Source organism: Mustela erminea, chromosome 7, assembly GCF_009829155.1.
Source record: "Mustela erminea isolate mMusErm1 chromosome 7, mMusErm1.Pri, whole genome shotgun sequence".
Taxonomy (NCBI): Eukaryota; Metazoa; Chordata; class Mammalia; order Carnivora; family Mustelidae; genus Mustela; species Mustela erminea.
The window spans coordinates 46,541,501-46,685,679 of record NC_045620.1 but is presented as its reverse complement, the minus strand read 5'-3'; the positions used below and the strand labels follow the sequence as shown (position 1 = coordinate 46,685,679).

The following is a 144,179-nucleotide window of genomic DNA, read 5'->3' as shown; positions in this document are numbered from 1 at the left end:
TTAGTTTATGTTCAACTGTGGTTTATATAAAACAGGCAGAAAAATCTCAAGTGACCAGAAATTTGTGAATTGTAGCTACTTCATGATTCCAGCAGATGAAAAGACTCTCTTCTCGCAACTGAGTTCTGGATCCTCTTCCTTTCTGGACAATGCCAATTCTCTCAGGCTATGGAACTGTTTTTGTAAAGGGTTGGTGCTGGGTTCCCCTGGACTAGCAGCTCAGTTGACTCACAGAGCAATCTCAATGTTGAAAGTCTAACAATTAACAACCATAGTAACAGTAAGAGTAATGATGGAATGGCACATGTAGCACTTAATCCCGTGTTTCGTGCCAGTCTCAGGCTATCCATAGGACTATCACCCTCCAAAAACCCTTCTAATTGTACCAAGCCCCCTCAGCATTTCCCAACAGGATCCAGTGTTATGACTGGACTGGGCCTTGTTCTTACTATGAATGCAAGATATGCCACCAGGGAATGTGGAAAAACTAAGATTTATTACAGGTTCTAGAGGGTACACTGCACACCCATGGCTACACAGTGAGGTGGGACAGGGAATAGAAAGCACAGACTTGGGGCTCTGCCTTTGGGGTTTGAGGGTGGTGTGTTTAAGATTTTGTGGGTTTACCCTTAACTGTGGATTTAAAGCTTAAGTGTGGGACTTAGGGTACAAGAAGGGGTCCCTCTTCACAGTGACCACTGTGGTCACTCACACAGGTCACTTTCACAGGGTCACTCATACAGTCAGGCATCCAAGTCATTCAGAGCTTTCCGAAAATGGAATTTCATGGGTAGGGAGCCCTGGCTCATTATGTTGGTGTGTAGCTGGCATTGTGTTTATTCCAGACGGATATGTGGAAGTGAATGTCTCCACAATCAAAAACTTAATGTCAGGTGCTTACCCAACAGTCAAAAGAGCTACTTGTCAGGCACTCACAATTCATACCTGCCAGATAGACTACTCTCGTTTAATCATCATAAAATCTGTATGAAAAACCATGTGGAAACTTACCCCATTTTATGGATCAGTACAAAGAGAACCCCTTAGTTAAAAAATGGAAAGAGTTGGCTTGGTTTAAATATTCCAGCTTAATTTTTAGATGGCAGACACCTCAAAACACAGCTAGCAGTAATACCTCAGCTTTTTAATTAACCAGCTATTTTTATCCTCCTCTTCCCTGGTGCCACAGATAATTCAGCTTGACATTATTAAGACAGGGAAACCAAAGGAATCCCATGAAAAATTGCTTTTTTCCCTACTTTTCCTACTTCTATTCTTGCTAGGACCTGTACCCCTGCCTTACACAAGCTTTATAGAATAGATAATATACATCCTCCTTATAAAGGTTAAGAATTTAATGATTTCTTTGGAGTCTTCCTACACAACAGATAACATCTCAGAGGTGACTAGATGGGACATCATGAACCTTTTCCAAGAGTGCTGATTCATCGAGACCCCTGGCTCCGGGGCAGAAGTGACTTACGGAGAACACCTAAACACTCATCTTTGTTCCCAGATTACTGAGAAGACACAACACACCAGACCACAATCCTCAGTACAAACCCAGGGCACCAAGCAAAGGTGAGACCCACCCTTCTTTCCTTTCTCAGTCTCCCATAGGCTCTGTCCATATTTACAGTCTCTAAATCTTTAATAAACTCTGTTCTTACTTCCTCTCGGTTCATGTTTGACTCTTCTTCTTTTTTTTTTTCTAAGATTTCATTTATTTGTTTGTGAGAGAGAGCACAAGCAGGGGCCAAGGGTACAGGGAGAGGGAGAAGCAGACTCTCCACTGAGTAGGGAGCCTGATGTGGGGTTCCATCCCAGGAACCTGGGATCATGACCTGACCTGAAGGCAGGCACCTAACCAAATGAGTCACCCAGTGTCCTTCATGTTTGATTTCTATTCTGCAGATCACCAAGGCCCCTCTTGGCTGGTCCTGTGGGAGCCACCTCTGGTTCCTCAGACCCAGTCAGCCTGCATCAGTGTCACTTGAGGATCTACCATATACAGGCCATGGCTCTGTGTGGAGATAACTTTGAGAGGCAATTGCAAGAAGCTGGAATCTGTTCCACCAACACGTGCTTCCAAGATCCTGTCATCTGAGCCAAATTTTTCATGGACCCTGACATGAAACCTTCTAAAAAGAAAGACGTCCCTTTTGGGAAATTCAGGTCAGCCTTGGTTGAATGGCTCCAAGGCCATGATGGCCTGTTGAGTGAGGACTCCTCAAACAGAGTGTCCAAGTGTTAGTGGAAACAAGCTGTAGCCTGGTCTGGAGCCAACTGGAAGCCACTCAAGCTGAGCAACCCAACATCATGCTCATTAAAAAAAAAAAGAAAGAAAGAAAAAAGAAAACACACACACACACACACATACACACACACACAATAAAATCTAAACAAGTAAATTGAAGATTTAATTGGTTTTATTAATGATTTGGGCAGCATCCCATCTAGTAAATAGAGAGATGTTCTATTTGTACAAAATGGAAGATTTTTAAAAGAAGAAGGGTGGGGCAAGAAAGTTATTAGTGAAAGAAAAGAAAGGATTGTTTTGGCAAAATGAGGGGAAAGGCAGGGGTCTTATCATGCAAATTACCTCATCTTCCTTTGTGGGAGAGGGATGCAGAGGGGCCCATGTGACAGATGACATCACTGGAGCTGAATGGAAAACTCCTGATGGGGTGCCTGGGTGGCTCAGTGGGTTAAGCTGATGCCTTCAGCTCAGGTCATGATCTCAGGGTCCTGGGATCAAGTCCCGCATCGGGCTCTCTGCTTGGCAGAGAGCCTGCTTCCCTCTCTCTCTCTCTTTCTCTCTCTCTTTCCCTGCCTCTCCATCTACTTGTGACCTCTCTCTGTTGAATAAATAAGTAGAATCTTAAAAAAAAAAAAAAAAACCCCTCCTGATGACCAATTAAGACTACATTTTGGGAGGATGTTGAAACCACAATTAGATTAGATATTAAGACCTAGTTTGGCAAGTTAGCCTAGCATATGTGACTCCATCTTGGCTTGTGGTTTTCATTTTAACAGGCTCCATTTGGGGATGCAACCACCTTATTATTCTAGGGGCAATTTAACATCTGGGAGCCCAAACCAAATTGGGGAGGGAGAAAATATCAATTGCATAAAGAAGAGACAGCATAAAGGGGTCTGCCTCTACTTTCTGGTCTAAGTTGTTTACATCATCCATCTTGACTGCCTTTGACCTTGTCTTTGAGCTCCACTCACATCAGGCCTTGGACAAACCTACAAACTTAATGAGAAAAACTCTGGGGGTTGGTGGAAAGCAGCAGCCATAGAAATAGAGCTAAATGGCCATGACACAAAACCTCAAGTATGGCAAGAGCCCAGATGACAAGTGCCAGCATGTAAGTGTCACTTCCTGGCCTCAGACTGAGAGAGGGAAATGAAAGGAATCCCATGAAAGAAAAAACTGGGTTTTCTCCTTTTGCCTTTTTTTTTTTTTTCCTGCTTCTATTCTTTCAGGTCCTGCACCCTTGCCCTAAACATACCTTAATGCATATCATTCTTACATTAACAAATATGTTAACGGCATCTTTGGAGTTTTCCAACACAATAGGTAATATCTCAGCCATTGGTACTAGACATAATGTTGCCAAAACCCTTGGCTTCAAAGAATAAGCCACTTAGGATAAACACCTAGACCTTGGTCTTGTTCTAATCAGTTCTTGAATGTACCAGACCATCATCCTCAATAAAAACCCACAGACCCAAACAAAGATGAGACACATGCTTCTGTCCTTTAAGTCTCCTGGACAGTCTTGTCTGTATCTGCTTTCTGTAGCTTCAATAAGTGTGTGCTCTGCAGATTTATATTGAAACCTTAACCCCCAGTACCTCGGAATGTGACCTAAAAAAGGATAGGACTTTTAAAGAGGTACTTAAGGTAGAATGAGGTCACTAGGGTGGCCCTAATGCAGTATGACTGGTATTAGAGCAAGAAGTGGAGATCAGGACACAGACCCACAGAGGGACAGCCACATGAAATCACAGAAATCAGATAGCCATCCACAAGCCAAGGAGAGAGTCCTCTGAAGAAACCAATCCTGCTAACACCTTGATCTTGGACTTTCAACTTCCAGAATAATGAGAAAATAAATTTCCATTATTTCAGCTCTCCAGTCTATGATTCTTTGTTCTTGCAGCCCCAGCAAATACATACACTCATAACTCTGACCTTGGAAAGCCAAGGAGGAAATGGGGTCTTCTCTGTAGCCAACTTATTGCAAGACTGGTGAACCGGCCTCAGAGTCCTTTTCTAAGACGAAAACTAGATGGACATGCTGAGTTTAAAATGGTTAGTGGTGGGGCACCTGGGTGGTTCAGTGGGTTAAGCCATTGCCTTCAGCTCAGGTCATGATCTTGGGGTCCCGGGATCAAGTCCTGCATCGGGCTCTCTGCTCAGGAGGGAGTCTGCTTCCTCCTCTCTCTCTCTCTGCCTACTTGTGATCTCTCTGTGTCAAATAAATAAATAAAATCTTTAAAAAAAAATGGTTAGTGGTCTCTGGGACATTCTGAGGTGTGGAACCCTGTCAAAGAGCCCACCTCTCATTCTTCCCAAAGATTTGTTTTGCTGAGGATCAGGTGGGATGCCACCCCAGCCTCTACAATGGAAGCCATTTCCCCCTGGAGAGAATGTCAGGATCAGATTTGCCTCTCAGACACTGCCACAGCCATCAGGCCCCAGAGAGATGAGAACATAGCCTCTCGACTGGGAATCTTCCACGAACTTAAAAAGAAATGTGAAGAATAGGTCAAATTATATGCATGCCTGTCCTCCCCAAACTGCATCTGACTCCTACCTTCCTGCTAGCCTCCTCCTCTGTGTCCAGAAATAAACCTAGGAGTCTCTTGAATTCATTTGTGTACTTTGCCTCAATCACTTTTCTTGGTAACTCATTCCATATGTACTCTATCCTGGGCAAGGAGGAGTGCTGTCTGAGTCTTCTGTTTACTCTGAGTTTCCTAATTTTATGAACAATTTCCTAACAATAAGGTCAATTAGACCATGGGATCCTGTTCCAAGAAGAGTGGCAGAGTCCCCCTCAGAGGCCCAGCCCACCCTTGCCCAGACAAAGCGCTGGGGCGCTCTGTAAGAAAGGCACGGGTGTGGGCAGAGCGAGCTGGCTGCATGATCTAATTCTACAGATATTTTTCCATCACTGAGTCCTATGACGCCGAGTGGATTCTCTGACAATAAAATGACTGTTTTGCCATTTTCAACAAAAGCAACATAGGCTGCTATGTTTTCTGTCATGAGAGCCTTACAAAAGAACAAGTCACAGTGATTACTAGGACTTGTTTTAACAATGACTGGGGGTTTTTCTTTCATTATTGGAGCAATACCTGGCAAATGCTTACTTCATGCTTCAAACTGATGGATTTCAGGAAAAACCAACATGAAGAATAAACCAATACAATTTTAATGGATCAAATGCCCGCTTACGAAAAACCACAATTCTCAGATCCATGTTTTTATTAAAGCAGACTTTCATTTGGTGCTACAGATTTTACTAAACCCAGCATTTTTCTAAACCAAAGAAATCTTATGGCCAGCAATAAATTTTCTCCAAGAGATCATTTTCCAATCAGTTCCATTACAGCAAACCTATGCCATTATACTTACCTCCAAAATATACAATTACATATATTAGCGTATACCAATGAATTTTTAATTTTTTGCCTGTTAGTTCAAACCACATGAAATATTTCTGCAACCGGATATTTTTATTGAGACCAAAGCATACACATTCCAAACAATGCATTTCTATTCAGATTCTTCTGAAGCCTAATCAAAAAAGTTTGTATTATCTGTTATCAATATGTTATTATTCAAACCATTCTTTTACTTGATTCTACTCACTCCTTAATCCATTTGTGCACATTTTTTAGCCAACTTCTATACTACCTTGCATCTCTTTCCTATTGATATTTCAAGGTACAGCAAGCAACATATTGTTGATATGGTCACTATTTTCTAAATTGTAAAATATGTGGATCTCAGAATTTTGGAACTGAGCAAGACTTATGGAGAATTTCACTTTCAAAAACCACAAACGTAGGCTTTTCCTTTAGTTTTCTTTGATGTACTTCTTACATGCCAATGGTCCCAACAACATATGGTGAGCTCTTAAGGATAAAAAGCAACTTAACTATAGTGAATGGAAACACTAGCACACACAAAGGTAAAATTAGAGATAACCAGATTATCTTCTGCACCAGCTTGACTTGACCAAGCTTCTAGAATCATCTCCGTATTCCTCAAAACTGCAGCTCTTTAAAACAGCTCCTTGAAAGTAAGCTTTCCTAGTTGTATTTTCTTCTACACCCTGGCCAACACAGAACACTTATTCTCAAATGCCCTGGCTATGGATAAAGCCAAGTCTTTCCACACTGGCTTGGCCATGACCACACACATAACATGCATATGTGTACATGAATATGCACACACAGACACACGAGTTCCAAGTTGACACCCCCATCAGATTGCTTCTCATCCTTACACCTCCAGTTCCAACATTTAAACTTGTTATTTTTGCCATGAGGGCAATACCTAGAAGACTCTTGAGTTCCTAACTTCCACTCTTGGCATGAAGCTGAAATGGAAGTCCTTCCAGTCCTTGTAAGAGCCATCCCATTATCCCAGCCCTCCTGCTTCAATTCCAGTGAGAAGCAAGACCAGCTCCCGGTTTCTTATTTTTCAATGAGATGCAGACCCTTCCCAGAATGGACCTGCAAACTGGATGTCTCCTCCCCCAACTCTGGTCACCAGTTCCAACCACAAGTGAGAAGTAGAAAAAAAAAAAAATCTAGATCATTTTTTTTCTTTTGTTTTGTGGTATTTGGGGCTTCCTTCCCCTCTTCCTCGTATCTTCCCCTTCAGGTATTTTTTTATAGCTTCATGTCAAGATTTGTAAGACCAACCTGCAGACATATACTGATTATGCATGATTCCCTGACCTCTGATCTATGACACCTAGAACTGAAGAATCCTGAGGTTTCAATTTGCCTGCCCCACTAACCCAACTGCCATATGGCTTATCCAAGTCCAGACTCTGTCCAGGCACCCTTTCCCAGTTGACAGCTCTTTTTTTTTTCCTTTAAATATTTAATTAATTTATTTATTTGACAGAGAGAGAAAGAGATAGGGAGAGCAGGAACACAAGTAGGGGAAGTAGAAGAGGAAGAAGCAGCCTTCCCACTGAGCAGGGAGTCTAATTTGGAGCTTAATCCCAGGACCCTGGGATCATGACCTGAGCCAAAGGCAAATGCTTAATGACTGAGCCACCCAGGCACCCCAGTTGATGCTCTTAACTGCCAATACCTTCAGCATTCAAACCATCAACCACCCACACTCAAGTCTGACTTGGAAGGCCCCCACAGGGCCCCCAAGTATTCAAACTGATATTTTTTCAGTTTATCATTCTCAAAGATTAGACTTTCATACATTAGAGCTGTCCCTTGGTGTCCAAAAACATGAGGTTTCTAGAAAAACCACCTCAAATTGCTCCAATAAGGATCAATGGCAAGTTTGAATTTCTGTTCAAGTTATACAATTCTGTATACAAGCTCAGAAGTGCTAGATATGTCTTTCCTTTATTTCCTTCCAATCAACTTCATTTCTGACCTTATATCCCCCATCCCACCTAACTGGCAGTACACTTAATCTGGCATTCTTAGGGATCCCCCCATAAGTCCCCAGACCCAGACCAATACCAAGGCTCTGGGAAGGGAAATGAGCCAGGTGTCTTTGTTTATCTTCCCACACAGAGTATGGCTGATGCACTTCTCACCCTGAGCTTGTGGTTCCCAAGATCATGGACTCCCAGCTCCCACTCTTAAGAGCAATGGAATCTAGTAGCTGGGCTCCTGTCTCTGTGGACAGTTCACTCTCCTTCCCTCCTACAAGTCTCCAAGGAGAGGCCAGAACCACCTTCTTAGAGACTCATAGACCTCCTCCTTCTCCATAGCCTTTGACTCAAAACCCCATTTTAGTGAGAGGGAAAACTCTCCAACCAACCCCACCCTATTCAGCTGGTTGAGGCTTTTGAAAACAAAAGTCAAAAAGCCCTCTGCTGTCTGCCCTGCCCTGCACTTAACCTAAAGTTCCAGAAACAGAGCCTCTGGTGAAAAGTAAAAGGGAGACAAAATCAAGAATTTATGTCTCAAAGTATTTTCCAACCTCTTTAACAATACTGAACTTAATAGTACCTAATTGAGATATACATCTGACTTTTATAGTAACTCCAGATAATCTTTGCAAGAACCCCCTCCACCAAAAAAAATTAATGATTATTAAAATGCACAATTTGACTTATTTACAGGAATCCAGCATAAAACTAAATATACTTTGTATCTGCTATTTGTCTAGCTGGAAATAAAAGATGTGTGGGCTTGGGGCACCTGGGTGGCTGAGCTGGCTAAGAGGCCAAATTCTGGTTTTGGCTCAGGTCATGATCTCAGGGTTGTGGAATTGGATTGAGCCCCCACGTCCAGTTCTGCATTCAGTGGTTAGTCTGCTTAGGACTCTTGTTCCCTCTCCCTCTGCCTCTCTCCCAACTGACACTCTTTTTCTCTCTCTCTCTCTCTTCTTCCCTCGCTCCCTCCCTCTCTCTAAAATAAAAAAATGAATCTTAAAAAAGGAAAGAAAAAGACATGCAGGCTAAATAAATAAAGCCATGCAGACAAGTAGTGACAAAATAGACTTCATTTTCTTTCAACTGGTGTATTTTTCTGAAAGGATGACAAGATAAGAAGATACATGAAAGTATCTTCCATCACATTCCAAAGGGACTCAGTCTTCAGGATAATCAAAAAGATTGCAGAAAATACTTGTGAGTTGGTTATAATAAAGAAATCTATGGATCTCTAAAAGATATATATGAAACACAAGAAGGCATGGGACAATACATTTGTATCTATTCTTACTTTATGAGAATTTTTAAAAGATTTTATTTATTTATTTGAGAGAGAGAGAGAGTGCAAGAGAAAGAAGGATCAGGAGGAGGAGGAGAGGGAGAGGGAGAAGCAGACTCACCCTCTGAGCAGGTATCCCAATGACATGGGACTCGATTCTGGGACTCTGGTATCATGACCTGAGTTGAAGGAAGATGCTTAATGCACTGAACCACCCAGATGTCTCTATGAAGAATTAATGTACAGGTAGTAAAGTGTACACATCTGAAGTATACAGCTTGATGAAGTTGCATACATGTCTGCAACCTATAACGACACCCAGATCAACATGCAGACAGTTTCCAGCCCCACAGAAGGCACCTTTTGCACCTAGTCAACACCTGCCCCAAAGGTAACCACCATTCTGACTTCTATCAACATATATTGATTTTGTCTGTCTTTGAATTTCATACACATGAAATCACACAATACGTACTCTTTCTGCCTATGCATTCTGTTTTAAAATATTGTACTTCATTCTTATTTTAAAAGATTTTATTTATTTATTTGACAGGGAGATCACAAGTAGGCAGGGAGGCAGGCAGAGAGAGAGGGTGAAGCAGGCTCCCGCTGAGCAGAGAGCCCGATGCGGGGCTCGATCCCAGGACCCTGAGATCCTGACCTGAGTTGAAGACAGAGGCTTAACCCACTGAGCCACTCAAGCCCCCCTGTATTTAAATCTTAATGTCTAATAATTACTTGATCATGCCTACTCAGTATATAATAATTCTTAATACTGAATATCTCATATATATAGCTTTCAATATTTGGTTTATCATCAGAGTTGAGATCTGAATGCATTATTGTAAGACTCCCATTATTATTTTATTTGCTGTAAATGTTACAAGTATACCAATAACACATTTTAATCATTAAGTTATCACTCTTGCCCATGATCGAAATTTCAAACTAAGGCGTTTTCTGATGGAACAGATTTGTAAGCTGACACTTCTTATAGAAACTTTCTCCTGAATTAGAAACCAAAATTGAAGAGTTTCCCTCGGTGAAACAACCAGATGTAATTTCCACTTCAGGTTAAACTAGATATGCAGTATTAGACAGGGAAAAAATGTTTTTAGTCCTCCTATTCATTTTAAATAAATATAAGTGCTTAAATGTATCACAAACTTGACTCGTGAGTAAATTACTGCCAAGCTTGGATACATTTCAAGCTCCACCAGAGCCATCCTCTTACAGGAAAAAAATAGCATTTTTTTGAAAAGGTCTTTTGAAGGAGACAAGAAAATGACACTACAGTTATGAATGACACCATTTTGATAAAATCCCATGATTGCTACATGTTTCTCAGCAAGATACTTGGAGCTGATTTGCTGAAATGATTCACCCACCAGTAATGATCATTTTAATAATCATTTCATCTTGTCCATTATGAATTCAGGAACAGTAATATCAGGAACCCATTTATTTTAGATCTACCTTTTCCAGCTCAGGGAACTTCACTTAATTTGCCACTTCAGGTTTTAAGCAGCAGAAATGGGGCTGCTCTTAAATCTTGGGAAATTACCACTTCGGTCACAGCAGATAACGACAGGAGGCTGAGGTGCTCAGGAGGGGCAAGTTTTAAAGCCAGACTCAACCATCAACGTGGGGCCCTCACTGGAGAGACAGACCAGGTAGGGCTGCAGGACATCTGTTCCAGCACCAGAATATTTTTTAAGGTTTTATTTATTTAGTTGACAGAGACGCATTGAGAGAGGGAACACAAACAGGGCGGGTGGGAAAGGGAGAAGCAGGTTTCCCACTGAGCTGGGAGTCCCATGTGGGACTCCATCCCAGGACCCTGGGATCATGACCTGAGCTGAAGGCAGACGCTTAACAACTGAACCACCCAGGCGCCCCAAGCACAAGAATATGACAGCAAGTGATTATGGGAAAATTAGGGTCAGATCAAAATAAAGTTACTAAAATTAAAAGCTTTTAAAAATTGAACTGTATCACTCAAAATGGCATCCAACACATGAGGAAATATAGAATTTACAAGTAGATGTATCTATTTTTCTCTTGCCTTTATTTTAAAAGCCTACTTTATGCTGTTCCAGCGAAGCCTCAGCAGAACCTCTGTAAGTTCATATCTGGGGCAGGCTAGCTCATCTAGTGCTCCCACCCCTGCCCTGCCCCATTCCAGGCCTACACAATGTTGTAGCTGTAGGCAATAAGGTTATGATGAGACCTGCTGGCCCAAGGGGAATCCTCCTTCCTGGAAAGAGCCTTAAACCCTTATTCCTTATCTTCAAGGAAGATTTTAGCTCATCATGTAACAAAAGCAAGGTGCAGTCTGAGCACTGGCTCACGATAAGCCAATACAGGATCAAGAGGAATATTTATAAAACTGAAATATAAATATAGAGAAATATGTAATTACCAAATGTTATATTGCTTGTCTTCTTTATTGCATGCTTTCCTCTAGAATGTAAGTTTTATGAGGTTGGCTTATTTACATGCTCCATCCCCATATAATATGAGGTCAGCTTATTACCCACTACATTCTTACATATTAGATATTCAGTTAGTGTTTGCTGAATGAAAATAAGATTAAATGAAGTGAAATGAAATGCAATATAAAATAAAAAAAAATAAATAAAATGGAGATAGGCTAGACTTCATTTCAAGAGGACGTTAGACCAGAAGCCCACACAGATGACAAGGGGGACACCAAACACAGTAATGTGGTAACCACTTCAGACTCAACTTCATCAGGTTGATAACTGGGAAATCCGAACAGGCAGATTATTAGCATGAGGAAAGTCTTTCTGAAGCTATCGAGGAAAGATACACAATAGAGAAAAATTAACAAAGTTCAAAGTCGGTTCCTTGAAAAGAACAACAAAACTGACATACCTCTTCTGTTAGCCAGTCTGATCATGGAAAGAGAATGAGAACACAACTTACCAAAATCAGGAATAAAAAAATGGAATATCACTACAGACCCTACTTTCATTAAAAGAATAAAAGTCATGAACATCTTTATGCTAACAAATTGGACGACCTAACTGAGATGGAGAAATTCCTCGAAAAATACAACTTACCAAAACTGTAAAGATGTAAGAGCCTGAATAGTCCTGTTATTAGAAAGCTCAAGAACAGGCTAAAAGTCCAAGAATGAGGGAAAAGCCAAGGTGACTAGGGGTCAGGCAGGTCATGAGGTCTCAGGCACAGAAAAAAAGCAGGGTACTATGTAGGCACTGTGTGTCATTGAGCAGAGTCCTCTCACTGGAAACAAGGCACAGGTTAGAGCTAGACTTTTGAGTTTGCACTGAGATTTAGAAGATAAGGCAAGAGCTTCTCAAATTCTCAATTTCTAAGTGCTTTTGGTGTCATTGTTGTTGTTGCTTTTAACACTTTGGCTGAACCTGCTAGGAAGTGTATATGATGCAGGCGGAGAAAGAGTGCAGAAGGGGAGAGAGTCTCTAGCAGTCTCAGCTAAAGGTATAGCAGCCTCTGGAGACTGGAACAACTATAGATTTTCATGTAACTTCTAGTGACCATTACGTGAAATAGGGAACTGAATTTGCCAACCTGTTTATTATCTATTCATTTTTTACCACCTGTTTACTGTATTTGCATGTTGACCTTTTATTGGTTATTTATTCATCCTTCTAGTTTCTCTGTCTTAAATCTCAGAGACATCTTTGCCTATGCTCTTTCTCTCACAGGCCACACGCTCTCTGTCAAGAAGTTCTAGAGTTGTGGGGCACCTGGGTGGCACAATTAGCTAGGATACTGACTCTTGGCTTTGGCTCAGGTCGTGATCTCAGGGTCATGAGATCAAGCCCCAGGTTGGGCTCTATGCTCAGCATAGAGTCTGCTTAAGACTCTCTCTGCCCCTACTGCTCATGCTCTCTCTATCTGAAATAATATAAACAAATCTTTAAAAAAAAAAAAAAAAGGAAGAAATTCTGGAGTTGTTTAATTCTCAATCACAAGCACCTGGCAACTTCTCACTACCCCACTTCCCAGTCACCTGAACTAAAGTCCCATCAGCTCTTTCCTGGATTACTTGCTATGCATTCCTTATCAATCTCCCTGTTTTCATCCTGAATCTTCCCAAACATCTCAACAAAGAAGTCAGAGGGATCATTTGAAAGTGTAGATCAATTTGTGCCACTCCTCTCCTTAAAACACCCTAATGGCTTCCCATTTCCCTCTAAAATAATCCCAAATCTTTACTGTTATGGTTGCTTCATGTGTCAGCTTGACTGGAGCACAGGGTGCCCAGATACCTGACTAGACTTAATTCCTGAATGTGTTTGTGAGGGTATTTTTTAGAGAAATTAGCATTTGACTTGGTAGGCTGATTAAAGCAAGTTGCCCTCTCCAGTGTGGGTAGACACCATCCAATCTGCTGATGATCTGAACAGAACAAAAATACTGAGGAAGGGAAAATTTTCTCTCTGTTTACCTGACTGCATGAGCTAGGATGTCAGTCTTATCCTGCACTCAGACTAGGATTTAAACCATTGGCTCCTCTCATTCTCAGGTTTTCAAACTTGGACTAGAATTATACTTACAGCTTCCAGTTAGCAGACCACAGTTCATGGGACTCCTCAGCTTCCATAATCATATGAGTCAATTATTTATTTTATATATATTCTGCAGGTTCTATTTCTCTGGAGAACACTGACAAATAAAATTACAAATTACTTTACAAGGCCCACCATGATCTAGCCCTATAGAGCTCTCCAACATCCTCTCTTACTCTTCTCCCCCTGTTCAGTCCACTCCAGCCACACAGGCCTCCATGCCATCTGAACATGCTTGGCACATGACAACCTCAGGGCCTTTGCACTTGCTGCTCCCTTTTTCTAGAATGCTTGCCATCTAGAGAGACACCTGTTTACTCCCACACACACCACTCTCTTTTTTTTTTTTTTAAGATTTATTTATTTATTATAGAGAACATGCACATGGTGGGGAAGGGCAGAAGGAGTGGGAGAGAGAGAAAATCTGAAGCAGACTCTGAGCTGAGAACACAGCCTGACATATGACTCAGTCTCACAACTATGAGATCATGACCTGAGCCAAAACCAAGAGTCAGACGCTTAATAGGCTTAGCTACCCAGGCGCCCCCCACCCCGCAACCCTTACACACCATTTTTTAGATCTATAGTCAAATGTCCTCTTCATAGTAAAGCTTCCCATAGTAAAGCTTCCCATGACCAGCCTGTATTCCCAGTGCCTAGAGCCAGGGTATATAGAGTAGGTTCTTAGCAACTATTTCTAATTATTTTTTTAAAGATTTTATTTATTTATTTGACAGAGAGAGAGAGAGAACATAAGCAGGGGGAGTGGCAGAGGTAGAGGGAGAAACAGACTCCCTGCTGAGCAGGAATTCCCTATGCGGGGCTCAGTGTCCAGACCTCGGGATCATGATCTGAGCCAAAGGCAGATGCTTAACCAACTGAGCCACCCAGTAACTATTTTTGAATGAATGAATGAATGAATGAATGAACGCATGCCTTGGGACTGCAGAGAGAAGACGGAAACTGGTGGCCCATGGATCTCAGCAAGACCACAAATATGTTTTACTTGGTTCATCCAGTATTTTTAACAATTTAAAGATTTTTATTTATTTGCTTGTCAGAGAGAGAGATCACAAACAGGCAGAGAGAGAGTGGGGCAAGCACGCTCCCCGCTGAGCAGAAAGCCCAATGCAGAGCTCAATCCCAGCACCCTGAGATCATGAGCTGAGCCAGAGGCAGAAGCTTAACCCACTGAGCCATGCAGGTGCCCTTAAAAACTTAAAATCAGTAGCAACTTTTTAGGCTCAAGAGAATTGTGACTTCTCTTAAAAAGAAGAATATCTGGAGATGCCTGGGTGGCTCAGTCATTAAGTGGTTGCCTTTTCCTTAGGTCATGATCCCAGGATCCTGAAATTGAGCATTAGGCTTCCTGTTCTGTAGGGAGCCCGCTTCTCCCTCTCCCTCTGCTGCTCCCCCCTGCCTGTGTTCTCTCACTCTCTCTGTCAAATAAATAAATAAAATCTTTTTTTTTTTTTCTAATGAGATAATCTGGTAATACTGAGCATATATTTTCACATGACAATCATCAACTAAAGTTGAATGTGACTGGTTAAATTGAGCCCCTGAGCCCACTGTCTCTCTGTATGGTCTTATACTAGAGCCCCTTTCCTTACTTTGTAACCCAGTAAATGTGATTTTGCTCCTTGGTGAGTAAAAGACACAGGCTACACCAGATGGAATTGTCACACAAAGGAAACTTTATTTGCAGCAAATAAATAGATCACAGGGAATAACTTCCAAGGCTGTGACTCCCTGAGTGAGGGTGAGGGGTTCCTTTACTTAGGGTTAGCCTGAGCATTCAGAAAGAGGAGTTTTGTCATCATATATAGAGGTGAGCATAAGGTCAAGCATGCCTCTTAAGAAAACTTGCCTATACATACATTGTACATTATGTTGCTGAGGTTTATGCTCTTTCTTGGGCAGAGATTTTAACAGTATAATGAAGGAGAGGTAATAATTGTCCATCAACCCATTGTCCATCTGCACAGGCACGAGGTAGTGGTCGAGTTCTAGGACAACTGGAGGTTTCCTGTTGCTTCCTCTAAAAGACAAGGTTAATATTCTTGTGAAGAAGAAGGGGGAGGTTCGATGGGGATCTTGCTAGTGACAAAATTATGTTGCCTGTAGGACCCTGTAAGCAATCCATGAAGAAGGTGGCATATCTTATGGTGAGATGGTTGCTCATTTCCACGGAAGGGCATGAATCAACAATGGACCTCTCATAAGCTGAATTCTAAGGTGGACCTAAAGATTGAATTCTCTGGTGTACAAAGTTTCATTCAAGTCCTTAATTGAATACTAATCTAGGTGCTGCTGTGAAGGGATTTTGCAAATGTAGTTTAAGGTTCCAAATTAATTGGCCCTAAAATGGAGGGATTATTCTCAATGAGTCTAACAAAGTCAGGTGAGACTTTAAAAGGGATGGGGCTCTGGGGTCACATAACTAGTTAGCATGCCAGAGTCTCATTCGTCATGGGAATTAACCAGACAAACTGGAAAGATCCAAGATGTCCTTCAGCAGATGAAAAAATAAAGAAGATATGGACCATATATACAATGGAATATTATGCCTCCATCAGAAAGGATGAATACCTAACTTTTTGTATCAACATGGATGGGACTGGAGGAGATTATGTTGGGTGAAATAAGTCAAGCAGAGAAAGTCAATTATCTTTTTTGTTAAAAGATTTTATTTATTTATTTGACAGACAGAGATCACAAGTAGGCAGAGAGGCAGGCAGAGAGAGGGGGGAAGCAGGCTCCCTGCTGAGCAGAGAGCCCGATGTGGGGCCCGATCCCAGGACCCTGGAATTATGACCAGAGCCAAAGGCAGAGGCTTTAACCCACTGAGCCACCCAGGTGCCCTGAGAAAGGCAATTATCATATGGTTTCACTTACTTGTGAAGCACAAGGAATAACATGGAGAACATTGGGAGAAGGAGAGGAAAGGGAGTTGGGGGAAATCGGAGCGGGAGAAGAACCACAAGAGACTGTGGTCTCTGTCAAACAAACTGAGGGTTTTGGAGGGGAAAGGGTGGGGAGTTGGGTGAGCCTGGTGGCAGGTATTAAGGAGGGCACATATTGCATGAAGCACTGGGCGTGATGCATAAACAATGAATCTCGGAGCACTGAAAATATAAAATAAAGTTGTTTTTTTTTTTTAAGAAAGGGATTGGGCTCTTAAAGGATAAACAGATTTGAAGCATGAAATGCCTACATGGGGCGCCTGGGTGGCTCAGTAGATTAAAGCCTCTGCCTTCAGCTCAGGTCATGATCTCAGGGTCCTGGAATCAAGCCCCACATCGGGCTCTATGCTCAGCAGGGAGCCTGCTTCCTCCTCTCTCTCTGCCTGCCTCTCTGCCTACTTTTGATCTCTGTCTGTCAAATAAATAAATAAATCTTTAAAAAAGAAAGAAAGAAAGAAAGAAAGAAAGAAAGAAAGAAAGAAAGAAAGAAAGAAAGAAAGAAAGAAAGAAAGAAAGAAAGAAATGCCTACAATGTGAGGGAGATTGTTGATGGCTTGAAGATGGAGGTGGCCCCATGGCAAGGAGTGGGGCAAGGGGGTGAAAACTAAGAGCTAAACAGTGACAGCCAGCAAGAACTAGAGATCTCGGTTCTACCACTGCAAGGAACTGAAGTCAGCCAATGTCTGAATGAGCCTGCAACTAGATTCTACCCAGACCCTCCAGAAAGGGACGCAGCCTGGACATCACTTTGATCTCAGTCTTGTAAGACCCTAAACAGAGAGTGTAACCACTCCAGTCCTGGATGGCTGTCCTAAAGAACTCTGAGCTAATAAACTGGTATCATTTTGAGCCTCTAAGTTTATGGTAATGTGTTCTACAGCAATAGAAGTCTAATCAAGGTCTTATTTTTTATCAAAGGATAAATTATTAAAATAAAAGATTTTTTTTTAAATAAACATTTTAAAGCTACCTTCTCTCCTCCATCATCATTTCATCTCTTAAATAAAAGAGGGACTTTTAGGGGCGCCTGGGTGGCTCAGTCGTTAAGCGTCTGCCTTCGGCTCAGGTCATGATCCCAGGGTCCTGGGATCGAGTCCCACATCGGGTTCCCTGCTCAGCGGGAAGCCTGCTTCTCCCTCTCCCACTCCCCCTGCTTGTCTTCCTGCACTCACTATCTCACTCTCTGTCAAATAAATAATATCTTAAAAAAATAAAAAAGGAAACACTTCTGTTTAAAAAAATCCAATCTTAATTGAGTTTCACTTTCTCTAGAGACCGTGAACATTCACTTTTTTTTTTAAATAGAGTTTTTTGGTCTTTGGAAGTACATGTGTTTTGACCAAAGTAATAGAAAAATAAAAGTAGACATTATGCTATTTTTTGCATGATTTTCTAAGCTTCTAATATAAAGTGAACGGTAGCATTTGTATAAAGCTGACTGATACCACCCAGAGTAAGGTACAGAATATTTTAAATGGCCAACCCATAGGAATGGTTCTTCTATTTCTAAAGATCTATCCTCCCAGGACATGCCAATTCAGAATTTTGTAGCATCTCATATGTTAAATGCATAAATCCCTGTTGAAATGACAGCCCAATCTATCTGGAAAGGGATGTTCAGGCCACGGCATGCATTCTCTCAGATACTCTACAGAATCCTGAATTAGAGAGTTCCATGACCCGTCCATTTTGGTGAGGAGCATGGAAAACAGAAGAGAAATGCCCTGGCCTTGAATGCATGTGCTTTGAAGAATTCTTCACCCAGAAAGGCTGCTGGAGCGGAGATGACAGCTTCAACAACATGAGCCAGCTGCCCATTTCCAGATGATCGCTCTTGGTACACATTTTCACCAGCTGCTGATTGGTAGGTAATTTTGAGCTACCCCAAAAGGCATCTCCCCCCATGGTCTGAGAAATATGTGCTGGGTTTTCCTAGAGTCTCTATGTCATGCAGATGAGAAACAATATTGAAAATATATATGTGTATGAAAAATGGTTTCCATACATCCAGAGCCAATTCTAAAGGCTAAGTCTTGGTTCTGTGATATAAGATGAGGCAGCACAATAAACCAGTATGGGTAGTAAATTCAATATACTTATCAACATTTATAAGGAAATGTCTTACATAAATGAATGTCTCCTTTCATTTCTGACTGCATAAGAGAAGGAAGGGAGGAAGTAGAGAATGACGGGAGTTCAGGAAGGGGAAGAAAAGGTAGGGAGGTGCAATTATACCCAATTCTGCTTCTGGATCATTTCCTGGATGAGGTAGGGTCCCCTCAGGCTCTGCTCTTTGACAGGCTGTGCAAGGCAGTGCAAGGGCTCAGCCCTTGTCCCACTTAATTTAAATGTTTTTCCAACTCTCTCTTCACTGTGACATCCTACCTATTGTATGAGAGCTGGAGAGTGGGTTTGCATGGTCCTCTTTGTAAGTCCAGAAGGAAAGAAGGAGTTTCACTTAGCTTGGATTCTCCCATCCTGGGACAAGGATGGGAGTGTAAGGAGTTTGTTTGGAGGTGATCCCAGAAGCAGGGGGACAGGAAACGGGAAGAAAAACAGGGAAGGGAAGACAGTCAACGCAGGTCAAGTGAGAGATTGAGTTGTAACTGCTGGAAACTAGGACTCAGTCCCCTGGGAGTCGATGCAGAATGTGCCTCATGCCTCAGACTCTTCTCACCAAGGGGAGAGGAAAGAAGGTCCTTCTCCTCCACCTCCTTCTCTCAGTAGCTGCTCCTGTAGGATATGGCTCCAGGCAATTCCAGCCTGCCCTTCTGCTGGGGCAGAGCATGGGGCAGCACTCTTGCAGCAGGACCCTGTCTACTTGTACAGGAAGGAGGAATATTGAGGGAATATGGACCGGCCACCAAAAGCCTCAATAGATATTTGTGGAAACCATATATGCATGAAAGAGGAAGTTATTTCTTTCATAATGTTACAGTCTGTTATGTTATGTGGCTTGCTTTGATTTTTTCTTCTATTTCTCAACTGAAATATAATATAAAGAGCATAATGTGCTTCAGTTTTTGATATACAGCTTAATGACCCTTGTCCATATGAAAATCTGTGCACTCCCAGCTTCCCACCCAGTTCAAAATATCAGACTTTCCCATTAGGCAGCTAGGCACCCACTGTCCTTTTTACCTATCAACGCCAACACCACCCAGAGATAACCACTATCATGATGTCTATCATCCTAGATTAGTTTTGCCTATTCTTGAACTTTTCATGCAGTGCTGTATAATACGCATTCTCATTCATGTCTGATTTCTTTCTCTCAACACAATCAGTGGGTATATCTACCCTCTTATGAGTACCGGTTAGTTGTGTGTGTATTGCATAGATTTATTGCTGCGTAGTGTTCATAGAACTCAATTTTGCAGTCAAAACTGAATAAATGAGTTAATTCCTGAGTTGCATCCAACCCTGCCTTCTGAGGATGCCCTGTGGTATGTCTCCAGCAACTCTAAGATCTGCCACAGGAGATTCTCACTCTCTACGACCCCCTGGCTTGTTATCAGGGGAATTATACCATCCTCCAGCTCAAAAGCAGGTTCATCCTCCCCATAACATGGCTGGATGAGGCTTTATATGACTTATTAAAAATGGCGTGAGCACTGGGGAAGAGGGGCTTTTAACCCAGCTCTGGCACCGACCAGTCAGGAGCTTGTGAACAAGTGGCCTTAGCGCTTCCATTTCATCTCCTCGTTTTTTTTTAATGATTTTATTTATTTTTTTTGGCAGACAGAGATCACAAGTAGGCAAAGAGGCAGGCAGAGAGAGAGAGAGAAGAAAACAGGCTCCCCATGGAGCAGAGAGCCCAATGCGGGGCTTGATCCCTGGACCCGGGGATCATGACCTGAGCCGAAGGCAGAGGCATAACCCACTGAGCCACCCAGGCTCCCCAACATCTTCTCTTCTTTAAAAGGAAAATGCTGCACTGATGGTTTCCATGGTCCTTTCTCTCCATGCACAAAGACTATAGCACACAGTGTCTATACATGTTCAACCATCATCCCCATGTGTTTCCCCAAGCAAATGATGTACCTCTCTGACCAAAACACCAGTTCCTATTTGTCAATCCAGGACAGCGCATTTCCTTTAGATAATGACCAGTCTCTCTCAACATGTGGTGCAAGTCTGCAGAGTGCGGCACCGTGGGAGCTCTTGAAAAGGCAAAGCAGGGCGGGATGGGAAGAGCTGTGCGCCCTGCACCAGCAGTCTCTGCCAGCTGGCAGGAGAGATGGTGCTGCTTGCCAACAACAACAACAAAATGAGGGGCACAAGGGGGCTTTTTGAAATTTTTCCACTGAGGGACGAGGATGTTCATTTGTGATGTGGATGGGGATGATCACTTATGTGAACACCTCCTCCCTTGAACAGAAGCTTGTATATGGATTTTCATGAGAAAGGAAACCTTTAGAGGATTTACCTCTGCATCCGTGCTGTCACTAACCCTCCTCTCCACCACCCTTCCTGTTTTCCTGCACTTCACCCTATCGGCCTAAGGACCTGTTTGGAAATCACTGCCGGACCTGGAGGGCCCAAAGTTTCCATGAATTAACACCCCACCATCAATGATGCTTAGGAAATTAATTACAGGTTCCTCAGATTTATCACCCCTTCTGTGCGATACATCTATGGCAGGTGTTTTACACCAGCTCCTGGGGGCTCTCTCGACCCAAGGAACAAGCTTCAGTCACAAAGCAGCCAACACAATCATGTACCCTGTATTGCCCACCTCCCCCTCCCTGCCTCACTGTCCCACTCCTCCCAAATGCACAATTTCTGCTCAAACTCTTTCTCAGGGTCAGCTTGTAACACAACCCAGATGAAGGTGATGCCCTTCATCTTAACAAAGTGCAGACCAAAGAACCCAGCAAGAGGTAAACACTGTAGTGCTTCTGGTGGAGGTGATGTGCTCATCAGAATAAGAAAATAGTAAACAAAATATTTAAAGGTTTATTTTATAAAAGAATATTTTGGATACTCATATTTTAAGGAGTTCTTACCTAGAGAAATCCATAATAAAGCATTCCCCTTTCAAAGACAACATTCCACCAGCCATTATTTTGGGGGAAATGACCCTAGATCTTCCCTGGCATCTCCTGTCTTCAAGCCCATAGATGACAAGTCTGCTTCTCAGAAACAAGCCTCACCATCCACAAACCTCCTTGCCTCACCCTAGAGCACTCTGCTTCAGTGTGACCTGGGATGTGACAGGCGATACCGCCACGGAAACACCATTCTTTAATTCCACTTCTTCAAAGTCAGGTCACACCCTTCTTGCCTCTTGATACGTTCTTCCAGGTGGATGCGTGGAGATTCTGCCTCCATTAGTGCAACTACCCAAGGTTAATGGGAGCCAAGGGAGGAATTGAGAAGTGAGTGCCCTGGGCTGGTGAGGAACAGTGAAGAGTGTGAGCAAGAGAGCACTCCATTCCTCTGGTCTCCCAGCCCCATGTCTTGATGCAGTACAGACATGTCAGGTCATGTCTCCTCAGCTGCCTTTTGTGGTAAGACAGACCACCTCACAAGCCTGGATGCCTGAATAGGTTGACAACCAGCCTAAAAATCAAGGAACATAGACCAGGAGTCAATGTAACATAGGGTGTCCTGATTATAGAATTTAAACCTCAGTCATCTTAACAGACTCCCTTCAACCTCCTCCCTGAACCAATTAGTGTTAAACTTGTTTGATTAACTGATGAGGCACTTGTCAACAGAAGGATTAAGGACAGGCCTGTGTGATGGAGGCCAGCCCTGGGCTGGCTTGATCCTGGTGTTCTGCACAGACCACGTGTCCCAGCATGGTAGAGAGTGACAGCAATCATCTGGTCTGAGTCACTTCACGTTTTATTGTTTCCTTATGATGATTATTCAGTTCATCGTACTTGAAAATATTAATGTTTTCTATTTTGTATGTATATTTTAATTCTTGGCTTTCATCTCTATATTTGGGTTTGTTTTAAAAGTGCAGTTTAAAAAATTAAATCAACCAAAAATTTACCAGACCTTTTAAATGTGGTCCTCACTGCATTTTTGAAGTTGTGACTTTAAGGCTGAGAAATTTTTTCCGGGGAATGAGAGTTCATCTTGAAAGGGAACAAGGTGAGGCGCCATATGGTGATCCACCAGGCAGGGGGTGGATGGAGCCGAGCCTGTGTTCAGATGGCGGCACACCCCCTTCTCCACTTCAGGAACAAGCTGCTCCTGGTTAACCCCTTACACATACAGACATCGGCTCACTTCTATTTAGGCAATCACTGCAATCTGGAGTGTTGACCAGGACCATCCATGTTACCACTTGACTGAGAAGGACTAAGGCTAAGAAGGGTTAGGTAACTTGCTTGAAACCACACAGCAGGCAGGAAGGAAAGGAGGAGGTTTATCGCCAGATCTTGAATTCAGAGCTGGTAATTCAAAGTTGAATGATCTGACCCCTGCGACCCGTCTCCTTATTTTCAGAACATTAGTCCTGGGGAGTATTTGCACTAAGTATGTAGACTCACTAAATACAGAATGTACAGGCCGAATTCTAAGATATATGCCAATAATGTGCCTTTTCTACAGAAGTAATTGACAATTCGCAGTGACCACTGATACTGTGTGTAAGGACAAATAGCTGTTAGACACTTACTACTTCTTCCACTATTTCATGCATGTAACCTGCCTTACAGTTATTCCTGAAAAAAAAAAATTTAAGATTTTATTTATTTATTTCACAGACAGAGAGTGAGAGAGCACAAGCAGGGAGACCAGCAGAGGGAGAGGGAGAAGCAGGCTCACCGCTGAGCAGGGAGACTGATATGGGGCTTCATCCCAGGACCCTGGGTTCATGATCTGAGCTGAAATCAGCTAGATCAATCAACTGGGCCACCCAGTCACCCACTGAAAATTTTTTTAGTGCTGAAGAGTTACCCTCTTCTGTCAGATGGGACGTCACAAGGTAATCCTTACCACAACAGCAGGACTACTCAAAGTGTGGCCCAGACCAACATCATCATTATCACAGGGAAGTTATTAAATATGCAGATTCCTGAGTCCCATACCAGTCCTACCAAGTCAGACTTTCTGCAGATGAAATCTGTGTTCTAACCAGCTCTCCAGGTGACCCGTTTGCTAAGGTTTGAATAGTAGTTTGACCTTTAGGAGGTATTTCTACATGCAGAAAGACACAACTGCTTGGCTGGCTAAGCTCCTTGCACTCTGATAGAAGTTTCTCAGGCAGTAAGTGTTAAGACATGGTCATGTTGGAATTCCCATGTTAGATTAACATGGATTGAATAAAAAAGAAGAAATGTATTCGCAGTAATGAAAAGCATACAGTTTAAAATAATCACTGGAATACTTCGGATGCTTAGTAGAAATTACAGAGGTGGGGAAGAACTTTTGAAAAGCATATGGGAACTTAACAGAAAGAGAATACTAAATTCTGGGGAAACACTGCAGAGAACTGAGATTTAAAATAGCAAGCGAACTAACCTTAATTAAGGCTCAGAAAGGCCATGAAGCTTTCTCCCCCAGACACCCTCACCTTCCCTTTATGGTCCAGTAGGGTCCCTCTACCTAGGTTCCCAGGGCCATTACCCCCTTTCTGGTAAATATCTTTGGGTAGACAAAAGCTATCAGCCACCACACTGTGATAAAATACAACCTTTTCCTTTTTTTTTTTTTTTTATTAACATAAAATGTATTATTTGTTTCAGGGATACAGGTCTGTGATTCATCAGTCTTACACAATTCATAGCACTCACCACCAATGTCCATCCCCCAGCCATCCCATCCCTCCCATCCCCCTCCCCTCCAGCAACCCTCAGTTTCTTTCCTGAGATTAAGAGTCTCTTATGCCTTGTCTCCCCTCTGGTTTCATCTTGTTTCATTTTTCCCTCCCTTGCCATATGATTCTTTGTCTTGTTTCTCAAATTCCTCATATCAGTGAAACCATATGATAATTGTCTTTCTCTGATTGATTTTATTTTGCTTAACATAATAGCCTCTAGTTCCATCCACAACATTGAAAATGCAAGGTTTCATTTTTTATGGCTGCATAATATTGCATTGTACATATATATATGCATACACACACACACACACACATACACACACACACACACACACACACACACAACATCTTCTTTATCCATTCATCTGTTGATGGACATCTAGGCTCTTTCCATAGTTTGGCTATTGTGGACATTGCTGCTATAAACATTTGGGTGTATGTGTCCCTTGGGATCACTACATTTATATCTTTAGGGTAAATACCCAGTAGCGTGATTATTGGTCATAGGGTAACTCATAGAAACAGAGGTCAAATTACGTTTGCTGGGGGCAAGGGGTGAGGATGGACTTGGGTGAAGCTGGTCAAATGGTATCAACTTTCAGTTGTAAGGTAAATAAGTTTTGAAGATGTAATATACAACACGATGACTCTAATTAACAACACTGCATCATATATTTGAAAGTTGGTAAGAGTAAATCTTCAAAGTTCTCATCATAAGAGAAAATAATTGTAATTATGTGAAGTTATAGAAATTAATTAAACTTATTGTAGTAATCATTTGCACTTACACGTCTATCAAAAGAAATACATACACTCACACGAACTTACACAATGTCGTATGTCATTGTATCTCAATAAAACTGGAAAGAAAAACAAAAGAAACAAAACTCTGGTTTCTGTCAGCTCCAATTTTTCTGCTATTTATCTTCATACTTGGTATTTTACAACTTGAGTTGAGGTCCCCTTCGGGGACCGTTTCCAGACAATTCCAATCATCACCAACTTCTCTGTGCCCTCTGCAGTCAGCTCGGATGGTGACCAACATCTTTTCCATGTTCAATGACATCATGTTGCTAGCTTGACCTCAGCTGTGATGGAAGTAGTTTTACCATAGAAATTGGCAAACACTAAAATTAGGGGTTTTCCAGGGAGATAGCTTACCCTGTCTTTTAGTCTATGACACTGAATTTAGCATTTACTTTATTCTCTTTGCACTATACATTGGTGTTTCAAGTCACTCCTTCTAGAATAGGTAAAATAAGTCTTCAAGAGTCAAACTGCACAGTTGAATGTATTCCACTTGCCATATGCCAAAATGAGAGTGTCTGTTCAACAACTGCCTACATACCGAGAGGTCCAAAGCCCCCATCCCCAGCCACATGGTATCGAAGGAGCTCAATGAGTTCTGTTCCCAGCTCTTGACATCTCTGGGGATCTGTCCAATCATTTAATACAGTTTAAACTTTAATACAGTTTTAACTTTAATACAGTTAAAGGGGATGGGCTGTAAGACTAAATCTGGGTTGAACATTCTTGAATTCTCCTGGGGTGGTGAGTGACAAGGGCCAGCTCTTATGGTGCCTTCATTCCAGGGGATTCCATGGTGGCCCAAGGGACATTAATAGACAGTTCCACGATCAAGTAAGTTTGGGAAATGCAGATACAATCCAGTTTAACAAATTACTCCGACTGTAGGACTTCTCAGTCTTTAATCTAGTTGATTGGAACATTTAGAAATGGAAGGGCAAGCAGGGGCTGCAAACCCATATGAGTGTCAGATTTCAGGAAATAGTGTTCTAAGTTTATGTCAGGGCACATCAGGGAAAATGCCATCATCAAGTTTAGATCTTAAATTGGAAAACCATCTCCTCTGTCCCCTATTCATCCTCTCCTTAGCCTTGAGCTTGAGATAAAGAATCCAAGAGAAGAGGGGTGGGGGGCTGCCAGGAGGTGGGCATCTGGGCCTTCTGGCATTTGAACCATTGACTAATTTTCAAATGGTAATAAAGCCGAGACAGAATCCACCGAAGCAAGTTGCTCCTATCAGTGCTGACGGCAAGTATTTATGTTGCTCTTTTCCGTGACATTGCCTTGTTGACCTTCAGAGTCCTCCTCTCAGACCTCCAGTTGCCACCAGGGCTAGAAGCAGCTCACCCAACTACCGCGTCCTCCTTCAACGGTCCTGTTTTCTCACCTTCTGAATTTTAGACCTGCTTAAATATTTTCCAAATATTTGGCTTTGTCTGTGACTGGCTGAGCTGAAAAATAATAATGTTGGCTTATACTTTTACTGAATGTTCTTATCTTTTGACAATTGTCTTCACAACTGCTATGTCATTTTGCCTCGAAACTTGTGAGAGAGACAAAACATTCTCATGTTACAGAGGGGGAAAAAATTGCAAGCCAGAGCATTCAAGATGCCTCATAGCTTATCAGAGCACAGGGACCATTGAGGCAGGACTCTCGGCCTCACAGAGACACTGGAAGGACCTGGGGAGGTTTTTAAAGTGCTGGTGCTTGAGCTCGTCCCCAGAGATCCTGGTTTAAATGATGTGAGGTGTAGCCTGAGCCTTGGGATATTTTAACATTCTTAAAGGGATTCTAATGCACAATTCTGACTTTCAAACTGAGGTTACTTTCTGTGAACCCCCCGTCCTATTTACATAAATATTTACATATTTTTCCCAGCTTCTCTCTCTTTCCATCCTAATTTTGATAAGAAAATGTGAAATGTGATATTTTTATCTAAAATATTCCCCCTCCAACCACAGGTCCCGTTCCATATCAAACCATCCACACACAGTGCTCTGAAGACTTTCTCAAAGAAGCTAAAGAGGGGTGAATTCACACTGCTAACCTAGAGTCTCCTGAGATGACATTTATAGACAAATGACTATAAATATAGTTGGCCCAGGGATCCCACCTCAAGATCTATTCTATAGAAATATTTCTTCAAATATACAAAAATAAATGTATAAGGATGTTTGCTGCACAACTCACTTTCATAGTGGAACAATGGTAAAAACCTAATGTATCTATGAATAAGGAAATAGTGAGATTATGGGACGAGTATTGTATAGAATATCATGCTATCATTAAAAATAGTAGAATATATTTTTATAAACTGACAAAATGTGTTCTTAATATATTGAGTGAGAAAAGGAAGTTGCAGGAAAATAATGCAAAATGACCCCAACATTTGTTTAAAATAAGTCCATCTATGACTTTACATCTGGGTTTCTACTCAGAAAAAAAAAAAAGAGAGAGAGAGAGTACATACATTAAACTTTCAGTGGTAGTTAGCTCCAAGAATTAAAAGTAGGAGAGAGTAGAGGGCACAAGAAACTTTAATTTTTCTATATTATTTGAATTGTTGCAATACAAAGGCATTATGTTTGTTTTTCTTCTAGAATTTATTTTTATAACAACAAAACATAGGTTTGATCACTGTAAAATGGTGAATGCCATACAGGAAAAGATCATGTTTGCCTGGAAAATAGGGTCTGGCATCAAAGAGGGGGTGCCATCTCTTCAGAGCAAACATGGCGTTGACCTGCAGCAATGGCAGAGAGAGCTGCCCAAGTGCAGAAGGAGGGGCTAAGGAGGCGCCTTCCGAAGCCAAGGGCCATTCCCTGTCCTGGAGCTCCCCTGGAGAGGAGTAAGGTGGCATGGCCAGGAGTCCTGGGGGCAGCGAGGAAGTTCAGGTCGAGTGAGGCCTTGAAAATACTCAAAACCACAGTGAGAGACCACTTCTAACCAATCAGAATGGCTAAAATTAACAAGTCAGGAAACAACAGATGCTGGCAAGGATGCCGAGAAAGTTGGTGGGAATGCAAGGTGGTGCAGCCACTCTGGAAAACAGCATGGAGGTTCCTCAAAAAGGTGAAAATAGAGCTACCTTATGACCCAGCAATCAAACTACTCGGCATTTACCCTAAAGATACAAATGTAGTGATCCAAAAGGGCATGTGCACCTTAATTTTATAGCAGCAATGTCCACAATAGCCAAACTATGGAAAGAGCCTAGATGTCCATCAATAGATGAATGGATAAAGATGTGGTATATTTATTTATAACACACACACACACACACACAATGGAATACTATGCAGTCATCAAAAGAAATGAAATCTTGCCATTTGCAATGACACAGATAGATCTAGAGGGTATTATGCTACGCAAAATAAGTCAATCAGAGAAAGATAATTATCATAAGATCTCTCTGATATGAGAAATTTGAGAGGCAGGGCAGAGGGTCGTCAGGGTAAGGGAGGGAAGAAAATGAAACCAGATGGAACCAGGGAGGGAGACAAACCACAAGAGAGTCTTAATCTCAGGAAACAAACTGAGGGCAGCTGGGGGATTGTGGAAGAGGGATAGGGTAGCTGGGGGATGGACAATGGGGAGGGTTTGTGCTATGGTGATGCTGCGAATTGTGTGAGACTGAGAATTCACAGGCCCCCTTGAAACAAATAATACATTATATGTCAATAAAATTAAAAAATAAATAAAAATAAAAAAAGAGAGTGAGCCCCAGGTCAGATACCCTCTATGTAGAATTTGTAAAGCCACTGAGTGATTTAAGTGCAGGAATGATGCAATCAGAGCTCTAATTCCGGAAGCTTCCTGTGGCGAGAGCGTGGAAAAATGGATTCCTTGAATAAAAGCAGAGAAGGAGGTGGTTCGACCAGTTGAGACTAGCAGTACCAAGCAAGGAGCCATGCAGGCCATGGCGAGGTAAACAGCGGGCCCACGGCAGAGCTCATGCGTGTGGTGGCCTCGGATCCCCACCCCGCCTGTAGAGGCCAATGAGGAGGAACCAGCACAAGAAAGGAGTAGGAGTGCCGCCACCTACGTCCAGAAGCCAGATCACTGGGAGGCAGCCACAGAAAGTGGAGGGGGCGGGGGGTGCAGTTGTGTCCCAGGTAACAGCAGGTCACCTGGCTGGCTGCACAGCAGACAGTTCAGATCCTATTTCAGAGCAGTACAAACCAAGGAGAGATTTGAATCTCCTGAAAACATTCCCAGCCTTTGGGTCAGACCAAAACCATGTTATTAAAAAAAAAAAAAAAAAAAAAAAATCACTTAGCTCATTTCCCTTTTCCTGGAAAATTCTCTTTTCCTCTCTCTACCTGGAGCTCAACAAAAAATAACCAAACACAATGTCCTCCATTGTTGAAACCTGCCATCTCTGAGAGAAAAAAAAACACCCAGGCCCATAGAGCGATGGCAACGTCCCCAGCACCAGTGGGGGGGAAGTAATGGCTCCTGTGACTTTTATTCTTTTCTCTCTCTGGTCCACCCACCTGGTTGCTTCTGCTGTGAGAGTATTTGGGGGATGGAGCAGAGAGGAGAGAGGCGAGGAGAAGCAGGAAGAGAGGGCAAGGTCCCCAGTCCCAAGAGGGCACAGGGATCCTCTCCCTGTGGAGGTGGCTGGCTCCTGGAGATTTTGCAGGTCAGAACCTCACCTAAGCTCCCCTTCCCCCACCCCCACCCCCAAAGGGAGTGAGAAGCCTCTTTTCACCACTGCTCTGGAAGAAGCTTGTGGCCAAGAACTTCACTTGGATCCAAGGGTCCCTGCCCCTCCAGGGGTCTAGGACATGGGGTTACACTCGGGTCTCAGCACCTGGCTGGATTGTGCTGTCTGGGCTGCAGCTGTGGACCACTCAGCGTGTATATCTAACAAAAATGCATCCACACAAAAATGTGTGCATCCACACAAAATGATTAACTGCAAAGGAGTGGGGCTGCAAAGAAGCTTCCTGGCCTTGGCTTTTTTAAAAAATTGAGTTATCCGGACAGTTTGAATTATCTCCTGCACTATCTCTTTCTTCTCATTCAACACAGGATAGACAATGTGTGTTGAAAGGCAGAGTTCAGGGCTGGCCTGAGAGCCCTGGAAAAGGAAATGGTATGTCTCTCTGAAGCTCATATTTCTTGGGAGAAGGGGACATGGAAGTTACCTATGAACTCTGGGTCCTGGGGCAGACTCCAAGGAGAGTAAACCAGAGTTCCAACATTGAGGTGCTGCTCTATGTAAGATTAGCAGACTTGTTTCTGAGCATTGCTAGGTGGCATAAATTATGGTCCAAAAAGTCTTATTTTTCCATGGACTTACAGCTAGCTCTCTTACTCCATTAAGAATAGCAGTAAGGGCACCTGAGTGGCTCAATCAATTAAACATTGGACTCTTGGTTTCATCTTAGGTGATTATATTAGGGTCCTGAGATGGAGCCCCATGTTGAGCTCCACGCTCAGCTAGGAGTCTGCTTGTCTCTCTCCCTTTGCTCCTCCTCTTTCTCTCATAAATAAATAAAATACTTAAAAAAAAAAAGAATAGCAATAATGTATATGAAAAATATGTGATTAAGACCTTAGAGATTACAGTGTTCCCTCATCATATATTTAAGTAAAATAACTTGATATTCAAAGAAAAAAAATTTCTGGGATGCCTTGGTGTCACAGCCAGTTAAACATCTAAGAAAAGGTTTTGGCTCAGGTCCTGATCTTGGGATCGTGCATGCAGGGTTATGAGATCGAGCTCTGAGGGGGCTCCATGCTCAGCGAGAGTCTGCTTGAAATTCTCTCTTTCTCCCTCTGGCCCTGCCCTCTCTCTCAAACAAATAAGTCTTAAAAAAATGAAAGAAAGAGGGGCACCTGGATGGCTCAGTGGGTTAAAGCCTCTGCCTTCGGCTCAGGTCATGGTCTCAGGGTCCTGGAATCGAGCCCCACATCCGGCTTTCTGCTCAGCAGGGAGTCTGCTTACCCACCCCCTCTCTCTGCCTGCCTCTCTGCCTACTTGTGATCTCTGTCTGTCAAATAAATAAACAAAATCTTAAAAAAAAAAGAAAGAAAGAAAAAATTGCTGAAAGAAAAATTCCTTTTAAAAAAGAAGAGTACTTCGGTTTTAATTCATTTTCCTCTCATTTATGTTTTCTCTCTGACAATCTCACTAAAATGAGGTACAGCTGAACTAATTATTCATTCCACAGAATTTGACTATAGAACCTCTGCTACCTTCAATGTTTTAAAACAGAATTATCAGTACAATTTTAGAGGCATCAAAATAGTAGATAAATTAGTCAAAAACACTTGACAAAACCAAGTCTCTCTTTTCCTAATTCCGAAAGTGGAAAAACACTTAAACAAAAATCTGACAGTCTTAACAGCAAATGAGTTAAGATCTATGGGAGGAAAACTTGACTGTTTTCTACATAAAAACTGAAAAAAACTTGTATACTAGATAACAACACTATAAATCAAGGTAAACTACAAAACGAGAAGAGTATTTGCAAATATGCAACACATCTAACAGGTAAGCCTCCCCATGTACAGAAGTCTTTAAGGAACTCAGGAAAAGGAGACACAACAGAGAATGTGGTCAAAGAAGATGGTCAAATGACTCACAAGAAGCTACAAGCTGTCGAGGAGCCTAGGAAGACAAAGAAGAGAATTTTTTTTTAATATTTTTTATTTATTTATTTGACAGACAGAGATCACAAGTAGGCAGAGAGGCAGGCAGAGAGAGAGAGAGGAGGAGGAAGCAGGCTCCCTGCTGAGCAGAAAGCCCGATGCGAGGCTCGATCCCAGGACCCTGGGATCATGACCTGAACTGAAGGCAGAGGCTTTAACCCACTGAGCCACCCAGGTGCCCCAAAAAGGAGATATTTTTTTTAAAAATTTGAGGGAAAGTAAAAATGACACATGAACCTTCCAGACTAGCAATGGCGGATTTGATAGAGCATATCCACATACCCATTTTGGGAAGAAGGCACTTGTAGATATTTTTATTAGGTTGATACCTTGGTAAATTTTTGACCTGGACCCTCAATCCAGCAGACTGCTTCTGGAAATGTATGTAATGAGACACCAGATACACCTTTAACACTTGCCAAAGGGACACTATGGTCTCTGTACAAGGAAGAGAGAGAGAGAAAGAAAAGGAGATTCTTGAGTCCCTGGCAGTTCTTGCCCTCTGCCTGGCCCCTCCACAGCAGGCATGTGTCAGGAGAAAGACAGGACCTGCTCTTTTGTCCACGGTCCTCATCACCTCAAAAGCCCTCAGATGAACGGGAACAGCTCCCTGTGCTGGGCTGAGGCCCCGTGTTTAACAGGAAATGTGTTTCTCAACTTTCACACAACACCTGGTCTGAAACCAAATGCTAGCCAGCTCCTTCACCATGTGCTTGTTTGAGCACCTGCTGAATAACCTTGTGAATAGCCGTCTGATTGGATGGTTATGAAACTGGTGAACCACCACCTCACAGGATGCAGGAGAACGGATGGGGTACTGACTAATTGCAGAGGCCACCTTTTTCTCCACTGTGGAACCAATCTAATTTTTGGTGGGGATTTCGACTCCCTGAAAAATTTACAAAAGTTACCTTCACATTGCCTTTCCTGAACCACCCCCCTACCCATGGCATGTGACTCCACTGAATAAGGTTGTCTATGGTGGTGGAAACTGGCAGTAGTAAAAGTCAGGAAGTAGATGCCAGATCCCTCAGCAGACATTTGGAAAACATTGTGAGACATCTATTCAACGGGATCGCTACAGAAACAGATGATGCCAAGTCATGTGAACTGACATGAAAACATCTAATACACTGAGAGACAAAAAATGTTGCATAAAAGCAGATATGGTATGACTTACTTATGTAAAGTTTAATATGTTTTGAAAATAAGTACATAAAACTGAGCATGTTTGTTATGTGTGTGTGCACATACAGAGAGAGAGAGAGAGATCGAAGGATTTTTACCAAAAGAGTAACTGTATTATCTCTGTGTGGTGGGATTCAGAGTGCTTCTTACTTTTTGGGTTTGGGGTTTTGTTTATCTTTTACTTTTCTTGATCATTTGAATTTTTAATAATGAGTATGTATATGTTTTTAATCAGAAAAAATTTTAAACCCACTATCTCCATTTTCAAAAAAAATAAAAAAGGAAACTGATAGGAATACCAATAGAAGAATCCTCAAAAGGAGTTTCCCAGGGTTTGCCTGCTAGAGAATGAGGCACCACATCAGGCAATAACCATAGGGAATTCCTGTGAATGACCCAGATATACCAAAGGGAAACTCTTCTTGTTCCAAGGTGTCCTAGCATTATTTTATTTTATTCTCTTCCTAATTCTTTGCATGAGAAATGCTGACAATCTTCTATGTCTGACTTCAACAAATACATCTTGATTGCCCAGTACACTCCTAGGAAATAAAGACATGGAGATGAGCAAAATGTGTTTTCCTGAAATCCTCAAGAAACATTTTGGGGAGTTAAGCACACAAACAAGTAGTATCACTGATAATAATCTACTCTAAGGAGAAAGGCAATTAATGTTTCCTGAAGGACTGGGGTAAGGCTACCTGGACAAGATGGCATCTGAGCTAGGTTTTCAATGAACAGAGGTGAGGTCAATAAAGCAGAAATAGAGGCAGTCCAAAAAAGGGACACCACACAGGCCAAGGCAGGATATGCCTGTGCCTTTTATATTTGATGAGCAGAACAGAGAACAGAGGAAAAGGAGGATCACACAGTTTGAAAGGAAATGTGGGGACCAGAATCCTGCTGAATGGTTTGAGCTTATATAGAATATAAAGGTCTGCAACAGGAGGCGGACATGATTAGGTTCATTCAGCTTGAGACAAGGATGAAAAGTCCCATTAGTGAGATGATCTCTGGCCCTCAAAGCCGTGGTCATGTCTCCCTGTCTGTTCCAGCACCTCAACCTTTGAGATTATAAGCGGTCAGTAAACACATATTGGTTGAAAGAGAAAGAACCACCTACATTCATGGAAGTTTCCACTGACTTGAAAGCATTGGTAAAAATGAGAAACCAGGTTAAACAGCAGAGCTAATGTCCCCCAGCAGAGAGACACAGGTGTATCTTGTGCCCAGGACAGAGTTCAGCCTCTGGTTGGGCAGAGCCATGGATGCCGAGGACGCAGTAGAATCTGAACATGGCTTTCCTGCTCCCACCCCATCTGCTCTTCACATCACCTTTCTCATCCAGGACGTGCTGTAATCTAAGCCCTTTTAAAAAGAAAATAGAATTCTTAAGCATCTGTCACCACAGCTCCTTGCAGTGAAAAATGGAAGGTGTGGCTTCTTTGAGAGAAAAATGACAAGACGGAGTATTGGGTGACCCCAAGGTGTTGGCATGTGGGAGATGAACTGATGCACCGAGATAGACAGAAAACCCGTCTGCCTTTCCAGCACTTTTTATAGTAAGTTTTAATCGCTGTTTATGCTTTCAGGATGTGGTGCTCGGCAAGAAAACCAGTCCACTTGTAGACCATATAGGGGTGGAGGTGCTGGGCGACCGTGAGTAAACACAGCGACAATGGAATTCCACCAGACTCACAGCAAGGCTTTCATCTGCTTTCGGGAGTGACAAGTAGGGCTGGCTTCCCTAGGCCTGGAGTGGAAGCACAATTACAAAGCTAAGCATCTGCCGCCTTGTTTGTAGGACTTACCTAGGAAACTGATACCCTCTGAAAGTGCCCCTTCATTCCAGTGTCACTTTAGATAGGACACGTAAAAGGATTACTCTGGTGTCACTGGCCCCCACCCATTGTCTGCACAAGCCCATGTTGAATGGGGTAACTTAACCCCCAAAGAGATAACCAACTGCTGTGTGTGTACTCACATTTACAACTGGCAATTCCCATGAAGCAGAGTGGTTGTTTTCCGGGGCCTTTTCCTTCATGGACACATCAGTAGCCGAATCTGAAACAGTTCTAGACCAAAGGCATGGGCCTGGAGAAGAACAAGTCCAGGGGCCTGCTCTCAACGCCCTTTTGTACTAAACCAGATCCACCAGGGGTACGTGCGGGGAGGGGACCCACGTTGAGACAATGCTCAGATCGCTCAGATTTCTTCTTTCAGTTGTGAACTTGACCTAAATATTTCAATATATTTCCTTTAAAGAAAAATGTATTAGGGGACACCTGGGTGGCTCAGTCAGTTAAGCATCTGCCTTCGGCTCAGGTCATGATCCTAGGGTCCTGGGATGGAGCCCTGCATTGGGATTCTTGCTCAGAGGGGAGCCTGCTTCTCCCTCTCCCTCTCTCTCCTCTTAGTTGTGAGTTCTCTCACTCATTCTCTCTCTCTGACAAATAAATAAATTAATTAAATATTTTTAAAAAATGAATTAGAAGCCTTAAAGAAGGGCTGTTGTTTACATGGGACAGAATGAAAGACCAATGTCTGACCCATGCCCTTGCCTGCTTAGGACTTTGAGGGCCTCAGAATCCACCCCCACCCCAACCACTATGGCCCAGATTTAGCCACCAACCTCACCATCCGCCACCAGCCCAGATTTACCCCCACCACCTCCAGCCAGCCCAAAAGCCCAAAAGAATGAAGTTCTCTGACTCCTGGCAGATATTAGGTAAAGTTGCCCTTTATTAATAGAAATCTCCTACAAAATAAATAATATTTACTATGTTTCTGAAATACGGACATAGAGAAGAGGAAGCAAAGGTTATTCATAATCTCACCATCTAGAAAGCCCTTGCTGACAATTTAAAAAATTTTTAAGTAACATGCTCTATGCACATTGTGAAAACTTCAGACATTTCAGAAGGTAAAAATAATTTAAAATAAAATCAACTCTCACCCTAAAGTTAACCACTGCTAACACTAACTTCGGTTTCCCTCCAGATTAGAAAAAGAAATGCATAAAGCAGCAAAATATACATAGCCTTACACATGATTTATAAAAGTAAAAAGTACAATAATAAATAAAAATTTAAAATAATTTTTAAAAAGTATAACATCTATACTCTCCTACATCTTACTCTTTTTTTTTTAGATTTTATTTATTTGACAGAGAGAGACACAGTGAGAGAGGGAACACAAACGGGGAGTGGGAGAGGGAAAAACAGGCTTCCCACTAAGCACGGAGCGCGATGTGGGGTTCGATCCCAGAACCCTGGGATCATGACCTGAGCCAAAGGCAGACGCTTAACGACTGGGCCATCCAGGGGCCCCTACATCTCACTCTTTTCACTTAATTATCCACCTTGGAGAGTTTGCCATACTATGGCATGTGGATCTACCTCACTCTTTTTTAGTGGGTTGGTTTATGGATGCCGCCTAACTGACCTGTCCAAACTCTCATGAGACATTTGAAAGAATCACACAAATTTTACGCAAGAGACAGCCACTCCATATCTCAATTTCGTCATCTTCAAGGTGAGAAAAACAATGGTAAGTGAGTGGGTACATGGGCACCCCCTAAAGTGTATCTGATACACTGTAAGCCACTATTGTTATTATTTTTATTACTACTACTATTAGTTTTAGCTATGAGTATCAGTGTGATTTGTTATTAGAAACTTTTTAGATCAACATAAGCCATTGTTGTCAGTGTACTTTCTAGCTGGAAACTTTTTAGGCAAGTCTCAAAGACATCGCTACTAAAAGTAGACCCATAAGAGAGACACCATATGTTTTTGAGCCACACTCTTCAAAAACACCTAGCAAGACCAAAATGTCTGTGCCCCATGGTAGTGGTAGTGCCAGAATTACATTTCCAAAAACACAAGATTCCCCAAAGGAAGCCACAGTTTGAATACTGGCCTATGAAACAGCAGACAACAAAATCAAGAGACAAGTTCCTGAGGAGAAATACAGAAGAATAGCGTAGCCAATTGACAATGCAAGGAAAATCGTGGTGGGCAGAATGTAATTACCTGCGCTGGAACTCAGCCAGGGTGTCTGTTTGCCCAGCAGAAGGAAATTAGACCAGATGTTTGGAGAAAGGGTTTAGTTTGGGCCAACATTTCCCAAGATAATCTTTCCATCAGTAGTAAGGTCATTATATCCAGGCATGAAGGAGAGCCAGAGAAGGTTAGACCTTAAAAGAAGAAAAAGAAAAAAAAGAAAGAGGAGAGAGGTGAGTTAGTTCAGTCCCTTTTTCCACAAAGGAGAGATTAACTTTTCCAAGTAACAAAACCAGCTCATGGAAGAACCAGGGTTAGCTGAAAAGTCTCTTCACACCCAAACCAAAGTTTTTTCTATTACATTACACTGCCTTATTTGTATAGAGCCCTAGGATTGCAATTAGTACTAAAAAATAAGGCAAGATACATGTGAATTGAGGAATGATTAAAAGTTTTTGAATCAAGGCTTGTAAATAATATTATAAACACTTAAAAGTCCCAGAGATTAGGACGTTTTGCTGTTCTTGTAGGGGAGGCCTAGAACCCCATAATTTAACCTTCTCTTAGAGGTCCTTTCCTGGGGTTCTAGGCCTCCTTTATTCCTTTTCCCCCACTTCAACCTCAGCAATGTTGCCTCTGCAACATTTTATATGTTGGTTATATATACAATGTATTGATATAAGGTTCCACTGCTGAAACAGAAAATTTTAGTGGTTTTTTATTGGGGCCCTAGATCCCAATGCTATATATTTCTTAAAATTTCATTTGGAGATTTGAATGATCCAAGAAATTCCACGGACATCTAAGTAAGTTAAGCTTTAAGAGAGGGGCTTTTCCCCTACATCATTTTTTTTCATTATCATAATGACTCAACATTTCCAAAAAGCCATTTGCGGGGCATCTGCATGATTTATTTAGAGCCAGCCAATAAGGAGAGAGAAGCCAAAAGATGACGGGCTTTTCCTGTGAGCATACAGAACTTACCCTCACAGTGCCATTGGCTTTGTAGCTGTTAAAAGTATGCTTTAGTACCTTCTTTTTTTTTTTTTTTTGGTAATTTTTGTGTAGTTTGACAAAGGAGAAGATAGAAAAATTCTTGAGATCACAACAATGTAACTATATTTAACACCACTGAAATGTATATGTTAAAATGGTAAAGATAGTTTTGTGTTATATGTGGGTTTTTTTTTTTACCTTTATGGTAAAAAAAAAAAGAAAAAAAGTTTTTGATTTAACGTAAGAAGTGTGCCATTCCCCAGCTTTTCCTCCTTTCTGTCAGTTGGAATGCAGATGTGATGGCTAGTGTACCAGCAGCCATCTCACGCCATGTCATAGCAGCTACATTCTGAAGATGGTGAAGTAACTGTGTGTGGAGCAACTGTGTTGCTACTGTATAAGTAACAACAAGATTCTGTGTAAAGAAACCTAGTCCCTAACCCTGAGGGCACATGCCAACCCTTCATGACCTACTTTTGGATCTCTTTTACGTAAGAGAGAAATGAATTTTAATTATGTGTCATTTCTAAAAGTGTGCCAAAAATAAATAAATAAAGATTGCCAAAGGAAGTATAAGTATTTGCATCACATGTGCCAAATATATCAAGAGAGTGAGGTTGTATTCCCAAATCATTTTTATCTCATTTATTTTATTCAAATGTTCTAACAGGGCTAGGATACAGAACAGTGCTTCCTAAAGCCTGGTTCCCTGGTTAACAACATCAGCATCGCTGGGAATTGTTACAAATGCCTCCAGATCTCCTGACTTAAGACATGCTAGGTGCTGGGCCTGGTAATCTGTATTTTAGCCATCCATCCCCAGAATTCTAATGCCCAAGAAAGTAAGAGAACCATTCATATGAAGGTAACGTAGAGTAGTCCTGTGTGTTGAGTCTTAGGGCTGAGGGGGCAGAGGAGAGTCTATTGTCAAGAGTTACAATTCCTTCTTTGCCACTTAATAGCTCAGTAGCACTAGAAAAGTGACCTGGCCTCTTCAAGTCTTAATTTTCCCAATGGTAAGATAAAGAATAATTAACGTTACCAATATCCTACAGTTGTTGAGAAGACCCAGTAGGATAATCCTGCATAAAGCTCTTCATTGCCAAATGTTTACTATTAAATGCAGGATCAGTACTTACATTGTATTCGTGTTTCGTGCTGTTTGAAGCCTCATGACTTGACAGAAAAACAAGCAGGATAAACAGGCTGGAGGACCACAAAGGAACCTTGGAGAATTCTTGGGAGAAAAGGAATTAATAGAATTGAAGTAGCGCTGAAATCACTTGTCAAGAAAAGACAACAAATTAAGAAAACAACAACAATATTAAAATAATAGATAACATTTGTTAAACACTTACCACATGCCAGACACTGTTCTAACCACTTGTTGCATGTTGAACTCATTAAATCCTCCTGGCAATCTTCTGAGGTATGTGCAGTAATTATGCTTGTTTTACAGACAAGGAAACAGATACAGAGAGGCTAGGAGATGATCCCGACATCACCCAGCCAGTGATAGGGAAAGCTGGATTCTATCTCCGGAACTTGGCTCTGGGCTCATGTTCTTAACATTGGCCCCTACATTCCTAGGTATATTTTTTGCTTCTGTTCAGGAGTATCACAAATGGAGTGATGGTCTCTTAACCCAGGTTGGAATGAAGGGGAAATTCAGTCTCCCCAATCCATTTTTATTGAGCATTTACAATATGTGAGTGTCCTGGTTTGGAGCCTCCCAGAAGCATCCTAAGGCAAGAACTTGAATGTAGTTTCTTTGGGGTTGCAGGGAACCCCTACAGAGAAAGCAAGAGTGATCCAGGGAATGAGAAGCTACCTGCAAAGCTGGCTATCAAGGTTAACAATTGGAGGTCAATCCCACAAAAGCCACTCTGCAAAACTCACTCTTGGAATTATCCTACCCAAAAGGCAAGAGCTGGAATATTTAAGTCTCAACTCCTGGGAGATCCTAAATGAGGGCTGCCTTGGAGGTATTAATTCCCTGCCACATCCAGCTTCTTACCAGGCTGTCCAAAGTGGAGTCTCCTTTCAAGAATTTAAAAAAATAAAATAAAAAATAAAAATAAAATTCTAAGCTAAATTTGTTCCTTCATAAAAGCAACATTATCAAGGTCAGTAATTTTCACCCTTGATTGTGCCTCAGAATTCTCAGGGGTCCTTAAAACACAGACTGCTGGCCCTATCCCCAGAGTCTGGGATTGAACAAATCTGGGCAGGGCCCAATAATTTGCATTTCTAACAAATTTCAGCAGATGCTGATACTGCTTGTTGTAACCACATTGGGAGGCCATCTGGTGTCCCAGCTAGGAGGGATTGCCACAGACTCCTCAAGAAGCCACTATACAGATTGTGTGTGTGTGTGTGTACAACAGAAATATTTGAAAAAGAAATAATCAATCATTCAAAAGCATACTTTGATCCAGGAACTTCAAACTAAATAGTAAAAATAGGCATCCCCCTGTAGCTGATCCCTCTTTCTCAAAGGTCTATCTTAGCCAGACATACACAGGTCAGGGAGACCTCTCTTTTTCTGCATCCTCAAGACATACAATAACTGTCTGGGCTTTAATAGATGTTTCTTACAGAACCTGAAATCATACAATGTCTAAGTAAAAAAACATGTTTGCATTTCAAAACTACATCCTTGTTTGTTTTCTTTTTTAAAAGTGAAATTGTAAACTGCTTGTTCACTTGCAAAGAGTCATCAAGAACTCATTCCTCTGTTAGGTGATCCTGAATGCCCTACATTTCTGAGAAACCAGCCCCTGGAGCCATGGTTTATACAGACTCTGCTAAGATTACAGGGGACTTACACAGGATAATAATCTATATTTTGATGAAACTTGAAATTATCAAAAAACCATCTTATGGTTTGCTGAATACTACGCAGAGAAACCATCTTAAGTTACCAACTTCCAGAATCAACAATGTATCACTTTACTAATCCAAAAAAGCAAGTCGAGTTTTAGTAATTTAATAAGGACACTGAGAGATGCTCCTGGTAAGTTTACTTTCCTGGCACTGGGATGAGGCTTGATTAATGACTAATTGTCTCTCATACAGCTCTGCCGTTTCACTTTGGAAATCAGCCAAAGACTGAATTAAGAAACCGTCATTCCTAAGTAAAAGGTTACAATACAAAGCATTTTTATTTCATCACTTGAATATTTTGAAATAATTGCTAAATATTTGAGACCAATTAGAAAAGTTCTCTTGCCTCTATATTATTTTTCTGCATTACTACGGGAAATTAGATTTCATAAATTGCTGGTTATTAAAAATCTAATACCAGCAATAAATACACTGAAGAGGTAGAGAAATATTTCATTCCAGTCTTCATACTTTCTTATGGTTAATTTGAAGGCCCCTGAGAACTAGCTCACAGTTAAAAGCACTGAATGATGTTCTTTCCTTAAGTAGATAGGGTTAGTTTAGTAATTACAATAACTTTAATTATTTCACTTCATATGGTTATTAGAAATATTGTGGCACATTATCCTTATGCCCTAAAGATTAATTATTTTTGATGTAAACAAAATTACACCATTCTTAACTAAAAGCTATGCTATTTTTAAATTTATTCCTTTAATCTTTATTTTAAAGGTGGAAAAATCATAATGGTTTGCTAATTTGATTAATTTGATTTGAATCACTGTTCTTCAAAGCCAAATATAAGAGGTTTTTTCCCAAGTGAAAGTTTTTGATCTGTGTTCAATCAGTGCTGTAACTTTATGAAACTACTCATATAGGTAACAGATTTCCTTTTTTGCCAGATAAACTCAAGAGTCCTGTATATTATTTGGTATCTGATTTTCCTAAGATGTCTATAAAAATGAAAAACACTCCTTTTCTGAAAAGAGTTGGTTGCCCCCATGTCCTTGCTTACTTTATAGAGAAACAGATTTTGTTTCAAAACAATAAATCTAAGTAGCTACGTGAACAAAAGAAATTCACGGCCATCCTATACATGGATATGATCCAGACTGACTGAATGAATAATGTGATACAATAAAAAATATTGTTAACTCTCTAGAAGGTTGCCCGCAAATTGTTATCCCATACTAGTGTTTATTTCATCTCCTTTAGTGCTAGTTTTCTATTATTGTCAGAAGCCTTCATGACAATGTCCTGGTTCTCTTTGAAACTTGGTGTTCGATATATGTCAAGTTACTCCAGGACTCCCTGCAAAAGAATGAAAGCTAAGCATGAAAGAACAAGAAAATCCTTCTTAGATGGAAATTTTACAATGGATATGCATGTTTTTATTGTAGCTTTATAAGAAGCAAGGTTGCTTCCTTATAATTCTTCTGCATAAGTATCACCAAGGAAATTCCTACACACTTGCTACCTGTCTTTATAAAACAATTTTGTCTTTAAAAAAACTAAAAACTGTGTGATAGGCCTGAGCCTCTCACCACTTGCTTTGGAAGACAAAGGAAAGTGGATATGTGTGAAAACATTAGACCTAGAACGACTTCTGATCCACAATCACAGAACAAATCAGGATAATACAAACAAATAAAATCAGGATAATACTCAAAGTATGATTAACTAAAGTTGGGTATACATATTTACCATGGAATGCAGGAATGCCTCTATGCTGATTTAGCCTAATGAAATAAAGACATGTCTTTACCAATGTTTATAGCAGCCAATGTTTATGGCAGCTTTATTCATAGTTGCCAAAACCTGTAAACATCCCAAATGTCCTTCAGTGAATGAATGGATAAACAACCTGTGGGGTCCATCTATACTGTAGGATGCTACTCAGCAGTGACAAAAAAAATGATTGATTCATGCAATTGCTTGGTCAATAATAAGCATCTTCACACTGAGTGAAAAAAAAAAAAAGCTGGATTCAAGAGACCATATTGCATAATTCCATTTCTGTTTTCATTTTCCCTTTAGAAAAAGGTTAAAGTATGGGGAAAAAGAAAATCAGTTGTTGCCAGGGGTTGGTGTGGAGGAAGGCATTGTCTACAAAGGGAGGAGCAAGAAGATGTGGGGGATGGGGCAGTGTGGCAGTTCTGTAGATTGATTGCAGTGATGGTTACATGCTTACCCATTTGCCAAAGCTCACAAAATATGCACTAAAATATGCAACTTTACTATGTGTAAATATACTTCTACATTTTTTAAGACTACTTTCCAGAGCAGTTTTACATATATAGGAAAACTGAAAGGAAAGTATAGATTCCCCATATAACCCTTGCCCCCCACACATGCACAGCCTCTCTGACGATCACCTGTCCCACTAACAACATCCCCCACCATCATTATCACTCAAAGTCCATAATTTACATTAGAGTTCACTCTTGGTGTTGTACGTTCTGTGGATTTGGATGAATTTATAATGACATGTATCTGTTTATTATAGTGTCATACAGAGTGGTTTCACTGTCCTAAAATAGCCTCTGTGCTTGCTTTTTTTTTTTTTTTTTTAAGAATTATTCTAGGGACACCTGGGGAACTCAGTCAGTTGAGCGCTGACTCTTGATTTTGGCTCAGGTCATGGTATTAAGGATGGATCCCCCTGTCAGGCTCTATGCTGAATGAGGAGATTGAGATGTTCTCCCTCTTCTACTCCCTCCACCCTTCCCCCCACTTTCTCCTGGAGGAGAAAGGAGAAGGAGGGGGAGGAGGGGGAGGAGGATTTATTAACCATTAGAATTATTATTACTCTGGGCACCTGGGTGGCTCAATTGTTTAAGTGGCTGCCGTGACTGGCTTTGGCTCAGGTCATGATCCTATAGTCTCGGCATCAAGCCCTACATCAGGATCCCTGCTCAGTGGAGGGTCTGCTTCTCCCTCTGCCCTTCACCCTGCTCATGCTAACTCTCTCTCACTCTCAATCCCTCTCAAATAAATAATATTTTTTTAAAAAAAGAATTATTCTTTTCCTACAATGAAAAATAATTTGTTTTCCTTGACCCAAAACTTCTGCCTTTCTGTTCCTCCTGAACCTTGGAGACCATACATGGACAATCATAGAATTTCTAAGTGTTTTCATTCAATCATTTCCCCCAATCTAGAACCAATTTAGATGTTCATATTTTTGGACATAACATTTTTGCATGATATGTCCAAAAATATGTCCAGCTTTGCTCAATAACTTCAATAAAAGGGATCTCACCTCTTTTCAAAACTCACAGAGTGACCCAAAACTTCCCTTATCTTGAACATCCCATTTTATGTAAGCTAATTTAGGAAACTGAATCCAATTTTGCTGTGCCTGGAACCCACTGTTATTCAGTTGCAATGCCTTCTCAAATTTGTCCTCCTGAACACTGAAACCTACATAAGAGATTTTATGCCAAGCCCCACTAAATGTCGTTTTGTTTTGTTCTGCTTTAGCCAACATGTTGAACCTTTGGTCCAGGTTTCCAATGGTAAATTTGATCTGATGCCACCTGTGTCTTCATCTACCTTGATGATGAAAGTGTTAAACCCATCAAATCAAAGCCATAGTAAGATCCCACTTCTTATCCATCAGAGAGAGGAGAAAAAGATTTACATTTTCAGCGCAGATTCAGATATGTATATCCTTGACACTGTTAGTAGAATTACAACTAGGTAAAGACTTTTGGAAAGTATTTTAGTTGTAGCTGCCAAAGGCTAAGGCTTTTGCTCCAACAATTTCCTTTCTAGGAATCTGTCCTAGAAAACTACTGACATACCTGCAAAATCATATATACAAGGGTGTTCACTGCAGTATTATCTACAACAGCAAGTATTAGGAAACAGCATAAGGGGGTTGTTAAATAAATGTTTACACATTCATAATAAATACTAATAATATATACTTGGACAGATGCCAGACATTGTTCTAGGGCTTTCCTTGCAATATTTTCTCACAGGTAGGTATTGTTGACATCCTCATTTCACAGATGAGGTCCTTGAGGCACAGAGAGGTTAAATTATTTGTTACATATGATTAGTCTGTGGGAAAGCTGGGACTCAAAGTCAGGCTCTAACCTATATACTTTTCACAACCACACTTTTCTGCCTCTCTGCAGATTAGAATACATGGAAGTCCTTAAGAAGAATGAGACAGACTCCTATGAACTGATGTAGAAGGAGTTCCAAGACTCATGACTTGGACTAAGAGGCTCCAAGGTACATTATTATATAAAAAAGCATGAACAATATAGAGAGAGCTCTATTCCACTTGCGTTGGGGAATGATGGATGTAAATGGAACCAGAAAAGAAGTGAAGAATCTTGATGTTGGGGTGCCTGGGTGGCTCAATGGTTAAGCCTTTGCCTTCAGCTCAGGTCATGATCTCAGGGTTCTGAGATCGAGCCCCACATCGAGCTCTCTGCCCAACAGGGAGTGTGCTTCCCCCTCCCCTCTCTGCCTGCCACTCTGACTACTTGTGATCTCTCTCTCTCTCTCTCTCTCTCTCTGTCAAATAAATAAACAACATCTTTAAAAATAAAAGAAAGAAAAGAAAAAGAATCTTGGTGTTTTCTCTGACATTGCCTACAAAATATTTTCTAATGAAAATATATTTATGTTTGACTAACATCAAAGCCAATACTAATAAAGAGGGAAAGTTGTTATACCAGATAGGAGGATAAGAGTAGTGTGACCTTGTGACATTTTGCTAGAGGTTTTCACCTTATCAGTGGATTAAGCCTGGAGTATGAAGATTAATTCTATGAATCAGTCTTTTTCATCTTTAAACCGATTTAATGAATCATAATTTACATACGGCAGAATTCACCAATTTTAAGTGCCCATTTTGATGAATACTGACAAATAAATGTATATGCCATGTACCCACTACACACCATGATACAGAAAACTCCCATCATACCATAATGATCTCTGTGCCTTTTGCAATCACCTGCCCCACCCTCAACTCCAGCAACAAGTCATCTGTATTCTACTGCTCTATATTTACCATTTCTAGATTTTCTTAAAAGTTGAATCATACCACATATATTCATCTGTGCCTGCTGTCTCACTTCTTTCACTGAATACACTGGTTTTAATATCCATCGATTTTGTTGCTTATATCAGTAGTTTATTCTTTTATATTGTTGAGTAGCTTTCCATTCCAAGGATATACCAACAAATGGTTTTAGAAAACTGGATATACACATGCTAACGAGGGAAACTGATCCCTTACCTTAAACCATTTTCAAAATCACCTCAAAATGGACTAAAGACTTAAACACAAGACCTGAGACTGTATAACTCTTAGGAGAAAATACAGGAAAAATCTTCTTCACATTGGCCTTGGCAATGATTTCTTGGATACGACACCAAAAGCATAGGCAGAACAATTAAAAATAAACAAGTAGGACAACATCAAGCTAAAAAGCTTCCACACAGCTAAGGAAACAATCAACAGAATGAAAAGGCAACATATGGAATGGGATAAAATATTTGTAAACCATATATCCAACAAGGGATTATTATCCAAAATATATAAGGAACTCCTACAACTCAATAGCAGAATACATATAGCTCAAATACAAAATAGGCAAAGGACTGTATTTTTCCAAAGAAGACTTTTTCCCACAGGTAATGAAAAGATGTTCAACATCACTTATTAGGAAAATGCAAATCCAAACCACAATAACAGATCATCTCACACCTATTAGGTTAGCTATTATCAAAAAATTAAAAGGTAACAAGTTTTGATGCAGATGTGGAGAAATTGGACCCTTTGCACACTGTGAATAGGAATGTAAAGTGACATGGCTGCTATGAGAAACAGTATAGAGGTTCCTCAAAAGATTAAAAACAGGAATACCATATGGTCCCACAATTCCATTTCTGGGTATACACCTAAAAGAACTGAAATCAGGATCTCAAAGAGATATCTGTACTCGCATATTCCTTGCAGCATTATTGACAATAGCCAAAATAGGGAGACAACTTTAGTGTTCATTGAGGGATGAACGGATACATAAAATATGGTATATACACACAATGGAAAATTATTCAGCCAAAATCTTGCCAGGTAAAACAACACAGATAAACCTGGAGAATAAAATAGTGGGTGAAATAAGCCAGTCACAGCAGGACAAATACTGTGTAATTCAACTTACATGAGGTACCTAAAATAGTCAGACTCAGAGAGTAAAAAAGCAAGAACCAGGCACTTTTTTTTTAAGATTTTATTTATTTATTTGACAGAGAGAAATCACGAGTAGTCGGAGAGGCAGGCAGAGAGAGAGAGAGGGAAGCAGGCTCCCTGCTGAGCAGAGAGCCCGATGCGGAACTCGATCCCAGGACCCTGAGATCACGACCTGAGCCGAAGGCAGCGGCTTAACCCACTGAGCCACCCAGGTGCCCCAAGAACAAGGCACTTTAAAATTTGTTCATTAATCTGGTCTTTCATCCAAATTATCAGATTATCATCCAGCCCACATTTTTTTGTATTTTCTGAAAAAAATATCTTGAAATATCTTCAAATTCCTTCTGAATCTACTGATGAAATGTAGATTCAAATCCTTGGCTTCTCTTCCTCTAATGGAGCAATTTAGGCGAGATGCTTAAACTCTGTAGCGCAATTTAATCATTGCTGAATAAAAGACAAAAATAGTTCCTATTTCATAGCAATGTCATCAGGTTTAACAAGAAAATCCAAGTTAAGCACTTAGGACAGGGCCTGATGTGCAGTAATGACTCACTAAGATCTTCCTGATCTTTTACAGAAGGGAGTGAGGCCAGCTTAAAGGCCACTTGCCTGAAGTGGCCCCATGTTGACTTCTTGAAATTGCCAAATTCCCTACTAAATGCTCAGGGACCACAAGCCAACCATTTGCCTGTTTTTGTTTTTTGTTTTTGTGTTTGTTTCATTCTTCCCTCACCTCTGTTGCTGTCTATGACCCTGCAAAAGTGGCCAAAACCAGTGGTTTTGTTTTCTTCGTGAGTCCTTGGTTCCAAGATATAGATTATCTGCTTCCAGGGAATGAAACACATTAGGGGGTTAAAGATTTGGATTCTGCATGTCTCTGACCAATTTGTTCCACACTTTCTTGCCAAAGTCGTGAGTGAACACAAAAAGTAATAGTTAGAAAATATCATGAGAAGAAAATGTCTCCTTCTGAATAGAACAGATATGTGAAAAATACACTGAAAACCTCTCTCCTATTTGAACTACTAATTTCTTGAAAAACAGATTAAAGTAAAAATACAATCTTTTAAAAAAATTATACATATATGCACTTGTCTTTAAAAGGGGGGGTGAGAAGAGACAATTCCTGAGAATAGATCAGTTAATTGGAGTTACACTTTTTTTTCCAGAAACCACACCCAAAATGCATTCTTTACCATACCTTTTTTTAAACTTTTTAAGTACCATAAGAAATTGGAAACTCTTGTTAAATTAAGAGTGCAGAAACGTTGATAAGTTTTTGTAAATTTCCCAGACTTCAAGTGTTATCTTACACACATCTAAATCAACAACAATTTTTTTAATCAACAATTTCTAAGTGACTTGCCTTCATGAATTCTTTCATAAGTGTTCAGTTTGGTTTTATTTTACTTTCCTACAGTTTAATCAAAGTTTACAAATACAATAAAAAGTGTGGACATCGTTAAAGATTTGGAAACAAACCCAAAAACTCCTGAGAAGTGAAGAACATAACTAAAGGAGGTAGAAACGTGTAGATGTTCTAGAACTGTGCTATTCAATATGGCAGCCACAAGCACAAGGGCTTTAAGTAAACTTTTACATTTAAGTTAACTAAAATGTTAAATGAAATTACATTAAATAAGGTGTAAAGTTCAGCTCCTCAGTCCTAGAGGAGTCAAGTACTCAATAATCACGTGAGATTAGTGGCTTCCACACTGTGCAGCAAAGATATAGAATATTTCCACCAACATACAAAGTTCTTTTGGATATTGGTCAAGAAGATGGTCTATGTAGCATGTGCATTTGGTATTGGTCAGTATATATCTTAGAGGGGAAGGAAATGACCAATGAACACAGTGAGTCAATTAAGAAGAAATCAGTTGTAACAGTTTTCCATATGTCTCAGAATTAAGTGTCGGTGGGATGTCTGTGAGGCTGTTGGTTAAGTGACTGCTTTCAGCTCAGGTCAAGATCCCAGGGTCCTAGGATCAAGCCCTGCATCAGACTCCCTGCTCAGCAAGGAGCCTGCTTCTCCCTCTCTCTTTCCCTCTCCCCCTGTTTGTGCTCTCTCAAGAGCTCCTTAATCTGAAAATTAATAAAAGTTAAAACAAAAACAAGAATTAGGTTGTCTTTCCTGTATTTGAAGGCAACCACATAGATAATAAGAGAAAGTTCTTCATAGAAAAATTTTAGCTAATCAATGCAGACAGAATTAGAAAATCATTGTTTTGTAGCCTTAAATGAAATAATGGATCTAAGAAATGCTGTGTTTATAAGTGTTTAACACTGGACAGGGAGGAAGGGCCTGATTTATAACATTGGCCAATTTTTGTGGGGTAAATATCCCACCACAGCTGATTGTAAACTACCAATATGCTGTTACTCAGAACTGGGAAGAAATGTGCCTAATTAGCTCTTGTGAACTGGTACAAGCTGATGCAAACAGGTTGAGCTGGCCCATTATACCACTACGTCTGAATAAGGATCATCAGTGGATTTGGTAAAATTATGTTAAGGAACTTTATATTGAAGTATCAGGGTGACAATGCCTGAAAAGCATTACAGGTCCTATCTCAGGCAGCAAGGTTGCATATATAAGTATCCTTGTGAAGAAAACACGCAGCACTTAGTCTAATCATGCTTCCAGATCTACCTCCCAGTTTATAGAAAACATCTGGGGTAAAGATAACAACTAAATATCCCCACAAGGAAACAAACAGCCAAACTCAGGAAGTAAGATGTCTGCCAGCTCAAAGAGTTCAATGTATCCAACAAAGCACTAGAAACTAAAAGAAGAGACAGGAAAGACAGAGAAGGAGATTGTTTTAATAATAAAAGATACTTAGGGTGTCTGGCTGTGTCAGTCAGAAGAGGATGCAACTCTGATGTCAGAGCCAGGAGTTTGAGCGCCCCACTAGGGTTTACTTAAAAAAAATAAAAATTTTTAAAAAATTAAAGATACTAAAGGAGTATAATTAGATATAACGTAGTATGTAATCAAAATTGAGTAGCAATTTGGTAAATTTGAATATGAATGGATATTAGATGAAATTAAGAAATTATTGTTGAGGGGAGGAGTCAAGATGGCGGAGAAGTAGCAGGCTGAGACTACTTCAGCTAGCAGGAGATCAGCTAGATAGCTTATCTAAAGATTGCAAACACCTACAAATCCAACGTGAGATCAAAGAGAAAAAGAACAGCAATTCTGGAAACAGAAAATCAACCACTTTCTGAAAGGTAGGACTGGCGGAGAAGTGAATCCAAAGCGACAGGAAGATAGACCCTGGGGGGAGGGGCCGGCTCCCAGCAAGCAGTGGAGCAACGGAGCACAAAATCAGGACTTTTAAAAGTCTGTTCCGCTGAGGGATATGGCTCCAGAGGCTAAACTGGGGTGAAGCCCACGCAGGGTCAGCGTGGCCTCAGGTCGGGTCACAGAAGGATCGGGGGTGTCTGAGTGTCACAGAGCTTACAGGTATTAGAACAGGGAAGCCGGCTACAGAGACAGAGCCGACAGTGAGCTCACAGCTCGGGGTTACCTTGAACCAGCCGCAGGCTCTGTGAGCTCGGACCGTGGCCGGAGGTCAGGCAGACAGGAGTTACTGGGCGCTGTTCTCTGAGGGTGCACTGAGGAGTGGGGCCCCGGGCTCTCAGCTCCTCTGGGCCGGAGATCAGGAGGCCGCCATTTGTATTCCCATCCTCCGGAACTCTAAGGAAAGAGCTCAAGGAACAAAAGCTCCTGAAAGCAAACCTGAGAGGATTACCCAGCCTGGCCCCTGGTAAGGGCGGTGCAATTCCGACTGGGGCAAAGACACTTGAGAATCACTACACCAGGCCCCTCCCACAGAAGATCAACAAGAAATCCAGCCAACACCAAGTTCACCTACCAAGGAGTGCAGTTTCAATACCAAGGAGAGCAGCAGAGTTCCAGAGGAGGAGAAAGCAAAGCACGGAACTCATGGCTTTCTCCCTATGATTCTTTAGTCTTGCAGTTAATTTAATTTTTTTTCTTTTTCATTTTTTTTCTCTTCTTCTGCTAAAAATTTTTTAAATTTTACCTTTTTCTTTTTTTAACGTTTTTTAACTAGTTTATCTAATAGATATATTTTTTTCTCTTTTATACTTTTCTGTATTCGTTTTTTTTTTAATTCTTTTTTTTTTTTTTTTTACTTTCTTTCTAAACCTCTTTTTATCCCCTTTCTCCCCCCTCACGATTTGGGATTTCTTCTGATTTGGTTAAAGCATATTTTCCTGGGGTTGTTTCCACCCTTTTAGTATTTTACTTGCTCCTTCATATACTCTTACCTGGACAAAATGACAAGGCAGAAAAATTCACCACAAAAAAAAAGAACAAGAAGTGGTACCAAAGGCTAGGGACCTAATCAATAAAGACATTGGTAATATGTCAGATCTAGAGTTCAGAATGACAATTCTCAAGGTTCTAGCCGGGCTCGAAAAAGGCATGGAGATATTAGAGAAACCCTCTCAGGAGATATAAAAGCCCTTTCTGGAGAAATAAAAGAACTAAAATTTAACCAAGTTGAAATCAAAAAAGCTATTAATGAGGTGCAATAAAAAATGGAGGCTCTTACTGCTAGGATAAATGAGGCAGAAGAAAGAATTAGTGATATAGAAGACCAAATGACAGAGAATAAAGAAGCTGAGCAAAAGAGGGACAAACAGCTACTGGACCACGAGGGGAGAATTCGAGAGATAAGTGACACCATAAGACGAAACAACATTAGAATAATTGGGATTCCAGAAGAAGAAGAAAGAGAGAGGGAAGCAGAAGGTATACTGGAGAGAATTTTTGGGGAGAATTTCCCCAATATGGCAAAGGGAACAAGCATCTAAATTCAGGAGGTGCAGAAAACGCCCCTCAAAATCAATAAAAATAGGCCCACACCCATCATTAGTGACAAAGAGAAACTCCTGAAAGCGGGAAAAGAAGTCTGTAACATACAATGGTAAAAATATTAGATTGGCAGCAGACTTCTTCACAGAGACCTGGCAGGCCAGAAAGAGCTGGCATGATATATTCAGAGCACTAAACGAGAAAAACATGCAGCCAAGAATATTATATCTAGCTAGGCTATATTGAAAATAGAAGGAGAGATTAAAAGCTTCCAGGACAAACAAAAATTGAAAGAATTTGCAAATACCAAACCAGCTCTACTACAGGAAATATTGAAAGGAGTCCTCTAAGCAAAGAGAGAGCCTACAAGTGGTAGATCAGAAAGGAACAGAGACAATATACAGTAACAGTCATCTCACAGGCAATACAATAGCACTAAATTCATATCTCTCAATAGTTACTCTGAATGTTAATGGGCTAAAAGCCCCAATCAAAAGACACAGGGTATCAGAATGGATAAAAAAACAAAACCCATCTATATGTTGCCTCCAAGAAACTCATTTTAAGCCTGAAGACACCTCCAGATTTAAAGTGAGGGGGTGGAAAAGAATTTACCATGCTAATGGACATCAGAAGAAAGCAGGAGTGGCAATCCTTATATCAGATCAATTAGATTTTAAGCCAAAGACTATAATAAGAGATGAGGAAGGACACTATATCATACTCAAAGGGTCTGTCCAACAAGAAGATCTAACAATTTTAAATGTCTATGCCCCCAATGTGGGAGCAGCCAACTATATAAACCAATTAATAACAAAATCAAAGAAACACATCAACAATAATACAATAGTAGGGGACTTTAACACTCCCCTCACTGAATTAGACAGATCATCCAAGCAAAAGATAAACAAGGAAATAAAGGCCTTAAATGACACACTGGACCAGATGGACATCACAGATATATTCAGAACATTTCATCCCAAAGCAACAGAATACACATTCTTCTCTAGTGCACATGGAACATTCTCCAGAATAGATCACATCCTCGGTCCTAAAGCAGGACTCAACCGGTATCAAAAGATTGGGATCATTCCCTGCATATTTTTGGATAAATTATATAATGCCTGAGATTTGCACATTTCTTTTAAGATTTTTATTTATTTATTTGTAAGAGAGCCACAAATGTGGAACAGCAGGAAGAGGGAGAAGCAGATTCCCCTCTGAGGAAGGAGTCTGACTCGGGACTCAATCCCAGTACCCTAGGATCATGACCTAAGCCACTGTCAGACACTCAAACAACTGAGCCAGCCAGGCCTCCTGAAATTCACCTTAAAATACACTAATAGGCGCACCTGGTCGTTCATTCAGTTAAGTGTGTCTAACTCTTGATTTCAGCTCAGGTCATGATTTCCTCTGATCAAGACCTGTGTTGGACTTCTCACTCAGTAGGGAGTCTGATTGAGATTCTATCTCTCTCTCTCCCTCACTCTCTGCCCCTCTCCACTGCACACATACTCTCTCTAAAATAAATAAATAAATCATTAATTAATTAATTTTTAAAAATACACTAGTAAGGGACACCTGGGTGGCTCAGCTAATTAACTGACTCTTGGTTTCAGCTCAGGTCTTGATCTCAGGGTCTTGAGTTCAAGCACTGCATTGGGCCCCACACTGGTCATGGAGCCTACTTAAATAATAAATAAAAAATAAATAGATAAATAAACAAAATTTTAAAATAAAATACACTAACAAAAATAAAATGTAGAGGAGGAAAGAAATATGAAATAGACTGGCAAAATGGTGATAATTTTTAAAACTGGGTTATAGGCATATGGCAGTTCACTAGACTTATTTTGTGTATGTTTTTAAGATTCCATTAAAGAATATTTTAAGTGGACTTTCTTCTAAACATTCCAAAGATAAATAAAAGATATTTTCAGAAGAGAAAGATTACGGGAGGTTACAGTTTCCTTCTTTGTATTTTTTGCATTTTCGAAAATTTCTGTAATAAACATATATTCTTATATACATAAACATATACCCTTGAATCCAGTATTTCTAAATACATTAATTTTTTTTAATCCAAGAGGACAAACCAGTTCAGCAGATCAGACTTTCATGGCAAATGTCTCTTCAGAGTAAAAATAGATTAATGATTTAATATAATAAACACAAACATTATTTAAAACCTCCCAACTTCTAAAATATTCCATCATTTGATGAGGAAAGACATGATCTTCAGTTTCTAGCTTTCTAAAACACTGGGGAAAGTAAAATAAGACTCAAAAACCATAGTTTATTAATAGTTCCCTAATACTTTCAAGAACAGCATGTGTCTCCATCTGAGAATAGTGGACAAGGCCACCAGGTAGAGAAGAAAGAGAGCCTTCCTTTAAAAAAAAAATTATTTAAATTTTAACATATAGTGCAATATTACTTTCAGGTATACAATATAGTGATTCCAGACTTCTATACAACATACAGCACTCATCACAAGTGCACTCCTTAATCCCTATCTCCTATTTTACCCACCCCCCCACCCACCACCCCCCTGGTAACCAGCAGTTTGTTCTCTATACTTAAAAGTATGCTCTTAGCATTGCCACTCCAGAAAGGGACCTTTTCATTTGTTCTCTAGCAGACTCCTCTAAACAATCTCTCTTCCTCTCTCCATCTTCCCCTTTTTGCTCTGATATTCCCTTTTCCCTGCTCAACCTGAGTTTGTGGGACCTCTGGTTTGGATTAGGAGATAGGATTCAAATCTCAGCTTGACTGCTAATAAAACTCTGGGCTGCTCCAAAATGAGGGCATTCGATGCCAATACGTTCTCCTATTGCTACATTTGCTAAGCTACCCAAATCCTGGTAGTGAATAATTTGCCTTCTGATGGGAATAGAGACTTAGGTTTTCCCAGCCATGAAGGTACGGTTTTCAAATTTTGAGGAATTAGGTAAGATTATACCATGAATGCATGCATAAATATATGTACACCAGGGAGCCATTTAGTAATTTACAAATCATGTAAATTATGTCACACATGAATTATAAATTATGAAATGGTTTCCTGTTAACTGGAGATTTAGCATTGCTCCCAGAAAAACTTACCTTCCTCCAAAGGAATAATTTCCTCCCTGCAGACATCAGATAATGACTTATTATTTGCTACCCACCTGCACATTCAGGACATTTATTTGCATGATCACTAATGACTCTAGAAGAATTGCTTATGCCCAGCGACAAATATGGAATGAATTAAATAGCAGTTACTGGTTTTGTGGTGTAGCTAAAAGAAATTAAAAACTTTAAAAATATGCCAAGGCAAACTTATTTTCATAAATGCAGAACACTCTGATCTTTGTAGTGGTGGAAATGGCACATAATAAATTAAAAGAATACTCATAAATCCAGTGAGCTGTTTCAGGATTTGATAATGGTGTTTAGTAAGCAGAAATTGCATTTGATTTAACTTATCTACCCATCACGATGAAGTATGGGGGGTGAATATGAATCTTCATACACAAACAGGTGTGCAAGAAATATGCATTTTGTGCCCAAGGGCAAGAAAAAGTCTGGCTTCCTTTGTGGTACAGGAAAAATAAAAATACAAATTAAGATCTCTGTAAATTATTCTTCACATTTGCCTTCCCAAGTCCAAAGTGATTTTTCAACACCTTTAACTCTGCCGGATCTTACCTGCCAGATTCAACTTAACAGCCCATGGCTGGAAGAGAGGGAGGACTCTTGCAATCATGCATCATCCCTATGCCTGCATAGTGAGGGCATTTTAGGAGAACCATATCTTGAGTGATAACATTTCACATAAAAGTTAATAATTTGTTCAGAAAACACTTATGAGCACCTAATGCATGCATATCATGCTCACTACTGGATAATACTAGTGAACAAGACAGACCTTCTCCCTGCCCTAATGGAGCCAGCACTTTCATGGGGGAGACAGACAATAGACGAGGAAGACAAATATTTAACTTTAAATTGTGCTAAGTGTGGGGGCTGGGAGATACCCAATCCAATGATAGAGGAAAAAACAGGATAGGAAATCACTTCACTAAAAGTATTTGGAGAAGGCTACCCTGAAGTGTAGACATTTAAGTGTAGGCATAGAGAATGAGAGGAGCAGCCAAGCCAAGTCTAAAAGGAAGAGCATTTGGAACAAGAGAACAGTGTATGAGCTGGTAAAGAGCTGGGTGTGAGTGAACCACTGAGAAAAGACTGGTGCAGTTGAAGGGCAGAGAAGAAAGCAAGAGATAGGATGGGAGGAGACTGCAGAGGCAGGCAGAGGTCCACTCACTGGGGCTTTACGAGTAATATTTTGGCTTTTACTTTCAGGAAATGAGAAACTACTGATATGTTCCAGAGTGGCATGATCTAATCTGTGCTTTTAGAAGTGATCTCTGGTTGCCAGGTGGATAATAGGGTGAAGGAAGGCAGGGCACCAGCAGGGAACTCAGGGCAGAGCCAGTGGACCAGTGAAGGGACCTCCCCAGCCTGGCCTGGACAGCTGCCTCCATGATGGAAAGAGGGAGACAAATCTGATAAAAAAGCAACAGAAGAATGACAGGACTCGCCTATGAATTGAAGGCAGGAATGAAGGGATGGAGATGAATCCGGGCTTGCTTTTTATGATATACTTTGTAAATTTTGATGACCTCATAACCCAAAACTGGAAGCAACTCAAACGCTCATCAATAGCAAAATGTAGGTAGGGGTGCTTACCTACCAGGTAGCTCAGCTAGTTAAACATCAGCCTCTTGATTTCAGCTCAGGTTGATCTCAGGGTCATGGGTTTGAGTCCCAGGTCCGGCTCTGCAATCTGCAGGAGTCTGCTTGAGATGTTCTCTCCCTCTCCCTCTGTCCCTCCCCACCCCCCCACATGGTCTCTCTCTCTCCCTTTCTAAAATAAATAAATCTTTTAAAAAATAGGAAAATATGTATGCATATGCTCTTATACACAATAGGAAAATAGTATATTTATGCATTAAAATGCTACTTAATGATAAAAAGGAATAAACCTCCAGTAAACCCATCAGGGATGAGTCTCAAAACCATTACACTGGTCATAAGAAGGTGGCACAATGAAGCACACATCTCTGAAGTTCTAGAACAAGCAAAACTAACATATGGTGTAGAAATCAGAGAACTGGTGGCTTCTTGGGTATGGATGGGAGAGAAAGAACACACGAAGACTTTCTGGGAGGATGGCATGTTCTGTCTCTTGATAGGAGTATGGACTACACAGGTCCCTGCATGCATCAAATTGATGGATGCAAGCACATTTAATATGTGTGTATTGCACTGTATATAAATGATACCTCAATAAAAAGACATTAAGAACAACAAATGACAAATGCTTAGTTTTGCAGTGTAAAAGCTTAAAAAACATTCAAAATAATGTATCATTTCTCCTGCTTAGCAAGTTAACCTTAACAATGAAGCATGATTAATTAGAACAATAAATTTAAAAAATAATAATTAACCTTGTGCTTTCATACCATTGGTCTGACTTGTTTGCATGATGTGTGCAAGACCCATCTGGTCATCTAAATTTTACAAGACTTAGAGATGGCCAGTGAACTACTCAGGACCTCCAGACCTGTCTGAGCCAGACCCACAGGTACTGGTCTACACCAGTTCCATGCAGAATGTGTTGCAGGCAGGAGAATGAATGTCTGGTGCATATCTAACAAGTGAGCTTCGGATAAAGAAGGCTGAGGGGCAATGAGACTCATTTTGATCCCTTTCAGAGGCCCTCAAGCCAGTCCACTGCTTTCTCGTGACCCAAAGACACTCCAGAGTAGCATTCTTTTTCTTTTTTTTTAAAGTCAAATGATCTTTAATGGAGGAGCAAGGCAGTGCAATGAAGATAACTTTTTCAACAAACAGTTCTGAAACAACTGAATATCCACATAGAAAATAATAAAAACAATAATAAAAAAAATCCTAAAATCTAGACGTAGACCTTAAACCCTTCAAAAGATGAACTCAAAATGAATGAAATATAAATGTAAAGTGGAAAACTATGAAACTCCTAGAAGATCACATAAAGAAAATCTAGAGGACTTAGGGTATAATGATGACTTTTAAATACGATACCAAGTCATGATCCATGAAAGAAATAATTGATAAACAGGACTTCATCAAAATCAAAAATGTCAAGAAAATAAAAAGACAAGCTATGGACTGGGAGAAAATATTTGCAAAAGACATGTAAGGAAGAACTGCTATTCAAAATATACATAAAACTCTAAAACACAACACTAAAAAGTGAACAACTCAGTTCAAATACAGGCAGAAAACAGACACCTCAGTAAAAAGACATACAGACAAGACATAAACCTACAAAAAATGTTCAACATCATATGTTGAACATCAACATCATATACCACCAGGGAATTGCAAATATAAACTACAGTAAGATACCATTAAAGACCTATTAGAACCGCCAAAATCCAGAACTTGACACCAAATGCTAGTGAGTAGCATTCTTTATCCATGCTTCCTTGCCCTCAGTTGGTGAAGGATGGGTATGGACCTTTCTGAGGAATGGGGAAGAATGGTCTGGATTTTTAAGAAGGTAGAGCTGTTGGGAAGAACTCCAGCAGCAGCAGGCTTGGGGGTGGGATGGCAGGGTGGGAGGAAATTAGCAGTTTTTCATATTGTTACCATTTGGTGGCCCCAGAACATTCAGTACAGTCTGGCCAAGAGTCATGACCTCAGCTGAGCTCTGAGGATATGAGAAGATGTGTGTGCAGTGCCTGGTTTGGAAGGGCACCTGGGAGAGCAGCAGCCCCGGACCCACAGGATAACCAACCTCAGGTGGGGAAGCCTCCAAGACCCACATCCTGACTCAGTGTCCTGCCCAACCTGCTCTGAGGGCTGTTGTCCCAGTCTGACCCCAAGGGATGTATGTGAGCTCCTGCTCCTCTTCCCAAATGGCCAGGATTGATTTACATAAGTGTGTAAGCCTCCACCCTCTGCCCTCCAGATCCAGGAGGTGAGCTCAAGGAAATGACTAACTTCCTGCTCACCTTTTAAGGAGAGAGTCACTGTGATGGTATTTGTGTAAACAATAGGGACTGGGAGGTAACATTTGCAAGCACTACTATGTCAAAGGAGTGAAGATGATAGTTCTTGCTTGAACTGCTCAAATTCTTTTTAGCTGCATTACAAACACTATGTCCGGTTGTTCAGGGAAAGAAAGACCAGAAGGCATGATGTAAATAAAGGCATTCTTCTAGAAGGCTCTTGGAGTCAACACCTGTGGATGTTCTACCTTTTTCCCCTGGACCTTCACGTCTCAGTGTGGCAACCACTTTCTGTTGCAAACACATGCAGCATCTGGCCTGAGGGCCATTTCAGGCTGCAGCAGCTCATGGGACCACATAGGGCAGGCCCAAGTGCAGCAAGGAATGATGGGAGTTGATGGACAAATACTCCAAATTTCCTACTCCTTAGTGAAACAATTCTAAGAAATATTCTACCTGCTCTCCCAAAAGTCCCAGCAGGATGGAGCCCCAGTGTTTCACAGTGGTCACCTGCTTATGGTCACACTGTGCTGTTGGCTCTCTCACTTTCCTTCTTCCTTTCCCCACTCTCCTACCAATGTTTCCCAAGGTCACTTCCAAATCAAGGACTGCATTCAATCCTTGTCCCAGAGTTTGTCTCTTGGCAACTCTAACTCAGCTTTAAATCACCAAAATCCATTACTATTACAAAGGCAATCTTTTACCTGTTCTGAACACAATAGAGTACATAATCCAATCAAATTATTAAATAAAAAAAACAGAGCAAAGGAAAAATAAGAGTAAAATAGTTCAATGAAATCCAGGGTAACATCCATGACCGCCCCCCCCCAAATTCTACATAAATGTTGATGGTGGAGGGACCACAAACTTGGAGCTAAGCTTTATAGGCAGACAAATGCTGTTATGGCATTCCCAGTAGCCACAAAATTTAAAAAAAAAAATTAAAAGTAGCAGCTAGAAGAAAAACACGTTTTGCTGCCAAGAACTCTTACAAGGAGTTTCTCTTGCTGTGCCCCATAAAAGAGTGTCTGTGTGAACAGTACACAGGGTCTTCACCAACACACAGAAGCACAGCTGTGTCCACCAGCTATCCTCAACGAGCCCAAATCAAGATGAAATCCAGTGCACACAGGCCAAAGCAAGGAAGTCTCCGTATGTCACTGTCTCATGATGGCCCAAGCAAGGGGAGGTTTTAGTCAATCAGAAGTGGTGATTTTCAGAGTTCCTTTTTGTCACTTGGAGAGGCCATTGTGTGTCTGACACTCAAAATATTTCTGTTTCAACAGCTCCTTTTCTTTATATCAGGCTTGATACAACATCCCATTTGAAGAAGGGATTGTGTCCATTTAAAAAGTGTGAAAATGACAAACATGTAGAAAGCCCTCCTTCTCCTCAGACTAGCTTTGGGTGAGATTACACGGCACAGGTTGGGACTCTTCTGTCTGGGAAGCACCTGGAGAAACCGCCTCAGAACACAGAGAACCAGCTCCAGCCATTCCCTGAGCCATGTTGGCCAGTGGCCTGAAACCAGAGTCCTATCCCAGGATCCTGCCAAAGAGAACAGCTCCCTCCAGACACCTGGGCACTGCTGTTTCTAACAGGCAATAAGATTCCTGGATTCATCCTCAGAGTCACTAAAAACATGCTCTGAAGATGATTCCTTCTGAGGGGACAAACTTTATGAGGAACAACAAGGCCAGCAGAACCCACCGTGCATCACATGACTGTACTGCTTGATCATGGCTCAGATGGGAAACTCTCCAGGCACCTGTGTTCCCTGGAGCTCTGAACATCTCTTCATCCCCTCATGTCACTTCTCTTCTTCTACCTAACCTCCCTGAACTATCCAGAAGCTCCTCGCTCGGGCAAACAACCCCCGTCATCCATGGCCCTCCACTGAGCATGCCTTCCTGCCTCAGTTGAAACCTGACTCTCACTTGCAGGTGAACTTCCCCCTGGAGCCCATCTGAGGGTCTGCTGCTAAGTCTCCACATGTCTCATCTATCTCAGCATCTCAGCATCAGAAAGTTAGATCAACCACTTCTTTATCCATAGTGTCATAATCCATAGTGTCATACCCAGGTCTTGTCCTTTCCTCTTTGCCCAAAAACTGTTCCTTCCAGACTTACTCCATCCAATCGACAGCCCTGGAAGTGCCTCAGCTGTATGTGCTCAGCCTACTGTGGTGGTTTCTTTCTTTCTTTTTATTTTTTTTTAAGATTTTATTTATTTATTTGTTTGTTTGTTTATTTATTTATTTATTTGGCAGAAAGAGACATAGCAAGAGAGGGAACACAAGCAAAGGGAGGGGAAGAGGGAGAAGCAGGCTTCCCACTGAGCAGGCAGCCTGAAGTGGAGCTCGATCCCAGGACCCCAGGATCCTGGCCTAAGCTGAAGGCAGCCGCTTAACAATTTGAACCACCCAGGCACCCCGACTGTAGTGGTTTCCGTACAAGCTGGAGATTTCCTGACTCTTTCCTGAAGATGAATTCTTGCCAATGGAGCCCCTTGGTTATATGCAGAACAGTAGCTGACCAGTAGACTCCCCACAACAACCTTACAGCCAGTACTGAGTGAGAGCTGGGGGTCCCTCACCACTCAGTGAGCTAGTTCTCAGACATACTGTACACAGTCCCAGAAGGTCTCCAAGGGGACTGAGTCCCAGTTGCCCTCACAGCAGCCCATTCATTAGTGGACTTTTCATTGGCTTTTCTTCCTTCTTTCCTTGCCTTCTCTTCTTTCTCTCTGTGCCCCAAGGATCATCTCCCAAATAAACCTCCTGCACCCAGGTCCTTGTCTTCTAGGCGATGGCAAAATGAGGCATGGCTTCCAAACCTACAGTATTACTCTTAAGGCTTATTCATGCCCCCATGAAGAACTCTGCATTGAACCTTCTGTCCTTCCTTCAGCCCAATGCCAGCCAGTCCTTGGTGTCTCTGGGCCCATGAGTCCTACTTCTCACCCTCAAGTCCTGAGCTGCCCACCTCCAGTAACCTCCCTCTCCATCCTACTTTGGTGATGCTCTCTCTTATCATCCCTAGCACTGATGAAATTTACATTCATACTTATTCTTTCGTCAGAACATTCTTCTCTCCCTCTGTCACACCCACTTCACTTTTCTTCCTCTTCACTGAGATTTCCACTTCTTCCCCAGTGCCATGGAGAGCACACAGTCTTCCCTCCAACTCCCTCACAGTCACTCCTGAACAACCAAACAATGTATTTTTTAAAAAATCAAAAGAGAACTCAAAAAATGTCTTGGGGCTCCTGGCTGGCTTAGCATATAACTTTTGATCTTAGGGTTGTAAGCTCGAGCCCCATGTTGGATGCAGAGAAATACTTACAAAAATTGAAAATCTTTAAAAAAAAAAATACCTTGAGTCAAACAAAAATGGAAACAAATACCAAAACTTATGCAATGCAGCAAAAGCAGTTCTAAGAGGGAAGTTCACAGCTATAAACACATACATCGAGAAAAAAGAAAAATCTCAAATAAACAACTTAATTTTATACCTCAAAGAACTAGGAAAAGAAGAATAAGCTAAGGCCATGGTTAGCAGAAGGAAGGAAATAAAATGATTGGAACAGAAATAAATTAAATAGAGAACAGGAAATCAGTACTAAAGATTAATAACACTAGAGTTGGTTCTTTGAAAGAGTGAACAAAATTGAAAATCCTTTAACTAGACTAAACAAGAAAAAAAGAGAGAACCCCAATTTCAAATACATATAAATGAAGGTAGAAACTTTACAACTTATACCACAGAAATACAAAGGATCATAAGAGGCTAGTATGAATATCAAGAAATTGGACAATCTATAAGAAGTGGATAAATTCCTAGAAAATTACAATCTGGTAACACTGAATCATGAAGAAATAGAAAACCGAACAGACCAATTATGAGTAAGGAGATTGAATCAATAATCAAAAACTTTCCAATAAAGTCCAGGACCAGAAAGTTTCACTGGTGAGTTCTAACAAAAAATTTAAAGAAGATCCAATACCATTTCTCAAACTCTTCCAAAAAATTGGGAATACTCCCAGACTCCATTCCTGTCAATCACATCAACTCCCTGGCCTCACTCCCATTTAAGAACTCAGTGAAAACAACTGCTAATCAACCCAACTTCCACCATCTGGGAATTGTCTGTCTCTGCTGACAAAACCGTAGCACTTAGCAGGCTGGAACCACTACTAATTTACAGCATCCTACCTCAATTCAGCCCTTGAGACTGCTCAAGGATCCCTTTATCTTTTTTTTTTAATTGATTCTTTTCCTTTCAATAGTTGGCTAAGTTCAGAACTTCTCTCTGCTCAGTTGTAAAACACCATCACCCACTCTTCCCCTTCAGCAGATAACAACCTCGTTGGAGAAAATACCTTCAAATGCAAATTTAACTTCCTATCACAACCAAAGTGTGTCCACAACAACCCCTCTCATCCCGTGCTTTTCACAAATATCTGGTGAGCACCAGTGGGAAACAGGCAGTGTGCCCATCACTGGACTCCTCACAGTTCCATCTCTGGATCCATCTCCCATGCCCTCCCTTCTGACTGCCACAGCACCACCTACCGGACACCTCCACTCAAATGGCCCACATGCACCTTCAACTCAACAGACACAAAGTAAACTACCTCCCACTGAAACTTGACTCCATCTGCCCTAAGGCCAAAACCAGAAACTTCGAAGTACTTTTTGACCTCACTCACCTTCACTTTTCCAGCCCACTCAAACAACATTTTGTCCTGCTGATTGTACCTCCTGAAGACTCTTGAATCCATTTCTGTCTCCAACATGTCTTACATGTATTATTCTTTCTGTCTCCCAAACTGATCCCCTCCAATCCATCCTCTTTGGGGCACTTGGCATGATTTTTCTAAAACAAAGGAAACTGGTAAGGGGAGGCCTAACAGAGTCTCCTGTGTGGGAAAAGAGGTATCCTAAAGCAGAAAAGAGGGAGAAAAATGGAAGAATTCCCTTCAGATCCCCATACAGGATTAGTGTGCACCGAGGTTCTAAGCCATAAAGCATAATTTTACCTGGAAGATTTTCAAAGCAGTGTTTGCACATTGCCCGTCATCACCATTAAACCTTATGAGTAATTTGCTACTGAGTGTTCTGGAAGCATTCATACATGGTCAGAGATGTTGCTACAGTGTAACTGGGGACAAACCACATGTATTTTTAGATTAAGGCAAACTTTAGAGCAAATCTTGCTTGTGCACTTTACTTGCTGAGCCTGATTCCCCAGTTTAAGGAAAATGCTCCCTCACAACATCAGATGAGATAATAAAAGAGAGGTGCCTCATGCAGGACCTGACATCAACTCTAAATAATCAGTAAATACCATCACTGCCCCTCCTTCCTCTGTGATGCTGTTAAAACAATGTAGATTTTATTCATAACCCATTTGACTGCTTTTCCATATGTTTTCTTATGGTTTTATTCACTCTCAAGATCCTTCAACAAAACCAAAGGATACAAATGAAGCTATTCTCATTTTAAAGGAGTGGGTAGTATATGTGTACATACATATATGGTCATATGACTGTACATCTGGTTCCTTATTATTTTTTTAAATTCCAGATGTGACACATATGCCTACACACACACACACACACACACACACACACACACACACATTTAATGCACTGATATTCTAGTATCACAAAAGGAATATGTCACCAGATGGAACTAGAGAGTCCAATAACTTCCTATACCAGTGTGCCATGATAAGGATGTATTGTCTGTCAAACAGTAGAAGTGTGTGCTAAGATACACATCATTAAATTTACTTGACAAATCAGTGGCAAATATTTCCCAGTTAACTAGCAAGAATGTCAATGGCATTTATTTGTGGTCTGCATTTAAGTGGAGTCCTAGTTGTTCTATTTCCCCATCTGGACCAGCAGAAGGCTGGAATACTGGTCTAAAGTTGGGCATGGGGTATGGTGGATACTGACCCCGTGATGGTTAGTTTTATGTCTCAACTTGGTTAGGCCATGGTACCCAGTTGCTTGGTCAAACACCAACTTAGATGTTGATGTGAAGGCATTTGTTGTTGTTGCTGCTGCTGCTGTTGTTAAGGTAAAAATTTAAATCAATGGACTTTGAGCACCACCAAAATGTGAATGGACCTCATCTAACCAGTTGAAGGCCCTAAGACTGAAGTTCCCCCAGAACAGGGAAGAATTCTGTCTCCATGCAGATTCAAGCCTGCTAATCCTCCTTGCAAACTTGAGATGCTGGCCTCTACAATAGTATGAGCCAATCTTTAAAATAAATCTCTTTCCATATATATATATATATATATATATATAATAAGTATAGATATCTACATATTATATTATATATCATGTTATGAATATCTGAAGGGGGTTGATGTTTGCCTGAATGTGCATATAGATGATTGATAAATAGATAAATATCCTGACTAATAGAGACCTTGAAGCTTCAAATTTGGTACTAAGTGTGGACTTGAGATATGGAAAAGTGAAAGTCAGGGAGGCAACCTAACCAAGATATCAGTAGGAAGGAGCAGGAAGAAAGAGAGACAGACAGACAGAGAGACAGAAACAGACCATATCCAAGGACATAACACTAGGAAAACCAAACCACTTCTTTCCTCCATGAAAATATTTCTCTTATTTAGACAAACTTAAATAATAGGCGAACAAACAGAATAGTGATTCTCTAATTGAATTGGCCAAAAAGGAATATTCAAAATTAAGATGATCTGCCATCTTCAGCCTTTCTTTCAGACTCCCCTTTCTTCCTAAAGATGACTGTGTCCAACAGTCATTAAACTTTGTTGTTAAGATCATTTTATGACCTTGGGATAAAGCCAGAAATCATTGACTATCTGAAGAACATTCTCTTTCTAGACTCAAAAAAACAATTACAAAATACATGCTGAAATTCCGCCCAAGACTTTTGTTTCTGCCAATCCTATAGAAACATGGCTGTGTTTACAGGGGTCTTGTTATTCCTTGTGAAGACACCAACTTCATGTGCATACCTCTAGACTCTGCCTTGAGCTCTTACCCTGAGCCATTCCTAAAACATTATTCTTAAAGAACCGAGGTATACTGAAGGAGATGGGGAGAAACCCCAAAGGTGAGGCTTAGGATTGTTGCATCTACACTTTTGTTTTAACTCTTGCTCCTGACATACTTTTAACACTGTGACTCTTAGCAGACCATCTTGGAAAGATGGCAAAGAGAATCTCTAGTCCCAGGTGACCCCTCAGAAGACACACACATGCATATCTGCACACACATGCACAAACACACATGAATATTACCCATCTATCACAATTTCTATACATCCTCTCAGTGAATGCCCATCGGCATCATGCTTTGTCCTCAGAACTATGGGGCAGCTTTCTTGTGATAAAATGAATTGCTTTTGTAGTTCACTCTTAGAGTATTGAGTTACTGGGTATTGTCCCCCTATTCATTATCAATAATTTCTGAGTGTCTCTAAACAGGGGCATGATCTTTGGGGAAGATTATGTCCTTTTACTAGAGGACCTGCCTATCCTCACTATCCCCAACAATTCAAAAGTCTACTTCTGGACTTGTTTTCACTTTCTATCACCATTTCCAGAAATGCATTAGCCAGGGTTCTGCTGCAATAATGTAATAATTACATTTGCTTACAAAACAAGCATTTATTCCACACGCACAGGTCTGCAGATCAGCTGATCCCAGTTGGATTCCAGGATTTGTTTATGGTTCCAGATTGTCCTATGTGTCTTCATTCCAGGACACAGACTGAAGGAGCAAGAGCTGCATGGGGCATGTATTAGCTTCATTGGGAGCTGAAGTTCAAAACGTCGAGCCAAACCATGATAACACATTTAAATCATCTACTCAGACACAACTCAAGCAAATTCTGCCTTCATTTCATGGGAAGAGGAAGTTCTACATGGGAATGAATGTCAGAGATTTGGTGGGGATGTACCCACTACCCCTCAAGTGAGAGGTACCAGTAAATCTCCAGATAAGGCACATGGATGGAGAACCCTTTGACAAAGAAGAAATGAGAATCCAGAATGATAATCCAGTCTACTACAAGGCTAAATTGTTATTGAAACATTTTATTGAATTAACTCTGGACTCTTTTTTTTTTTTTTAAGAATATTATTTTCTATATCCTTCTCCATGAGCTCCATGAGGACCCACAGGAGAAACGTCTCTGATTTCAGGTCCTGGATAGTTAGACTTCTGGCAAAAGATTGCTTTCATCTATACACACTCAGAAGTCTTTACATCAGATAGTTTCAGCTCACCTTCAACAATTGTACATGATGTAGGCTTACCCCTGGTTTCTCCCTTTATTTTCCTTTCAGCCTAATTTCTCACCTTCTTGTCATTCAGTTTGATCTCCATGTCTGTAGGCTATGTCCTTGTGTGTGTATGTATGTTTCTGTGTGTGTGTGTGTGTGTGCGCGTGTGTGTGTGTGAACTTATAGTCATTTCTATATCCTTTCTGTGACTAAGTAACACATCTAGGAAATTTAAACAATATAAATGACATGCAGAGAATAAATGAATTTCTTACCACCTTAACAATTCCCCACCCCAGAGGTAGCCACTGTGTTCAAATTGTGTGACCATGAGTCTTATCTATCAGAAGAATTGTAGTGCAGTTTCTGCCACAAGGAAATCCATGCATCTTAAATTTTGGAAGATACTGCCAATTGCTTTCCAAAAAAGTTTGTACTAGTTTATAGCCCAGTTAGCAATGTGTGAGAGACACTGTCATCCCACAACCTCACCAACACTGTGGTTTTTTGTTTTTGTTTTTGTTTTTGTTTTTTTTTTAAGATTTTATTTATTTATTTGAGGGAGAATGAGTGAAAGAGAGCATGAGAAAGGAGGAGGTCAGAGGGAGAAGCAGACTCCCCAAGGAGCTGGGAGCCTGATGTGGGACTCGATCCTGGAAGTCCAGGATCATGACCTGAGCCGAAGGCAGTTGCTCAACCAACTGAGCCACACAGGCGCCCCCCAACACTGTGTTTTATCACAGATTTCTCTCAACATGTTTTCAAAGTTTTCATCTTTGCCCACTGATAAGTGAAAACCTTATGTTACTATTTCTCTTTCTGTTCATATCCTTTGTAAATATATTTTTTCTTCTTGATTTATAAGAGCTCTTTATATATTAAAGAAATGAGTTTAGAAAATTGCATGTTAAGCAAAATAAGTCAGTCAGAGAAAGACAATTATCATATGATCTCTCTGATATGAGGAATTTGAGAGGCAGGACAGCGGGTTGTTGGGGGGTAGGGAAGGAAAAAAATGAAACAAGATATTATCAGGAGGGAGACAAATCATAAGAGACTCTTAATCTCATAAAACAAACTGAGGGCTGCTGGGGGATGGAGGGGGTGGGATAGGGTGGCTGGGTTATGGACATTGGGGAGGGTATGTCCTATGGTGAGTGCTGTGAAATGTGTAAACCTGATGATTCACAGACCTGTAACCCTGAGGAAAATAATACGTTATATGTTAATGAAAAATTAAAAATTAAAAAATAAATTAATTAAAATTAAAATTTTAAAAAAGGAAAATAGCGTGTTATTTGAAAAGTAGCAAGCCTTTTTGAAATTGGATAAATAGCTAGACACATGCAGAGATGAATGGAGTAAGTGAAGAATGACCACTTAAAACACATATTTGGGAAAGTATGAGCTAGTGCTTGGACCTAGCAAGAAATCTGGATTTTCCCATGCTTCTGTCACCGTCCTCACTCCTCACTTTGAAGCTGAACATTTTGGTGTTATGATCTCTCCCGGGCAGGACAGAACTCCTTATTTACTTGGTGGAAATGGGGTAAATGACCTCTCCCTGGGAATACACTGTTTCTTTGACAGCTCTCTGGCATAATAGATATTTCTGAGAATTTGTCAAATGCCCTGGATAAATGTTGCATTTTTATACACAAGAGCCTAAGTACACGGACCTCATATTAAGCCAAACCATCATGTTTCCAGGTAACATGTGCATATAATCAGCTTGTGTCACTCGAGCAAGGCCTACCTCAATGTGCTAGCAAGAAAAAGGAGCAAAGTTTTTGAATGTTGGCATACAGATGACAAACACATCTGCCTGCAATCCCAGCCCCAGGCCCATCCAAGTGTTGGTGTGGTCATGGCCAATTCACTTAAAAGCCAATGTTTCCAACCTCACATTAGTAAGAATACAATGTTTCTAGTTCTTCCTCACTTGCAGTTTGGAGGGGTTTTGTCATTATTATTCAAAAAAGAACAGCTCTTTTTTGCTGCGGCACTGATTTGGCTTCTAGACCACAGCTGTCCTGAGGCTGGTCTTCTCAGCAGTGGTTTGCATTTGTGGGAATTCAGAAATCTTCATGCCTCCTCTGTTCTTCCAAAAATCTAAATCATCCTTGATGCTTTAAAATGAAGCAATATCTTCAGAACTAAAAAAGAGCATTCTTGCAATTGTTCTGGTATTTTTAACCATTTGCAAATAAGTTAGGTTTCTTTAAAACAGAATGAAACCATCTAGAACTTCAAATATTTGAGTAAATTATGTATGGGCTATTAACAGCATTAAACTCCGCATTCAAATCAATTTCAGTGGATAGAATTTGGGGCTTGTTTTTGCAGTATAAAAACTGAGTACTTCTGAAAAATTGTGGTAATGCCAAATAACCATATCTCCTGCATTGCCTGCTTTCCAGCCATTCATTTTGCTTTATGTTATTCCTGTATTTACCTATTTGTACATAACTTGCTCAAGAAGAAATGTAAAATTGACATGGTGAAATAGCCATGGCTAGGATTAAAGGTTGTTGCCCATGCATCACTGAATAAGTTTTCCGGTCACTTTTTAATTAATGTAATAAACTACTTTTGGGGTTCCTAGAACGACAAGAATTTATTTTAGTAAGTTAAAACTTAACAAGCAGCATTTAAACAATCAAACAGCATTTCACAGTATCCAAATAGAGTTTGGCCAACATGATGGAAAGAAACTTCCTGTGCCATCCAGTCCATCCTTAAGTAGATACAAAGAGCCCCTCCTGTTGAGTGCAAGATCTACACGGAATTTGGGTTACAAGAGCACTGTGTCTCATCTCACATTTAGTTTTTTATTTAGTAGAAACAAATTGCATTATAGTTCTCACCTACTTAACTCAAAGGGGTATCAGGAAAATAACATAGTATTTAAATTGTTTCAAATAGTAGACTAGGAAAACAAAGTCACTTTCTCTTCTTTGTGATTTGGAAGAATCAGTTAAATCATTTTTTGGAATATTCTCAATACTTTAAAATAGAATGTATATAGGATACCTCGGTGGCACAGTCAGCTAAGCATCTGACTCTTGGTTTTAGCTCAGATCATGGTCTCAGGATTATGAGATCGAGCCCCATGTCCAGGCCCCACACACTGCACAGAGTTCGCTTAAGACTTTTTCCCTCTCTCTCTGCCCATACCCACCGTGCACTCTCTCTCTCCTTCTCAAATAAATTAATTAATCTTTAAAAAAATCAAATTTATGAAATCATACATACATATGAAGCTCATAAAATTAAATTCACAAATATGATTAATTCATGAATTGATATGAATATATGGTTGCATATGTGTGTGTTTGTGTGTGTGTGTGTGTGTGTGTATATATATATATATATATATATATATATATATAGTCTTCAAAGGCAAACTCTCCTGTATATGCGAATTGTTCACTGCCAACAGAACAGCAACATTTTTTTCCCCTTAACTAAGATTTAAAATTTGACTTCACCTGTCAGAAATTCAATGGCACATGTCATAAATTCACAAAAATCCTCTGAAACTGGTTTTGAAAAAAATTCACAAGGTTAAACTAAGAAATGGACTGTTACAGCTAAGAAATATATACATCCAGCATTGCTAAAGCTCTGGTATCTGATCATTGGAATTTCAGGGTTGAAAGGAATTAGGAGGAGCGCCTGGCTGGCTCTGTCAGTGGAGCATGCAACTCCTGGTCTCTGGGTCATGAGTTCAAGCCCCACTTTGGGCATAGAGCTTGCTAGAAAAAAAGAAAAGGAAAGGGAAAAGAAAGAAAGGGGCTTTAGGAGTCATCTTGAGATACACTTTCCTAATGGTGAACAAGTCTATATTCGAAAATTCTGTTTTAAAAAAGAGAATTTAATGTTCAGCCCTTAAAACCCTAAATTCAGAAAGAAGACTTGGACTATAGTTATTACAGCAGTGACCCATGGCTCAGATGCCACATGACATTTATTTCTGTTTCTCAACTGCTAGTCTGCACACGTCCAAGGAAACCCAAGCAAGACTGAGCCAGGGCTCTTTCCTTCCCACACATCTCCACCCCCACTTCCTCTGCTTTGTTACTCTTTCCTGCTACCCGTCGGGCCCCAGGCTCATGGTATTTCTCCATTCATTCCCTCAGCATCTGATCCTGGCCATGTCCCTGTGACCCAGCCGCTGTATAGTTTCTGGTGGTCACCGACTCTCAACCCACCTGCCTGCTATTCTACCCCACCATTTACATGAGCCTGAACCTAGCACTACCTGGCTGTCTCCACCCTCAACAACCCCCAGCCCCACACACACATTCAATCCACAAGTCTTTGTACCTCCAAAATATTCCTCAATTCCATTGTCCCCTTCCCCATTGTAGCCACCCCTCTGGGCCACTGAAGTCCTGGGTCTGCACTGGGACTGACCATATCTCCTGGGCTCCTCACTTGCAGTCCTGCCTTGGGGGGGTGGGAGTAGGGACTCAGCAGCCAGCACCATCTTTTTATAACAAACAACACTATCTGGCTCCTCCCCCAACCTCGGCTTAGGCTCCCCTCCTACAGAAGGTGAAATCCCAGCCCCCTCCCCAGGGCCCACCTAGCCCTGCTGGCCTCCCAGTGGCCTCCCTTCTAAGCCCTTCTGTCCACCCGACAGTCTTCCTAAATCCCCAAGTACCACTCGCTGGAGAGCTCCCTGCCGCCACTGGCTTCTGCCAGCCACTTTAGGCAAAAGGAATACAAGTGGCTCGTGGATGAGTCTGCTTGGGCTGCCGGCACAAAGCACCACAGACTATGTAACTGCAAACATGAGAGATTTCTTTTCTCTCAGTTTTCAGGCTCCCCCTGTCAGCACAGGAGTCAGTCCCCAGGCATCTACTGCTTGTTTCAAGTCCAGGGCACAGTGACTGCCTGCCCTTGCTGCATTTCTCCTGGGAAGACCCAGCCCCCACATCAGACAAAGCCAGCTGCAGCCTCCGCCCCACCTGCAGCCTGTACCCGGTCTCCACACATCTCCTGGCCATCCTGGATTTCCTTTGTGTGCCTCACATTCTACTTCCAGATGGATCTATATGGGCTTCACAAGACATTTTTTTATGCTTTGAATGTGAATTCCTGAAAATACTATCAGTGATAAAGAAATGCTTGGCTATGGGGGAGGGAGAGAGGGCGAGAGGAAGGAAGGAAGGAAGGAAGAGGGAGGAGGGAAGGAAAGAAGAAAAGATGGTGGGAGGGATGGAGGGAAGGAAGGAAGGAAGAGGGAGGGGGAGGGAGGGAAGGAAGGAAGGATGGAAGGAAGGGAAGGAGGAGGGGACGGGAGGAAGGAAGAGAGAGACACTGTGTGGCCACAGAGATTTATTTCCTCTCAGTTCTGGAGGCTGGAAGTCCAAGACCAAGTTGCCAGCATGGTCACTTCCTGGTGAGCACTTTCATCCCCCCTTGCACAGGGCCACCTCTTCCCTGTATTTTGCCTGGCAGAGAGCCCTGGTGTCTCTTCCTCTTCCTCTAATGGCACCAATCTCATCATAAAATCTCCATCCTCATGACCTCATTCAAACATAATTATCTCCCAAATGCCCTATTTCCAAATACCACCACTTAGGGGGTTAGGACATCAACACAAGAATTTGGAAAGGATAAATTCAGTCCTTGGCAGTAGGAAAGACAGAGCTAGAGGATTTTGCACATGAGAGATATGAACAAAATTGGCATAAAACTGTCTCTATAACTTTATTGCTACTTCCCCCAGCTTTGCTTCCCCTGAGCTCCTGAGTCATACGTTTCTAACCAAAATCAGAAAGTGCCAGGCCTCTGCTTCCCACATCACTCAAGGTGAGAGCCAACATTCTCACAGGCACTGCACGATTGATAGGCTCACCTCCAGGAACTCATTCCTCAACTCCCCTGCTCAGTCCCACCCCTGGTTCTTACCCTGGCTTCAGGTTATGAGCTTTTCTGTTCTCTGGCTTCTGGGAAAACAGTGAGCCTGGACTCTCCAAGCCCTTCCTTCCATCCCCAGGGGTCTAGCCTCAAAGGCATTTTATCTGCCAGGATCCCCTGGCCAGCATCTGGATAAATCTTTCCTCCTAAAGCCCTCTACATTCCATCTACCTACCCTGTCTCGTCTCTTTCCCTAACATTGCTCACCCCTATCACAGTGTTTATTTAGCTGCTGGTTTGTCTGTTTGTGTTCATCTCTTCTCACCAAAAATGAAGGTCCATAAGGGTGCGATTTTATCAGTTTGAACTGCTGCGTCCCCAGTGCCGGAGTAGGACAGGTCCTCAAGTGAGATTTGTTGACTCAATGAATGAATTCCATTAACAAACTGAAAAACAGATGAAAAGAACTAGAAACTTGGGTCTATCTTTCTCCCCCTTATTATTGACAGGGATTTTTAGTCATCAGGGATGCATCTGACTTGAAGCAAATTCTCTATGCCTTGGGAGTTCATTCAATTGTCCAGAAGAACATTCCACCTGAAATGTCTTTGCTGGTGTTCCATCCAATCAGCCACAAGTAGTACACACAACAGCCACGCTCAAGGTGGGTGGGATGTCATTCCCACGAGTCCCATGTGTTCCACAAATGACACCCTGTGCTTGGGCACCTGGGAATCAGGCATTCTCAGAATACTATCTTGTTCCCAGCCATTATTCTCTTGCTGGTGAAGGCACATCAGAATCCAAGTGAGAATGACATATGACAGCAAGACACGGTGACTTGGAGAGAATAAGATGAATTTATTAATAGAAAAAGTAATCTGAACGTGTGTTTTTATGTCTTTACCAACAAGGCTGTATATTCACAATGTCTGTGTCCTGTGATGCTCTGAGTAAAACCACCAGACCAAATGAGACTATGCAATTACCACAAAGATACAGGTTATAATTCTGCTAAGACTTTCTTGATTAGACAGAGTCGCCATTTGTCTACAAGGTACAACTTGCATGCAGGTATGGAGGGTGAATCTAGCAGGCACAGAATCTGATGTTCCACCCATGTCCCCACACCTCCACCACCTCCAGAAGTGCTGCCCATCTTCTAAACACCAGCACCTGCATTTCTCAACCACAGGGGATTCTCTAGCATTTTCCACCATGTGGCAGGCCAGAAGTGTATTTTAGGAATAGCCCTCACAATGACCAGCTGGACTTGGTGTGCAAATACCCCAGCTCCCTGAGGTCTAGTTGTGTTCCATACTGTTTTCCAGGGTTCTCCAGATGGATTTAGCCCAGTGGCCCATGGAGACAGATGGACTGATGATACACCCATTATGGGCTGTGTTCTGTGTCTCACTTCCCTATACTCTTTATTTTATTTTTATTTTATTTTTTCAGTGTTCCAAGATTCATTGTTTATGCACCACACCCAGTGCTCCATGCAATACACACCCTCCTTAGTACCCACCACCACGCTGACCTAACCCCCCTCCCCTCCAAAACCCTCAGTTTGTTTCTCAGAGTCCACAATCTCTTATGGTTTTTCTCTCTCCACCCCAATTTGCCCCAATTCACTTTTCTTTCCTTCTTCTAATGTCCTCCATATTATTCCTTATGCTCCACAAGTAAGTGAAACCATATGATAATTGATTCTCTCTGCTTGACTTATTTCACTCAAGATAATCTCCCCCAGTCCTGTCCATGTTGATACAAATGTTGGGTATTCATTCTTTCTGATAGAGGCATAATATTCCATTGCATATATGCACCATATATTCTTTAGCCATTCGTCTGTTGAAGGGCATCTTGGCTCTTTCCACAGTTTGGCGATTGTGAACATTGCTGCTATGAACATTGGGGGTAATCACTCACTTTCTATACTCTTAACAGAGTTTCCTGAGATCACCTCCTGAATCAACTTTTCTCTCTGCTTCTGGGAGAATGCAAAACAGGAATAGAATTATTGAAACTTGAAGGAAATAGACCACTCATCCCCACCTTATTTTGCAAATGGAGAAACTGAGACTCAAGAGCTAACTATTTCCCCAAGAATGCAATAATTCACCATTCATTCCACCACACCCTCTCTCTCCAGATTTAACCTGGGAATAAGATGAGCAAATATCTTCTTAGTATTTCATATCCTAGAATCTGCCACCCTCTGGATACTGTGTTGTAACAATCAGTAGATATTTTATATTCATAGAAACATTTTATTTAAAAATAATTTTATGCTTTGACATACTTGAAATTCTTAAGAAAACCAATTTCATCATTACAATAAATGCCAACTTCACACTTTTCAATAAATTCAACACATTTCTTCAGATATAAAAGTAAAATCAACTTGAACTGAAACACATAAACACAGCAGGAGTCTCAGAAGTATAAATATATAACTAGGTTGTGAGGTTGCCGGTTCAAGGAAGAAAGGCAGTAAGGGAGCCCCCACACAAGGCTGGACCCCCAGCCCTTCTGCAGCAGAGAGAAAGGGCGGGCTGGGGCAAGGAACTGCTGCTAAAACTCTCATTCCAGAATCTCTGCCTCTGGCAGCCGGGTGCATTGCAAAAATCACTTCAGAAGTCAGACAGGAATATTGCTGCCACCAGAAATGAACTGTGTAGAGAGAACTCTTTGGTGACCTGTCATCGATGGGAAGGCACTGCCAGCAGTCAGCCTGAGTGGCTTTGCAGTGGATGAAAAGCCTTCCTTAGCATTCTAATTTATGGTAGGCTATATAGGTTGGGACTCTACTAATGGCTTCCTTGTGTGCAAGGCGTTCTCTGTGACTTCAAAGAGTGACCACTGGGTGGAAAGAGAAGATTAGGGAATGAGGACTGCTATCTTGACCAGCACTGAGATTAAGTGGAACCTGGGACTTTAGGAAAGTCAATGAGGACTTTAAATAAAATAAGAAAAGGGAAGAACGTATTTCGTTTTTTGTGAGCAGTTGAAATGACTTGATAATTGTCTTTTTTTTAATGTGCTTTTGATGCTAATTTTTTTAATTTATTTTTTATTATTATGTCCAATTAGCCAGCTTGTAATACATCACTAGTTTTTGATGTAGTGCTCAATGATTCTTTGGTTGCGTATAACACCCTGTGCTCATCACCGCACAGGCCAATGCTAATTTTTTTGACACTGATTTTTTCATCTGATCCTTCATCCCTTGGTGCTCACTGATCAGGAAGAGAAGAATAACAGGGACAATTCAGACCCCCCCCCCCAAAAAAAAACCACAGCAACTGATCACCTCAAGCACACTTCCATTTGGCTTTGCAATGCAGGGTATGTTCTTTGAAGCTGTGTTAGTAGTTCTAATTTTTCGGATTTTGTTTATCTTAATGCTATTTTTGAGTGTCTACTAGTATCCATTAGCATATCATTGCTTCAGGGGATTCAAATTCTTACAAGACATGGTTCCTGCTCAAGTAGAGAGAGCAAAGATATGAATGTAAGAGATGAGAATTATGTTAGGTGAGGAGACTGTTAAAGATGAGATTTTGGGGGTACCAAGTTCCCTCAAAATGGGATGCTTCACTCTCCATGAGCCAAGTGGTGAGAAGAGCAAAACCTTGGGAGTCAAATATTGGTCTGAGTTGGAACCTCAACTCAGCTGTTAACTTGCCATGGACCCTTGCTCACTGAGTTGCAATGTCATCTGTAAAATGAAATTATCACCTACATTTAAGAAATGCTTGGAACAGCCAATATTAAATTGATGTAGATTAAGACCTGCTGACTGGGGAGGCACAATTCATCCACATGGAATGGGCAGGTAGCTCTTCAGCCTCCAAGTTCCTACTTGGGCAAGGTGAAAACCGTAAGGTCTCTTGACTGAGGCACAGTTTCAACGCACCTTCATAAAGGAAATAAAGTCACAGAGGTATTCCTTACAGATCCCAGAATGGGGCAGGCGGGGGCACACAGTGAGCCAGGGAATGGCAGTCCTCTCTCCTAGGTCACTAGCAAGCAGGAGATGGAGAAAAGGCAAGCTAGCACCTACTACTTATAGGTGGTTGAGGCAGAGGTCACTAACTTGCTGTGGGCTCAAATCTAAATGCTTCTTTTCAAAGGTGCCCCAGGAATAGCAAAGTGAGAACTTATGACAAAAATCCTAAACTCAAACCTTTATTTAAATGCCCAGTCTCAGGGCACCTGGGTGGCTCAGTAGGTTAAGCATCTGCCTTTGGCTCAGGTCATGACCCCAGGGTTCTGGGATTGAGTCCCACAACAGACTCCTTTTTCAGTGGGGAGTCTACCTCTTTCTCCCTCTGTTCCTACCTTTGCTTGTGCAATATCTCTCTCTATCTCTCTCTATCTCTCTCTCTCAAATAAATAGATAAATAAATATCTTAAAAATAAATAAATAAATACCCAGACTCGGTGTGAATAGGGTAATCATCTTTTAAACTGTGTAGACAACAACTCAGAATAGTTGTGTGCTCATCACATCTTGTCACATTCTTTTGAAAAGCACTGAGTGTTATCTGCAAACAATGAATCATGGAACATTACATCAAAAACTAATGATGTACTGTATAGTGACTAATGTAACATAAAAACAAAGTTATTAGAAAAAATAAAATTAAATTAAAAAATAAAATAAAATAAAAAATAAGGAAATTATGTCTTTACAATTCAGTATGTTCCACTAGACTAAGGCGTCACAGGGACAGAAAACTCCTATTTCTCTGCATCCTCAATGCCTGGCACAGTAAGTGTTCCATCTCTGTCTGTGTCCTTACTGATCTTTCATGGACACACTAAAGAGGATATTTCCTCCTTGGAGAAGCTGAAGTGATGACTTGCCAACAAGCCCAAAGCCACTTGGATGACATGTGGCAGCCAAACACTAGATCCCAGCCCATGTGACCTCTGCTAAGATGTCACCGTCCGTGGCTGCAGTGAAGTCAGTGGTTCATGAGCCGCCGAGCAGGAGGGGATTGGCCAATCACTGTCACTCTGGGAGGAAATTCTTATGAACAAAATTTGTGAAAGGAAAACCAAGACGTTCATACCAAAATGCAAATGTCATTTGCATCTAAATCCAAAATGCCACCGTATTGTTATTACACAAAAATGATAAGACGAGAGAGGGAAAGCCAGCTTCCAGTGCTAGTCATGCCATGTGACATCATTCTCTGTGTCTGCCTGCTCTCAGCTGATACACGGTGGGGGGTGGGGGCAGGGCGGGGCATGAAGTCTGGAGATGTAGGCTTGCTTTCAAATTCTTCAGTGCTCCTCAAATGAAAGTCTTTTCCATTTGCAGTAACTCTGAGGAGTTGAAGGGTGATTTCCTCTCACAAGCAGGCTCCATTTGTTCGGTACATTACAATTCCCAAATTGTGACCTGGGAGAATTCTCCTTAAGCTCTATTATCTTGTAGTCAACAGAATATAGATTTGCATGCCATAAAGATGTCTGGTTAGTGCATTGCTTATATCTTGGGATGGTGGATGGCACTCAGAGCAAAAACATTTCCTGAAGAAGTTTCTCAGAATTCATAAGCCTGGGCTGCATCTCAGGCTGCTGGGATTGGAATTTTTAATACACAATCTCCCCCTCAGTTGTAGGTCATTTAGCTAGATTATGTAATGTCACCCAAGGTACTAAGAAAGTAAGGTTTATCTTGATCCTCTTAGGCTGACATTGCCTGAGTTGCCCTGTGGGTTGCACTGTATTCTCTGTTCATAACTCTTGCCTCCTTCCCACTCTTGCCATGAGTCATGGTGAACTGACTTTACTTCTTCACCCACTGACAATGGGCCTGACCCTGTGAGGTACTTTGGCCAATGAAATGGGCAGAAGTGACAGTGTGCCAGTTCAGAGCCTAGGCTTTAAGAAACATTACATGTTCCTTCCCATCCTTCTTGAGTTTCTACCATCACCATGAAAAGATTACATCTTGAGTCACCTACTCCATCATTAGAGACAGATGCAGGAAACCTAAACCCACTAGACACTTGGAATCAAGCTTCACTCACTGATCTGCAGTCCTATGATTAAGAAAATATTAATAATTGTTGTTTTGTGTTGCTGACATAGATTTTGATAATTTATTACACAGAAGTATTGCAGTCACTATCAGACTAATACACCCCGTAGAGCTAAGAATTATGTGAACCTTCTTTTTTTTTTTAAGATTTTATTTATTTATTTGACAGAGAGAGACCACAAGTAGGCAGAGAGGCAGGCAGAGAGAGAGAGAGAGGAGGAAGCAGACTCCCTGCTGATCAGAGAGCCTGATGCGGGACTTGATCCCAGGACCCTGAGATCATGACCTGAGCCGAAGGCAGCGGCTTAACCCACTGAGCCACCCAGGCGCCCTTATGTGAACCTTCTTAGTCTCTGATATAATGAGTCGTACTGCCCCCTCCGCTCCTTCAGTAGCCTCATTAATTTATTTGAATGGATGTTTTCTAAGAACAGAAGGATTTCATAGGAACAGGGGTAGCATCTGAAGAAAGGTTATTCTATATCTCTTTGGTCTAAAAATCTACTGGTGAGTAGATGTCAGTTTGACCAACTTACATAAATGAATGTGGGAAATAAAGGGAGGGGATTATTCTTTGTTACTATCTGGTCTTGGTGAGAGACAGGCATATTTCTCCCTTATGGGCCCTATTGCTCCAGGATTTGGGACACAAGTATGCTTTGCTTTCCCTCAACAAGACTCCATAGGAAATAAAGACATCAGGCTCATACTATGTTTTTATAACTCTGTATGAAACCCAAATTATCCTAAAAGCTTTTGGATAAACTGTCCCAGAGGTTGGATGTAAATCTCAATAATCTGGACCAGAGAGAAATCTGGAAACTGGCCTGATGCTTCCTGCCCCTTTCACTCTGCCATGGACTCAAGTGTGGTTTCTGAAAAGCTCTTCCTTTCTTTCAAAAACACCATGGAAGGAAGGCTCTTTGTTCACAGCTGGGAGCACAAGTAAAGCTTTCGAGAGTTGGATAGATACCTTGGTGTTCTTGTTCTTTGGGGTCACACTTAGTGACCTGACTGAGGAAGGCAGCTTTCTGGCAGAACATGGCCCTAAGCAATAGAGACAAGAGTCTTTGAAAAGACTATTTGGGGGACTCTTTGGGGTTTGGCAAGACCACGTCCCAGCAGGAAATACTTGAAGGATACTTCAAGTATCCTTCTTGAAGGATATGTCCTACTTGAAGGACATACAATGTTGTTGGCTTCCACAGATGTTTATATAGCACTGACTAAAGATATAAATACCTCCCCATTTTTCTAAATGGTTCTATGTCATTTTATGATATGCCATTTTCAATCTTCTTTCAGCATTTAAAGCAAAAAAAGGGGGGGATGAAATTAAGGTTTTGCAGACATGAGCAACAAGAAAGATAATATTTATTGAGTACTCATTAAGTATCCCATGCTACCTTGTATTTTTATATCTCATTTGGTCCACTCACAAAAACAAAAAAAAAACAGGAGGTAGATTATTAGTGTCATTTTTTCAATAAGAAGAAAACTGGACTTAAAGAACTTAACAACTTGACTACAGGACTGAAAATGGTAGGTTAAAATCCCTGTCAATCTGATTTCAAGGCGGGTTCACTTAACTGCTACCTTGTGTTGGAAGAGTGTCCATGCCTTAAAAACTCATCTGTCATGAGTTGAGTAGGAAGACATCAACACAGATGGGGATAAAAGCAACAAAAAATACAGTTTAAAATGAAAAACATAATATTTTTTTAATCACACTAACTCCATTTTGTGCATCAGTTCATTCAGGAAAAGATTTCATAACTCTGCCTTGTGAAGAGAAATAAAATAGACATGGGGTATTTTATTTTACCATATCTGTTTCTCATAAGCTGACATGTCACTAGCACTCCTGTCACTGAACAAGAGAATATTCTATTTGAATCCTACTTTTCTACACCATGTGGACTATCATTATTGAATCCTAGAAATCTGTTTATAATTTAATCAGGGTATAGATTACATTGAGATGAGACCCAAAACTTCTTTAACAACTATTGTCAAAAACTGATTCTTGGACTAATAGTGTACCAAAAAAAGAGTAACAATAGCACAGGATAAAAATCTCAGAAATAATGTCATCCAGGATTTCATTGTGAAAGAAGAGATATTTTTAAACTACACCAGTCTGGCCTGTCTAGGCCTCTACTGCTATCAACCTATACCCCCTGACCCATGGAAATTCAATTTCTCCTGACCCATTTGTCTCTAGAAAAAAACCTACAATTCACATCTTGCCTTCAACATTTTTTGTGCTGTGACAGTAATGGCCACACTTGCCAGCCTCCTCTACCAGCTTCTTTCCTTTCAAACTTTGCTGTTGTTGGTAATTCATGAAAACAAACCCTTCTTTACCCTCAGATGTACTTTCTGGTTTCCTTCCCACTCTGCCTCTCTGTGCCCTCAGTGCCAAGCATAACACACACACATAAAAACTCAAACTCTCTCACAGGCACACACACTCTCATATACTCTCAGGCACATTCACACACCAGGGCACACACTCACACACTTGCATACATACACCCACAAATATACACACTCACACGCAAACACATTCAGGCACATACTCACACACATGCACCCTCACACACACCCTCAGGCTCATGCACACACAAGCACACATTCACACATATACATAGATTCACACATATGTTCACCCTCACAATACACACACTCACATAGACACACTCAGACACACATTCACAGACATTCACATGCAAATATATGCTCAGGCACACACTCACACACATACACACATACTCACACACGTACTTTCAGCCACATACAAATACTCAGACACACACACTCACAAACATACACTCCACAAATACACACACACATACTTTCAGGCATATACACACTCAGGCGCGCGTGCACACACACACACACACTCACATACACTCACTGGGAAATCGGTCAGCTGTGTCCCAATGAGAAGTGAATATATATGCCTCTGAGGCTCTGCGCTCTTCTGTGCCCTGCCCAGCTGCTCTTTTTGCCTGTCTCATTTACTTTCTGCTCCTCCTCCTTCTCCTTAAAACCTTGTGAAAACTCCAGAGATTTCCTGCCGCTTGGACTCTAGTCAGAGGTTTCTATGACCCATGGACATTCTGCATTCTCCTCCACCCATTTGTATTTCCCCCAAAGGTGAGCTGGGCTTTAGACATTGTTCTATCCTCTATATATTGGTTAAAATAATTAGAGATTCATTAAAATAACAATAAAAATATGTAATATAAAACAGAAATTAAATACACAAATTATATAAATGCATAAACTACAACCCACAGAGGAGGGAAAAAATGTAATAAGAAAAATAAATCATGAAACTTTACCCAATCTAATCAGTGGCAATAAAGGAGAAAAAAGAAACATTAAAAAAAAGTAGGTCAAGTCAAATAAAAATGTAGGGTGAGAATAAACAAGTTCAAATGTTTCAATAACCACAACATACAAGAATAGATGAAATTCACCAAACAAGTGGAGCTGGTCAGATTAAAATAAAACAAAACACAAAATACAGCTCTACACTACTAATAAGCCACACCTACAACTTAAGCTAAAGGCTAAAAGAAATATGAAAAAAGAAAGGTAACAGCTGAAACAAAGGTTGGAAAAATAAATGTCAGGTAAATACTAATCAGAAGGAAGACAGATAAACTATGTTAAAAGCAGACAAAAATAGATTTAAAGACAAAAAACATTAGAAATAGAGAAGCCCAGAGCATTATGATAAAATATCCACATCTCCAGAAAGATTTAATAATTCTAAACTTGAATGTATCTAATAAAGTTGCCTCAAAATTCATAAAGCAAAAACTGAAAAACCCAAAACAAGATAGTAACACTCTTATTATTATACAGGATTTCAAGTTGCTGTCATTAGTTATTGATGTGCCCAATACAACAATAACAACAAAAAATTAAATATTTAGCATTATCAACAAATTTGAAGAAGTCATCTAGTCAATATGGTGTTTCTTTTTTTTTTTTTTTTGGTACAAAAATTAGGGTTAGGAGGAGAAAAAAGATGAAAATAAGAACTACTTCAAACTTTAAAACACTGATCCAAATTGCTACTAAGTATCAATTATAAATTATATACTCTTCATTAATAAACCATGAAATATTTTATTTTGAAGTACATGAGATGTCGACTAAGCTATACTCAAAGAAAAACTTACAACATTCCTGCATTTATCTAAAAATGAAAAAGAGGATAGGGTGGGGCTCCTGGGTGGCTCAGTTGATTAAGCCTCTGCCTCTAACTCAGGTCATGATCTCAGGGTCCTGGGATTGAGCCTAATTCTCCCTCTCCCTCTGCTGCTCCCCCTGCTGTGCTCTCTGTCTGTCCATCAAATAAATAAGTAAAATCTTAAAAAAAAAAAGAGGATGGGGTGACTGAGTGATGGGCATTACAGAGGGCATGTGATATAATGAGCACTGCTATATACAACTGATGAATCATTGAACTCTAAACTAATAATACTCTATATGTTAATTAATTGAACTTAAATTTAAAAATAAAAAAGAAAAAGAAAAAATAAATCATCTAAATTTTTAACTCAAGATGCTGGAAAAAGATCAAAGTATACCTACAGGTAATAAATGAAAGGAACGAATAAAGATAAAAGAAATTGGAGAATAAAAAAGGAAACAGAATTATAGAGGAGACTTTTTAATTACTAAAACTGGCTTAAGAAAAAGTAAAAAAAAAAAAAACTAGAAGATATTAAACCTTGAAAGAAATTACAAAGGCAGATAAATCTTTATTCCTAAGGGGGGAAAAAAAAGAGGAGAAAAGAAAAAGAAACACCAATCCCAAACAGATTTATGGGTAAAAATATTAAAGAACGAGACCATACAGAACAGGATGTTGTCAGTAGAACGGAAAGAAATGAAAAGTTAATCCATTCTGCTAGCTAAAATAATGATAGCCAAATCAAGGAGAACAATTCCAGAAAATAGAGTAATAGACCCTTCTGACTTGTGAATGTAAGGGAAAAAATCTTAATTTAATATTATCCAATCAAACTTAACAATATGTGTTAAATTATAGTAGGATATGTCCAAATAACTATCATATTAAGAATGCAAGATTAGGGAGGGAGGAGTCAAGATGGCAGAGAAGTAGCAGGCTGAGACTACTTCAGCTAGCAGGAGATCAGCTAGATAGCTTATCTAAAGATTGCAAACACCTGCAAATCCATCGGCAGATCGAAGAGAAGAAGAACAGTAATTCTGGAAACAGAAAAACAACCACTTTCTGAAAGGTAGGACCGGCGGAGAAGTGAATCCAAAGCGACGGGAAGATAGACCCTGGGGGGAGGGGCCGGCTCCCGGCAAGCGGCGGAGCAACCGCGCACAAAATCAGGACTTTTAAAAGTCTGTTCCGCTGAGGGACATCGCTCCAGAGGCTAAACCGGGGCGAAGCCCACGCGGGTTCAGCGTGGCCTCAGGTCCTGCAGGGTCACAGAAGGACCGGGGGTGTCTGAGTGTCGCAGAGCTTGCGGGTATTGGAACGGGAAAGCCGGCTACAGAGACAGAGCCGACAGTAAGCTCACAGCTCGGTGTTACCTGGAACTGGTCGCAGGCTCGGTGAGCTCGGACCGCAGCCGGAGGTCAGGCAGATGGGAGTAACTGGGCGCTGTTCTCTGAGGGCGCACTGAGGAGTGCGGCCCTGGGCTCTCGGCTCCTCCGGGCCGGAGACCAGGAGGCCGCCATTTGTATTCCCGTCCTCCAGAACTCTACGGAAAGCGCTCAGGGAACAAAAGCTCCTGAAAGCAAACCCGAGCAGATTACTCACCCTGGTTCCGGGTAAGGGCGGTGTAATTCCGCCTGGGGCAAAGACACTTGAGAATCACTACAACAGGCCCCTCCCCCAGAAGATCAACAAGAAATCCAGCCGAGACCAAGTTCACCTACCAAGGAGTGCGGTTTCAATACCAAGGAGAGCAGCAGAATTCCAGAGAAGGAGAAAGCCAAGCACGGAACTCATGGCTTTTTCCCTGTGATTTTTTTTTAGTCTTGCAGTTAATTTAATTTTTTTTCTTTTTCATTTTTTGTTTTTTTTTTCTCGCCTTCGGGTAAATTTTTTTTTTTTAACTGTTACCTTTTTCTTTTTTAACGATTTTTTACTAGTTTATCTAATATATATATTTTTTCTTTTTTACATTTTTCTTAGGTGTTTTCTTTAATTCTTTTCTTTTCTTTTCTTTTTTTCTTTTTTCTTTTTTTTTCTTTCTTCCTTTTTCAACCTCTTTTTATCCCCTTTCTCCCCCCTCACGATTTGGGATCTCTTCTAATTTGGTTAAAGCATTTTTTCCTGGGGTTGTTGCAACCCTTTTAGTATTTTACTTGCCCCTTCATATACTCTTATCTGGACAAAATGACAAGACGGAAAAATTCAACACAAAAAAAAGAACAAGAGACAGTACCGAAGGCTAGGGACCTAATCAATACAGACATTGGTAATATGTCACATCTAGAGTTCAGAATGACAATTCTCAAGGTTCTAGCCGGGCTCGAAAAAGGCATGGAAGATATTAGAGAAACCCTCTCAGGAGATATAAAAGCCCTTTCTGGAAAAATAAAAGAACTAAAATCTAACCAAGTTGAAATCAAAAAAGCTATTAATGAGGTGCAATCAAAAATGGAGGCTCTCACTGCTAGGATAAATGAGGCAGAAGAAAGAATTAGTGATATAGAAGACCAAATGACAGAGAATAAAGAAGCTGAGCAAAAGAGGGACAAACAGCTACTGGACCACGAGGGGAGAATTCGAGAGATAAGTGACACCATAAGACGAAACAACATTAGAATAATTGGGATTCCAGAAGAAGAAGAAAGAGAGAGGGGAGCAGAAGGTATACTGGAGAGAATTATTGGGGAGAATTTCCCCAATATGGCAAAGGGAACGAGCATCAAAATTCAGGAGGTTCAGAGAAAGCCCCTCAAAATCAATAAGAATAGGCCCACACCCCGTCAACTAATAGTAAAATTTACAAGTCTCAGTGACAAAGAGAAAATCCTGAAAGCAGCCCGGGAAAAGAAGTCTGTAACATACAATGGTAAAAATATTAGATTGGCAGCTGACTTATCCACAGAGACTTGGCAGGCCAGAAAGAGCTGGCATGATATTTTCAGAGCACTAAACAAGAAAAACATGCAGCCAAGAATACTATATCCAGCTAGGCTATCATTGAAAATAGAAGGAGAGATTAAAAGCTTCCAGGACAAACAAAAACTGAAAGAATTTGCAAATACCAAACCAGCTCTACAGGAAATATTGAAAGGGGTCCTCTAAGCAAAGAGAGAGCCTACAAGTGGTAGATCAGAAAGGAAAGAGACCATATACAGTAACAGTCACCTTACAGGCAATACAATGGCACTAAATTCATATCTCTCAATAGTTACCCTGAATGTTAATGGGCTAAATGCCCCTGTCAAAAGACACAGGGTATCAGAATGGATAAAAAAACAAAACCCATCTATATGTTGCCTCCAAGAAACTCATTTTAAGCCCGAAGACACCTCCAGATTTAAAGTGAGGGGGTGGAAAAGAATTTACCATGCTAATGGACATCAGAAGAAAGCAGGAGTGGCAATCCTTATATCAGATCAATTAGATTTTAAGCCAAAGACTATAATAAGAGATGAGGAAGGACACTATATCATACTCAAAGGGTCTGTCCAACAAGAAGATTTAACAATTTTAAATATCTATGCCCCCAACGTGGGAGCAGCCAACTATATAAACCAATTAATAACAAAATCAAAGAAACACATCAACAATAATACAATAATAGTAGGGGACTTCAACACTCCCCTCACTGAAATGGACAGATCATCCAAGCAAAAGATCAGAAAGGAAATAAAGGCCTTAAACGACACACTGGACCAGATGGACATCACAGATATATTCAGAATATTTCATCCAAAGCAACAGAATACACATTCTTCTCTAGTGCACATGGAACATTCTCCAGAATAGATCACATCCTCGGTCCTAAATCAGGACTCAACCGGTATCAAAAGATTGGCATCATTCCCTGCATATTTTCAGACCACAATGCTCTAAAGCTAGAACTCAACCACAAAAGGAAGTTTGGAAAGAACCCAAATACATGGAGACCAAACAGCATCCTTCTAAAGAATGAATGGGTCAACTGGGAAATTAAAGAAGAATTGAAAAAAATCATGGAAACAAATGATAATGAAAACACAACGGTTCAAAATCTGTGGGACACAACAAAGGCAGTCCTGAGAGGAAAATACAGAGCGGTACAAGCCTTTCTCAAGAAACAAGAAAGGTCTCAGGTACACAACCTAACCCTACACCTAAAGGGGCTGGAGAAAGAACAGGAAAGAAACCCTAAGCCCAGCAGGAGAAGAGAAATCATAAAGATCAGAGCAGAAATCAATGAAATAGAAACCAAAAAAACAATAGAACAAATCAACGAAACTAGGAGCTGGTTCTTTGAAAGAATTAATAAAATTGATAAACCCCTGGCCCGACTTATTAAAAAGAAAAGAGAAAGGACCCAAATAAATAAAATCATGAATGAAAGAGGAGAGATCACAACTAACACCAAAGAAATACAAACTATTATAAGAACATACTATGAGCAATTCTATGCCAACAAATTTGACAATCTGGAAGAAATGGATGCATTCCTAGAGACATAGAAACTACCACATATGAACCAGGAAGAAATAGAAAGCCTGAACAGACCCATAACCAGTAAGGAGATAGAAACAGTCATTAAAAATCTCCAAACAAACAAAAGCCCAGGGCCAGACGGCTTCCCGGGGGAATTCTACCAAACATTTAAAGAAGAACTAATTCCTATTCTCCTGAAACTGTTCCAAAAATAGAAATGGAAGGAAAACTTCCAAACTCATTTTATGAGGCCAGCATCACCTTGATCTCAAAACCAGACAAGGATCCCATCCAAAAAGAGAGCTATAGACCAATATCCTTGATGAACACAGATGCAAAAATACTCAATAAAATACTAGCCAATAGGATTCAACAGTACATTAAAAGGATTATTCACCACGACCAAGTGGGATTTATTCCAGGGCTGCAAGGTTGGTTCAACATCCGCAAATCAGTCAATGTGATACAACACATCAATAAAAGAAAGAACCAGAACCATATGATACTCTCAATAGATGCTGAAAAAGCATTTGACAAAGTACAGCATCCCTTCCTGATCAAAACTCTTCAAAGTGTAGGGATAGAGGGCGCATACCTCAATATCATCAAAGCCATCTATGAAAAACCCACCGCAAATATCATTCTCAATGGAGAAAAACTGAAAGCTTTTCCGCTAAGGTCAGGAACACGGCAGGGATGTCCATTATCACCACTGCTATTCAACATAGTACTAGAGGTCCTAGCCTCAGCAATCAGACAACAAAAGGAAATTAAAGGCATCCAAATCGGCAAAGAAGAAGTCAAATTATCACTCTTCGCAGATGATATGATACTATATGTGGAAAACCCAAAAGACTCCACTCCAAAACTGCTAGAACTTGTACAGGAATTCAGTAAAGTGTCAGGATATAAAATCAATGCACAGAAATCAGTTGCATTTCTCTACACCAACAACAAGACAGAAGAAAGAGAAATTAAGGAGTCAATCCCATTTACAATTGCACCCAAAACCATAAGATACCTAGGAATAAACCTAACCAAAGAGGCACAGAATCTATACTCAGAAAACTATAAAGTACTCATGAAAGAAATTGAGGAAGATACAAAGAAATGGAAAAATGTTCCATGCTCCTGGATTGGAAGAATAAATATTGTGAAAATGTGTATGCTACCTAAAGCAATCTACACATTTAATGCAATTCCTATCAAAGTACCATCCATCTTTTTCAAAGAAACGGAACAAATAATTCTAAAATTTATATGGAACCAGAAAAGACCTTGAATAGCCAAAGGGATATTGAAAAAGAAAGCCAAAGTTGGTGGCATCACAATTCCAGCCTTCAAGCTGTCATCATCAAGACAGCATGGTACTGGCACAAAAACAGACAAATAGATCAATGGAACAGAATAGAGAGCCCAGAAATAGACCCTCAATTCTATGGTCAACTAATCTTCGACAAAGCAGGAAAGAATGTCCAATGGAAAAAAGACAGCCTCTTCAATAAATGGTGTTGGGAAAATTGGACAGCCACATGCAAAAAAATGAAATTGGACCATTTCCTTACACCACACACAAAAATAGACTCAAAATGGATGAAGGACCTCAATGTACGAAAGGAATCCATCAAAATCCTTGAGGAGAACACAGGCAGCAACCTCTTCGACCTCAGCCGCAGCAACATCTTCCTAGGAACAACGCCAAAGGCAAGGGAAGCAAGGGAAAAAATGAACTATTGGGATTTCATCAAGATCAAAAGCTTTTGCACAGCAAAGGAAACAGTTAACAAAATCAAAAGACAACTGACAGACTGGGAGAAGATATTTGCAAACGACATATCAGATAAAGGACTAGTGTCCAGAATCTATAAAGAACTTAGCAAACTCAACACCCAAAGAACAAATAATCCAATCAAGAAATGGGCAGAGGGCATGAACAGACATTTCTGCAAAGAAGACATCCAGATGGCCAACAGACACATGAAAAAGTGCTCCATATCACTCGGCATCAGGGAAATACAAATCAAAACCACAATGAAATATCACCTCATACCAGTCAGAATGGCTAAAATCAACAAGTCAGGAAATGACAGGTGCTGGCGAGGATGCGGAGAAAGGGGAACCCTCCTACACTGTTGGTGGGAATGCAAGCTGGTGCAGCCACTCTGGAAAACAGCATGGAGGTTCCTCAAAATGTTGAAAATAGAACTACACTATGACCCAGCAATTGCACTACTGGGTATTTACCCTAAAGATACAAACGTAGTGAACCAAAGGGGCACGTGCACCCGAATGTTTATAGCAGCAATGTCCACAATAGCCAAACTATGGAAAGAACCTAGATGCCCATCAGCAGATGAATGGATCAAGAAGATGTGGTATATATACACAATGGAATACTATGCAGCCATCAAAAGAAATGAAATCTTGCCATTTGCGACAACATGGATGGAACTAGAGCGTATCATGCTTAGCGAAATAAATCAAGCAGAGAAAGACAACTATCATATGATCTCCCTGATATGAGGAAGTGGTGATGCAACATGGGGGCTTAAGTGGGTAGAAGAAGAAGAAATGAAACAAGATGGAATTGGGAGGGAGACAAACCATACGTGACTCTTAATCTCACAAAACAAACTGAGGGTTGCTGGGGGGAGGGGGTTTGGGAGAAGGGGGTGGGATTATGGACATTGGGGAGGGTATGTGCTTTGGTGAGTGCTGTGAAGTGTGTAAACCTGGTGATTCACAGACCTGTACCCCTGGGGATAAAAATATATGTTTATAGAAAATAAAAAATTATTTAAAAAAATTTTAAAATTAAAAAATTAAAAAAAAAGAATTGCTTTAATATGGGATACCCTTAATATTATGCCATATATAAATATATATTTATATATAATTGCTTTAGTATATTTCATTAGAAACCAATATGTAATCTTAATAGAGATCAAAATGATTTGATAAAATTAAAACCAATTTGTAATTTTTATTTTTATTCTTTTTAGTTTTATTTATTTATTAGACAGAGATCACAAGTAGTCAGAGAGGCAGGCTGAGACAGAGAACGGATGCAGGCTCCCTGCAGAGCAGAGAACCCAATGTAGGGCTCGATCCCAGGACCCTGAGATCATGACCTGAGCCAAAGGCAGAGGCTTTAACCCACTGAGCCTCCCAGGCGCCTCCCCAATTTGTAATTTTTAAAGAATGTTTAGCAAATTAGTCATCAAAGAAAACATGCCAACTTCTATTTTTTAGCACTCTTCAACAAGCATCATGTTTAAATGATAAAGCATTAAAAGGACAATGCCAACTACTACTACTACCCTAACCATTCAATATTCTACTGAAAATATTTGTCAACACAGACAAATAAATTAATAAATAAATAAGAAGAGGAAAAACAAACAATACAAGGAAAAAGAAAACTGTTGTGTTCTGCATATGATATGATTATGTAGAAAATCTAAAATTAATTGTCAATTTTTTTATATAAATGATAATTAAATGAGCAAAGTGGCTGAAGATAAAAATAAGCATGCAGAAATCAATTAAGTTCAAACTATTACTCTCAAAAGAGGATGGAAAGAAGGGACGGAGGGAGGAAGGAAGGAAGGAAAGAAGAAAGGAAGGAAGGAAGGAAGGAAAAGAGAAATAAAGAATCCAGTCTATAGTGAAACAACAACTCTTATGTCTAGAAATAGAAATAAATAAAAAAATTCAAAACCTATAGGAAGAAAATTACAGAATTTTACCAAAGGCCATAAAGGGAAGACCCGAATACATAGAGAAATCTACTGGACTCTGGCAAAGACGAATTTATTTTGAAGCTAATGAACTTTAACCCACAAATGTTCCACTTAGAGATAAAGCCCCACTCTCAGTGGGAAGTTCCCATCCAAGGAATCATTAGGGCATCCCAGTATCACCAGGTTTGGCTCCACATCCACACAGGTGAAATCCACTATCGCAACCCACTTTTGCACTACCAAAGGCTCCACTTTTTCCAAGCACCTTTAGTCATACATCCCAGAGTTTTAAAGAGGGAGATTTTCTGAGCAAAAGGAAGAGAGAAAGAGAGAGAAAAACCAAGAAACAGACTCTTCACTACAGAGAACAAACTGCTGGTTACCAGAAGTGAGGTGGTAGGGGGAAGAGGGAAATAGTTAATGAGGATTAAGCAGTGCACCTGTTGTGATGAGCACGAGGGGATGTATGGAGTTGTTGAATCACTATATTGTACACCTGAAACTAATATGACACTGCACGCTAACTATATTGGAAAGCAAATTAAAACTTGAAAAAGTTTAAAAATTAATTTTTTTAATTTATTTTTTATTTTCAGCATAACAGTATTCATTATTTTTGCACCACACCCAGTGCTCCATGCAATCCGTGCCCTCTCTAATACCCACCACCTGGTACACCAACCTCCCACCCCCGCCCCTTCAAAACCCTCAGATTGTTTTTCAGATTCCATAGTCTCTCATGGTTCACCTCCCCTTCCAATTTCCCCCAACTCCCTTCTCCTCTCTAACTCCCCATGTCCTCCATGTTATCTGTTATGCTCCACAAATAAGTGAAACCATATAACTGACTCTCTCTGCTTGACTTATTTCACTCAGCATAATCTCTTCCAATCCCGTCCATGTTGCTACAAAAGTTGGGTATTCGTCCTTTCTGATGGAGGCATAATACTCCATAGTGTATATGGACCACATCTTCCTTATCCATTTGTCCGTTGAAGGGCATCTTGGTTCTTTCCACAGTTTGGCATTAAATAAATAAAAAAGAGAGGTTTTTAATATTTAAATTCAATTTAGAAAACACATAGTGTGTTATTAGTTTCAGAGGGAGAACTTAGTGATTCATCAGTTGCATGTGACAATCAGTACTCATTACGTCAAGTGCCCTCCTTAATGCCTATCACCCAGTGACCCCATCTCCCCACCCCACCTCCAGCAGCCCTGTTTGTTCCCTAGAGTTAAGAGTCTCTTACAGTTTACCTCCCTCTCTTTTTTCTTCTTATCTTTTTCCTTCCCTTTCTCTGTGTTCATCTGTTTTGTTTCTTAAATTCCACATATGAGTGAAATCATATGGTATTTTCCTTTCTCTGACTTATTTAGCCTAATATCCTCTAGTTCCAGCCACATGGTTACAAATGACAAGATTTCATTCTTTTTGGTGGCTGAGTAATATTTCATTATATATGATGAAATATTATAGATGAATGGATAAAATGAATAGATGAATGGATAAAAAAGAATATATATGTATGTATGTATATATACATATAAAAGAATATATATATATATTCTTTTTTATCCATTCATCTATCAACAGCTATCTGAGCTCTTCCTATATTTTGGCTATTGTGGACATTGCTGTTATAAACATCAGGGAGCATGCATCCCTTCGAATCACTATGTTTGTATCCTTTGGATAAATACCTAGTAGTCCAATTGCTGGGTCACAGGGTAGCTCTATTCTTAACTTTATGAGGAACCTCCATACTGTTTTCCAGAGTAGCTGCACCAGTTTGCATTCCCACCAACAGTATAAGAGTGTTCCCCTTTCTCCATATCCTTGCCAACATGTTGTTTCCTGACTTGCTAATTTTAACCATTCTGACGAGTGTGAGGTGGTATCTCAATGTGGTTTTGTTTGGGGTGTTTTGTTTTGTTTTGTTTTTTGTGGGATTTTTTGGGGGGGGTTGATATTTTGTTTCATTAATTTTATTTAATTTCTTTTCAGTGTTCCAAAATTCATTGTTTATGCAATACACCCAGTGCTCCATACAATATGTGCCCTCCATAATACCCACCACCAGGCTCACCCACCCCCCATCCCCCTCCCCTCCAAAACCTTCAGTTTGTTTCCCAGAGTTCACTGTCTCTCATGGTTTGTCTCCCCCTCCAATTTCCCCCAACTCCCTTCTCCTCTCCATCTCCCAATGTCCTCCATGTTATTCCTTATGCTTCACAAGTAAGTGAAACCATATGTCAACGTGGTTTTGATTGTATTTCCCTGATGTCGTACTTTTTTCATGTGTCTGTTGGCCATTTGTATGTCTTCTTTGCAGAAATGCCTGTTCATATCTTCTTCCCATTTCTTGGCTGGATTTTTTGTTTTGGGGGTGTTGAGTTTGATAAGTTCTTTATAGATTTTTGATACCAGCCTTTTATCTAATAAGTCATTTGTAAATATCTTCTCCCATTCCATAAGTTGCCTTTTAGTTTTGTTAACTATTTCCTTTGCTCTGCAAAAAGTTTTTATCCTGATGAAGTTTCAGTAGTTCATTTTTGCTTTTGTTTCCTTTGCCTTTGGAGACATGTCTGGCAAGAAGCTGTTGGCGGCCCAAGTCAAAGTAGTTGCTGCCTGTATTCTCCTCTAGGACTTTGATGGATTCCTGTCTCACATTTAGGTCTTTCATCATTTTGAGTTTGTTTTTGTGTGTGGTGTAAGAAAGTGGCCCAGTTTCCTTCTTCTGCATGTGGCTATCCAATTTTCCCAGCACCACTTATTGAAGAGACTGTCTTTTTTCCACTGGACATTTGTTCCTGCTTTGTCGAAGATTATTTAGCCAGAGTTGAGGGTCCACTTCCAGGCTCTCTATTCTGGTCCACTGATTCACGTGTCTGTTTTCCTGCCAGTACCCTACTGTCTTGGTGAGTACCGGTTTGTCATACAAATTGAGGTCCAGAATCGGGACATTTCTAGCTTTGGTTTTCTTTTTCTTTTTCTTTTCATTCCTTTGGCTATTCAGGGTCTTTCTGGTTCTATACAAATTTTAAGAATGTTTGTTCCACCTCTGTGGGAAATGTTGGTGACATTTTGATAGGGATTGCATAGAATGTGTAGATTGCTTTGGGCAGCATGGACATTTTAACAATATTCGTTCTTCCAATTCATGAGCATGCAATGTTTTTCCATTTCTTTGTGTTGTAAGAGGGGACACTTCCTTGCTCGTTGTTTTTCAGAGAAAATTAGAATAAAATTTCATGGTTGAACTAACCCTTCCCCTCCCCCAAGTAAAAAAAATTACCAACGGTTTATGCACACTGCTTCTCATCTGCATAAGCACAAAGTGGCTGTTCTTCATCTGAGGTCATTCATCCTCTTGAACAGTGGTGAAGAAATGGCCATAATAACAGTGACATTAGTTTCTGCTCATCAAAAATAGTCATGATGAGCCATGCACCGGGCTGAGTCCTTTACATATGTTATCTGTTTGCATTCTTTCTACCCAGTGAGGTAAAAGTATCACTATTATCCCTACTTGACAGGTAAGGAAACTGAACTTTTTTAAAAGATTACTTTGTCCCAGACCTCATGATGAGTAAATGGTAGTGACAAATGTCAGATTCAACACCTAGGGCTCCTTTGATACAGTATTTTCTAGTATTTCTCTTTTCTGTTGAATACCACATTCCTTGCAATCTCTGGGAATGAAAATAATAACAACCAGTAAATACTCAGTCCTCAGTATGATATGGTGGTACTTTAGAGCCTGGGTCCTTGTATGAGACTAGAAATCTCAGATCCCTATCCTGGTTTTGTTACCTATAAAATGAGAAAAACAACACATACCCCATGAGGTTGTTGTGAGGATTATGTAAGGCTTGTAATGTGCTTATCCTTGGACATGGTGCCTTGAGACGTCTCAGTACGAGTTATCCATCAACGTGGTTTTGAGCCTGATTGGGCTCCAGGTACAGTCAGTCCTCAGCCCCTCCCACACATTAGCACAGGTTGTCTCACCACTGCCTTGTAAAAACACTGGGGCTCAGGGAAGCTCCACAGATGGTCAAGGTCATCAGCCCCATAAGCAGTCCTGACAGGATTCGAAACTGATCTGAGAACAAACCATGCTTGTCTGTTTTTTGGACTGACTTTACAAAGAATAATGAAAGAGTTGTGAAATTAACTCAGAAAAAAAGTTGGTCACGAGCTATTTGGGGTCAATGTGTTTGCACAGCACTGCAGGTAACACTTAAAAAGGAAAATAAAACATCCTCGTTTTCAAAGAACGTGAATTTCAATAAGAATTTTGATTAGTCATACTATGAGGCAGAAAGAAATGCTTTCTATCATAGAAGTACCAAAAAGTCCTAGGCAGGAGCAAAATAGGCAGGAATGTCAGTAGGAGGGTGGCATCTGCGTCCTGAGTGAGACATTGCAGCCATACCCTGAAGGATGAGTTAAGACTTTGGGAAAGACACTGGGGTAAAAATAATTTCAGGTTGAGAGAACAGCTTGAGAGCAAAAAACAAACAAACAAAACTCTAGTCCTGGAGTTTGACGTGTGTTTCAGATGTCAAGTCTGGTGTGGTTAGAAAAGGTGGCTTGTATCCCAAGAACACTGGTCCTTCACAATATTAATAATAGCTACCATTCTGTAACGGTGAAAAAGAGACACCATAGCCAAACAAGTTAGGGAACTCAGGGTTAAGCAAAACTAAACAGAGTTCTTTACTGCAGACTTCCCAGAGTCTAGAGTGTGCTAATACACCTTTTGAACATCCAACAGTGAGGAAGAGTGGTCAGTGTTGTCCAGTTTCTTACCCTGAATCCCTTGTGCAGAGAAGCATCTCAAAGTATCCACATTCCTTGGAGTGAACTTTGGAAAATGCAGATCTGGAGCACAAGGAACATGGATTTATATGTTAAGTAGGAAAAGAGTCTAGGAAAGTGGAACAAGGAAATGAAGAACCTCAAATTCCATGCAAAATTGTAATTTATTTTATTTTGGGAGGTGCAGAGGAAGAGGGAGAAAGAGAATCTTAAGCAGGCTTCACTCGGTGTGGAGCCTGACATGGGGCTCAATTTAATGATCCTGGGCTTATGACCTGAGCCAAAATAAAGAGTCGGATGCTTAACCAACTGAGCCACCCAAGTGACCCCAGGCAAAATCATTGAAACTGTTATGTGTGAATAATGGAGGGTTGTTGGAAGTTTTAGAAATAGGAATGACATGATCAAGTATGTCATTTAGGAAGACTGTCCTGATTGCAGAATGAAGGAAGGATGAATAGAGTGATTGGGGCAGGAAGTGAAGTCATGGGAGGATCAAAATGTTGACATGAGTGATAATGTGGGCATTAAACAGGCAATGTGGGGGGGGGGTGCCTGGGTGACTCATTGTGTTAAGCCCCTGCCTCCGGCTCAGGTCATGATTTCAGGTCCCGGGCTCTCTGCTCAGCAGGGGGCCTGTTTCCCCCCTTCTCTCTACCTACTTGTGATCTCTCTCTGTGTGTCTAATAAATAAATAAAAACAAACAAACATACCAAAAAAAAACCCCAATCAAAAAAAAAAAAAAAAACAGGCAATGGGGAGCAGAAGATCCAACAAAGAAAATTCAGAGCACAGGGTGACATCATTTAGGCAAGGAGTCAGACCAAGCACACAGAGGACAAGGAATGTTGCATGGCTCAGAAGTGGATAACTTGCTTTTATTTGAAGGAAAGAATGCTGAAGAAGGAAAAGTTCTGGGTTTGGGGAGTGGAGTGAAAGGAAGATAATGGAGAGAAAAGAATGAATTTGGTTCAGGACAAGCTGAGTTTGTGGTAACCCACTGAGCATCTGGGTGCAGATAATCTTGTTAATTACTGTTTAAGAGTAATGTAAAAATCCATCTGGGGCCCTGTAATGGTGGGGCTAGTGGTTAGCCCCCACATTGGTGGGTATGAGACAGAAGTGGATGAAGCACTTCATCAAGTATACAGAGAAAGAAGACACTTCTAACAGTCTCCTAGCCAGTGTCCTATGTGTCTCTTTACACCTCTGCTCTCAGCCATTACAGGTTATTCCTCCCCATCCATCCCCTTGCTAACCAGCACCCAACCCTCCTCTCCCATCACAACCTTGCCTTTCCAGAAGTTGCTGTTGGAACTCAGCTCACCCAGCTGCCCTGGCTGGCTCTTTTGCAAATGGGTCCAACAGTTATCAGCTATTCATCTGCTCAGCGCAAGACAGCTCACTCCTCAGGTTGAACCCTCAAAGGCAGACCTAGCAGAACCAGACATGAAATTCTCTGTCTTGATTTGGGCTCCCCCAAAGCAGATCCTGAGATAAGGATTTATGTGCATCAATTATTTGGGAGGTGAGCGCAAGAAACAGTTAAGAAAGTGGAGAAATGAGTCAGGGAAGGGAAAGTAAAGAGGCATGTAAATGAAAAGTCCCTTCTTTGGTCCACTGGGCCTCAACCTCACTGGAAACTCTGGAAGACTATAGAGAACACACCTCATGGTTGTCCATTATGAGGGACAGCTGTGTATTTCCCCACCAGGTCCCATCCATCATTGTCCAAGAGCTACTTCCTGATGTACTAACTCCCCAGAATTTATAACTTGCATGTGTCCAGACCTACATGGTCCTAACTCCAGGAAAACCTCAGGAAGAGTCACCAAGTTCCCAGTAAGAAGACATGGGTACCTAAGGTTACCAGAGATAAGTGCAGGAGAGGTAAGCATGGAGAATCCACAGCATTTGCTGTAACCACTAATAACTGGAGACCAGTTTGTTCAATGGAAGATAGAATCCTTGGGAAAAGCAAAGAAGTTTCTCTCCTGGGAAACTGGCCAGTACTATTCCAAAGGAGAAACCTGAGTTAAATGTGCTTATTTCATACAGTTAGCAGTATATTTTAATGATCTTAAGAGTTCAGCAGTCACCACTGGCACCAAATTTCTCTTGGCTCTCTCCCTCATTTTCTATACATAGGTCAAAGAACTCTCGGCCTTGAATGAAAGCATTATTGACCAAAATTGTTCCAAACGTCAAATACACATCCCAAAAATGAAAACCAATCAGACCAAGGCTTAGAGAAAGTATGTGTATGTCGGACTTACCCTATAAATTACTTTTAGCTTTGATTAAATTCCTTTCTCTCTAACAAGTTTCTGGACTATCAATTATTATAATGGACAGGGCTGCTGGACTTCTAAAGAAGTCTTAGTAATTGCATTCAAATGTATTCTTTCAAAACATGCTTGGGTCCTGGCATTTGAATGCGAGCCTTGGAGTAGCAAAAGACATGAGGAAGATGGAACACAAAGAAATGGTGAGCCAGCTGGTCAACCAACCAGTCTGATTCATGACAGGCTATGACTAATATTCAAATACACAACCTGAGTAAACTAAATTTTCATGGAAGTGATGTTTACCAAATTGAGCACTACACTATTCTGAATTCTGGGAAATGAATATACAGCTGTAGAATCTTATAACCCATGTCTCCAAGCACTTTGGGCAACCATTTGCTTTATTGAAATAAATGGGCATGCAAAGAATTTGCAGCCACAGACCTTAGAACAAGAAGAAAACCATCCTTGTTGATTTTTCTCCAGGTCACAAATTTAAGTGAAAATAAGTCAATGTTGCCTTTTCCCCAATCTCAACAGGGTGCTGAGTTTTTGGCTTGGCTTCTGGTATTTACTGCTCTCAGAAAATCTGTCTCCAGAGTAATATTTTTACAACGACAGATTCTCCATAAAAAATAAATTTGGGGCATTGGCTTGCCTTAAGGCAAAAAAAAAATTATTTGTAGAACTAGTCCTAAGAAAAATTGAGCGGCCTCACCTATAAAATGGTAATAATACCTGTTGTAAAGATTAAATGCACTAACAGCACTGAGCCTACAGCCTGGCACAGGATAGGAGTGGAACAAATTTTATTCACTTCTCACAGGTTCCCTAAGGAGCTGTACAGCCAAGTGTAAGAAACATCTTCTGAGTTTACTGACTTCTGGAGCTTGAGCCCCATGAGTGACATGGAATAAGGAATTTATTATAGGGATTGGTTCTTGTGCCATATGAGAGCTGGTGGAAAAGTCTAGAATGGCCATTGTTTCTGCATCTTGTGGCAGGTCTAAAGTCACTGAAATTAGCAGGGTAGAGTAACTGGAAGAAAAGTGAACATGAAGCAAGAACCCCAAAGACAGACTAAAGCCCACATCCTTTCTCACCATCTCCAATCTTGAGGACACAGGTGACCTTCAAAAGAAAACAGAGTCTTCACCATGTAGCTCAGGATTTTGAAAAGCTGGAGGAAGAGATGAATAGGAGCCCACACCCACCAAGTGAGCCTGCACAATGGGCATCACTCAAGGGTTGCAACTTCCCTTCAGGCTTCCAGACTCACAAAACCAAAAACTAGATCCATGCATGAGAGAGAGTTCTGGGAAATGTAGTTCCATGTAAGTTACAATGATAGAGTGGAAAGCCATCATAACTTTCCTACATAATGAATTGACATGCCTGCCCCCAGTGGACTGCTGGGAAAATTAAGCAAGATAAATATGCGTGACACCCCCATATAGTCAACACACAAATGAGTTCCTCCATCATCTACTCTACAATATAAGTCCATGCAGAAGTTAACAGCATATGACTATCTCTTTCTTAACAACTTAAACTTACTCTCAAAAACCTGTCCATAAGTGAAAACCCATTAACTTTTAAATTTTTTCTTTATTAATGGGGGGAAATATAATGTATTCCATCTCAATCTAAACAGAAAAATATATCACTTGAACAACAAAAGTAACTTTACATAAGTAATAAGCAACAATAGGAAAATAACAATTTGAGTTTATATATAAAATACAAAGTAATAAACATATTACTCTCATTACCTTTCCTTTTTCTGAAACATTTACTTCAGTAATGTTTCAACTTTGGAGGAGTTTATGGTTATCTCACACATAGATCACACTTAATGAATGCATAGGATAGAAAAACACAGGAAAAAATTAAGGCTTATCATGAAGTCCTTCAAAGTGCATGTGAACCATACACATGCCCAAGAGATCTGACACTTGTTGAAGATGCTGCCACTTCACTTCTCACTCAGCCTAAATGCATTGAAGAAAACTTGACGGGCTCACCAAATAGGGCGTACAGCTCAAATTCAACCCATGTGATGTTCTTCTACTAGTGACTGTGGTATTGAGTGCGTGTTTTTGCAGGAAACTGTAGTATCAAAAAAAAAAAATGTTTTTAGGACACCTGGGTGGCTCAGATGATTAAGCGTCTGCCTTCAGCTTCATGGTCCCAGGGTCCTGGGAGAGAATACCACATCGGGCTCCCTGCTCAGTGGGGAGTCTGCTTCTTCCTCTACCCTTTCCCCTGCTCATGTGTGCTCTCACTCTCTTTCTTTCTAAAATAAATAAGTAAAATCTTTAAAAATATATACTTTTAGTTTATTTGGAGTAAGAAGCTTATTAGTTTTTCTTTAGTTGGAAAGTGGGGGAAATAAACCTGGAAACTAATGTCGTTTTTTAAGAATTGCTGTGATGAGAAGTTGTCATCTGTACCATCACTGTTAGAGTATCCTATATAAGATCCTTTATCTACATACTTTATTCAATTCTCAAAACCACTGTAAAGTGAGATTTTCATTTAAAAAATTAAATAAAGTATAAAAAGTGCCTAGAACACTATCTGGATTTCTAGAAATGTTTTCTGTGTTCAGAAATCTGACCCCCAAGCAAAAGAGGCTGGATAATGTAGCAGACTCTGATAGCTGTCTCGCCCGTATCAATCCACCCTCTTTCCTAAGAAATAGGTGACTGGGCTTGGTATTACCATGTGTCTTGTTAAAAAAACACTCAGCCTTCCAGATGCCCTTGCAGCTAGGTGTGGCCATACAACCCATTTCTGTCTGATTAGACATAAGCAGAAATATGCCAATCATAGTTTCCGGGGAAGTATTGTTTTCCAGAAAATTATGTTCTGATTCAACTGAATGTTTACTATTTCTCCTTCCTCCTCTCTTTCCTAGAAAACAGTCCCAATGCCTGAACAGGCAAGACCCATCCTGTGATACTTAGGGCAAAAGTCCCCAAATTAGGATGCAGAACATGAAGAGGGAGAGAGCCTGAGACATTTATACTAGGAGGGCCCATACAGGCCCTGAACCATCCACTTCTGGCCCTCCTACCACACAATAAAGAAGACCTAATATTATTTAAATCTACTGTTCTATGCAGCTAAATGAACTCCCTATTATGAGAAACAGATTATATGAGTTTGTAATTCACATTACGAATATTCTATGTATTACAAACAGGATTTAATATTTTAAAAAATGAACTGGCTTTGTAATACGTGAAAAAATGATGTGCTTTGCCCAAAATATCCATTTTTAAAATATGCATAAAATTTTAAAAATCTTAAATCTGAATTAACAATTATTTTTATTGTCTCCCCAGAAATGCTTTGAAAATACTCCATATATATATATATATATATATATATATATATATATATATATATATATATATTCCTTTTAACCTGAGCGAAAGTTCCATTTCAGGCTAATGATAGTAAAATACGATAATGGGCCTCCAAATCCACGGGTCATGGTGATTGACAGAAGACAGTGTCCCAGTTTGTCAAAAAAGACAGTCTGATGGGCATTATGGAGGACACGTGATATAATGAGCACTGGGTGTTATATGCAACTGATGAATTGTTGAACACTACATCTAAAACTAATGATGTTCTATGTGTTGGCTAATTGAATTTAAATTTTAAAAAAAGAAAAACTATTTACCAGCAAAACAAACAAAAAACACTGAGAGAAATCTATTATATGGGTCCTTAGAAAAGGTACCTTCAATAATAGAATGGTAGCTTGCTATAGCACTCTACAATTTGCAAAGTATTTACATTCTACAACAACCCAATATAATAGGCAATACAACAATTACAATTATCCTCATTTTACAAATTAAGAAACTGAGGCTGTAAGGTTGGAACTAGCAGCCTCAGTTAGCAAAAAGAAACAAACTTGGGGACAAAAGGGAGGCCATGCGTGGAAAAAAAAAAAATGCTCTGTTCAATCTAGGTCAATCTAGAGTACCCTAGGGGACACTTCAAGGAAGTAGTTTTATGCCTGAGGCTAGTACTCAGGGCCAAGATTAGAGATGGAGAAATTAATTATGAATCATAAAGTAGAAATGGTAGTTAAAACCATGGATTGGCTGACAGCATCCAGGGAGATGAAGACCAAGGACAGAGGTCTGAGACACACAGACAGGTAGCAAACTAATTGCAGAGGAGGAGCAAGCAGGGGAGGTAGAGCAGAGGCTGGAGACACAGAGGAAAAATCCGAGGAGTAGGAGTGATGGCGCTTTAATCAGACAGTAGTCACATGTTGTCAAGATTTCAGGAGAGACGTGGACCTCAGCTTTGTGAATTATTATTATTATTATTAACAAAACGCAGTGCTTATTGTGGATCATTTGCACATCACATCCCTTGTGCAGCCTTTCAATGCCTTCTTCCAGAGAACTTCATAACAAGGTCATCCACATCAAACATCAAAGTTTGAGAGAAGATCACAGTTTGCTTCTGTTGGGCCAGTCCCTTTCATTTGGGATCATTTAATGCACTCTTACACTGACCCGCGTCAACCAGTGGTCACAAGGTCACGTGCCAGGGGCTGGAAGCCTTGATCATAAGATAGTGTAATCAGTGGTTGCCAAAGAACCTGCCCTTCTGAGAGCAAACCTGGACACCAACTGCCCCCAAGGGTAAGCACTTTCCATGACAAAGGAAATCCAGAGGAACTGTGTCCAAAGGGACAGACTTGCATAACAGGTGGAAAAAAAAATTCTTTGCTTCAGAGTGGTTCTAATTCTGCACTTCTTTAAAATGTCTAGGACAAATAGACAAGGGGACAGACACAAAGGTTGTTCATTCGTGTACTTGCTCAGGATAGGTTATAGTCCAAAAGGAAGAGCTGCTCTGTGGACAGTTGGATCAGAACATCCTTTAGCATCTTAACTTCCCCCCAACACCTTCCTCTCTCCAAGGGTTCTCATTTATGACATCAACTGATCAAAATATATCTTTAAAAAAGCAAAACATTAAAAGTAAAAGCACAAGGGTGCCTGGGTGGCTCAGTTAAACATCTGCCTTTGGCACAGATCATAATCCCGGGTCCTTGCTCAGCGGGGAATGTGTTTCTCCCTCTTCCACTCCCCTGCTCATACTCTCGCTCTCTCTCAAATAAGCAAATAAAATATTTTCCTTGAAGTAAAAGGACAAAAAGAGTGCAACTGGTTAAGCATGGCCTAGACACAGACTGCAGACTTCTAGTATGCTCCAAGATAATTGTGCACAAAGACGGGAGCAATAGTGTGTGTTGTAGGATACATGCACCCAGATGTCCCCAAGGCTGACACCTGTCACAAACATCAAATGAGAGATAATACTTGCAGCCACCAATTATTGAGTACCCAGTATATGCTAAATATTTACAAATGTTTCTTCATTTATTTCTCACAACAAACATTTGAGGAAGGTACTGGTAAGCCATATGAGAGATGACAACACTGAGGTCTGAGTGACAGGATCTCATATTTGTAGGTGGAGAAACCAGAATTCAAACCCAGCTTTGCTTGACTCCAAAACTCATGTCCCTTTAATACACATGCCAGGCCGGTTCCAGGGTTTGGTATATTTCATTTTCTGTAACTTCCTCTTCACAAAGCAAAACCCAAATACAGTTAAAGGCACTCTGTGTTTAAAAAAAAATCCCGTGGTACTCAATTCAGCTTGGACAAAATACTGTTTCAAAGTTAATTTTTCTTTCTTTTCTAGCAGAACAGGCCTCAAATTTTCCCCCATTTTATTGAATTTTAACCGTTTGTTTACCATCTCTACAATTTAGCTTCTAGTAAAATATGCCTTTAAATTCTACTTATTTTAGTTAAATAAATATATTTAAAGGTAGAAAATCAGTATCACCATAAATGGAAGTCAACTTTTACAATTGATACATAACTCTAAAAAGCAATATAAAAACGCCCATTCCTGTTTATAGCAGCGTTATTTGTCATGGCCAAAACTACAATATCCTTGAGTAGGTGAACAAATAAATAACCTGTGGTCCACCCAGACCATGGAATATTACTCAGCACTAAAAAGAAATGAGCTATCAAGCCATGAAAAGGTATGGAGGATACTTGAGTGTACATTACTATGTGCAAGAAGCAAGTCTGAAAAGATGACATACTGCATGATTTCAACTATATGACATTCTGGAAAAGGCAAAACTATGGAGACAGTAAAAAGATCAGTGGTTGGACGCCTGGGTGGCTCAGTGGGTTAAGCCGCTGCCTTCGGCTCAGGTCATGATCTCAGGGTCCTGGGATCGAGTCCCGCATCGGGCTCTCTGCTCGGCAGGGAGCCTGCTTCCCTCTCTCTCTCTCTCTCTCTGCCTGCCTCTCCATCTACTTGTGATTTCTCTCTGTCAAATAAATAAATAAAATCTTTAAAAAAAAAAAAAAAAAAGATCAGTGGTTGCCAGAGGATGGCAGGGAGAGAAGGGTAAATAGGGGGAGCACAAGGGATTCTTGGGGCAGCGAAATTATTCCATAGGATATTATAATGCTGGACATGTGTCACTACACATTTGTCCAGACCTATAGATGGACAACACCAGGAGTGAATCCTTATGTGAACTATGGTGTCTGGGTGAAAATGATGTGTTAATGCTGGTTCATCAGTTGTAACAACTACAACTTTAGTGTGGGTTGCTGGTGGGGGAGGCTGTGCATATGTAGGGATAAAGGACATATGGGAAATCTCTGTACCTTCTGCTCAATTTTGTTGTGAACCTAAAACTGCTTGTAAAAAATAAGGTCTATAAATATAAATAAACCATAGTATATAAAATGTACCCATGTTCTGGCTGAAATCATTCTATAAGGATTCACAGACATTAATGATAGAGAAATAATGTGTCATTGATAAACTGTTGGCCTTTCAGATATAGTGAGAAATAATCTTGGGTATGGAACTTTCTTTCTTGTTCCCAGAGATACCATTTGTACAGGCAACAAGTTTACATGCCACCCAAAACAGTACACTGCTGTTAGGTCTTAGGAGAGGTGGGTTTTTTTATTTATTAATATTAATATTTATTTTTATTTTATATAATTTCATATAAATTATAATAATAAATTTACAATAAATTTTATTTTATATAATTATTTTATTTATTGAAAATTTAAAGTAAGCAAAATATATGTTTTATTTCCCAAATAAGGAACATAAGTAATAAATCCATAACTTCTTAGGTTGCTCTGTATTTATATCTTTTCTTAATTTTTTATTTCAATTCAATTTCATTAACATATCCTGAATTACTAGTTTCAAAGGTAAGATTCGGTGATTCGTAAGTTGCATACAACACTCAGTATTCAAGACTCCAAGTGTTCCCCTTATGCCCATCACCCAGTTACCGTATCCCCCTCTACCATCTCCCCTCCAGTAACCCTCAGTTTGTTCCCTAGAGTTAAGAATCTCTTATAGTTTACCTCCCTCTCTGTTTTCTTCTTATTTTATTTTTCCTTACCTTCCCCTATGTCCATCTGTTTTGTTTCTTAAATTCCACATATAAATGAAATCATACGTTATTTGTCTTTCTCTGACTGACTTATTTCACTTAACATAATACCCTATAGTTCCATCCATGTTGTTGCAAGTATCAAGATTTTATTCTTTTGGTGGCTAAGTAATATTCCATATATATATATACGTGTGTGTGTATATATATAGAGAGAGAGATCTATGTAGATATATAGATATATAAGATCTTCTTTATCCATTCATCTGCTGATGGACATCTGGGCTCTTTCCATAGTTTGGCTATGTGTATATATGCATACATACATACATGTATGTGTGTACATATACATGCATATATGTATGTGTATACATATACATATGTATATGTATGTGTATACATATACATATGTATATGTATATGCTGGTACAAACACTGGGATGTAGGTGTCCCTTTAAATAACTATGTTTGTATCCTTTGGATAAATACCTAGTAGTAAAATTGCTGGGTCATAGGATAGCTCTATTTTTAACTTTTTGAGAAACTTCCATACAGTTTTCCCGAGTGGCTAAAACAGATTGCATTCCTACCAACAGTGTAAGAGAGTTCCCCTTTCTCTGCATCCTTGCCAACATCTGTTATTTCCTGACTTGTTAATTTTAGCCATTCTGACCAACGTAAAGTGGTATCTCGTTGTGGTTTTGTTTTTTATTTCCCTGATGGCAAGTGACATGAAGTATTTTTTCTTGTGTCTGTTGCCCATTTGCATATCTTCTTTGCAGAAATATCTGTTCATATCTTTTTCCCATTTCTTTTTTTTTCTCATTTATTTATTTTCAGCATAACAGTATCATTATTTTCTCACCACACCCAGTGCTCCATGCAATCCGTGCCCTCTATAATACCCACCACCTGGTACCCCGACCTCCCACGCCCCCACCACTTCAAACCCCTCAGATTGTTTTTCAGAGTCCATAGTCTCTCATGGTTCACCTCCCCTTCCAATTTACCCCAACTCCCTTCCCTCTAACTCCCCATGTCCTCCATGCTTTTTGTTATGCTCCACAAATAAGTGAAACCATATGATAATTGACTCTCTCTGCTTGACTTATTTCACTCAGCATAATCTCTTCCAGTCCAGTCCATGTTGCTACAAAAGTTGGGTATTCGTCCTTTCTGATGGATGCATAATACTCCATAGTGTATATGGACCACATCTTCCTTATCCATTCATCCGTTGAAGAGCATCTTTGTTCTTTCCACAGTTTGGCGACCGTGGCCATTGCGGCTATAAACATTGGCATACAGATGGCCCTTCTTTTCACTACATCTGTATCTTTGGGGTAAATACCCAGGAGTGCAATGGCTTCAATAAATGGTGCTGGGAAAACTGGGCAGCTATATGTAGAAGAATGAAATTCGACCATTCTCTTACACCGTACACAAAGATAAACTCAAAATGGATAAAAGACCTCAATGTGAGACAGGAATCCATCAGAATCCTAGAGGAGAACATAGGCAGTAATCTCTTTGATATCAGCCACAGCAACTTCTTTCAAGATATGTCTCCAAAGGCAAAGGAAACAAAAGCGAAGATGAACTTTTGGGACTTCATCAAAATCAAAAGATTCTTCACAGCAAAGGAAACAGTCAAGAAAACAAAGAGGCAACCCATGGAATGGGAGAAGTTATTTGCAAATGACAGTACAGACAAAAGGTTGATATCCAGGATCTATAATGAACTCCTCAAACTCAACACACACAAAACAGACAATCATATCAAAAAAATGGGCAGAAGGTATGGACAGACACTTCTCCCATCAAGACATACAAATGGCTATCAGACACATGAAAAAATGTTCATCATCACTAACCATCAGGGAGATTCAAATTAAAACTACATTGAGATATCACCTTACACCAGTTAGAATGGCCAAAATTAGCAAGACAGGAAACAACATGTGTTGGAGAGGATGTGGAGAAAGGGGAACCCTCTTCCACTGTTGGTGGGAATGTAAGGTGGTGCAGCCTCTTTGGAGAACAGTGTGGAGATTCCTCAAGAAACCCTGGGTGGCTCAGTTGGTTGAGCGACTGCCTTCGGCTCAGGTCATGATCCCGGACTTCCAGGATCGAGTCCCGCATCGGGCTCCCAGCTCCTTGGGGAGTCTGCTTCTCCCTCTGACCTTCTCTCTCATGCTCTCTCTCACTCATTCTCCCTCAAATAAATAAATAAAATCTTTAAAAAAAAAAAAAAAGAAATTAAAAATAGAATTTCCCTATGACCCTGCCATTGCACTCTTTTTCCCATTTCTTGACTGGATTTTTTGTTTATTAGGTATTGAGTTTAATAAGTCCTTTATAGATTTTGGATATAAGCCTTTTATCTGATATATCATTTGCAAATATCTTCTCCCATTTTGTAAGTTGCTTTTTAGTTTTGTTGACTGTTTCCTTTTCTGTGCAGAAGCTTTTTATCTTGATGAAGTCCTAATGGAAGTCCTAAGGCTTCATTTTTGCTTTTGTTTCCTTTGCCTTTGGAGACATGTCTTGCAAGAAGCCGCTACAGCCAAGGTTGAAGAGGTTGCTGCCTGTGTTCTCCTCTAGGATTTTGATGGATTCCTATCTCACATTGAGGTCTTTCATCCATTTTGAGTTTATTTTTGTGTATGGTATAAGAAAGTGGTCCAGTTTCCTTCTTCTGCATGTGTCTGTCCAACTTTCCCAACACCATTTGTTGAAGAGACTGTCTTTTTCCATTGGATATTCTTTCCTGCTTTGTTGAAGTTTAGTTGACCACAGAGTTGAGGGTCCCTTTCTGGACTCTCTATTTTGTTCCACTGATCTATGTGTCTGTTTCTGTGCCAGTAACATACTGTCTTGATGATTGCAGCTTTGTAATATAACTTGAAGTCTGGAATTGTGATGCCACCAGCTTTGGTTTTCTTTTTCAACATTCCTTTGGCTATTCAGGGTCTTTCCTGGTTCCATACAAATTATACAATTGTTCCAAGGAGAGCTGGGTTTCTACAACAAAATCATTCTGCGTAAAGATGGATTATACTATACCTGATTAAAAGAAAACCATGATCCTTGACTCCTTGATGCAAACAATCAGAGCCAGCCAGATCCAGATAAATATGTGAGTTTGGGCTCTGATGACCCCTGGTGTCCCTTTCCAGCTCCCTGTGAGCTTTTCACCCACCCTTGCTACCTCTGCCAGGCCCCATTCTTTATTCAGTCTCTCAAAAGCCTTTCCTGAGGTAAGTTGTTGCCTAATCCTTGTCAAGGAGTGGGCAATGAAACTTGTGGTTGGCTATACTGTGCAGTAGTAGATGCACTAAAGAGGAGATCTGGGACACCCCACACCCTCCAGACTCTGTGGAATTGCACATCTAAAATTAGATGTCCATGCATCTTGTGGAGCAAGTGATGGGATAGTTTAGGCCAGTGGGGGCATCCCTAGGTCTCTCAGAACTTGACAACTACCTTTTCATGAAGATATCTTTACACTTTATGAACAACCATTCATTGTTTTTTTTCTTCAAAAGCTTTAAGAGTCAAGCTCTAATTAATCACCAAGAAATTTTCTTCCTTGCCAATATTGAAAAAAAAAAAAAACTATGGGAGAATGCCCTATATTTTAAAGATAAAACTTATAAAGATAATCCACAGCCTAATTTAGTCAAAGTAGGGAAAACAAGGTGTGTGTGTTTGTTCATGTTTTTAGATACCTCCTGAATAGAGGCACAACTATGTTGGCACCTTTAATTTTAGAGTTTCTCACATGGTAAGTCTTTCTTCCTGAGTTTGGGAAACACCAGAATCATTTCTTACTTGGATCCCCAACATTGCCTGATAATTATACCTAATAAGTAAGGTAGGGACACCTGGGTGATGCAGTCAGTTGAGCATATGACTGTAGTTTCAGCTCAGGTCCTGATCTCAGGGTTGTGAGATTGAAATCCATGTCTATTTTCATGTGCTCAGCATGGGGTCCACTTAAACATTCTCTCTCCCTCTGCCCCTCCCTCCACACATGTATTCCTTCTCTCAAATAAATCTTTTTTAAAAAAATAATATTTAATAAGTAAATTAACAAATGAATAAATGTGTTTTCTATTTTGGAACTCATTCTCATATGAATCTAGTGCTTTCCTCCACATCACTTCTACTTTTGAATCTTAAAATCGAGATATTTACAGGAAAAAAAATCCTAAGGTTTTTAATCACCTTCCTTTAAAAATGTAAATAAATGCATATCTAAATTCTTTTTTTATTAGTATTATTATTTTAATAACTAACAATCATCAAGAATTTTCTACGTTCTAGGAACTGTTTTTTTTTTTAAATAAATTAATTAATTATTTTCAGAAAAACAGTATTCATTATTTTTTTTGATGTATATTGTTGTTCTTTTTTTTTTTTTTTTAATTTCCAGCATAACAGTATTCATTATTTTTGCACCACACCCCGTGCTCCATGCAATCCGTGCCCTCTATAATACCCACCACCTGGTACCCCAACCTCCCACACCCCCACCACTTCAAACCTCTCAGTTGTTTTTCAGAGTCCATAGTCTCTCATGATTCACCTCCCCTTCCAATTTACCCCAACTCCCTTCTCCTCTCTAACACCCCTTGTCCTCCATGATATTTGTTATGCTCCACAAATAAGTGAAACCATATGATAATTGACTCTCTCTGCTTGACTTACTTCACTTAGCATAATCTCTTCCAGTCCTGTCCATGTTGCTACAAAAGTTGGGTATTCATCCTTTCTGATGGAGGCATAATACTCCATAGTGTATATGGACCACATTTTCCTTATCCATTCGTCCGTTGAAGGGCATCTTGGTTCTTTCCACAGTTTGGCGACCGTGGCCATTGATGCTATAAACATTGGCATACAGATGGCCCTTCTTTTCACGACATCTGTATTTTTGGGGTAAATACGCAGGAGTTCAATTGCAGGGTCATAGGGAAGTTCTATTTTTAATTTCTTGAGGAATCTCCACACTGTTCTCTAAAGAGGCTGCACCAACTTGCATTCCCACCAACAGTGGAAGAGGGTTCCCCTTTCTCCACATCCTCTCCAACACATGTTGTTTCCTGTTTTGTTAATTTGGGCCATTCTAACTGGTGTAAGGTGATATCTCAATGTGGTTTTAACTTGAATCTCCCTGAGGGCTAGTGATGATGAACATTTTTTCATGTGTCTGATAGCCATTTGTATGTCTTCATTGGAGAAGTGTCTGTTCATATCTTCTGCCCATTTTTTAGTATGTTTGCCTGTTTCGTGTGTGTTGAGTTTGAGGAGTTCATTATAGATCCTGGATATCAACCTTTTGTCTGTACTGTCATTTGCAAATATCTTCTCCCATTCCATGGGTTGCCTCTTTGTTTTTTTGACTGTTTCCTTCGCTGTGCAGAAGCTTTTGATTTTGATGAAGCAACGTGCAACATGGCAGGATACAAAGTCAATGTGCAGAAATCAGTGGCTTTCTTATACACTAACAATGAAAATACAGAAAGGGAAATTAGAGAATCGACTCCATTTACTATAGCATCAAGAACCATAAGATACCTGGGAATAAACCTAACAAAAGAGGTAAGGGACCTGTACTTGAGGAACTACAGAACACTCATGAAAGAAATTGAAGAAGACACAAAAAGATGGAAGACCATTCCATGCTCTTGGATCGGAAGAATAAACATTGTTAAAATGTCTATACTGCCTAGAGCAATCTATACCTTTAATGCCATTCCGATCAAAATTCCACCGGTATTCTTCAAAGAGCTGGAGCAAATAATCCAAAAATTTGTATGGAATCAGAAGAGACCCCAAATCAGTAAGGAAATGTTGAAAAATAAAAATAAAACTGGGGGCATCACGTTACCTGATTTCAAGCTTTATTACAAAGCTGTGATCACCAAGACAGCATGGTACTGGCATAAAAATAGACACATAGACCAGTGGAACAAAGTAGAGAGCCCAGATATGGACCCTCAACTCTATGGTCAATTAATCTTCGACAAAACAGGAAAAAATATACAGTGGAAAAAAGAAAGTCTCTTCAATAAATGGTGCTGGGAAAACTGGACAGCTATAAGTAGAAGAATGAAACTCGACCATTCTCTTACACCGTACACAAAGATAAACTCATAATGGATAAAAGACCTCAACGTGAGACAGGAATCCATCAGAATCCTAGAGGAGAACATAAGCAGTAATCTCTTCGGTATCAGCCACAGCAACTTCTTTCAAGATATGTCTCCAAAGGCAAAGGAAACAAAAGCGAAAATAAACTTTTGGGACTTCATCAAAATCAAAAGCTTCTGCACAGCATATCTAAATTCTTAAAAAGAGCCAGTGACAACATTGGCCTGCACTTGACTGCCCAGTTGGGCTCTTGATCTACATGTGATCTGTAGGTCCTTGGGCTTCTCAGCCTCCATGTACTAGTTTTCCAGCTGCAACTCATGAGTGCCCTATAGATGTAAACTCTACAGTGTAGAGCACAGAAAAAAATCCTGGAAACCCAGTTGCCATATATACATTTTCCATGAATTCACTGCCAGACCCTGGGCTACTCACATTACCCTACAAGATCTCAGATTATAAGCCTAGATATTTAGAGCAGTTAAAAGATGTCCTTTTCTTGAAAGTCACTGAGATAGATTTCTCATAGTAAGATTTGCAAAGTCCTGTTGTTTCTTTTTCCATGTAACATCTCTCACATTCTCTAAGACACCAGTCTAGTTCAGACCTTCATTAGTCAACCAGCTTGGATTCCCCCCTAAAACAGAAGCTGGCATAAAGATTTGGATGCAAGCCATTAATTTGTGAAGTGATCCCAGGAAGCACTAAGAAGGACAAGAGAAAGAAGACAGTAAATCAATAAAGAGTGTGAGGATGAGGGGTTCCTGGGCAGCTCAGTCAGTTAAGCAACTGCCTTCAGGTCAGGTTCTGATCCCAGTGTCTTGGGATTGAGCCCTTCAAAGGGCTCCATGCTCAGCTAAGAATCTGCTTCTCTCTCTCCTGCCACCTACTCAGGCACTCTATCTCTCTCAAACAAATAAATGAAAGCTTTAAAAAAAAAAAAAAAAGAGTGTGAGGGTGAACAGGTAGCTGCTATTGGCAAGTGGGACTCAATCCATTGGAACTCTCTGAAAGATGGTGAGGAACACACCTTAGAGCACTCCCATTCACAGGTGAGAAGCTGGGGAGTTTATTAACCAACTCCTTCCACCAATTGGTCCAGAGTTTCTCCCTAGACATTAACTCTCTGCCACTTTTAATTTGCTCCACACTCAAGCTGAGCATGCTCCTGTAACCATTCACTAAAGAGAGGTGGGAATTTATCCATAGGTAGGAACTGTATAAGAAGGCCAACAGTGTTTCTCACAATTATCTTCCATCTAGACAACTATGGGACTATCTGTCCATCTCATCTCCTTTAATAAGGTCAATCCTACCCACTGCTACATCTGTGAAGCCAAGGGCCCAAGGGTTCCCGTGCATTACGGGACGCATACTCCAATGAATGCAATCAGTGAATAGAAAGATGGTTGGATGAATGAATGAATGGATGAATGAATGAAATAACTATTATGTCCAAAGCAACACTATACAGATGAAATCCATATTTATTATCTCTTGCTGCATAAGAAATTGCCCCCAAACTTAGTGCCTTTATAACAACAAACATTATTATATCACAGAGTTTCTGAGGGTCAGGAATCCAAGAACAGCTTAAACGGGTGGTGGTGGTTCAGGGTTTTTCATGTGGTTGCTGCCAAGCTGCCTGCTGCAGCCACCACCATCTGAAAGCTTTAATGAGGCTAGAGGAGCTGCATTCAGAATGGTTCCTTGTCATGGCCATTGTCGAGAGACTTCAGTTCCCTGCTAACTGTTAGCAGGGAGACTTGTGCCCTAATTCTGTAACTCATACACCATTATTCCCACCTTTCTCTATTTAGAAGTGACTCACCAAAGCCAAACTAGCCCATAAGCAGAGAGAGAAATTCAGCTCCATCTTTTGAAAGGAATGTCAGAGAATTTGTGGATATGCCATAAACCACAATAATGACCACGTTTTCCTCCAAATCCCTTGAAACCAACCACATAAAACTTTCTCAGACTGTATTCAAGTCCCTCAGCTTTGTCATTCCAAACATACCCCCCAGCACTCTTTCATAATCCTTCACATTAATCTAGTTGGTCTGTCTGCGGGACATCACACTTGCATGTTTCTCCCCAATCAGAACATTTCTTGCCACTGTTCTTTGAATAGGAATATTCTACAGATTTTGGCATAGTCACATCACACCCATCTGTCAAACAGAGCTCAAACTCCACCCTCTCCATGATGCCTTTCCATACTGCTGCCACTGAAATCCTAAAGCACTTCATACCATGTATGACACCAGTCATTTATTTATTACTTCAAATTATATGCCCACATCTTGTCTTTCCCAATTAGACTATAATTTCCTTGAAATAAGGACTGGGTGTATCATATGTTCAAGAATGCTTCCCAAATAACCTAACATTTACTTAATGAACTAGACCAGGAGTCAAGAAATACTTTCCGTAAAAGGCCATATAGCAAATACTTTAGGTTTTGCAAGCTATATGATCTCCATCACAACTCCACACTCTGCTGTGTAGTACCACAGTAGCCATAGTCTGTAAACATGTGGGTGTGGCTGTGTTCCAATGAAGCCTTACTTACAAAACAAGCACTTGGCTAGATTTACTGCATGGGCCATGGTTCGGCCAACTCCTGAACTAAAATATTGCATAGGTATCATCAACCTTTTGAATGCTAAGATTCAGATATAGTTATTACTGTTAACTACTTTTATATACTTTCATTTGGAATTTTTTTTCTATTGTGGAACTGTGTTATTTTCTGCTGTTTCTACAATCTGGCTGTATTTCCTTTATAATAAGAAAAAGAACATTTTAATTTTAAACATTTTTTGATAGCCTTACAAGTAATTAAGGGAAGAGAGGCTGGGTGAGGTATACACACATAATTATATAATAACCAAGTCCTTAACATTCTTCTAAGACAAGAGTCTCTATTTTATACTTTCTTAGTTCATGTGAAAAGCAACTTTATATTTCCCAGACAACAACTCTATTGTCTACAGTTCTGTGATGGTTAAACAGTAATTTCCATTCAACGCTGAGTTTTAGGCCATTGTTTCATAAAACAGTCTTAATTTCATCTTTGACTCATATACATAAATTATTAGCTTCCTTTACAAGAATAGATATGTATTAATAGTAATAGTTTAAGAATCAGTGACACACAATCATATACATAAATATAATGTTATTATTTAAATAGTGAAGTTGAGTTCAATTAGCGTATAATACAAAAAGAAATAGTTGTCAAGTTTTAGTGAGACAGCAAGAGAATGTGAAGATATATATGTTTGAAATGTCAAATTATGGATTTTCATGAAGAAATAATATTGTTCAACAAAATCGCTCTTAAAAAAACTCAACTTCTGACTAACTGAATTTAAATTTAAAAAAAAAAAACTCAACTCCCCTTTACAACAGTGAACACAAAGCTTGAAAACTACCCTGGTGATAAATGAAACTTGCTGTTTTCAGGGAAATGTCAGGATGCAAACTATACTCTTGTTTGAACAGAGCTAAGAGAGAGGCCACTGTGTGTGTTTGACAGTGACAAATAGCTTCCAAAGAAATTGAGACAGCATCTGCCCATCCCTGCCTTCAGAGAACCTGTTTTGCGGGCTGTCAAACCTTTGGCCTCCTTTCAATGTGTCTCAAGTGATCATGGGAAATGATTGTGAATTGCTTACTGTCTTCAAATTTACACAGACCCCTTCACTGCAAATATTTCATGCCACCTTAAACCCCATATACGAGAAAAGTATTTCTTGAAATGTAATTAAGAAATAAATGTTGAAGACTTTCAACCAGTTTTGACAATTTCTATCTTTGCTGACAACAGCTCCTCCTTGGTTGTCTGTGGAACTTTGAGGAAAGGCTATTTAAGCCTCAGTATCTCAAGGTCGCCAGAATTTTAAAAAAAGGCGGGGGATGTTTATCTCACAAGTGAGAAAATAAATACTTAGGTCAAATTCTGTGACCACTGATTGCAAATGATGGACCAAATTTGCTGAGTTAGTAGCTCTGGAGAATGATGGGAGAATCTATCCTTTTTTTTTTTTTTTAATAATACTGTGAAAGATTTCTATTCTAATTATAGGACTATTTCTAGTCTAATTATATGACTATCTCATCAACAAGAGAATTGATAAATTGTGGTTTATTTTTAGATTATAATATGGCACACAATAAAAAAGTGCAAACCACTGGTACATGGCATCTTACAGACATAGTCTTGACCAGAAGAAGACAGACACAAGAGTACTAACAATATGATTCCATTTATGTGAAGTTGAAGAACACGCAGACTACCTTGTGATGATGGAATTCTGGATGGTGGTTAATTCTGGGTGGACATGAGATTAAAGTGGGAAGGAGCTTTATGGATTCTCCACCTTGGTAGTAATCACATAGACCAATATAAATTCATAAAAAATCATCAGGCCGTATGATTAAGACTAGTGCACCATATGTACTTTACTGAACCTATGCTAATGCTCAATTTATTAAATCCTGAAAATGAAATATTAAGAGATTATAAATAATTCTAAAAAGACAGTAACTGTAGAAAAGTCCAACAGGATGCCAGTAAATCAGTTAGTGGGAGTACAAACTTGGGAATGTAAGTGGAGGACAGAGGAAAACAGAGGAAAGAAGAGATAAGAGTGGAAGCAGGAAAGGAAAGCATTAACTATGAGTGAAAAATAGGAATAATTAGCTATGTGCTTTACCTTCACTGAATCTCATGTGACCTGCGATTTCTTCATGTCTAGCTTTTAATCTCCTATTTTCTTTTTTCTAATATTAATTTTTTTTAATTTTTTATTTTTTATAAACATATATTTTTATCCCCAGGGGTATAGGTCTGTGAATCACCAGGTTTACACTCTTCACAGCACTCACCAAAGCACATACCCTCCCCAATGTCCATAATCCCACCTCCTTCTCCAAAACCCCCTCCCCCCAGCAACCCTCAGTTTGTTTTGTGAGATTAAGAGTCACTTATGGTTTGTCTCCCTCCCAATCCCATCTTGTTTCATTGATTCTTCTCCTACCCACTTAAGCCCCCATGTTGCATCACCACTTCCTCATATCAGGGAGATCATATGATAGTTGTCTTTCTCTGCTTGACTTATTTCGCTAAGCATGCTACGCTCTAGTTCCATCCATGTTGTCGCAAATGGCAAGATTTCATTTCTTTTGATGGCTGCATAGTATTCCATTGTGTATATATACCACATCTTCTTGATCCATTCATCTGCTGATGGGCATCTAGGTTCTTTCCATAGTTTGGCTATTGTGGACATTGCTGCTATAAACATTCGGGTGCACGTGCCCCTTTGGTTCACTACGTTTGTATCTTTAGGGTAAATACCCAGTAGTGCAATTGCTGGGTCATAGGGCAGTTCTATTTTCAACATTTTGAGGAACCTCCATGCTGTTTTCCAGAGTGGCTGCACCAGCTTGCATTCCCACCAACAGTGTAGGAGCGTTCCCCTTTCTCCGCATCCTCGCCAGCATCTGTCATTTCCTGACTTGTTGCTTTTAGCCATTCTGACTGGTGTGAGGTGATCTCTCATTGTGGTTTTGATTTGTATTTCCCTGATGCCGAGTGATATGGAGCACTTTTTCATGTGTCTGTTGGCCATCTGGATGTCTTCTTTGCAGAAATGTCTGTTCATGTCCTCTGCCCATTTCTTGATTGGATTATTTGTTCTTTGGGTGTTGAGTTTGCTAAGTTCTTTATAGATTCTGGACACTAGTCCTTTATCTGATATGTCGTTTGCAAATATCTTCTCCCAGTCTGTCAGTTGTCTTTTAATTTTGTTAACTGTTTCCTTTGCTGTGCAAAAGCTTTTGATCTTGATGAAATCCCAATAGTTCATTTTTGCCCTTGCTTCCCTTGCCTTTGGCGTTGTTCCTAGGAAGATGTTGCTGCGGCTGAGGTCGAAGAGGTTGCTGCCTGTGTTCTCCTCAAGGATTTGGATGGATTCCTTTCGCACATTGAGGTCCTTCATCCATTTTGAGTCTATTTTTGTGTGTGGTGTAAGGAAATGGTCCAATTTCATTGTTCTGCATGTGGCTGTCCAATTTTCCCAGCACCATTTATTGAAGAGGCTGTCTTTTTTCCATTGGACATTCTTTCCTGCTTTGTCGAAGATTAGTTGGCTGTAGAGTTGAGGGTCTATTTCTGGGCTCTCTATTCTGTTCCATTGATCTATGTGTCTATTTTTGTGCCAGTACCATGCTGTCTTGATGATTACAGCTTTGTAATAAAGCCTGAAGTCCGAAACTGTGATGCCACCAACGTTGGCTTTCTTTTTCAATATCCCTTTGGCTATTCGAGGTCTTTTCTGGTTCCATATAAATTTTAGAATTATTTGTTCCATTTCTTTGAAAAAGATGGATGATACTTTGATAGGAATTGCATTAAATGTGTAGATTGCTTTAGGTAGCATAGACATTTTCACAATATTTATTCTTCCAATCCAGGAGCATGGAACATTTTTCCATTTCTTTGTGTCTTCCTCAATTTCTTTCATGAGTACTTTATAGTTTTCTGAGTATAGATTCTGTGCCTCTTTGGTTAGGTTTATTCCTAGGTATCTTATGGTTTTGGGTGCAATTGTAAATGGGATTGACTCCTTAATTTCTCTTTCTTCTGTCTTGTTGTTGGTGTAGAGAAATGCCACTTATTTCTGTGCATTGATTTTATATCCTGACACTTTACTGAATTCCTGTACAAGTTCTAGCAGTTTTGGAGTGGAGTCTATTGGGTTTTCCACATATAGTATCATATCATCTGCGAAGAGTGATAATTTGACTTCTTCTTTGCCGATTTGGATGCCTTTAATTTCCTTTTGTTGTCTGATTGCTGAGGCTAGGACCTCTAGTACTATGTTGAATAGCAGTGGTGATAATGGACATCCCTGCCGTGTTCCTTACCTTAGCGGAAAAGCTTTAGTTTTTCTCCATTGAGAATGATATTTGCGGTGGGTTTTTCATAGATGGCTTTGATGATATTGAGGTATGTGCCCTCTATCCTTACACTTTGAAGAGTTTTGATCAGGAAGGGATGCTGTACTTTGTCAAATGCTTTTTCAGCATCTATTGAGAGTATCATATGGTTCTTGTTCTTTCTTTTATTGATGTGTTGTATCACATTGACTGATTTGCGGATGTTGAACCAACCTTGCAGCCCTGGAATAAATCCCACTTGGTCGTGGTGAATAATCCTTTTAATGTATTGTTGAATCCTATTGGCTAGTATTTTGTTGAGTATTTTCACATCTGTATTCATCAAGGATATTGGTCTATAGCTCTCTTTTTTGATGGGATCCTTGTCTGGTTTTGGGATCAAGGTGATGCTGGCCTCATAAAATGAGTTTGGAAGTTTTCCTTCCATTTCTATTTTTTGGAACAGTTTCAGGAGAATAGGAATTAGTTCTTCTTTAAATGTTTGGTAGAATTCCCCCGGGAAGCCGTCTGGCCCTGGGCTTTTGTTTGTTTGCAGATTTTTAATGACTGTTTCAATCTCCTTACTGGTTATGGGTCTGTTCAGGCTTTCTATTTCTTCCTGGTTCAGTTGTGGTAGTATATATGTTTCTAGGAATGCATCCATTTCTTCCAGATTGTCAAATTTGTTGGCGTAGAGTTGCTCATAGTATGTTCTTATAATAGTTTGTATTTCTTTGGTGTTAGTTGTGATCTCTCCTCTTTCATTCATGATTTTATTTATTTGGGTCCTTTCTCTTTTCTTTTTGATAAGTCGGGCCAGATGTTTATCAATTTTATTAATTCTTTCAAAGAACCAGCTCCTAGTTTCGTTGATTTGTTCTATTGTTTTTTTGGTTTCTATTTCATTGATTTCTGCTCTGATCTTTATGATTTCTCTTCTCCTGCTGGGCTTGGGGTTTCTTTCTTGTTCTTTCTCCAGCTCCTTTAGGTGTAGGGTTAGGTTGTGTATTTGAGACCTTTCTTGTTTCCTGAGAAAGCTTGTACCGCTATATATTTTCCTCTCAGGACTGCCTTTGTTGTGTCCCACAGATTTTGAACCGTTGTATTTTCATTATCATTTGTTTCCATGATTTTTTTCAATTCTTCTTTAATTTCCCGGTTGACCCATTCATTCTTTAGAAGGATGCTGTTTAGTCTCCATGTATTTGGGTTCTTTTCAAACTTCCTTTTGTGGTTGAGTTCTAGCTTTAGAGCATTGTGGTCTGAAAATATGCAGGGAATGATGCCAATCTTTTGATACCGGTTGAGTCCTGATTTAGGACCGAGGATGTGATCTATTCTGGAGAATGTTCCATGTGCACTAGAGAAGAATGTGTATTCTGTTGCTTTGGGATGAAATATTCTGAATATATCTGTGATGTCCATCTGGTCCAGTGTGTCGTTTAAGGCCTTTATTTCCTTGCTGATCTTTTGCTTGGATGATCTGTCCACTTCAGTGAGGGGAGTGTTAAAGTCCCCTACTATTATTGTATTATTGTTGATGTGTTTCTTTGATTTTGTTATTAATTGGTTTATATAGTTGGCTGCTCCCACGTTGGGGGCATAGATATTTAAATTGTTAGGTCTTCCTGTTGGACAGACCCTTTGAGTATGATATAGTGTCCTTCCTCATCTCTTATTATAGTCTTTGGCTTAAAATCTAATTGATCTGATATAAGGATTGCCACTCCTGCTTTCTTCTGATGTCCATTAGCATGGTAAATTCTTTTCCACCCCCTCACTTTAAATCTGGAGGTGTCTTCGGGCTTAAAATGAGTTTCTTGAAGGCAACATATAGATGGGTTTTGTTTTTTTATCCATTCTGATACCCTGTGTCTTTTGACAGGGGCATTTAGCCCATTCACATTCAGGGTAACTATTGAGAGATATGAATTTAGTGCCATTGTATTGCCTGAAAGGTGACTGTTACTGTATATGGTCTCTGTTCCTTTCTGATCTACCACTTGTAGGCTCTCTCTTTGCTTAGAGGACCCCTTTCAATGTTTCCTGTAGAGCTGGTTTGGTGTTTTCAAATTCTTTCAGTTTTTGTTTGTCCTGGAAGCTTTTAATCTCTCCTTCTATTTTCAATGATAGCCTAGCTGGATATAGTATTCTTGGCTGCATGTTTTTCTCGTTTAGTGCTCTGAAAATATCATGCCAGCTCTTTCTGGCCTGCCAGGTCTCTGTGGATAAGTCAGCTGCCAATCTAATATTTTTACCCTTGTATGTTACAGATTTCTTTTCCCGGGCTGCTTTCAGGATTTTCTCTTTGTCACTGAGACTTGTAAATTTTACTATTAGTTGACGGGGTGTGGGCCTATTCTTATTGATTTTGAGGGGCGTTCTCTGAACCTCCTGAATTTTGATGCTCGTTCCCTTTGCCATATTGGGGAAATTCTCCCCAATAATTCTCTCCAGTAAACTTTCTGCTCTCCTCTCTCTTTCTTCTTCTTCTGGAATCCCAATTATTCTAATGTTGTTTCGTCTTATGGTGTCACTTATCTCTTGAATTCTCCCCTCGTGGTCCAGTACCTGTTTGTCCCTCTTTTGCTCAGCTTCTTTATTCTCTGTCATTTGGTCTTCTATATCACTAATTCTTTCTTCTGCCTCATTTATCCTAGCAGTGAGAGCCTCCATTTTTGATTGCACCTCATTAATAGCTTTTTTGATTTCAACTTGGTTAGATTTTAGTTCTTTTATTTCTCCAGAAAGGGCTTTTATATCTCTCGAGAGGGTTTCTCTAATATCTTCCATGCCTTTTTCGAGCCCAGCTAGAACCTTGAGAATTGTCATTCTGAACTCTAGATCTGACATATTACCAATGTCTGTATTGATTAGGTCCCTAGCCTTCGGTACTGCCTCTTGTTCTTTTTTTTGTGTTGAATTTTTCCATCTTGTCATTTTGTCCAGATAAGAGTATATAAAGGAGCAAGTAAAATACTAAAAGGGTGGCAACAATCCCAGGAAAATATGCTTTAACCAAATTAGAAGAGATCCCAAATCGTGAGGGGGGAGAAAGGGGATAAAAAGAGGTTCAAAAAGGAAGAAAGAAAAAAAAGAAAGAAAAAAGGAAAAAAAAGAAAAGAATTTTAAAAAAAGGAAACAAATAAGAAAAATATAAAAAATAAAAAATATATATATTAGATAAACTAGTTAAAAAACGTTAAAAAAGAAAAAGGTAAAAGTTAAAAAAAAATTTTTACCAGAAGGCGAGAAAAAAAAAACAAAAAAATGAAAAAGAAAAAAATTAAATTAACTGCAAGACTAAAAAAAATCACAGGGAAAAAGCCCTGAGTTCCGTGCTTTGCTTTCTCCTCCTCTGGAATTCTGCTGCTCTCCTTGGTATTGAAACCGCACTCCTTGGTAGTTGAACTTGGTCCTGGCTGGATTTCTTGCTGATCTTCTGGGGGATGGGCCTGGTGTAGTGATTCTCAAGTGTTTTTGCCCCAGGCGGAATTGCACCGCCTTACTGGGGGGGCCGGGGTGAGTAATCCGCTTGGGTTTGCTTTCAGGAGCTTTTGTTCCCTGAGCGCTTTCCGTAGAGTTCCGGAGGACGGGAATACAAATGGCGGCCTCCTGGTCTCCGGCCTGGAGGAGCCGAGAGCCCAGGGCCCCACTCCTCAGTGTGCTCTCAGAGAACAGCGCCCAGTCACTCCCGTCTGCCTGACCTCTGCCGCGCTCCGAGCTCACCGAGCCTGCAACCGGTTCAAGGTAAAACCGAGCTGTGAGCTTACTGTCGGCTCTGTCTCTATAGCCGGCTTTCACGTTCCAATACCCGCAAGCTCTGCGACACTCAGACACCCCCGAACCTTCTGTGACCCTGCGGGACCTGAGGCCACGCTGACCCCGCATGGGCTTCGCCCCGGTTTAGCCTCTGGAGCGATGTCCCTCAGCGGAACAGACTTTTAAAAGTCCTAATTTTATGCGCCGTTGCTCTGCCGCTTGCCGGGAGCCGGCCCCTCCCCCCGGGGTCTATCTTCCCGTCGCTTTGGATTCACTTCTCTGCCGGTCCTACCTTTCAGAAAGTGGTTGTTTTTCTGTTTCCAGAATTGCTGTTCTTCTTCTCTTCGATCTGCCGATGGATTTGTAGGTGTTTGCAATCTTTAGATAAGCTATCTAGCTGATCTCCGGCTAGCTGAAGCAGTCTCAGTCTGCTACTTCTCCGCCATCTTGACTCCTCCCTATATTAATTTATTTTAGAGAGAGGGGAGAGGAGTAGTGTTGGGAGAGAGGGACAGAAAGAGAGGGAGAGAAACTCAAGCAGATTCCCTGCTAAGCACAGAGCCCAACACAGATCTCCATCTCAAAACACTGAGATCATGACCTATTCCAAAACCAAGAGTCTCATGTTTAACCAACTGAGCAACCCAGGCACCCCTAATCTCCTATTTTCTAATCAAGAATAATAGAACTTTTGGAGTCCCACCCCCCCCCAAAAAAATGTGAGGAAGAAGCAACTGGCCTTGTGATCATAAATCAAAACATACTAGAAAAACACAAAAATTCAGTCAGTACAGTAATGGTCAAGGCAGGCTAAAAGACAACCCAGAAACAAGGACCTTCACTTTAATTTAATACAGTTGGTCCCCACATTACTATGGTTCGACTTAGGATTTTTCAACTTCATGATGGTGCAAAATAAAAATACACAGTAAAAATTGCACTTGGAATTTTGATCTTTTCCTAGGCTAGCAAAATGCAGTATGATTGTCTCTTGTATTGCTGGGCAGTGGCAGCAGCTGCAGCTCCCAGTTATCCAATGCAATCATGAGGATTAACAACTGAGATAGAGAAAGATATGAATGAAGGGGCACCTGGGTGGCTCAGTTGGTTAAGCATCTGCCTTCAGCCCAGGTCATGATCTAAGAATCAAACCCCACACTGGGCTCCTTGCTCATCAGGAAGTCTCCTTCTCCCTTCCCCCTCTGCCTGCTCACTCCCCCTGCTTGTGCTCTTTCTGTCAAATAAACAAAAAAAACTTAAAAAAAAAAAAAATTCTATCCCCATACAGGCCATTCTGTTTGTCACTTTCAGTACAATATTCAAAAAATTGCATGAGAGTCAACACTTTGTTTCAAAATTAGCTTTGTGTTAGTTGAAGATGGGAGCTAAGATGGCTCTGTAATAGGAGGACCCATACTTGCTTCATCCCTTGAATGAATCTGAACACCCTCTGAATACCCAAGAAATCTACCTAAAGACTAACAGAACAGACTGCACTATAGAGGGGAGAAGAAGCACATCAAAGAAGATAGAAAGAATAGAGATGTGGTTTGGAGGAACACTCACATCTTAGTGCGAGGCTTAACATGGTTGTTGGCAGGAAGTCTCAGTTCTTAACCACGTGGACCTCTTCATAGGGTTGTTTGAATGTCCTCATGACATAGTAGCTAGCATCCCCCCAGAGCACGTGATCCAAAAGAAGCAATGCAGAGTCACAATATCATTTATGACCTAACCTCAGAAGTCACATGCTGTCATTTGTATAGAATCCTGTAAGTAACGTAGTTACTCAAAGGAATATGTGCACCCTAGTGTTTATAGCAGTAATGTCCTCAGTAGCCAAACTATGGAAAGAACCTAGATGCCCATCAACAAATTAATGGATAAAGAAGATGTGATACACACACACACACACACACACACACGATGGACTACTATGCAGCCATCAAAAGAAATAAAATCCTGCCATTTGCAACAACATGGATGGAACAGAGGGTTAGCAAAGTGGGTCAATCAGAGAATGACAGTTATCATATATCTCTCTGATATGAGGAATTTGAGAGGCAGGATGGGGGTTCCTGGGAGGAAGGGAGGGAAAAATGAAACAAGATGGGACCAGGGAGGGAGAAAAATCATAAGAGACTCTTAATCTCAGGAAACAAACTGAGGGCTGCTGGGGTAACTGGGGGGACAGGGTGGCTGGGTGATGGACATTGGAGAGGGTATGTGCTATGGTGAGTGCTGTGAATTGTGTAAAACTGATGATTCACAGACCTATACCCCTGAAACAAATAATACATTATATATTAATTTTTTTTAATTTTTAAAAAAAGAATCCTCTGTGTTGTTCCTTATGCTCCACAAGTAAATGAAACCATACACGGAGGACATTGGCAGATGGAAAGAATGGCGTTGGGGGATATCAGAGGGGGAGACAAACCATGAGAAACCATGAGAGACTGTGGACTCTGAGAAATAAACTGAGGGTTTTGGAGGGGAGAGGGGTGGGTTTTGGGTAAGCCTGGTGGTGTTTATTAAGGAGGGCACATATTGCATGGAGCACTGGGTGTGTTGCATAAACAATGAATTTCGGAACACTGAAGAAAACTAAAATTAAATTAAATTTTTAAAAAAAGAATCCTGTTAGTAACACAGGTCAGCCCTTTTCAGTGGGGGAAGGGCTACATAAGCACATAAGCCCCTGGAGGAGAATCAGTGGGGGCTGTCTTGGAGGCTGTCCATCATGGGGATCTTCAAGGACGGCAAGGCGGTTTCACTGGAAAACCACAGACAATTACAATATTTTGTTTTCCTTCATGAAATTTATTTACTCATTTAGCCAATGTTTTGAATTTTTTCTGTCAGATTTTTGTTTGCTAAATCTCTTCACACCATCCTGGGAGTCATTTCTTCAAAGACTAAGCAACAAATTCTTTTCTTGCTTGACGATGTTGGGACCCTGATGGTTTCTGAGCCAACAAGCACGTATGTGTATGTATAGAGTCTAGAGACAAGATGGCAAATTTTTGGTGTCCTCAGATAAAACCAGATCCTAAGGAGAAGCACTCATTTGACCTGTGGCCTCTTTGTCTCTTTCAGATGGTAAATTACTCAACTTCCCATATATTCCTTTCCAATTCAGCATAAGTTGCTTTGGGTTAAGTTAACTGTTAGTGCCATCATTCACCTGATAGAAACTGAGTGCCAGTTACCGCCAGAACTCCCTGTCAGGTGCTAGAAACTCAGGGCTTAAATACGCACACATGCTTAGGAAAATAGGTAGCAGGTGACATACAGAGAGTTCCAAAGTCTTTTAACCTCGGCAATGTAGAATTCCTGTGGACATCTACATTTTAAGTTAGAGGATTGCAGTCTAATTTTCTAACAGTGAGTCATTTCCATTGCCATGACAGTAGACCTGTGTCCTGAGATAAGATAAGTAATATTTCAAGTCACCGCCCTGAATGAGGCCACTTGACAAAGACGCAATCTGGCACATAGTTTTCAAGTTCTTCTTCCAAAAATCCATAGATCTCACTCCTTGAGGTTTCAGGCATCAGAACTGATGAAAAAAGAAGGTGGTCTTAGGAGATACCAGTAGATCAGCCCCCAAGCTCTCTTGAGGAGCTGTTTTGAAATCTCCCATAATATAATTTGGGTTGAACAGTAACCTGATGCTGTATGTATTTTGTGACCAATACTGGAAAAAGGATATGAGGAATGTGGGGGAAATATCTATTTTATTTATATTTCAGGTACCATCTTTCTCCAAGGAGCTCAGAGAGCTGCATGAACACATGTTATCATTATATATGGAGCTTCTGTTTTCATGTGTTTGTCTGAATTTTTCAGTTCTGTTTCCACTGTGGTTTCTTTTTTTCCTGTCTTTCTGCTGTTGCTACTTGCAGTTATAATGTTCTGGTATATCCATTTACTAATGTGACTCGAGACTTAAGTTTTAGGAAGTTAGAATACCAAGATGGCATGCTTTAAAAAGAATATTTGTATATTACCACACCCTGGTTATTCAGCCTTTTGTATATTGTATGTTGAATAAATGCATGGGCATGCTAGGAAATATAAATAGCATGCCTTGCTTATATCAAAGTGCCAGTAAATGTACATCCAGTTATTGGGAGCAAAAAAAAAAAAAGCCTGAAAAGTAGGGACAGGTGTTCTTCCTATGAAGGACTGGTTCAGAGAATGACATGTAACCCAACAGTGATCAAGATAATAGCTTTAGTAGGTGATTTGGCAGTAGCTGGACAGGAAGATGTAGATTGGATTTGAAGCCAGGACAGGCGTCCTAGGCCTGCCCCAAACTGGAAAAACCCACACATTCATGGATCCTGAAACCAACTCCACCTGGGAAGCTAGGTCTCCATGCCTAGGTCTTCAGAAGAGTGGAAGGAGGATAAGCACATCCCGGGCTGTTTACAGCATGGGAGCGAGGAGGTTGTGGCACAGCCTCCTGATGATGAGAGAGCTGGCACAAGAAAGGAGAAGGTGGGGTCTGAGTTTGGGTTTTCGTTGTTCAGTTTGTTTCTGCTGTTCAGGCCCAGTATCTGCAGTATTGGGCAGTACAGACCTAAAAACAAACCAGCAAGCTCTTATGAACCACATTAGCTCTTTCCTTTGGGGAAGAGTAAGCAAGAGAGAGGCTGACAGTTTCCATTCCATGATTGATCCTCTTGAAAAGCAAGATATTATGTGAGGAGGGCAACATTGCCCATTTTACATGCATTTGACAAAAGATGGGGTCATTGAAGAGACTGTTTTAGTTATTGACATTTTTAAGGATGTAGAGGGGAGGAATGTGGGCATTACTTCAGCCTCCATCTTGACAATGGCCATTAGTCAGCTGCCATGACATTTGGAGGAGAAATGAGGAAAATAACCAGCACCATGTTGTCATAAGCTGTTTGGTGGCCACTAAAAAGTAATCTTATGGTTTGACCTCCTCCACCAAATAACAGACTGGCTTCTCCCTTCATTCTACTCACTGCTTCCCCTTCCACACCCAGGCCTGAGACCACATTCTCTATTCAGCCTCAAACTAAGGTCAAACTTCTAGCCATGTTGGTGATGTCTGTTGGTTCATTTCCTACAAAAGGAAAATGGTAACTGAGGAGCTGTGTGGCTTATACTTCCTGGTATTATGAATAAAGCACTTATGTGCTTAGTTCCTTTTAGGTCAAGCCAATTGTCTTTCAGGCCCAAGGTACAATTTGACTCACTTCATACATGTCCCAAAGGCAATAAATATCCTAGTCCTATTTTCTAAGTCAGCTGACTGCTAGACACCAGTATCACCTGAAAATCTTCCTGCCACAGGTACCTCTTCATATGGGGAAGAGGGGTGTGGGGGTGCAGCGTTGTTACATGTGAGGCCTCAAGTCTTAGATTCTGTCCACAAATGAATGATGAATGTGACTGCCTTCATCAGAAGTGTGGCTTCAGCCAAGCTCAGGATGAGAACAGAGGTTTAGGTGACCAAACAAGCTAGCTGACCCCTGCCAGCACTGCAGCCACCACTCAGCTGGCTCCTCCTCTGCCTGCTAACGCATCCAAACACTCTCCTCATTGTCTTGGCAGAGGTGTCAGTCCTTAGATGTGTTTGCCACAGGAAGCTGTGGAGTCCTGGATGAAGAGCTGGCCAGATTTTGGTTCTGCACATAACTAGACATGTCAACTCCAGAAAATCATTTGATGCTCTGTGCCTGAGACTCGCGACCTGCAAGATGAGGGTAAGTGAGAACTTTTTCTAAAAAACATATACAGGGGTAACTGGGTGGTTCAGTCATTGAACGTCTGCCTTCAGCTCAGGTCATGATCACAGGGTCCTGGGATAGAGCCCCACATCGGGCTCCCTGCTCAATGGGAAGCCTGCTTCTCCCTCTCCCTCTCCCCCTGCTTATTTTCTCTCTCTCACCATCCCTCTCTTTCTCTGTCAAATAAATACATAAAATTTCAAAAAAAACAAAAAACAAACAAACAAACAAACAAAAAACAAATATATATATATATATATATATATATATATATATATATATATATATATATGTATATACACACACACATACACACATGATTCCAGCAATGGTGGACTGGTTTATAAGAAATCAAACCTCCCACATTAAACAACTAAAATTTTGGCTAGAATATTAAAAGTACTTGTTTGGAGGCAGCAGAGAGTTGAGAAGGTAACAAGAATGTGAGGGGCCATGATCCAAAGCAGAAGAAAAACAGAGGTGAACCTATGTGTGCTCCAGCCTTTCTCCTTAACAGAGTTCTAGATTCCAAAGCAGCAACGTAAGAGCCTAAACACTGAGTGGCAAAACAAACAGACAAAACCAGGAGAAAGTGATGGCCAGAAGTCTGAGATATGCTAAGTATGGCTTTAAGTGTTCTCACAAAACTAGATGGAAGGAACAAAAATTAGACCTCACAGCTGACTAAAAAGGAGAAGCCCTGGACAACACCACTGGCTTTGGGAAGGACTGTTGCAGGGATACAGCCTAGGAGTAAAGCAAACCAGAGGCAGACCAGTCAGAACAAAGAAGCTTAGCTACTGACCAGAATAGGATGACCTCTCCTTCTTTAGAAGCTTGCACAAAGCACAAGTGAAGCCTAGGAAGAGAAGACTGGTCCAGAGCTTCAAGTTCTCTCCAATGTTTATCAAATACAGTGTCAGGCATTTATTTCTTTTCTTTTTTTTTTTAATTTAAATTCAATAACCGACATACAGTATATCATTAGTTTTTTATATAGTGTTCAATGACTCCTTAATTGTGTATAACACCCAGAGCTCATCACATGACATACCCACCTTAAAGTCCATCATCCAGTTACCCCATCCTCCCACCCACATGCCTTTCCACAGTCCTCACTTTGTTTCCTGGAATCAAGAGCCTGTCATGGTTTGTTTCCTTCTATGATTTCTTCCCCTTCAGTTTTCCCTCCCGTCCCTTGTGATCCTCTGCACTATTTTTTATATTCCACATATGAGTGAAACCATATAATAATTGTCTTTCTCTGACTGACTTATTTCACTTAGCATAATTCCTTCCAATTCTATCCATGTCGATGTAAATGGTAAATATTTATAAATATTTATCCTTTCTTATGTCTGAGTAATATTCCATTGAACATATGAATCACATCTTCTTTATCCATACCCCTGTTGAAGGACATCTCAGCTCCTTCCACAGTTTGGCTCTTGTGGACATTGCTTCTATGAATAGTGAGGTGCAGGTGTCCCTTCTTTTCACTACTTCTGTATCTTTTGGGTAAATTCCAAGTAGTGTAATTGCTGGGTGATAGGGTAGCTCTATTTTTAACTTCTTGAGGAACCTCCATACTGTTTTCCAGAGTGGTTGTACCAGCTTGCACTCCTACCAACAGTGTAAGAGGGTTCCCCTTTCTCCACAACCTTGCCAACATTTGTTGTTTCCTGTCTTGTTCATTTTAGCCATTCTAACTGGTGTAAGGTGGCATCTCACTATGGTTTTGACTTGTATTTCCCTGATGACAAGTGATAAGGTCCATTTTTTCATTATATGTTGGACTTTTGTATATCTTCTTTGGAGAAGTGTCTGTTCATGTCTTCTGCCCATATCTTGACTGGATTATTTGGGTTTTTTTGTTTTTGGGGTTTTTTTTGGGGGGGGGTTGAGTTTGGTAAGTTCTTTATAGATCTTGGATACCACCCCTTTATCTGTTATGTCATTTGCAAATATCTTCTCCCATCCTGTACTTTGCCTTTTAGTTTTGTTGACTTTTCCTTCACCTTGCAGAAGCTTTTGATCTTGATGAAGTCCCAATAGTTCATTTTTGCTTTTGTTTCCCTTGCCTTTAGAGATGTGTCTTTCAAGAAGTTGCTACAGTCCAGGGCAAAGAGGTTACTTCCTGTGTTCTCCTCTAGGATTCTGATGGATTCCTGTCTCACATTTAGGTCTTTCATCCATTTTGAGTTTATCTTTGTTTATGGTGTAAGAGAATGGTCCAGTTTCATTCTTCTTCATGTGGCTGTCCAATTTTTCTAATACCATTTATTAAAAAGACTGTCTTTTTTCATATTGTCAGGCATTTAATAAAAATTACTTAGCATGCCAAGAGACCAAAAAAAAAAAAAATTGCAATACACAAGTTCCAAAAAACAGTCCAACAGAAAGTCCAGAGTTGCCAGAAAAGGACTTTAAAAAAAACTGTGATAAATATGCTCTAGAAAACAGGAGAGGAAGAATTCCAGCATATAACTAAAATCAATTTAAGAAAGATTTAAATGCAGATTCTATACAGAAAACTAAAGGAACTGAAAAGAAATGGGTTGAGAAGTATGAGAATTGCTGAATTGGAAGAAAGATCAATAGAAATTAAATTGAGAGGAAAAGATGGAAAACACAGAAAGAACATAAGAAATATGCCACACAGGTAAGAAGTACAACATACTTTTTTATAAATCTCAGAAGTAGAGGTCGGAGAGATTGTGGCAGAAACATTACTTACAGAAATAATGGCCAGGTGCAACGGGGTGGCTCAGGTTATGATCTTGGGGTCCTGGGATCAGACCCTGAGTCAGCTCTTGCTCAGCAGGACAGTCTGCTTGTCCATCTCCCTCTGTCCTTGCCCCACCCATGCTCTCTCTTTCTTTTTCTCTCTCTTGCTCACTTTCTTTCTCAAATAAATAAATAAAATCTTTAAAAAAAAAAAAAGAAAGAAAGAAAGAATGGCAAAAAGCTTCCCAAAAGTCATATAAGCAGAAAAACATAAAAAAGGAAACCACATCCATCCAATTATACTGCTATTAGATAGAGCTAATAGGGAAAATAAAATCAATAAGGATATAGATTTAAATAAGACAATTAGCAAACTTGACTTACTGAACACATATGGAACATTGCAGAATATACATGCTTTCTGAGTCCATGTGGAAATTTAGAAAAGTAAATTTAAAAGCTAAAGTAAAAGTGTGGGGTCATAAAACAAGACTTAGTGAATTTCAGAGGTATTAACCAAAGAGTGTATGTTTTCTGATCACAGTGGAATTAAGCTAGAAGTAAGTATAAAAAAGAAAACAAAATCTCCCAATGTTTGCAGATTGAATAATATACTCCTTAAATCCCCATAGACCAAGGTAGAAATCACAATGGAAATTAGAAATTGTGTAGAACAAAGTAATAGTAAAAAAATATATCAAAAATTCTGAGATACAGAGGGCCTGGCTGGCTCAATCAGTAGAGCACATAATTCTTCACCTCGGGGTTGTGAGGTCAAGTCCTGGGTTGAGTGTAGACATTCCTTTAAAAACAAAATCTTTAAAAAAAAAAAAAAAAAGTAGTAAGATACAGTAAAGCCATACTCAGAGGAAACTGTATGGCCTAAAATGGATATATGAGAAAAAGAATAAAGTAAAATTAATGAGCCACTACAAGAGTTAGGAAAAGAAGAGCAAATTAAACCCAAAGAAAGGACACAGATGGGAATAATAAAAGTGATAGAAATTGGTGAAATGGAAAACTAGGAAACAACACAAAAATCTAGAAAGCCAAAAATTGTTTCTAGAAAGGAAGAAAGGAGGGATAGGGATAGTAGACTACATATGATCAGTATTATGACTGCAACAAAAAGAACATCACTACAGATGATATTGATGACATGAAATGTCATGACATGACATGACATGACATGAAAAAAAAGAGAAAATATTATGAACATTTTAAAACAACTTACAAATATAATATAGGAAGAAGATAAAAATATGAATAGTTTTATAACATTTCATAAAGAAAACATTAAATAAGTGGAATATGTAAAAATGAAACTCCCTTGAGAAAAGTACAGATTTCACTGGTGAAATCTGCAAAATATTGCATAAAGAGAGAATACCAATCACAAACTCTGCCAGCATACTTAAAAAGAGGAATTCTTCCTAAATCATTTTATGAGGCCAGCATAACCTTGATACCAGAATCTGAAAAAGTCATTTAAAAAAAGGAAATTTACAGACCAATATCAGCTGTATCAGCTGTAAGTGTTAGTGTAAAATATTTAACAAAATATTAGAAAAGCAAAACAAGTCATACAAAAGGAGAATACTATGTCATTATTACCAGCTAGAATTTATTCCTAAAATGCAATGTCAACATTCAAAATTAATAAATGTTATTCCCCACATTGTTAGAATAAGAAGAAAGGCATATGACTTTATAATAGATGCAAAAGGAGCACTCAAAAAAATTCCATACCATTATGACAGAAAACAAAAAGTGTTAACAAATTAGAAGCATAATGAAACTTCCTTAATACAGCAACAACAAAAAAGGTGCATATGAAAATCCAGAACAAACATGACATGTAATGGTGAAGTATTTTGTTTTCACCTGAGATCAGATACCCACTATTTAGTATTACTCTAAAACACAATAAAGCTGGGGCACCTGGGTGGCTCAGTCAGTTAAGCTGCTTCCTTTGGCTCAGGTCAGGATCCCAGTGGGATCAAGCCCTGTCTGGCTCCCTGCTCAGCAGGAAGCCTGCTTCTCCTTCTCCCTCTGCCTGCCACACTGCCTACGTGTGCTCTCTCTCAATCTCTTTGTCAAGTAAATAAATACATTTTTAAAAATAATAGGAAAAATTTACCAAAGCACATACCCTCCCCAATGTCCATAATCCCACCCCCTTCTCCTCACAGACCTGTACCCCTGGGGATAAAAATATATGTTTATAAAAAATAAAAAATTTAAAAAAAAATAGGAAAAATTTAAAAAATTAAACATAATAAAGCAAAGAAATGTACAGTATAAAAACAAAGGGAAGAATAAGAAGTCATTATTCATAGAACACATGAAGCAATACATATAAAATATATAATATTTATTTATAAACTATTAAAATAAGTGAATTTTAGCTAAGTCAATGGATGCAAAGTCAACATAAGCAGTAAATATCACACAGCAAATACACACAAGAAGGTTTGACCTCAGAGTAATTATGCTCACTCAAAATAGCTCAACAGAAGAATACATAGTATATGATTCCATTTAGATAAAATTCTAGAAAGGCCAAACATACTGAAAATGACAGAAAGCAGATCAGTGGTTGCTGGAGGACAAGGTGACAAGTGGGAAGTCACATGAGGGAAGGGTTAAAAAGGGACACAAGGACACTTAGGGAGATGAGGAATACAAAAGAGCAGAAAGAAAGAAGAAAAAAGGAAAATGAATAGAGTCTTAGAAACCCATGAGACCTGGAGCCCAGGAGGAGAAAACTATGAGAGGGAAGCAGAAAAAGAATTTGAAGAAATAACGGCAAAGCCTTCTCTCTTTTTTTTTAATTTATTTATTTTTTATTTTTTTTATAAACATATAATGTATTTTTATCCCCAGGGGTACAGGTCTGTGAATCGCCAGGTTTACACACTTCACAGCACTCACCAAAACATATACCTTCCCCAATGTCCATAACCCCACCCCCCTCTCCTGACCCCCCCCCAGCAACCCTCAGTTTGTTTTGTGAGATTATGAGTCACTTAAGGTTTGTCTCCCTCCCGATCCCATCTTGTTTCATTTGTTCTTCTCCTACCCTCCTAACCCCCCATGTTGCTTCTCCACTTCCTCATATCAGAGACTTCATATGATAGTTGTCTTTCTCTGATTGACTTATTTCACTAAGCGTGATACCCTCTAGTTCCATCCACGTCGTCGCAAATGGCAAGATTTCATTTCTTTTGATGGCTGCATAGTATTCCATTGTATATATATACCACATCTTCTTTATCCATTCACCTCATGATGGACATCTAGATTCTTTCCATAGTTTGGCTGTTGTAGACATCGCTGCTATAAACATTCGGGTGCACGTGCCCCTTCGGGTCACTACGTTTGTATCTTTAGGGTAAATACCCAGTAGTGCAATTGCTCGGTCATAGGGTAGTTCTATTTTCAACATTTTGAGGAACCTCCATGCTGTTTTCCAGAGTGGTTGCACCAGCTTGCATTCCTACCAACAGTGTAGGAGGGTTCCCCTTTCTCCCCATCCTCGCCAGCATCTGTCATTTCCTGACTTGTTAATTTTAGCCATTCTGACTGGTGTGAGGTGGTATCTCATTGTGGTTATGATTTGTATTTCCCTGATGCCGAGTGATGTGGAGCACTTTCTCATGTGTCTCCTGGCCATTTGGATGTCTTTTTTGCAGAAATGTCTGTTCATGTCTTCTGCCCATTTCTTGATTGGATTATTTGTTCTTTGGGTGTTGAGTTTGCTAAGTTCTTTATAGATTTTGGACACTAGCCCTTTATCTGATATGTTGTTTGCAAATATCTTCTCCATTCTGTCAGTTGTCTTTTGGTTTTTGTTAACTGTTTCCTTTGTTGTGCAAAAGCTTTTGATCTTGATGAAATCCCAATAGTTCATTTTTGCCCTTGCTTCCCTTGCCTTTGGTGATGTTCCTAGGAAGATGTTGCTGCAGCTGAGGTCGAAGAGGTTGCTGCCTGTGTTCTTCTCAAGGATTTTAATGGATTCCTTTCTCACATTGAGGTCCTTCATCCATTTTGAGTCTATTTTCATGTGTGGTGTAAGGAAATGGTCCAATTTCATTTTTCTGCATGTGGCTGTCCAATTTTCCCAACACCATTTATTGAAGAGGCTGTCTTTTTGCCATTGGATTTTCTTTCCTGCTTTGTCGAAGATTAGTTGACCATAGAGTTGAGGGTCTATTTCTGGGCTCTGTATTATGTTCCATTGATCTATGTGTCTGTTTTTGTGCCAGTACCATGCTGTCTTGATGATGACAGCTTTGTAATAGAGCTTGAAGTCCGAAATTGTGATGCCACCAACTTTGGCTTTCTGTTTCAATATTTCTTTGGCTATTCGAGGTCTTTTCTGGTGTTCCATATAAATTTTAGGATTATTTGTTCCATTTCATTGAAAAAAAAATGGGTGGGATTTTGATAGGGATTGCATTAAATGAGTAGATTGCTTTAGGTAGCATAGACATTTTCACAATATTTATTCTTCCAATCCAGGAGCATGGAACATTTTTCCATTTCTTTGTGTCTTCCTCAATTTCTTTCATGAGTACTTTATAGTTTTCTGAGTATAGATTCTTTGCCTCCTTGGTTAGGTTTATTCCTAGGTATCTTATGGCTTTGGGTGCAATTGTAAATGGGATTGACTCCCTAATTTCTCTTTCTTCTGTCTTGTTGTTGGTGTAGAGAAATGCAACTGATTTTATGCATTGATTTATATCTGGACAGTTTACTAAATTCCTTTCCAAGTTCTAGCAGTTTTGAAGTGGAGTCTATTGGGTTTTCCACATATAGTATCATATGATCTGCAAAGAGTGATAGTTTGACTTCTTTGCTGATTTGGATGCCTTTAATTTCTTTTTGTTGTCTGAGTGCTGAGGCTAGGACCTCTAGTACTATGTTGAATAGCAGTGGTGATAATGGACATCCCTGCCGTGTTCCTGACCTTAGTGGAAAAGCTTTCAGTTTTTCTCCACTGAGAATGATATTTGCGGTGGGTTTTTCATAGATGACTTTGATAATATTGAGGTATGTGCCTTTTATCCCTACACTTTGAAGAGTTTTGATCAGGAAGGGATGCTGTACTTTGTCAAATGCTTTTTCAGCATCTATTGAGAGTATCATATGGTTCTTGTTCTTTCTTTTATTAAAGTGTTGTATCACATTGATTGATTTGCGGATGTTGAACCAACCTTGCAGCCCTGGAATAAATCCCACTTGGTCGTGGTGAATAATCCTTTTAATGTACTGTTAGATCCTATTGGCCAGTATTTTGGTGAGAATTTTCACATCTGTGTTTATTAAGGATATTGGTCTGTAATTCTCTTTTTTGATGGGATCCTTGTCTGGTTTTGGGATCAAGGTGATGCTGGCTTCAGAAAATGAGTTTGGAAGTTTTCCTTCCATTTCTATTTTTTTGGAACAGTTTCAGGAGAATAGGAATTAGTTCTTCCATAAACATTTGGTAGAATTCCCCTGGGAAGCCATCTGGCCCTGGGCTTTTGCTTGTTTGGAGATTTTTGATGACTGTTTCAATCTCCTTAACGGTTATGGGTCTGTTCAGGCTTTCCATTTCTTCCTGGTTCAGTTGTGGTAGTTTATATGTCTCTAGGAATGCATCCATTTCTTCCAGATTGTCAAATTTGTTGGCGTAGAGTTGCTCATAGTATGTTCTTATAACTGTTTTTATTTCTTTGGTGTTAGTTGTGATCGCTCCTCTTTCATTTATGATTTTATTTATTTGGATTCTTTCCCTTTTCTTTTTGATAAGTCTGGCCAAAGGTTTATCAATCTTATTAATTCTTTCAAAGAACCAGCTCCTAGTTTCATTGATTTGTTCTATTGTGGTTTTTTGGTTTCTATTTCATTGATTTCTGCTCTGATATTTATGATTTCTCTTCTCCTGCTGGGTTTAGGCATTCTTTGTTGTTCTTTCTCCAGCTCCTTTAGGTGTAGGGTTAGGCTGTGTATTTGAGACCTTTCTTGTTTCTTGAGAAAGGCTTGTACCACTATATATTTTCCTCTCAGGACTGCCTTTGCTGTGTCCCATAGATTTTGAACCATTGTGTTTTCATTATCATTTGTTTCTATCAATTTTGTAAATTCTTCTTTAATTTCCTGGTTGACCCATTCCTTCTTTAGAAGGATGCTATTTATTCTCCATGTATTTGTGTTATTTCCAAATTTCCTCTTGTGGTTGAGTTCTAGCTTCAGAGTATTGTGGTCTGAAAATATTCAGGGAATGATCCCAATCTTTTGATACCAGTTGAGACCTGATTTAGGACCGAGGATGTGATCTATTCTGGAGAATGTTCCATGTGCACTAGAGAAGAATGTGTATTCTGTTGCTTTGGGATGAAATGTTCTGAATATATCTGTGATGTCCATCTGGTCCAGTGTTTCATTTAAGGCCTTTATTTCCTTGTTGATCTTTTGCTTGGATGATCTGTCCATTTCAGTGAGGGGAGTATTAAAGTCCCCTACTATTATTGTATTTTTGTCTGTGTTTCTTTGATTTTGTTATTAATTCGTTTCTATAGTTGGCTGCTCCCATGTTAGGGTCATAGATATTCAAAATTGTTAGATCTTCTTGTTGGACAGACCCTTTGAGTATGATATAGTGTCCTTCCTCATCTCTTATTATAGTCTTTGGCTTAAAATCTAATTGATCTGATATAAGGATTGCCACCCCAGCTTTCTTCTGATGTCCATTAGCATGGTAAATTGTTTCCCGCCCCTTCACTTTAAATCTGGAGGTGTCTTTGGGTCTAAAATGAGTTTCTTGGAGGCAACATATAGATGGGTTTTGGTTTTTTATCCATTCTGATACCCTGTGTCTTTTGACATTGGGGCATTTAGCCCATTAACATTCAGGGTAACTATTGAGAGATATGAATTTAGTGCCATTGTATTGCCTGAAAGGTGACTGTTACTGTATATTGTCTGTTTCTTTCTGATATACTACTTTTATGGTCTCTCTTTGCTTAGAGGACCCCTTTCAATATTTCCTGTAGACTGGTTTGGTGTTTGCAAATTCTTTCTGTTTTTGTTTGTCCTGGAAACTTTTTATCTCTCCTTCTATTTTCAATGATAGCCTAGCTAGATATAGTATTCTTGGCTGCATGATTTTCTCATTTAGTGCTCTGAAATTATCATGCCAGTTCTTTCTGGCTTGCCAGGTCTCTGTGGATAAGTCCGCTGCCAATCTAATATTTTTACCATTGTATGTTACAGACTTCTTTTCCGGGGCTGCTTTCAAGATTTTCTCTTTGTCACTAAGACTTATAAATTTTACTATTAGGTGACGGGGTGTGGACCTATTCTTGTTGATTTTGAGGGGGGGTTCTCTGCACCTCCTGGATTTTAATGCTTATTCCCTTTGCCATATTAGGGAAATTCTCTACAATAATTCTCTCCAATATACCTTCTGCTCCCCTCTCTCTTTCTTCTTCTTCTGGAATCCCAATTATTCTAATGTTGTTTTCTCTTATGGTGTCACTTATCTCTCAAATTCTCTATTCGGGTCCAGTAGCTGTTTGTCCCTCTTTTGCCCAGCTTCTTTATTCTCTGTCCTTTGGTCTTCTATATCATTAATTCTTTCTTCTGCCTCGTTTATCCTATCAGTAAGAACCTCCATTTTTTATTGCACCTCATTAATAGCTTTTTTTTTTTATTTCAACTTGGTTAGATTTTAGTTCTTTTATTTCTCCAGAAAGGGCTTTTATCTCTCTGGAGATGGTTTCTCTAATATCTTCTATGCTTTTTTCGAGCCTGGCTAGAACCTTGAGAATCTTCATTCTGAACTCTAGATCTGTCATATTACCAATGTCCGGATTGATTAGGTCCCCAGCCTTCGGTACTGCCTCTTGTTTTGTTTTGTTTTGTTTTTTTGTGGTGAGTTTTTCCACCTTGTCATTTTGTCCAGATAAGAGTATATGAAAGAGCAAATAAAATACTGAAAGGGTGGCAAAGACCCCAGGAAAATGCGCTTTAACCAAATCTGAAGAGACCCCAAATAGTGGGAGGGAGAAAGGGGATAAAAAGAAGTTCAGGGGAAAAAAAATTTTAAAAAGAAAACAAATAAAGAAAAAATATAAAAAAGAAAATACATTAGATAAACTAGTTAAAAAAGAAAAGGGTTAAAAGTTAAAAAAAATTTAGCAGAAGAAAAAAAAATTAAATTAAAAAAAATTTCAATTAACCAGAAGACTAAAGAATCATGGGGAGAAAGCCATGAGTTCCATGCTTTGCTTTCTCCTCCTCTAGAATTCTGCTGCTCTCCTTGGTAGGTGAACTTTGTCTTGGCTGGATTTCTTGTTGATCTTCTGGGAGAGGGGCCTGTTGTAGTGATTCGCAAGTGTCTTTCCCCGAGGTGGAATTGCACCACCCTTACCAGGGGCCGGGCTAAGTAATCTGCTTGGGTTCGCTTTCGGGAGCTTTTGTCCCCTGAACGCTTTCCGTAGAGTTCCAGAGGATGGGAATGAAAATGGCCGCCTCCCAGTATCTCCAGGCCTCTCTGGTCTGGAGGAGCTGAGAGCTCAGAGCCCCATTCCTCAGTGCACCCTCAGAGAAAAGAGCCCAATCACTCCCATCTCCCTGGCCTCTGGTCATGCTCTGAGCTTACCCACCCCGCAACCGGTTCAAGGTAATCCCAAGCTGAGAGCTCACTCCTCAGCTCTGTCTCTGTAACTGGCTTGGGCGGTTTAATACCTGCAAGCTCTGCAACATTCAGACACCCCCGATCCTCCTGTGACCCTGCAGGACCTAGGGCCATGCTGGCCCCTCATGGGCTTCACCCCGATTTAGCCTCTGGAGCTATGTCCCTCGGTGGAACAGACTTTTAAATGTCCTGATTTTGTGCTCTGTTGCTCCGCTGCTTGCCTGGAGCCAGCCCCTCCCCCCACAGTCTATCTTCCGGTCGCTTTGGATTCACTTCCTACCTTTCAGAAAGTGGTTGATTTTCTGTTTCTAGAATTGCTGTTCTTCTTCTCTTTGATATCCCATTGGATTTGTAGGTGTTTGCAATGGTTTGATAAGCTATCTAGGTGATCTCCTGCTACCTGATGTAGTCTCAGCCTGCTACTTCTCCACCATATTGACTCCACCCCACGGCAAAGACTTCTTAAAGATGATGAAAATGTCAATTCTCAGATCCCAAGTAATTCTTTTTCTTATTCTCAGATCCAAGAAACTTTTGTTCTTTTTTTCATCCCTGATTTTGTCATTTGTGTCTTCCACCTCTCCTTTCTTCCTTTCTAGCAATAGTTTTTGGCTTTCTAAATTTTTATATTGAATGCTAGTTTTCTGTTTCATGAATTTCTGTCACTTTTATAATTCCTGTCTGTTTCAAACCCCAAACAGAAGAAAATACAAAGAAACCATACCTAGATATATCATAGTGAAACTGCTAAAAAAGAAAGAGAAAATCTCAAAAAGCAGGAAAAGGGAGAGAAAAAGACACATTACTTGCAAGGAAAAAAACCATTCAAATGACAGCTGACTTCACACATGAACAATAGGGACTAAAGACAATTGAACAATCGATTTATAGTGCTGGGAGAACAGGGCAGGAGAAGGCTGTCAACCCAGAGTTCAATATCCAATGAAAATGCCTTTTAAAATGAAGGCAAACTAAAGACATGTTCAGACAAAATAAAAACTGAGAGAAAATGATCTTCAGCAGACCAGTGGTACAAGAAATATTAAAGAATGTTCTGGGTTAACTCGTGGCTCAGTCGGTTAACCATCTGCCTTCAGCTCAGGCCAAGATCCCAGCGTCCTGGGATCAAGCCTCACATCAGGCACCCTGCTTGCTGAGGAATCTGCTTCTCACTCTCCTGCTTTTGTGCTCTCTCTTTCACTCTCTTTTTCTCTCTCAAATAAACAAGTGAAATCTTAAAAAAAAAAAAAATGCTCTGCAAGCTAAAGGAAACTGATAACAGATAGAAACTTGGATCCACAGGAAACCATGAAGAGCATGAGACGTGGTAAATAGATAAATAAATATAAAATCAATTGGAGGCTGAGGATTGCTGGGGGGATGGGGGTTGGGAGAAGGGGGGTGGGGTTATGGACATTGGGGAGGGTATGTGCTTTGGTGAGTGCTGGTGAAGTGTGTAAACCTGGCGATTCACAGACCTGTACCCCTGGGGATAAAAATATGTTTATAAAAAATTTAAAAAAATTTAAAAATCAATTGGAGGGGGTTTTTTGGTCATAATTTCCTTAAAATACAAGAAAAATATAATGTGGTGAAGTTTACAATATACACAGAAATAAAACTATTACAATAATGCCACAAATGGCAGAGAAGAGGTTAAAGGGATTTGACTGTGGCAAGGTGATTGTGTTTGTGAAATAGAAAGGAAGATGTAAGAAGTTAGATGTGAAGTACAAAGTGGGAATTGATATTGGGTTGGTAATGGAAGAGTGTGTATTAATCAGCAATTGAGGAACCACCAAAAAATTATATAGAAGAGATATAGCTAGGAAACACATATAGGAGATACAAGCAATTCTTATAATTCAAAAGTGAGATGAGACCCCCATTAAATTATGGCGGAAGAAATTACATGGTGCTTTACAAAAGAAAATATCTACATGTCCAATATGTCAAAGGTATTTGACATCATTAGTCATTAGGAAGATATAGATGAAACCACAATGAAAGCACACAACCACTAGAATAGATAAAATGAAAAATATGAAAATGACTCTGGGGGTGAGGATATGAAGAACCTAGAATGTCCACTCTGTTGGCAGAAAATGTGTTAGAGCAACCATTTTGGAAAAAAGTTGTTTTTTCCTTATTTCCTTATAAAATATGCATATTTTATGATCCAGAGACCCCACTCCTAGGTATTTACCAAATAGAAATGAAAAAAGGTTGAGGAAAAGACTTTTAAAATGTTTATAATAGCTTTATGCATAACAACCTCAAACTAGAAACTTCTCAAATGCTTATCAGTGGTGGAATGCATAAACAGTGACATATTCATATGATGTAATATTATACAGTAATAAAGATAAATATTGACTGAGAGAAGCCAGACACAAAACAATCCACAATAAATTATTCCATTACTATAAATCTCTGTATCAGTCAAAACTTCATGACTGTGCTTAGCATTGAGAAAATTGGAGGGAAGAGAAATAAGGAGGTTTCTGGGTATTGAAAATGTTCTACTCCTTGAGCTAGTGAGAAGCTGCATGAGTGTGTTCACTATGAAAATTCATTGAGCCCTAAACTGCTGACTTGTATACTTTTCCATTTAGGTTATATGTTGACATAATAGTTAATACAATTGGCAACCACCACAATAATTACTATTTCAGACAAGCATCATGAGTGGACGCTAAGCTTAGTGAGGTGACATCATGAGGATGAACAGGACATTTGTAGTTTCTGGGTGTCTCCTCATGACATATTATTAATTGCAAGAGGAAAAGTAGTAATTTGACAATAGATAAAATTGATAGATGCCACCTTACCAAGTGATCAAAATTTAACTTGTGAGTTTATTTGCTAAGGCTACCATAACTAAATACCAAAACTAGGTGGCTTAAACACCAGAAATTAATTTTCTCACAGTTCTGGAGGCTGGAAGTCCAAGATCAAGGTGTCACCACGGGTCAATCCTTCTAAGGGTCATGAGGGAAGAACTGCTCTTCCAGGCCTCTCTCCTTAGCTTGTAGATGGTGGTTCTCTCCCTGTGGGTTCACATCATTTTCCTTCTATATGTGTCTGTGTTCAAATCTCTTTTCTTATGAAGACACCAGTAATAATGAATAGTTACCACCTTAATGATTACATTTTAATATGATTACCCCTGTAAAGATTCTGTCTCCAAATACAGTCACATCTTGATATATTCAGTGGTAGGACTTTAACCTATGAATGAGGGGGTACACAATTCAGCCCTTAACAACATGTGGCAATAACAAAACAATTGGACAGTGTCTGCCTTGTGATATAATAAACTGAAATGGGCATAGTATCACGTTTGTGACATTCTTGCCAAAAATCTGTAACCTGAATCTCATCATGACAACAAAATCAGAAAAATCCAAATTGGAGTCCTTTGACAAAATAACTAAATTGAAAAAATTTAAATAAAAAAAAAAAAACAACTGAATTGTACTCAGAAGTCTCAAGGTTATAAAAGACAAAGACCAGTAACAGTTCCAGATTAATGGACGCTAAACAAATACACAACTAAATGCAAAGTGTGACACCAGTTTGTCTCCAGGGCCAGATAAAGAGAGTAATCAGCAAAATTTGAATGAGCTAGATAATAGAATGTTAACTTCCTGATTTTACTAATGGTGGTGTGGTTTCAGAGGATAATGCCCTCGATTTTAGGAAAAACACACTGAAGTATTTGGACACAAATCTGAGGTATCTTGAAGAGTTATAGAAATTCCTTGTATCATTTCTGAACTTTTTTGTAAGTCTAGAATTATTTTTAAATTTAAAAATTAACAGAAGGAAAGGAAAACAATTTAAAAAGCCTTCAATTGGAAAAGATACGTAATAAATATATGTGAAAGCAGCTATTACCCATCAAAAGTGCCTGAGGAAACAGGCACT

General features: G+C 40.1%; 1 long non-coding RNA gene across 3 annotated transcripts; it reads right to left on the bottom strand.

Annotated features, from left to right (window-relative positions):
• Positions 1–33,188: 33,188 nt before the first annotated feature.
• Positions 33,189–124,713, bottom strand: LOC116595335. Of its 3 annotated transcripts, none has more exons than XR_004287620.1 (7): positions 124,632–124,713; positions 77,541–77,653; positions 76,849–77,022; positions 39,073–39,170; positions 36,968–37,131; positions 34,918–35,027; positions 33,189–33,475 (listed from the first exon to the last, which is right to left on the bottom strand). It is a non-coding gene; the product is annotated as an uncharacterized LOC116595335 (long non-coding RNA). The 3 variants fall into 3 exon arrangements; XR_004287619.1 differs by lacking the exon at positions 33,189–33,475 and adding an exon at positions 34,404–34,686; XR_004287621.1 differs by lacking the exons at positions 33,189–33,475; positions 76,849–77,022; positions 77,541–77,653; positions 124,632–124,713 and adding exons at positions 34,404–34,686; positions 50,579–50,621.
• Between the last annotated feature and the right edge of the window lie 19,466 nt (positions 124,714–144,179).